Source organism: Phyllobates terribilis, unplaced genomic scaffold (assembly GCF_046119375.1).
Source record: "Phyllobates terribilis strain yellow unplaced genomic scaffold, ASM4611937v1 Scaffold_3__8_contigs__length_932513732, whole genome shotgun sequence".
Lineage (NCBI taxonomy): Eukaryota > Metazoa > Chordata > Amphibia > Anura > Dendrobatidae > Phyllobates > Phyllobates terribilis.
In genome coordinates, this window is record NW_027362763.1 from 692,385,912 (window position 1) to 692,530,090 (window position 144,179).

Consider the following 144,179-nt stretch of genomic DNA (forward strand, 5'->3'; position numbering starts at 1 on the left):
CCTCCTAGCCATGAGAAAGCTAAGAGGTTGAATTTCACCATCTGCAAGCTGTTGCTACAGAAATGCTGCCTTTCCGCCTGGAGGACACAGTGGATTTTTGAGACCTTATGTCCGTCGCAGTGCCCCAGTACCAGATGCCCAGTCGGCACTACTTCTCAAAGAAAGGTGTGCCTGCGCTCCACCAGCATGTCGCACACAACATCACCGCTTCTTTGAGAAACTCTGTGTGTGACAGGGTGCATTTCACCACAGACACTTGGACGAGTAGGCATGGACAGGGGCGTTACATGTCGCTGACAGGGCACTGGGTAACTATGGTGACAGCAGGACAAGGGGCTGCTGTCCAAGTCTTGCCGTCCCCGCGAGTTGTACGTCAATCCTCTTTATCTAGAAGTTCCTCCACTGCTTCTGCCTCCTCAACCTCCTCTCGGTCCTCTACCTGCACCCAAAGCCTGTCTGGTAATGCCACCTGCTTTCTAACTGCGCACCTCCTTACTATGCTGGCAGCAGGGCTCAACGGCATCAGTGTTTACTTTGAAATGTCTGGGAAATGTGAGTCACACAGCTGAGGACTTGTGGTCAGCTCTGGAGACCCAGTTTCATGAATGGTTGTCTCCACTGGACCTGCAACCAGGGAAGGCCGTGTGCGACAATGCTGCAAACCTGGGTGCGGCCCTTCGCCGGGGCAATGTTACACACGTGCCTTGTATGGCTCACGTGTTGAACCTGGTTGTCCATAAATTTTTAGCCCACTATCCCGGACTAGATGGCCTTCTGCAGAGGGCACGGTCGCTGTGTGCTCACTTCCGCCTTTCGCATCCCGCAGCTCAACGACTTACATCTCTACAGAAGTCGTTGGGCCTGCCAGTTCACCGGCTGAAATGCGATGTGCCGACACGGTGGAATTCAACTCTGCACATGTTGCAGCGACTGTGGCAGCACCGACAAGCCCTGGTGCAATAGTTTCTGACGTATAGCCTGGGCCAACGAGATCCAGAGGTGGGGCAAATCACACAGCAGGAGTGGTCTCAGATCAGGGACCTATGAAGTTGACGTGCCCCCTGGGCCGTGGGGTACCCGGAGCCGGGCCGGTAGACGCTGGGGGTTGTAGTCACTGTGGCGGTGACCCGGTCCGTGACCCAGGGCGGTCAATCCAACGGTAATTTGTATATATGGATTTTATAATGTCCGACTACGCCACCTGTGGAGTGCGGCCAAAGGGGCCGCCGCTGCGGAACAGTCCTCTGAAGCTGGTGGTTTTGCTGCAATGGTATTATTACTCACCACAGGAAGAGTGTAGCTTCAGGGCAGTGTGGGTGGATGATGGTGGTTGTAGTGCAGGGAGTCAGTAATGAACACAGAGTCCGTGTGATGCAGTCCCAAGATCTTTACTCACAGTTGTTGCAGTCCAGATTACAGGTACCAGAGCTATCTCACCCGTCGTGCTGTGCGTACTCAGTGAGGGGCTCAGTCCACCCCCAGATAGCTCCGGAGTACTTAGCAGGACCCCCTTCTGTGTGTCCTTTCTCTGGCCTTCTCCCTGCACCTCACACCCAGTGACACTTCTATCCGGTATCCTCGGGCCTTGACGGGCGACTTGTGTTCCGTTCCCTGGGTCCTATGTGGCTACCTTCTTAGTGAGACTGGTGTGGACTTTTGCCTGCAGTACATGAAATGCTGCAGCCTCCGGTTTCTAGTTGAGCCTTGCTGTTTCTCCTCTAGTTGAGGGACCGGTTCCCCTTATCTGGCCTGACCCCTCTACCTCCTGGTAGCAGCGGGAGTACAGGTGGCCTTCTGCACGGCCCGTAGCCCTAGGGTCCCTTCGGTTCCTGGAGCCTTCCTGCTCCCACTCCTCTCTTCTCTCCTTCAGTCCTGGGCCTCCCAGGCTAGGCCCGCCTCCGGAGCAGAGCTCATGCCGAGCCTCTGCTCCTGTCACTTTTCCTCCTCTGACTGGCTTGCTCTTTCTAAGATGGCTTCCTATTTATACTCTCCCTGTCATGTGCTCCCCTAAGCTGCTCCCCTAAGCACCCACTACATAGGATCCTCCCACCAGCTAGGGACCTGGGACTGTGCTCTCCCTTAGGAGCAATCTCGCCCTAACCCCACTGCGGGTATGTGTTGGATGCAGGTGTTAGGGTCCCGAGCCATACGCCTTCCTTACCTGAGGGTGAGATACCACACCTCTGGGTGAGATGCAGTAACTCTGTGGTGACTGCACCCTCAGGGGCGCCACACACCTTTCTGCACAGTTTTGAAATGGCGACGAAGATGTTTAGTGCTGACGACGATGCCATTATCAGCATAACTATTCCGGTGATTTACATGCTGGAGCACACATTAAACAGAATTCAGAGTCAGGTGGTCGGACAAGAGGAGGTGGAGGAAGTAGAGGAGGAGTCGTATGCGGAAGGGATAACATCTCCAAGGTCCAGACGGTTGGCAGCACCAAGGAGGCAGGCATGGGAGGGTGGGGGAGAGGGATTAAACAGGGCGCATGGTAGCAGCCAAACTGTTGAGGAAGGTGCAGGAGCCAAGGAAGAAGTGGAGGATGAACTGGCGATGGGCATGGAAGACTCATCAGATGAGGGAGACCTTGATCACATTTCTGTTGTGCGAGGTTGGGGGGAGAGGGCAGAGGAAAGAAGCATGATTCTTACCTCGCTACCAACACAACAAGGACTTGGTCCTCCTGGATGCGCAAGACACATGAGTGCCTTCTTGCTGCACTACCTGCAACATGACCCTCAGATTGCAGAATTCGAAGTAATCTCGACTACTGGGTTGCCACACTCTTAGATACCCGGTACAAAAGTAAATTTGCCGAAATAATTCCTGCCATAAAAAGGGATTGACGCATGCAGGAGTATCTGCAGACGCTGTTGCAGAATCTTACATGTGCTTTTCCACAAAACACCAGTGGTGCACGAAGTGAATCTCACAGTTCTAACTTGCCAACCGCGGGACTGTCGAGTCTTCATCACTCAAACCGTAACAGTAACACAGTATCTGCTGGTAACAGCAATTTTGTGAAATCGTTTCACCACTTTTTTAGACCATCCTTTGCAAGGCCACAGGAGACAAGAAGTCTGACACATAGTCAATGCCTAGAGAGGATGGTGCAGGAGTATCTCCAAGTGAACATCGAAGCCATGACTGTGTCACTGGACCCTTGCTCATTTTGGGATTCCAATCTGGAAAAATGGCCGGAGCTCGCCACTCACGCCTTGGAGATCTTGTCATGCCCTGCAGCCAGTGTTCTCTCTGAACGTGTGTTCAGCGCTGCTGATGGTGTGCTGACAGATAAGCGCACGCGGCTGTCCACTGAGAATGTAGACAGACTCACGTTCATAAAGATGAACAAATCATGGATTCGCAAGGACTTTTCTAATCCTGTGTTATCCTTGCGAGGCTAAAAGCTTGAGGATTTGGTAATATCACCTCACCAACCGTTTTAAGCAACTGTGGGGCAATTGATGCCACTTAACCCTAGAACGCATGACCATAAAAATCTACACTTTCATATACCTGGGGCCTTTTAGGCCCGTGTGCAAATAACATTGAATAACTCAAACTCAAATGACAAACAACTATATACATGAAGAATACCTAGAGTTTCAAAATTCTAACTAAAGTAATCTTGCAGAAAATAGAAAACAATTAACAGGGCGGGACTGCGAGGCCCCAGGTATGCGTTCTAGGGTTAAGTGGTGTCTGTGCCACAATTTTGGGAAAAAATGGAAACTCTTTTTGGAGTCCCCTTGCTGTGTCTTACGTGACGTTAGCATCATCAATTCCAGGTGGGTTGGGTCACTCCCCCCCCCCTTTTAACTGTAAGAAACTACATACACTATGGCTTGGGGTAACACAGATGATTGAGTCTGAAGAGCTGTTTACTCAGAGGTCTGCTCCAAATCTTCAGTGTCTGCTAGTCAGCGTAGAATTTTTAACTGCATCTAGCCTAGGCAATACTTTGGGCGTAGTAGCCCAGCTGCGAAGCAAGCTGCACCGCCTGTGTATCTAATAAGAATTTTTAAATGCATCTAGCCTAGGCAGACTGTGGGGACCCCCAACCAAACCCAGACGCTCAGCCCCCCTACCGCCCCCCTTTCTTTGACAATACAATAATGTAACTCTTACAACTGGATGGGTGAGGATCGGTCACAGCTTTATTAACTCTTTATACTCATTCCATTAGAAAGGCATTTTATTTCTAAAATAATTCAGCTTGTTGCAGCATGCCCTGGGTCTCCACTCCGGCAAGTTGGCCAACAAGTGTAACTCTCCAACATGTCCTTTCTATTTCCAGGCCACGGAGGATCCTGCGTACTCGTATGCAGGACTCTGACCCCCACCCATCACTCTTAACGCTTGTTCCACTCCGTCCTGGAGTCCTGACAGGAATATGTCCAGTCCAATATCCATTAAGTGAACACCGTCGGGCCGTATGAGGCCTGCTTTATCTCCTTCCAGTTGTCGGTGTCGTACCACTACACCGCCTCTGTCTCTTCTAAATTTTGCCATCCGAATATTTATTACCCGCCTTGTCCGTTCGATGGCCGTGATGTCTCGCGCACCTTGCCATACCGCTATCGGCACAATCTCTGACCATACTATAGCTAGTTTTGTGAAAAATTCTCTGAAGCGCTCAGTGTCTAGTTTCATTATTGCCATTAGTTATGCGCTCTTGTGATGACCTAGGTTGTTTCCCCCGGCCTGTATAACTAAGATGACCAGACATCTTGCCTCTCTCCCTACGTTGATTACCTCCATTAGTACCTGTGGCCATAGCAGGCCTCTAATACCTTTCCAGTTGAAATATGTGTTATGAAACTCTAATTTCCTCCCGCCTGGGCGGACTTTCGCCCTTTAATCTGCCCAATATATATACGAGTGGCCTATCACCCACACTGTTGGCTTAGCGTCACCTGTAAAAGAAACAAACCACGTTAGGATAACAAGTCCGGTCTTATGTATCTTGCCAAACACGTGGATCACCATCTCTCTATCCTCTGAACTTCCGTTTCTGACAGTCCTGCTCTTGCTGCTTCTGTGGCCGCGCCTATGCGGAATGAGTGTGTCCCGTAATCTTTGGGGTGGTTCCCTGCCGATGTTATGCATTTATTAAATATAGTTTGGAACTGGTATCTTGATAATGGCGTCCCATCAATGTGTGATAGGAACAAATTACTTTGTGATCTGATGGTTAGATATGGTTTTACTATTGTTACCCGACTCAGTGTACCGTTTGTGGGTTGTAGAAGTACCCAAGTGCCCCTGCCCGCTGGAACCATTTTCGATTTGTGTATGCGTAGACGTATTGCATTATTGCCTATGACTACGTCCTGGTGTAATAAGCCTCCACTGGTGCTAATTTTGGATTGAGGGACTAATTCGCTTATGCATAGCGCCCCGAAGAAGGCGATCACAAATGCAGTAGACAGTAGTGTTGCTTCAAATTGTGAGTGTCATGTTAATGGTGTTAGGGATATGATGTGAGAAATCAGTTTTAGTGACACGGGACGGGACGTCTACACTCCTGACTTGGCTGACCCCTTTTCCACCCTTTTATGGATTGTCTGATGATGAATCTTTGTCACATCTCCCCAATTCAGTAGTTGGAAGTGAAATGCTACTCCGGTCAGACACCGCTGCGCTGACGCCCCTAATATGCCCCTCATCATTAGCTGGTGGAGAAATTCTATGGTGACTTGTGATCTGGCTTGTTCACATTGGTCAACCCGTCTGCCTGCTACTAGTCGTGTCCACTCTTCCCATGCCTTACCGTATGCTTGCCACGTCGACGGGGCAACTGACGCTCTGATTAATGGCATCAACTATTCGCCACTAGATCCCATAGGGAAGGTGGGCAACTGTTGTCCCGATGGGTGGGCATTGTGGAAGAGCTCTGTGAAAATCTGCCAATTGAATTGTTATAAAGCGTTAGCAGCAGCTTTAGACCCCTCAGCATAGTGGCTAGCGCGGACCCATACATTGTGTTTTAGGCACAGGAATGCTAGCCTGGGTAGTAGGCCTAGCACTGGGAGAGACGATGATGCCATCTTATTAATGCAGTGCGCTAAGCTGGTGTTTTTTGTTATGAAGCGTATATTTTTGTAAGCCAGGAGCGCTCCCCATATTTCTATTGCTACCACTATTGGGAAGAAAAATTATTTTCAGGGCTAGATGCAGCGAAAAATTATTATTAATTGAAAAGCTGGTGGAGCTTGGTATAGATGGCCTAATACAATGAGACCCACACACTGCTAGAAGGCCAAATATTTTTTCAGAGTTAGATGCAGAAAAAAATTATATTCAGTTTGCAACCTGATGGAGGTCAGTATAGATGGACTAATAGAACAAGTCCCACACACTGCTAGAAGGCCAAATATTTTTTCAGAGGTAGATGCAGACAAAAAATTATTTTGAATTTGCAACCTGATGGAGGTCAGTATAGATGGACTAATAGAACAAGTCCCACACACAGCTAGAAGGCCAAATATTTTTTCAGAGGTAGATGCAGAAAAAAATTATATTCAGTTTGCAACCTTATGGAGGTCAGTATAGATGGACTAATAGAACAAGTCCCACACACAGCTAGAAGCCCAAATATTTTTTCAGAGGTAGATGCAGAAAAAAATTATATTCAGTTTGCAAACTGATGGAGGTCAGAATAGATGGACTAATAGAACAAGTCCCACACACAGCTAGAAGCCCAAATATTTTTTCAGAGGTAGATGCAGAAAAAAATTATATTCAGTTTGCAACCTGATGGAGGTCAGTAGAGATGGACTAATAGAACAAGTCCCACACACAGATAGAAGGCCAAATATTTTTTTAGAGCTAGATGCAGACAAAAATATATTCAGTTTGCAACCTGATGGAGGTCTGTATAGATGGATTAATAGAACAAGTCCCACACACAGCTAGAAGCCCAATATTTTTTCAGTGGTAGATGCAGAAAAAAATATATTCAGTTTGCAACCTGATGGAGGTCAGTATAGATGGACTAATACAACAAGTCCCACACACAGCTAGAAGCCCAATATTTTTTCAGAGGTAGATGCAGAAAAAAATATATTCAGTTTGCAACCTGATGGAGGTCTGTATAGATGGATTAATAGAACAAGTCCCACACACAGCTAGAAGCCCAATATTTTTTCAGAGGTAGATGCAGAAAAAAATATATTCAGTTTGCAACCTGATGGAGGTCTGTATAGATGGATTAATAGAACAAGTCCCACACACAGCTAGAAGCCCAATATTTTTTCAGAGGTAGATGCAGAAAAAAATATATTCAGTTTGCAACCTGATGGAGGTCAGTATAGATGGACTAATACAACAAGTCCCACACACAGCTAGAAGCCCAATATTTTTTCAGAGGTAGATGCAGAAAAAAATATATTCAGTTTGCAACCTGATGGAGGTCTGTATAGATGGATTAATAGAACAAGTCCCACACACAGCTAGAAGCCCAATATTTTTTCAGAGGTAGATGCAGAAAAAAATATATTCAGTTTGCAACCTGATGGAGGTCAGTATAGATGGACTAATACAACAAGTCCCACACACAGCTAAAAGCCCAATATTTTTTCAGAGGTAGATGCAGAAAAAAATATATTCAGTTTGCAACCTGATGGAGGTCTGTATAGATGGATTAATAGAACAAGTCCCACACACAGCTAGAAGCCCAATATTTTTTCAGAGGTAGATGCAGAAAAAAATATATTCAGTTTGCAACCTAATGGAGGTCTGTATAGATGGATTAATAGAACAAGTCCCAAACACAGCTAGAAGCCCAATATTTTTTCAGAGGTAGATGCAGAAAAAAATATATTCAGTTTGCAACCTGATGGAGGTCTGTATAGATGGATTAATAGAACAAGTCCCACACACAGCTAGAAGCCCAATATTTTTTCAGAGCTAGATGCAGAAAAAAATTATATTCAATTTGCAACCTGATGGAGGTCAGTATAGATGGACTAATAGAATGATGCTATGCCCAAAAGATTTTACTTCACTAGGTGCAGTAAAAAAATTGGTATTCTATACACAGGTGGTATATCTTGCAACACAGATAGGCTACTCCACTGACTAACACACTCTGCAATAGGCCAAAAAGGATTAGCTTTGCTAGATTCAGCCAAATGCTGTGAAAAAAACTTGCACAGCACTGGCACAGACCTGCCTGGCAAAAACTGATAGGAACTGATGTAACCTAGTCCTGAAAAGGACTCCAATTACAATTAGTCTTTACTCCCACAATCTATCTATTTAAGAGCACAGACCTGCCTGATAAAAGTCGTAGGAAATGCTGTAACCTAGTCCTTAAAAGGACTGCAATCACAACTATTCCCTACTCCCAAGCTATCTGTAGATTTGTGCGAAAATTGGCTTGAAATTAACAAGGTATAGCGCACACAGCAACAGCGGTGCCGTCTAACACGCAGCTGCAGCAGTGAGAAAATGGTGGCGACGGGGAAAATGGCTTGGTCTTATAGGGCAAGGACATGTGACATACACTGCCAATCACACATGCCCTTGCTTGTGTGAAAAAAAGCACTTCGCTCCGTGTGTGCGCTGCTGATAGGCTGACAGACTGCACCTCCCCACTGTAAATGCGGGAAAGAGAAAAAAAAATGGAGATCTTCATTGTTCCTGCAGAGATCCATCCCCTGCCCCTCCCCCCACCCCACTGTACACTCAAACTGCGTATTAACATTAATTTTCATCATTACTGAGAAAAAATCCAGTTATGATTTTGGTGCACGAACAGTTATCGAACATAACCTCGAACAGCCGAATTTTTCTCAAATTGTTCGTGTTGGCCGAACGGCTCGAACACCGCCCAAAACAGCTCGAATTTGAGATTGGCGAACAGTTCGAGTAGAACAACGCTCATCTCTACTCATAAGCCCATGACAGCAGGGTCTTCTCCCCTTTGTACCTGCCTCCATTAATTTGGTTCTTGCACTTATATTTTATATTTGTATGTAAACCCTCTATACATGTGCCGCAACATGGAATTAATGCTGTTTTACTATAAAAAATAACATTAATCACATGAGGAGACATAATAGATGGAAGCACTGCTGTCACTGCAATATATGGAGTCTAGAGAATTATAGCTCCTTAACCTGTTCTTTAAACGTTGCCTTCTACATCGTCTATTGGAGCCATCTCTTAAAACTCTTCTGAGAATAAGCAGGATACTTATAAAATATTCATCGCACTTTGTCTAATCCTTTAAGTCTAAAATCCTAACCTGGCAGATAAATGTTCAGAAGGACGAAGGGAAAGGGGGAGGGAAATTTACACAAAAAGAAGATTTAAAGGGGCTTTATCACAATCACAACCCCTAAATGAGGGGCCAGATACTCAGGAACCCCCTTCTATTGGCCACAGGTATAAAAGCAGCTGCCGATTAATGAGCTCATCCTGGCCTTGCATTACATGGTTGTGCATTCAATGGGGTAACCAAATTTCCCAAAATTCTTTCAGGGCAGATTCGCCTGATTCAGCCTGCAGATTTGATTTAATCCGAATAAAATTGGTCCAGTTCAAAAGTGTCCTAAAATTACATTTATGATGCTCTGATGACACTTCCCAGGGCAAAATAAAATAAACAAAAGTCAGGATTAAAAAAAATGACCATTCTATTCTCACCTATCCACACCACCACAACTTCCGGGTCCATGAGACACTGGAAGATACAAAGACTGGCATGGAGGGATGGGGAGCTGCAGTAGGTGAATGGCAGACCTAGGACAGGTGAGAATGTAATGGCTGTCATTTTTTAACACTTCTCTGACCCTCAAAAGAAGACAGAAAACAATGAAAAAAAATGGTAGCCAAGCTGGTTGCCATTTTTCAAATCAAATCTCAAACAGTTTTGAATTTTCAGACTTTGAAAATTTGGAAAATTTGTATTGAATTAGATTAGTTCTAATCTGATTTACTAATCTATAGTCACTATGTGATACTACATTTCCCCTGTAGAGGACACTGTTGGGAAAATGTATGGCTGGTCACATTTTAAAATCAGCTCTTCAATGGGAGTTGAAAAGATAAAAGCTTGTGGAGAACCTGAGTGCATCTTTCCAGTGAACATGGTGTTTTATCAAGACTATCCCTTTAAAAATTAGATAGAGGTGATTCCATTAAATCAGGGTTGTGACGTTTTACAAGCTGTTTTTTTTTTTGTTATAATATCACAGTTGTTTTATATTTAACTGTAAGCTGCGCTCTATAGTGATGACGTCACAGTACTGTATTTATTTATAGGCTGTGTTTCATTGCCGTAATAGGACAATAGTGTGTGTCTTCATTTATAAGCAACTGAACAAAGGGAAAATAGAGGCCACTTCACAACAATATCTAAATCCTACAGAAACACTGGAGCAGCAAGCCATAATATAAAAATAATTTTTATTTCATCAAATGAACATACACATACATATATTAAAAATGAATAAAAGGTGAGTATGCAAGCAACAGATCCGCTGTGAGAGGTAAATCAAATATCAGCTAAGTAGCTACCTCGTCTCTCCCACAGGAGTCTATAGATATCACTCCAAGATATATACCAGGTCTTCCTCCTTCAAATCAATGTCTAACATAGGTGGATGACAGCCTGCTACCACAGTATACATAAAGAGTCAAAATGAAGCATGCAGAGTAGGTTCAAATGATGTACATAAACAACTAATAAATGCCAAGGGTATTAAGCTAACCCACTATAGGGAAGTGTCAAGTGTCCAATCAAATGTTTTAAATGCCCCAGTAGTATAAGTATAATAGTTGACATATTAGGAGTAGAGTACACAGGCAGGGTCAACAGAGCAGATGGATCACAATAATGGGGAGAACATACCGATCTGGAAGTGCACCTAGGACCACCCCTGACGTGCGTTTTTCATCAGCTTCCTCCGAGGGGTGGTCATGATATATTGTCATGATTCCACTACTCACTGTGTCCAGGATGCAGTGAGTGACAGCTCAGCTGCCCTATAGAATCAGGGTCGTGCTGATCTATCAATATTGTGAGTGACAGCTCAGCCGTCCAATCTGGAGCAAGGGCTCGCTGAGCTGTCAGTATTGTGAGTGACTGTCCAGCCGCAAATCACGGTAGGGGCGTGCTGGTTTTCTTCCAGGTGTCTTCCATTCTGGGTGATTACCTGGCTGTCTGTGTCTGATTATTGCTAGTCATAACTTTAGCTAATGGTGTGTGTGTGTGCCTTGGTTGCCAGTGCTCTTTCTGATCTTTTGCTGCCTGACCTTGGACCTTGCCTTTGACAATCTGTTTGTCTAGCCCCATTGTCTTGATCCGTTACCTTCCTGGAATTCTGACCTCTGACTGTGACCTGACTACGTCTTTGTCTTACCCCTCTGTTTATGACGAGTCCTCTTGGTATCTGACTCCGGACCTCTTAACTACCCTGTCTAACGGCTTGTCCGTGAGTAGTGACTCAGCGTCACATTTGTGACTCAGCGTCACATTAATGTTCTGTATGTTGTGATTATGTCAAAAAGATTATGTCATATTTAACAGAGTTTTTCTAAAATTGTAAATTATCTTCTACTCATAAGAAAGGAGATAACTTACTGATGTTGAATGTCTGACCACGGGGAAACCAAGGGATCCCAATAACAGGGCTCTAGAACCCAGGAACCAGGTCCTGCAGAACCCCGTCTTAAATATAGTAGAGGTGTGCCCAACCCCAAGTCCATTTATTTTCTAAGGAATTTGTAGAGAAAGCACCAGCTATCAGGAAGTTCTCCTCTATGCTGCCCCATTCTCTGGGCTTCCCAAAGGTCGGACCATTAGTGATCAGTAAGATATTCTCTATTCTTCTCCATTCTATGGGCTTCACAGAGGTCAGACCGCTAGTGATCACTAAGTTTTCCCCTTATCCTGCCCCATTCTCTGGGCTTCCCAGAGGTCGGACAGTCAGCAATCAGTAAGTTATCCCCTATCCTGCCCCTTTCTCTGATCTTTCCAGAGGTCGGAACTATCAATCAGTAAACTATGCCCTATCCTACCACATTCTCTAAGTTTCCAGATGTCAGAGCCCCGGCGATCATTAAGTTATTCCCTATCCTATGGAAAGAAAAACCCTTTAAACGTAAACAGCATTCTATGATGTTACTACAATTTCTTCTCATTTATAGGCTGTGTTCTATCAGGATTATGTCTCAATTGTGTCTGTTTTTAATCAGAATCTCTGGACCAAATGGCATTTTACATGGTCTCAAATATATCCTGAACTAGAAGGAAGCACCGATGTAAAAATATTATAAAATCTATGTCTAAAGGCCAAACAAAAAACAATAAATAAAAGCTGACATGTGGCATTCATATGTGTTAAAATGTCTGATCATCGCGGTGACATGCTGTCGAACAAGATTCTAAACTTAAATATGACCTTTAAAATGCATTTTTAGCATGTTCACAATATTTTTGCATCCTAGGGAGGAACGCTAATTCAATCTTCTCAGTGGAATATGCGCAATCCTTCTACCAATGGCATAAGTCTGTTGAATACTGTATAATTATTTTATGTTTAATATTCTTGACCGTAGGATACAGTATTATAGTAGTTATATTCTTGTATGTAGGAGCAGTATTATAGCAGTTATATTCTTGTACATAGGGGCAGTATTATAGTAGTTATATTCTTGTACATAGGGGCAGTATTATAGCCGTTATATTCCTGTACATAGGGGGCAGTATTATAGCAGTTATATTCTTGTACATAGGGGCAGTATTATAGTAGTTATATTCTTGTACATAGGGAGCAGTATTATAGCAGTTATATTCTTGTACATAGGGGGCAGTAGTATTATAGTAGTTATATTCTTGTACATAGGAAGCAGTATTATAGTAGTTATATTCTTGTACATAGGGGGCAGTATTATAGTAGTTATATTCTTGTACATAGGGGCAGTATTATAGTAGTTATATTCTTGTACATGGGGGCAGTATTATAGTAGTTATATTCTTGTACATGGGGGCAGTATTATAGTAGTTATATTCTTGTACATAGGAGCAGTATTATAGTAGTTATATTCTCGTAAATAGGGGGCAGTATTATAGTAGTTATATTCCTGAACATAGGGGCAGTATTATAGTAATTATATTCTTGTACATAGGGGGCAGTATTATAGTAGTTATATTCTTGTACATAGGGAGCAGTATTATGGTAGTTATATTCTTGTATATAGAAGCAGTATTATAGTAGTTATATTCTTGTACATAGGGGGCAGTATTATAGTAGTTAAATTCTTGTACATAGGAGCAGTATTATAGTAGTTATATTCTTGTAAATAAGGGGCGGTATTATAGTAGTTATATTCCTGAACATAGGGGGCAGTATTATAGTAATTATATTCTTATACATAGGGAGCAGTATTAGAGTAGTCATATTCTTGTACATAGGGGGCAGTATTATAGTAATTATATTCTTATACATAGGGAGCGGTATTATAGTAGTTATATTCTTGTACATAGGGGGCAGTATTATAGCAGTTATATTCTTGTACATAGGGGGCAGTAGTATTATAGTAGCCCTATATATTTAGATGCTCTTTAAGGGGTGCACGCGTGCTGGGTTGTGCATGCGTCTTCTTGTGCAAAGTGGCTTCGGAGATAAGTGGCAGTTATTTCAGAGGCAGTTAGTCAGGGCAGGAGTCAGGTAACCAACACTTTGACCACTTACTCTCTTTTAACTATGTTTCTGTTAGCTCTCACTTTTTCCTCTATAGTCCTCCACTTTCTAATAACTCCTCAAATCCCCACACCTAGTAAGAAACTCTTCATCTCTCCCTCCATCCTCCCTATTCATCTGACCTCCTCCTCCAAATTATTCCTCAACATTCAATCCTGGATCTCCAAACACAGACAGCCACCTCATGCTCTCTCTTGCTCCCACCTGCTAACACTTTCTCTGCTCCTCCTCACTGCTGGAGATATCTCTCCAAATCCTGGTCCTCCTCACCATATCCCCACAGTTGCTTCTACCTCCTATCCACGACCTTCCACAAACTGTCACAACCGTTCTAACCTCATACCCATCCAACTAATCCCCACTTCCTTAGTTGCTCTAACAGGAGCTCTATGGAACGCTCGCTCCGTCTGCAACAAACTTTCCTACATCCACGACCTTTTCATTACTAACAAACTTTCCTTCCTCGCCATCACCGAAACATGGCTCACCCCCTCTGACACAGCCTCCCCAGCTGCAGTTTCATATGGCGGATTCCACCTTTTCCACACCCCCCGCCCCAGCGGCAAACATGGCGGAGGAGTAGGTTTTCTCCTGTCAGATACCAACGCTTTCACCCAAATATCACCGCCACCCTCTGTTACACTCCCCTCTTTTGAGGTGCACTGTGCGCGCATCTATTCCCCCTCTGACCTCCAACTGGCCGTCATTTACCGACCCCCAGGGCTAGCCACCACTTTCTTAGACCACTTCACCACCTGGCTGCTTCACTTCCTTTCCACTGACATCCCCACTATCATAATGGGTGACTTCAACATCCCCATTGACACTTCCCACTCGTCTGTCTCTAAGCTCCTATCCCTCACTTCCTCCTTCGGCCTTGCTCAATAGTCTTCGACAGCTACTCATAAAGATGGCCACACACTGGACCTCATCTTCACCCACCTCTGTTCCCTATCTAACCTCTCTAACTCACCCCTTCCTCTCTCTGACCATAACCCCCTCACATTCTCTACCCTCTCCTCTCCAGGTGCACAATCCCCACTCCACAAACTTACACACGCTCGCAGAAACGTCAAACACCTTGACCTACACTCACTCTCTGAATCCCTCCTCCCTCTTACAGACATAAATTCCTTACACAATGCAGATGCTGCTGCCGCTTCATATAACACCACAATAGCTGCAGCTCTCGACTCGATCGCCCCTCTTACACATACCAAATCTCGCACAAACAACAGGCAACCCTGGCAAAACAAACTTACTAAAGAACTGCGACGGGCCTCCAGGGTTGCGGAGTGGAGATGGAAAAGGTCTCACTGCATCAAGCACTTCATCGCATTCAAACAATCCCTCACTATTTTCAAGTCTGCACTCACTACAGCAAAACAAACCTACTTCTCATCTCTCATATCCTCCCTGTCTCACAACCCTAAACAGCTATTTAACACTTTCAATTCTCTCCTTCGTCCCCCAGCACCTCCTCCCTCTTCTCTCATCTCAGCCGAAGACTTTGCCTCATTCTTCAAGCAGAAGATTGACACCATCAGACAAAGCTTTTGCTTAAAGTCCGCACAACCCCTCCTCATATCTACTCAACCTTCCTCCTCCAAACCCCACTTCTCCACCATTACAGAAGGTCAAGTCTCCTCTTTACTCTCCAAATCACACCTCACCACCTGCGAACTTGACCCAATCCCATCCCACCTCATCCCCAACCTTACCACAGTCTTCATCCCAACCCTAACCCACCTCTTCAACCTGTCACTAACAACCGGTGTCTTCCCCTCATGTTTCAAACATGCCGCAATCACACCCATCCTCAAAAAGCCCTCCCTTGACCCATCCTCTCTGACTAGCTACCGCCCCATATCACTTCTCCCCTTTGCCTCAAAACTACTAGAACAACGTGTCCACCTTGAACTGTCCTCCCACCTCTCCTCCTGTTCCCTCTTTGACCGCCTGCAATCTGGCTTCCGACTGCATCACTCGACTGAAACTGCCCTGACCAAAGTCACCAACGACCTACTAAACGCCAAATCCAAGCGACACTACTCCATCCTCCTCCTTCTGGACCTGTCATCTCCCTTCGACACAGTGGACCATTCCCTCTTACTACAGATTCTCTCATCTCTTGGCATCACGGACTTGGCCCTATCTTGGATCTCCTCATACTTAACAGACAGGACATTCAGCGTCTCCCACTCACGCACCACCTCCTCATCTCGCCCCCTATCTGTCGGTGTCCCCAAGGTTCAGTTCTAGGACCTCTGCTCTTCTCCATCTACACCTTTGGCCTGGGACAGCTCATAGAGTCTCACGGCTTTCAGTATCACCTCTATGCTGATGACACACAAATCTACCTCTTTGGACCCGATATCTCCTCCCTACTAAACAAAATCCCACAATGTTTGTCCGCCATCTCATCCTTCTTCTCTGCCAGATTTCTAAAACTCAACATGGATAAAACAGAGTTCATCATCTTTCCACCCTCTCATTCATATCCCCCATCTGACCTATCCATCAACGTCAATGGCTGTTCACTCTCCCCAGTCCCACAAGCTCGCTGCCTTGGGGTAACCCTGGACTCTGATCTCTCCTTCAAACCACATATCCAAGCTCTTTCCACTTCCTGCCGACTCCAACTCAAAAATATCTCCTGGATCCGTGCATTCCTCAGCAAAGACTCTGCAAAAACACTAGTGCATGCCCTCATCATCTCCCGCCTCGACTACTGCAACCTCCTGCTCTATGGCCTCCCTTCCAACACTCTTGCGCCCCTCCAATCTATCCTAAACTCTGCTGCTCGACTAATCCACCTGTCCCCCCGCTATTCCCTGGCCTCCCCCCTCTGTCAATCCCTCCACTGGCTCCCCATTGCCCAGAGAATCCAGTTCAAAACCCTAACCATGGCATACAAAACCATCCACAACCTGTCTCCTCCATACATCGGTGACATAGTCTCCTGGTACTTACCTGCACGCAACCTCCGATCCTCACAAGATCTCCTTCTCTACTCCCCTCTTATCTCCTCTTCCCACAATCGCATACAAGATTTCTCCCGTGCATCCCCCCTACTCTGGAACTCTGTACCCCAACACATCAGACTCTTGCCTTCCATGGAAGCCGTCAAAAGAAACCTGAAGACCTACCTCTTCCGACAAGCCTACAACCAGCAGTAACCACCGCTCCACCACATTACTGCATGACCTCCTCTACCCCCACCTACTGTATCCTCACCCATCCCTTGTACAATGTGAGCCCTCGCGGGCAGGATCCTCGCTCCTCCTGTACCAGTTGCTGACTTGTTTTATTAAGATTATGTAAATGTTTTTGCTATGTATATCCCTATCACATTATAAATTGTAATTATATTCTTATACATAGGGAGCAGTATTAAAGTAGTTATATTCTTGTACATAGGGGCAGTATTATAGTAGTTATATTCTTGTACATAGGGGCAGTATTATAGTAGTTATATTCTTGTACATAGGGGCAGTATTATAGTAGTTTTATTCTTTTACATAGGGGGCAGTATTATAGCCGTTATATTCCTGCACATAGGAGCAGTATCATAGTAGTTATATTCTTGTACATAGGGGGCAGTATTATAGCAGTTATAATCTTGTACATAGGGGGCAGTAGTATTATAGTAGTAGTATTCTTGTACATAGGAGCAGTATTATAGTAATTATATTCTTATACATAGGGGGCAATATTATAGCAGTTATATTCTTGTACATAGGAGCAGTATTATAGTAGTTATATTCTTGTACATGGGGGCAGTATTATAGTAGTTATATTCTTGTACATAGGAGCAGTATTATAGTAGATATATTCTTGGACATAGGCCAGTATTATAGTAGTTATATTCTTGTACATAGGGGCAGTATTATAGTAGTTATAATCTTGTACATAGGGAGCAGTATTATGGTAGGTATATTCTTGTACATAGGGGACAGTTTTATAGTAGTTATATTGTTGTACATAGGGAGCAGTATTATGGTAGTTATATTCTTGTATATAGAAGCAGTATTATAGTAGTTATGTTCTTGTACATAGGAGCAGTATTATAATAGTTATATTCTTGTAAATAGGGGGCAGTATTATAGTAGTTATATTCCTGAACATAGGGGCAGTATTATAGTAATTATATTCTTGTACATAGGAGCAGTATTATAGTAGATATATTCTTGTACATAGGAGCAGTATTATAGTAGTTATATTCTTGTACATAGGGGCAGTATTATAGCAGTTATAATCTTGTACATAGGGAGCAGTATTATGGTAGTTATATTCTTGTACATAGGGGACAGTATTATAGTAGTTATATTCTTGCACATTTGGAGCAGTATTATAGTAGTTATGCTCTTGTACATAGGAGCAGTATTATAGTAGTTATATTCTTGTACATAGGGAGCAGTATTATAGTAGTTATATTCTTGTACATGGGGGCAGTATTATAGTAGTTATATTCTTGTACATAGGGGCAGTATTATAGTAGTTATATTCCTGAACATAGGGGCAGTATTATAGTAATTATATTCTTGTACATAGGGGGCAGTATTATAGTAGTTATATTCTTGTACATAGGGGCAGTATTATAGTAGTTATATTATTGTACATAGGGGGCAGTAGTATTATAGTAGTAATATTCTTGTACATAGAAGCAGTATTATAGTAATTATATTCTTATACATAGGGGGCAGTATTATAGTAGTTATATTCTTGTACATAGGAGCAGTATTATAGTAGTTATATTCTTGAACATAGGGGCAGTATTATAGTAGTTATATTCTTGTACATAGGAGCAGTATTATAGTAGTTATATTCTTGAACATAGGGGCAGCATTATAGTAGTTATATTCCTGAACATAGGGGCAGTATTATAGTAATTATATTCTTGTACATAGGGGACAGTATTATAGTAGTAATATTCTTGTACATACGGGGCAGTATTATTGCAATTATATACTTATACATAGGGGGCAGTATTATAGTAGTTATATTCTTGTACATAGGGGCAGTATTATAGTAGTTATATTCTTGTATATGAGAGCAGTATTATAGTACATATATTCTTGTACATAGGAGCAGTATTATATTAGTTTTATTCTTGTTCATAGGGGGCAGTATTATAGTAGTTATATTCTTGTACATAGGGGGCAGTATTATAGTAGTTATATTCTTGTACATAGGAGCAGTATTATAGTAGTTATATTCTTGTACATAGGAGCAGTATTATAGTTGTTATATTCTTGTACATAGGGGCAGTATTATAGTAGTTATATTCTTGTACATAGGAGCAGTATTATAGTAGTTATATTCTTGTACATAGGGGGCAGTATTATAGTAGTTATATTCTTGTACATAGGAGCAGTATTATAGTAGTTATATTCTTGTACATAGGGGCAGTATTATAGTAGTTATATTATTGTACATAGGAGCAGTATTATAGTAGTTATATTCTTGTACATAGGGGCAGTATTATGTTAGTTATAGTCTTGTACATAGGGGCAGTATTATAGTAATTATATTCTTGTACAAAGGGCACAGTATTAAAGTAGTTATATTCTTGTACATAAGAGGCATCCATGTAATAGGCAAACAAACAATGGAAGTCTAGGACAGAATACTGTGCCTATATGTAAGTTATTTTACAATAAAGAAGCTCTTTTAGCCTTTTAGAAGGGTCACACAGGACTTATTATCTTCATTATTCTCTATCCTTTGGGACATACCTAGAACATACATCAATAGGAGCTTCTTGACAGATAGTGGTCTATACTGCTTCAAACCAGCAGGTGGTGGTAGAAAACATTATTTAATAGCTGTACCCAGCCACGCTTTGCTGTGGCTCAGTGTGGTTAAATGGAAAAGAAAGAAAAGAGAGCGCGCATTTCTAAAATATTTATATATTATATATAAATATATGTGTGTGTATGTATGTATGTATATATATATATATATATATATATATATATATATATATATATACATATATATATCTCTATATAAATAAAAATGTAAATATTATATATGTGTGCGTATCTACTCCCCCTTCTACGTCCAACTGGCTGTCATTTACTGTCCCCCAGGGTCAGCCACCTGACCACTTCATCACCTGGCTACTTTATTTCAATTCCACTGACATCCTAACTATCCTCATGAGCGACTTCAACATCCCCATTGACACTTCCCTCTCAGCTGCCTCTAAACTTCTATCCCTCACTTTTTCCTTTGGCCTTACTCAGTGGTCTTCTGCAACCACCCACAAAAATGGCCACACACAAGACTCACTTGCAGGAGAAGAAGAAGCCACAGCAGCAGCGGTGCTGGAGAGCAGAGGCGGCCAACTCTCAGGCAGTGGTGGTGATGAGCAGCAGCGTCTTTCGGCCTCGAACAGACAGTGCATCGTCATTCCCCTTCCCTCTAACCCCCACGGGAGACACGAAAGGAGCAGAGCACAGGCAGCGTCTGGAGTGAATGAAGGAGAGGGAGAAGGGTTTATGAATGAGATGTCACTAAGGGGGGGAGAATGCCGGGCGGCCGGTGAGAGTCAACCTGGGACTGAGCTCGTAACACCCCCCTCTCGCTGTTGCTTTTATGTCCAACAGCTGGTATATAAAAACATAGTAGGTATATAAAAACATGCATGTATTCGAATGCAGAGTTGTGTCAAAATTTCAAATCGAAGAAGAACTTTTGGAGATTTAAGATTTTGAACAAACGAACATTTACGTTTTTATTTATATATAAATTAAACTCAACATGGAAATCACAACAGCAAGAAGGAGGAGTCGTTGAATGATGTAAATCGCTGGATGGATGGATACTTTACTGATCTGAAATGATGAAAAAAATGGAAACTGAATTTTCAAAACATCTGGATTATGAGCGTCACACGCAGACATCCCGGCGCTTACAGCCCTGACTGCTTTCAGTGAGGTTTTTAATGGTCGTCTGAGGAAGGTTCTTTGGCAAATTATAAAGATCCTCTGCTGGCAGCTCCTGTGTAATCACCAATCAATGAGGTCTACTTTCTTGGTGCTACAATTCCAATGTTGAGGAGTATATTAAAGGGTTATTCTGGGCAAAACTGAAGATGATTAAGCCCCCAAACTCATTACTCATTACTAGTCCCAGTAGTTTTCATCTGATGAGCTTCTTCTTCTCTTGGACACCCTTGTGTCATGCCCACCTCTCTTCTCCGCTCTTACTGTACAGTGCTGACGTTAGCGCCTTGTTTAGATCATCTATTATCAAATACCCTACAAGGGCTTCCCTCAATTAGAACCATCATCATTGCAATACAGCAAACAATTATCTCAAAGACTATAAACAACATGTCCTTACAATCACGGAAACCTTGGAAAACATGTAATGCTTCATTTGACCTGTGGAGGCGCTGTAGGGTAACTTAACACTTGATGGCAGGAGTTTTCTATCGTCTTAAAGGGGTTTTCCCGCGAACAATAGTTCATTTTAAAAATTGTCTGTGTCTGACAGTGTACGGAGCATACCACAGCTCCCGGGCAGGGGATGAAGCAAAAGACAATACAGACATTACAGCAGGGGATCGCACAGGATTCATTTCGTGAGGTAAAACATTTCACTGCCTGTTTTCAAGCAATATTTTACCTCACAAAATTAATCCTCTGTGATCCCCTGCTGTAATGTCTGTATTGTCTTTTGCTTCCTCCCCTGCCCAGGAGCTGTGGTATGCTCCGTACACTGTCAGACACAGACAATTTTTAAAAAGAACTTTTGTTAGTAGGAAAACCCCTTTAATATATGGTGATGTGACGCGCCCCCTGGGCCGCGCGTGTGTGGGGATACCCGGAACCGGACCCGTTGCGGATGCTGGGGGTTGTAGTCCTCGTGTGGCGGGGACCCGGTCCCGTGGCTCAGGGTGGTCAACTCTAATGGCAGTCTATTTGTGATGTTAAAATGTCCGACTACGCCACCCGTGGATTGCGGTCAGGATGAACCGCTGCTGTAGGACAGACCGCTGAGGCTGGTGTTGTGGGTGCAGCAGAGTGTAGTATAACTCCCCACGGGAGGAGTATAGCCTCAGGGCAGTGTATGCGGAGGATGGGGGTGATGGTGTAGGAGCAGCAGTGACAACACAAAGTCAGGGATGCAGTCCAGGGTCTTTACTCACAGTTCTTATTATCCAGACCACTTCTGCAGGTAATGGCTGCCCACGTCGTACTGTGCTCACCAGGTGAGGGGCTCGGCCAACTCCCAGATAACTTTGGAGCGTTTCACAGGACCCCCTTGTGTGTCCTTTCTCTGGCCTGTCATACCCCGCCAGTGACCTCGCCTCTGTCCGGCAACCTCGAGCCTTCTCTTGGTAAACTTGGCGCCAGTTTCCCTGACCCTATCTGGTGCCTTCCTAGCGGGTGTAGCGAGGGGCTGCGCCACGTGAAATGTCACAGCCTCCGGTTTCTACCTGAGGGTAGTTCCCCGCCTCCACTAGTTTCGGGGACCGGTCTCCCCCTTTGGCCTGACCCTTCTACGCAGGTAGATTCGGGCGTGAGGTGGCGACTCGCCGGTCCACACCCCTGGGGTCCCTTCTTTCCTTGTTCCTGGAGCCTCCTCCGCTCCTCTTCATTCCTTCTCCTGAACTCTCTCTCTCTTCTCCCCTTTCAGTGCTGGCTGGGCCTCACAGGCTAGGCCCGCCACTGGAGCAGAGCTCCACAGAGGCTCTGCTCTGTCACCTCTTCTCCCAGACTGAACACTGATCTAAGATGGTGCCCATCTTTTATACCTCCCTCTAGGTGCACCCAGGAACTGCTTCCTCCCTGCTCCTGCACTACAGGGTTCCCCCTTCCTCGGTGTTCCCTCCCCCCACTCCAGCCAGGGACAGGCACTGTCGTGCTCTACTTGGAGCATATCGGTCGCCCTGACCCCCGGAAATGTGGTGTAATGCATGCAGGTGTCGGGGTCCTGATTCACACTCCATCCTTACCTGAGAGTGAGATTTCGCACATCTGGTTGAGATGCAATACCTCTGTAGCAACCGAACCCTCGGGGCGCTACAGATGTTTTAATCAAAGAGGCTTTTTTTTTAGCAGAAACTTGTTTCACCTTAGTAAAAGGTGTTTTCATCTCATGGCTACTGTATGGTTGAATTACGGGTCTTGTGGGGTATTCCCGGTGACTCGCCCCCGGGGCCGTGTGGGGAACCCGGAACCGGGCCCTTTTGTGGGATGCTGGGGGTTGTAGTCACCGTGGCGGCGACGCGGTCACGTGGCTCAGGGTGGTCAAACCAGTGGCAGTCTATTTGTAAGGTTTTAAGTTAATTGTCCGACTACGCCACCCGTGGATTGCGGTCAGTGTGGACCGCTGCTGCAAGGTAGACCGCTGGGGCTGATGGTGTATGCAGCTGAGGTAGTGTGACTCCCCACGGGAAGAGTGCAGCCCCAGGGCAGTAAGAGTGGATGATGGGAGTGATGGTGCACGGGCGTCCCAGCACTAGTAGTGCTGGTGCGGCGATGAAGCACAGAGACGTGGGGTTGCAGTTCAAATTCTTTACTTACAGTTCTTTATATTCCAAGTCACTCCGCCAACAATGACTGCCCGAGCCGTGCTGCGTCTGACTCGCCCCCTGGGCCGCGTGTGCGTACTTGCGTGGGTTACCCGGAACCGGTTCTCTGGGGTGTGTAGTCTCCGTGGCGGTGACCTGGTCCCGCGGCCCAGGGCGGTCAAACCAGTGGCAGTCTATTTATAAGTTTTAGATTAGTTGTCCGACTACGCCACCCGTGGATTGCGGTCAGTGCAAACCGCTGCTGCAAGGCAGACCGCTGGGGCTGATGGTGTGTGCAGCTGAGGTAGTGTGACTCCCCAGGGGAAGAGTGTAGCCCCAGGGCAGTGTAGTAAATGGTGGGAGTGATGGTGCGAGCGTCCCAGCACTAGTAGTGCTGGTGCGGCGATGAAGCACAGAGACGTGGGATTGTAGTTCAAATGCTTTACTCACAGTTCTTTATATTCTTAGTCATTCCGCCGGCAATGACTGCCCAAGCCGTGCTGCATCCACCAGGCAGGGGGCTCAGTCAACCCCCAGGCAATTCCAGAGTGTGGCACAGGACTCCCTTCTATTCCTTCCTCTGGCCGTGCCCCACCAGTGACACTACTCTTTTCCAGCTGCCTCGGGTCTTCTCTTGGGAGGCTGGATGTCCACTTCCCTGACCCTATGTGGTGTGCCTTTCTAGTAGGTGTAGTGAGGGGTCGCACCAAGATGTGATCACGACCGCCGGTCCTTGGCTGAGGATTAGTCGCCTCCACCAACTTGGGATCCGGTACCCTGTTCTGCCAACGCGTCACCCGCAATCTTCTGGGCCTTTGGGGTTCCTTCTGCCTTCGTGTCTCTGGGCCTCTCTTAGTGTTCTGTTCCTTTCTTCCTTTCTTTGCTGTTCCTCTCTGTTTCTGTCCTCTCTGCTGTTTCTGGCCTTCACTCCAGGCCTGCCTCGTGGAGCTGGGCCCAGACTGAGCCACAGCTCCTTGTCAGCCCTCTCTGGCTGAGCTCCTTCTCTCCCTGAACATACCCTGAGCTAAGATGGTGCCCACCTTATATACCTCCCTCTCTGTGAATGAGCCCAGGTGACTTGCAACCAATGGGCTCCTATCTATACCCAGAAACCGTCCCCTCCTGCTCCTACATCACTGGGTTTTCCTCCCCCCTCCCCACTCCAGCCAGGGACAGATTCTGTCGAGCCTGCATTACTGTCTAATGGGAGCACCATTGAGCTGTCCCTCGGAAATGGGGTGTGTGTGATGGATGCAGCTAAACGAGCCCTGGTCCACACTCCATCCTTACCCGGGAGTGGAATATCACACCTCTGGTTTGAGGTGCAATACCCCTGTAGCGGCCAAGCCCTTGGGGTGCTACACGTCCACCAGATGCGGGGCTCGGTCAACCCCCAGGCAACTCCAGAGTGTGTCACAGGACTCCCTTCTATTCCTTTCTCTGGCCGTGCCCCACCAGTGACACTACGTCTGTCCAGCTACGGCGGGCCTTCTCTTGGGAGGGCTTCGTGCTCACCTCCCTTATCCTATGTGGTGTGCCTTTCTAGTAGGTGTAGCGAGGGGTCGCACCAAGATATGATCACGACCGCCGGTCCTTGGCTGAGGATTAGTCACCTCCACCAACTTGGGATCCGGTACCCTGTTCTGCCAACCCGTCACCCGCAATCTCCTGGGTCCTTAGGGTTCCTTCTGCCTTTGTGTCTCTGAGCCTCTCTTGGTGCTCTGTTCCTTTCTGTTTCTGTTCCTTTCTTCTGGCTCTGGCCTTCGCTCTAGGCCTGCCTCGTGGAGCTGGGCCCAGACTGAGCCACAGCTCCCTGTCAGCCCTCCTGGCTGAACTCCTTCTCTCCTCCTCCTCACTGTCTGAACTCACTTCTTCTACTCAACACTGTTCTAAGATGGTGCCCACCTTATATACCTCCCTCTCTGTGTGTGAGCCCAGGTGACTTGCAACCAATGGGCTCCTGCCTATGCCCAGAAACCGTCCCCTCCTGCTCCTACATCACTGGGTTTTCCTCCCCCCTCCCCACTCCAGCCAAGGACAGATGCTGTCGTGCCTGCACTTCTGTGGGAGCACTGTTGAGCTGTCCCCCGAAAATGGGGTGTGTGTGATGCATGCAGCTAAACGAGCCCTGGTCCACACTCCATCCTTACCTGGGAGTGGAATATCACACCTCTGGCAGAGGTGCAATACCCCTGTAGCGGCCGAACCCTCGGGGCGCTACACCAGTATATGACAGGTCTTGTAGGACGTCCTCATTATACGGCAGGTCTTATTGGGTGTTCTTGGTATATAGCTGGTCTTGTGGGGTGTTCCCAGTATCCGGCAGGTCTTGTAGGAGTTCTCAGTATACGGCAGGAGTTATGGGGTGTTCTTGGTATACAGCAGGTCTTGTGGGGTGTTCCCAGTATCCGGCAGATCTTGTGGGGTGTTTCCAGTATCAGGCAGATCTTGTGGGGTGTTCCCAGTATCAGGCAGATCTTGTGGGGTGTTCCCAGTATCAGGCAGATCTTGTGGGGTGTTGCCAGTATCAGGCAGATCTTGTGGGGTGTTGCCAGTATTCGACAAGTCTTGTGGGATGTTTCCAGTATTCAGCTGGTCTTGTAAGTGTCCACGGTATACGGCAGGTCTTGTGGGGTGTTCACAGTATAAATCAGGTCTTGTAAGTGTTCCCGGTATACCACAGGTCTTGTAGGTTGTCCCGAGTATACGGCAGGCATTGTGGGGTGTTCCTTGTATGTGGCAGGTATTGTGGGGTGTCTCTAGTATACAGCAGGACTTGTAGGGTGTCCCTGGTATATGACAGGTCTTGTAGGGTGTCCCTGGTATATGACAGTGGTATATGACAGGTCTTGTAGGGTGTTACCGGTATATGGCAGGTCTTCTGAGGTGTTCCCAGTTTATGGCAGATCTTATGGGCTGTCTTTTTGTGTTCCCTTATACTCTGGTGCTTGGATGTGATTGCAGCCCCTGCCTGCAGAGCATCTTGTCCATTTTTCTACTATATAGAAACATATTTGTACACCCCATTGTATATTTTTATTGATGGCGGTAAGCGGCTGCCGGACACCTCTAGTATAGTGTATCTAAAGGATCTAATGGTTTTAACTTTAATCTGCCAATTACATTATTAGGAGGTATAAGACAAGATAAGTGTAGACGTCCAGACAGCCTCACTGACTGCAGGATTATCTTTCACCCGGGGTCCGAGCAGAACATCCCACATGTAAGTCCATACACAGCAGATGCTCATCGCCGGCTCTGTTGGGGTGATGGACAGCACTCCACTAGATGCAAGTTATGGCTTAAAGAGAACCTATCACTTGCCACAAATGTGTAATTTCTTACCTGGTGCCGATGAAGCTTTTCTGAATCCAAAACTTTTTTTATCTTTTGTTCCTTCACCTCTCCGATCCTGAGATATGGCCCGCTACCCTGTACATAAATTAAGTCTTATCAGTCAACTGAGCGTGGTCCTCAACTCTTCACTGCTGGCGTCTACTTGAAGACTACACCTACTTGGCTAACAAGTCTAGTTTTATATACAGAAAATAATGGGCCATATCTCAAGGACAGAGAGGAGCTGGAACAGAAGAAAAACATCTCAGGATTTAGGAGAACAAAGACATTTACACCGGGCAAAAAAATAAATATTGAAGACAAATGACAGCTCCTATCTACTACTACTTCAGCGGTATGGATGCAGATTTCTTTCATCTGATAAGGTTACTAATGCTATAGTGTTTAAAGAATGAACTTTTATCCTGCAGCATCACATATTTTAATGAAGATCTAGTTCTGCGGGGGCGGCTCTTCGCCCTGACTAGTCCTGCCTCAGATCTTCTAATCATGACTCTCCACGAAGGCTGGATTAGAAGATCTAAGGTAGGATCTGTCACCACACATATTTATAGGATCTGCCACCACTCAGTATATGCCCACTATCCCTCCACAAGAGGGACTGTCATACCAAAGGCCCATTTTCACCTCCAAAACAGGTGGAATTGTGCATTATGATGAACTATGGGACAACAAATGGCCCACGTACGGTTCTTGCACAGGGGCATCTGCTGTCTGTGTCCGCCAGTGCTCCAGACAATTGGTAGCAATTCGCCCTGTATGTGGCTTATACCAAGATTTTCACCTCAGCCTGCATTAGAACACCTTGGGTACGGTATGTAATTTTACATCATTGGCCTGTTCAGTGTTTTTTTTGTGTCATCTTCTGCAATTTCTTATTTTGAACTTTAGTTTTTAATTTCTTTACTCCAGGAGTTTTATAATTTTCCGCCGACATAGCCGTACGAGGGCTTCTTCATTGCAGGACGAGTTCTAGTTTTTATTGCCACCATCCTTTGTAGTGAAAAACTGGAAAAAAAAACTCTAAATTAAGTTAAATGTTGAAAAAAAAAACACAATTCTGCCATTGGTTTTTTGGGTTTCGTCTTTTGCGCATCATTTCTTCACTTCAGTACGATTACGGCAATACCAAACTTGTAAACCTTTTTTTCTATTTTAGTGATAGATGAAATTCTGAGACCCATAACTTTTTTATTTTACTGTCGATGGAACTATCTGAAGGGTTTTTGTTGTCATCCAACAAGAAGTTTTGATTTATACCATTTTGGTGTACATAAGTTGTTTTGATCAGTTTTTGTTGCATTTTTTGGGAGAAGTGCGGCGACGTAAAAGGGTCAATTATTGTATTTTCATTATTGTTTCTCCTTATGTCATTTACCATAGGGGTTCATTAATTTTATATTTTCATAGATGTTTGTTTATTTTTGCTTATTTTTGAATTGGGGAAAAGGGGGTGAATCAAACTTTTATAAGTTTTAAATATTTAAAAAACATTTTTTTTGCTACTTTTATATTTTTTTTAGCCCCCCCCCCCGGGGGACTTAACCCTTCTTTATGCTGCAATATTACGCTATTGCCGAATATAGCAGATGTTATAATGGCTATAGCTGGGCTTCATGGAAACATGGAAATACAAAGATGGCCTTCAGTAAGCCTCCTATGGAAATGGTAGCCCATTGGCTCCTTGTGATCGTGTCATGGTGGCCAATGGGCTCTGGAATGGTCACATCATGACAACGTTCCAATTAAATGCCACTAGATTGACAGCAGCAGTTAGGGGTTAAACAGTAGTGATCAGAGGTAGCTCAAATCGCTGCAGTTAGAGGCAGGTGCTGGCTGCATAACACCGCTGGCACCTGTCCTCTAGAGTGAGCTCAGCTTCTGAACATACTCCATACATCCGCACCCTACTATTTCTTCCCATGGGCTTGTTGAGCTTTCCACTAAGGAGTTAACGAGTCATTGATATGTGTCTCATCCTATGTGCTGTTTGGCCAACCTTGGAGGATCCGAAGTGAGCAGAGGACCAGGCAGGACAGGTGAAGGCTGGACCTAGGATGGGTGAGTATAATGATTTATTTTAACCCTTTCCTGGCCCTACGTTTATTACGTTTTGGGGCCTGGAGCATGATGAACTTATTAGAAGATTATTTCTTCTTTAAGGGGTTATTCCCAATAAAACAAGTTAACCCTTATCCAGAAGGGATAACTTGCTAATCCCTAGGACAGGGGCTCTGGAACCCTGAGAAAGGGACTCTGCAGCCCCATCTGATATGAAGCGAAGGTGCGCATGTCTGACCTCCGCTCCATTCACTGACTGATGGAAATAACTGAGCATGGTAATCAGGAGTCCTATAGACAAAGCATGCTCACCTCTGGTACATACAGGATAGGGCTACAGAGCCCTGATTTGGGGATCTCTATGGGTCCCCCACCGATCATAAAGCTATCCTCTATAAGGGAAAACCTGCTTTTTTGGAAATAACTCTAAAGACTTGTTCACAAGACCATATTTTGGGTCCAAGTGCTGTCCATAAAGCAAAAACTGATTACACTCAGACCAGTGTTATTCAATGGGGGCAGTGTGGATAAGCGTTTTTTTTTTTTTCTTTCACGAACCAAATCTACTTGTGAAAAAAATGGCAGCATGCACTAGTTTCTTCTGTAAATCAGATGAGACTCGCCCATTCAAGTCTATGGGTGCACAAAAAAATCAGGAGCCATAAGGAGCCGCAGTCTAACATCTGATTTTTATATGATCTATTACAATTCTGTAACATAGGAAACTATAAGTGGTCTTTGTTTTGTAAATTATAATAGATGCTGCCATAAAAAAACTGATTGACAAGTGAGAAAAAAATTGTTTTCTGAATGAACCTAATGATTTTTTTTATACGCTTGTGTGAACCCGGCCTTAGGCTCTGTCACTCTTCAGTGAAAAACACAGATAGCTCTTCTCCCTATGATGGTCTATAGGGGAAGTTTCATGCCCAATTTTTTCAATCGGACATAGAGGTCCGCACAAATGGCCGGAGACTTGTTGGATATTGAGCCGAGTATCGGATCAAACTGGCAAACTGGGTCCATGAAAAAATTGGACAGCACTCGGATGCCAGTTGTGTTCTGTCTGTTTTTTATGGACTGTTTGATAGGAGAAACTCCAACAGTTTTTTTTTCATCCCCAAAAATTTTTTTGAAACTCTGACAAAACTCTTAAGTCTCATCCAAACATCTGATTTGCTCACATACGAGAAAAATGGATAGATGAGTGTGATCAGAGCGTGGTCCGAGTGTGGTACAAGCATGATCAGAGCATGGTGCGAGCGTGGTCCATGATCAGAGAGTGGTGCGAGCGTGGTCCATGATCAGAGAGTGGTGCGAGCGTGGTCCATGATCAGAGAGTGGTGCGAGCGTGGTCCATGATCAGAGAGTGGTGCGAGCGTGGTCCATGATCAGAGCGTGGTCAGAGTTTTATCAGTGTGTGATAAGAGGGTAGTCCAAGTGTCATTAGCTTTTCTTATTCATGGAGAAAAGGAAGAAAGTTTCTCCACCTTCTTTTATATGGCAGTCCATAAAAATTGGACGGCACTCAGATGGAATCAGAGGGCGGTCCGATTTTTTTTCATGGACTCATAGATTTGTATTGCCGATTTTGATCCTCGGAACAAAATTAGACATGTCTCTGTGATTTTCTGTGGACCTCTTAGTCTGCGAAAAATCACGGACGTGTGAATAGCCCCATAGACTATCACAGGTACGAAGGCTATCCCTGAAAACCACGGTTAGCACTCGTATGAGTAAATTGGACGTGTTTATGAGACCTTATGGTAAAAACTGAAGCTCTGACCAAATTCCGATGAAACTCGAACTACTTTTGAGTATTAAAAAAATCCCTGACGCATGAAGGAGACCTGTCGAAAACAGCGGAGTCATTTCTCTGGTTCTGGAATTGAATAAAATATAACTTAAGGCATAACATAAAGCAATGTGATGGGAGCAGGTCAGCATCAGCCTCCCACCCAGAAAAGCTGATCACAACTCTGAACAGACTAGAGAACAGAATAACAGAGCAGCCTGACAGCCAGGACCACTGGATAATGACATCAGCCAATGAGAGCCAGCCTCTCGCCGCGCCCCCTGACTCCTCAGCCAATCACCTCGCAGTAGGAGTAAATAGTTCCACCCCCTCTCAGCTCACTCAGTGTCAGTTCCTTCAGGCCACGCCCATTTCGAATGTTTCATTACTCTGAGCTAAGAAAGAAAGTAACATTGTATCACATCAATGGAAGCGAGTGAATGGGAGCAGGGGAGCTAAATCCATAGGAGCAGGAGCCGAGCCAGCGGTGGAGGGCAGGCTCACAGCAGTAAGTGCCTGCATGGAGAAGCCCTGCAAGTCTTTATAAGCCTGGGTGCACAAGTGGTCGCCTGTTATTTCAAGGCTGCAGCTGATCTATGAAACCTTACACCCTGCATGGCTCCAGACTGCTGCTGTCTGCTGTGACACTGCTGCAGTGGCATTGAGGTGAGCACCTTTTGTCTCTCCCCCATTCCATTGCCTTTATAAGATCTGGAAGCTTCTCACCTGATTTATGATATCTGTATATTGGTCTATCATCACCTCTGCATTATTATCATCAGCAGGACCAGTGCTGTTCTTACTGCAGGGATGCGGATGTTTTTAATGCTTACTTTTGACAGGGAATGGCTGGGAAGTTAACTGCTGCATGTCAGGATCATATGTAGTGACACAAGTGTGTCGGGTATAGAGGGTTCATAATCCTAGGGGAGTCTGAGGGATGATGTCTAGGTGAATGTAGACGGTAACTTTAAGAAACGATAGAAATCCCCCCTCCTGTCTGCAGTTCATTCATTCATTCATTCATTCATTCACTCACTCATTCATTCAGATCCGGAGTACTCCATTATTAGGTTTTCCGTGCTGTAGTATTATTATAGTATTACAATGATGGCTGCTGCAGCCTGATAGACGGACACTGCAGCGTTGTAGCAGACACATAGATCCATCCAGCTGCCTCATTTTTTTGGGGGGGGGGTGTTTTTTTTTTTAAAGCAGGTCAGATGTGGATATGTTACCCAGTACAGACATATGAAGGTTCATAAAGGGTCGTTTAATTTCGGCTGCACGTCCACAGGCGATATTTTTAGCAGCTCTGTATACTTACCATAAAAAAAAAAAAAATCCTCAGGTCATTAGTTATCTGCTGTACAGACTTGTCAGAAAGACTCAAGTGAAATTAACCATGCGTAAACAGTGACTTGACTCTGGCTTGAAAGGAAACTTTTCTGGTTATTTGACATTGATTCTTGCGGATGTAGCAGAGGTGAAATGGTTGACCAAGTGTTCTGAGATTTGTTAGAATAATACAGGAGATTGAGAAAAAATAAAAACACTGGTATCGCCATATGTTTTATTTTTTACGTTTTTTTTTTTTTTACTGATGATCGACTCGGCTCTGCTACATTCATTTAAGAATGAATGTATTGCAGTTTCTGCTCTTCTAGCCTGATGTGTCTCTTTTGCTTTGCAGACCACTAGTCGTACTTGAACCCGTCGGTGCTGTGAGATTCCCGATGCCTCCATCTCCTCTGGACGACACTGTTATTGTGGCACTATCCAGACCCGTGAGACCACAAGAGCTTAACCTCTGCCTAGACTCTTCCTACTGTGACACCGCCTCAGTGAGTGGCAGCTGCAGGTCTTTACTCAGCACAAGTGTAGTGTCGCTCACCGCTGCTAATCTGACGTATATGCCCTCTTCCAACGGCTCTGCACGCTCTTTGGGTTGTGGATGTAGCAGTGCCAGCTGTTGCAGCGTGGCAGCATACGAAAAAGACACTCAGAGCCAGACTATCAGCAGTACCACAATCACCAGCAGTGCCGCCGGACCCTCCACCTCTTCTTGCCCTCCCAACCCAATGGTCAACAATAATGAGAACAGTGGCGCGCTAAGTCCATCCGGCGGGGTTGGCAGCCCTGTGTCCACCACCACCACCAAACAGTTTGCCAACATCAAAATCATTTATCCCAATGACCTGGCCAAGAAGATAGCAAAATGCAGCAAAACCCATCTCCCCAACCAAGGGCCTGTCATCATTGACTGCAGACCCTTCATGGAGTATAACAAAAGCCATATCCAAGGGGCCGTTCATATTAATTGCTCTGATAAGATCAGCAGGAGGAGGCTTCAGCAGGGGAAGATAACCGTGTTGGATTTAATTTCATGCAGGGAAGGCAAAGACTCATTCAAGAGGATATTTTCCAAAGAGATTATCGTTTACGACGATAATACCAACGAGCCGAGCCGGGTCATACCATCCCAGCCGCTCCATACGGTTCTAGAGTCGCTGAAGCGGGAGGGGAAGGAACCTCTGGTGCTCAAAGGTAATATTCACACTGTAATAACAGATATTTACATGTATATTATTTATTTACTGTTTTTTTTTAAATATTTCTTCCAAATCGGTAAACATTGTATCATCTCTGAAAGAGAACCTGTCACAAGGGGCCATTTTTTTGCTTTTAATTTATTTTCACAGCTACCGTATATCTTGAGTATTCCATTTTTTTTTAAATTCACCACATAATTTAAGAGATATAAATCTTTTAATTAAGTACTAATTTTTAATAGTCTATACCAAGGGGGCGGTACAAACAGGATTCCTCGGGGACATGTCTTAAGCTGTTTTGCATAATTACCATCTCATCCTCACTCCCTTGTAAAGGAGGCAGATTAGAAAAAAAAATAAAAAACCTAAATACTCAGGGGAATTAAAAAAAAATAAGAGCAAAATCTGGCCACTTTTGACCTGGGGACAAGTCCTCTTTAAAGGGGACCTGACATTAGGTCTTCCATATATAATCTGGCGCACCCCGTTAGTGACAATTTTTCTTACTTTCCTACAAACCTTCAATGGCACGCATGCTGCCTCCATACCTTTCAGAAATAGATAAAATTGTGCCAAGTGGTCTGATTGACATCTCCAGACCATGCTCATTGCCCACTCTGTCCCTGCCATCATCGCCGCTCCGCCTCTGATGTGGATGATGTCCCTTATAAAACCTCGCGTCTGCACATGGGCGGAGGATCACTTTGGACTGCCCTCAATAGGGCAGCGTGAATCACGTGTTCGCCGGTCTTCTAATTAATGGTGACATTTCAGAGGCTGAAGGGAACGCCATCCATATCAATCAGGGACAGATGAGGCGCTGACCATGATCCAGAGATGCCCATTACCATACCGCACAATTTCAAGCTTTCGTGGGCAGCAGTGGTGCTATAGAGGGGTTGAAAAAAATGGATAATGATGTGATGGTGACTGTTTATATAGAAAAACAGATTCCCTTTAATTTTATCTGCTCCTATGAAATCTGGGTAACAACATGGCTGCCATGTATAAGGGATGTAAACCAGTGCATCAGGATTTTTTCAAAGCAAATCATTGGAGGTGCAGCTAGGCTGTCCTTTACCCAGGGCAAAATTTAATTTTGCTGCTCTAACTATGTAGATTGGCTTGTGGACACCTCCCCATCGGCCCCCCAGGCGCACACGTCAATAGCTCCCTCCTAATTAGACACCTGTATGGGTGAAGGTGTTGGATGTGAGATCAGATGTGGAATGCTTTTTTCAGACAGGAATGTCTCAGACAAAGACTTTCTGATAAGGAGGCATTACACTTAATGGTTACTACTCGGTTGAGGCACAAGCATGGTGGTCACACATAGGCGGATCCACTGTCTCTAAAACAAGACCCAACTCCTAGAGTACAGTAAAGGTCTCACCCCTTGGTGGGGTGGGGACATCAGTAGATGTATCTGAAGGTAGACCAAGGGTCATTTTCATGGGGTGCAGTTGCATCAGTTCACACCTAATAAGTTGAGTTCGGATATATACAGTATATATCTGTCACCTGTATGTCAGCCTAGAATAGATGCCTCGTTTGAGACTTTTTTCATGCCCATATGGACGTCTCTCATTTCCTCAGGCTTCGAATTCTGCTCAGCCGCCATTTGCCAGAATTCCCGGTCTTCACCCTGACCTCTCTGTTAGGACTCCCAAAGGTTGTATGCTGGGTACCGTGATGGCCCAACCTGCCTTTTTGGTGCCCTATTTAACAGCGCCCATGCGTCCTGTCCACACATTCCAGTATCTCTCTGGGGTTCCCAAGGACTTACATCTGCTGGCAACAACCGGAGGCTGCCCTACTTAGTTGCCAAGTTGGATCTTTGCCCAAGGCAAACTCCATCACTATACAGTATAATACGAACAGAGTTTAGGAGAGTTGGGTCACACCTTATTTGAGAGGCCATGCTGACTGTCTCCCAACCTTCTCAGAAACTTCTTCTTAGACTTTGGAATGGATGACAAGAAATTGAGAAGGATTTATACTCATTAGTGAGATGTTATTTTAGAATGTGTTCTACAGCTTAGCGAGGGTACAGCCTCTGGGACCCCAAACAGTCCTAAAAATCAAGGGGCAGCAGCACTAACTTAGCGCTGCATTGCCATCTACATCTCCACGGACAGCCTCGCAGATGTCTACCCAGCGAAATGTATGTAGATTGTTAAGCGGGACATCGCTGCCATTCTCTTGCACAGTCAGAGGATCGGGCATCTGAGCATGAGAAGAAACCGTGAAGGGGACACAGCCCTAAATCACTGATTCTGCCTCTTTATTCTCAGCTATGGCATCAGAGGTTGAGCGTCCAATCATAAAGTAATGGAATGCTCTTGCCATATGTCTTAAGGTGGGAATTACCCTTTAAAGATCTAAAGGGATTCTATGCTTTTGGATTTAATATCTTCATAATACATTCTTAGTGTTTTCCTATATGGGTCAGCTGAGTTAATTTTGTTGACTTGTCTACATCTATCTATATCTATCCTAGCTGCAGACAGCAGACTTTTGGGTAATGATGAGTTAACTTCCCTGCGGCTATCCCTCTGGCACAGTCAGTAGAACAGGTTGACTTCTGTAAGAAGAGAGATGGAGCAGAGGAGCTGTCACAATGTGTTGATGGCTCTTGAATGTCACCTGTAGCCAACGCTCAGTGCAAGGAGTTCAGCCAAATGTCTGCACTATGGACTGTATCACTCTGCTCAATATCATATATGGCTTAGGAAAAATATAATATGAATCCCAAAAAAAAACATTTTTGACAAAAGCGGCCATTATAGCAATCTCATGGGAATTGCCAGCTGATCACCTTTACCCTTCCCCGCAGTGGTCTAGTGTTTGCACACTGCTTGTGCTAATTGTCTCTTCAGAGGACTTGAACTCTAGCGCCACCTATTGAAACTAGCAATTATAAAATTCAATACCGACTCTTTAATGAGCCTTGTCACATGGCTTAGGATAAGTCAAACCAGACACTTTATTTGCAGACACGTGTTTCAGGGTGATGGCTCCTCGTCAGTGCAAAGCAAGAGGTCTGATTTGGCTGTATGAAAGGTCTCTGATGGTGTTCCAAGGGGTAACTTCTCTCCTTGTGAAGAGTGCCATGTCGGTGTAAGGAGACTCCTAGACATTGCAATGCTCCTCTGGGAAATTAAAAATGCAAATTGTCTCTTCAGAGAGTATCATTACACATTGCATGGCCTATAAGTCCCCTTACAAAGGCTTGGCACGCTCCAAAAGGAGAGACGTTACCTTTTAGACTTCTGTCAGAGACCACTCATCCAGCCAAATCAGACCTCTTTGTTTGCACTGAGTAGGGGCAAACAACCCAAAACATGTGTCTGCTAATAGTGTCAGGTTTGGTTTTTATCCTAAGTCATATGGCCAGGCTCGTTAAAAGGTTAATATTGACTTTTAGAATTGCCACTTCCAATAGGTGGCGCTAGAGTTCATGTCCCCATCTAATTTCCCAGACGAGTATTGCATGGCCTATAAGTCTCCTTACACCGGCTAGGCACTCTTCACAAAGAGAGTTGTTACCCCTTAGAAACACTGCTTGTGACATGCATGCTGCTGCTCGGGGGGACTGGTCTGATGCCTCTCCTGTGCTTTAGACCAAGACCTGTGTTTCCAAAACCCTGCTGTTAATGTGAAATTATATTGATATATATGTTTTCTATCAGATCTGATCTGGACGGACTTGGGCAAGGCATTATGGGCCATTTAGTGACCTGAGATCTTCCCAGAGGACAGTGATTTTTAGGGGTTAATCTTGCAGCTTGCGTTGACATCAGTGCTATGACGATAAACATTATTCTACCAATAGAAGATTCTCTGTCTCAATGTTTAACCCTCTGTTTACAGAAAATAAGCAGATCCTTTAAGGGAAGTGTCGGGATATGGCAAGGTCAGGTCGTCAGCGAGAAGAATAATGGGACGCCATAGTTTTCATAGATGCTACTTTATTATATGCATTGACTGCGGAAGGGACTATAGCACTGGAGAGATGAGGTGTGCGGGCGCTGACACACCACACCGGGCGTCACAGCCTGAGAAGGGAGAGGGTCTGTCCGATATATTCTGCTGATCTAATGACCTCCCCAGGGATGAGCGGTGCCGGAGGTGTGTGCTCGCTGCTCATTCCTTCTCTCTCTTTAGAAACAACATACACATTTGGTGCATTTTTTCATAGGCCTATGTAATGACTACTGCCATCTTAAAGGGACTGTGCCTGCAAAGAATTACCTAATTAAATCATTTTTACTTTCCATGTCTCTATTAATAAAATCCAAAAATCTTGCTGTTTTTACTCCGGGCACTGAGCATCAAAATAAACTGAAACTTCATGATCACTTTTCACCAGTCATTTCTTTATCATCACAGACATGATTACAATAAAAGCTTATACTTATATATAGAAAACACAGGACCCCCCATTCATAATTTATGATGTCACTGCTCACCTCCTCCTGTATAATGACTGATGACTGATCACACCTCTATATACAGTAGATAACACAGGATCCACCATTCACAATAGATGATATCACAGCTCACCTCCTCCTCCTGTACAATGACTGATAACACCTCTATATACAGTAGATAACACAGGATCCACCATTCACAATAGATGATATCACAGCTCACCTCCTCCTCCTGTACAATGAATGATAACACCTCAATATACAGCAGATAACACAGGATCCAGCAATCACAATAGGTGATGTCACAGCTCACCTCCTCATCCTGAACAATGACTGATAACACCTCCATATACAATAGATAACACAGGATCCAGCAATCACAATAGGTGATGTCACAGCTCACCACCTCCTCCTCCTGTACAATGACTGATAACACCTCCATATACAATAGATAACACAGTATCCACCATTCACAATATGTGATATCACAGTTCACCTCCTCCTCCTCCTGTACAATGACTGATAACACATCTATATACAGTAGATAACACAGAATCCACCATTCACAATAGGTGATGTCACAGCTCACCTCCTCCTCCTCCTGTACAATAACTAATAACACCTCTATATACAGTAGATAACACAGGATCCACCATTCACAATAGGTGATGTCACAGCTCACCACCTCCTCCTCCTGTACAATGACTGATAACACCTCCATATACAATAGATAACACAGTATCCACCATTCACAATAGGTGACGTCACAGCTCACCTCCTCCTCCTGTACAATGACTGATAACACATCTATATACAGTAGATAACACAGGATCCACCATTCACAGCAGGTGACGTCACAGCTCACCTCCTCCTCCTGTACAATGACTGATAACACCTCTATATACAGTAGATAACACAGGATCCACCATTCACAATAGGTGATATCGCAGCTCACCTTCTCTCCCTCCATGCCCAATGACGTATGCACAGGTCACAGAACATGGCCACAGTCAGTGAGTCTTCTCCAGTCCATCCCTTCCTATTGTCCATGTTGCCACAAATACGATTTGTAGATCTAGGATTCTGTGTCTGTATGCTTGTCCCCATCCTGACTGTGTGGTATTTGCTATCTGGAGTTAAGGGGGTATTGGTGGCCCCCATGATGTTGTCCAGATGTAGTTTACACAATACTGTCATATGGTACCTGTGCTGTACATAATAGTGCCATATTGTGATAACTATAAACCTGCCATACAGTGTTTATAGTAACCACTATAATAATGCCACAGCTGATGCCATGAAGTAAAGCTCACGCCAACCCATTGGTGTGGGCATTATTATATGATGTCTATATGATATAGTGTTCTGCATATGTTACTGCCATATAGTGGATGCATAAGTGTCATATAGTATTAAAAATAATTGTGCCGTATAGTCTTTAACTATTACTGATATAGTGTGCAAATGAAATGAGATAATGCTCACACAGAGCCACCGTGAAGGAGGCTTACAGCAAGTGATGCATGGACATGTGATGGTGGAACCCTCCAAATGGTGGAGGATGCGGGCAGAGTTCCCTCTCTGCCACAATCTGACCCTGAGTTTTTAGGTCCATAATAAAAATGATGCGGTTCAGTTGTATTTTCCCTTTCCACACTATAATTAAAGGCTCCTTTAAGTTCAGATCGGAAGGTGATTTGGGTAATTCCCACGCTTGATGTGCAGGGTGTGAGCCGTCGACTCCTTTCTTCTTCATCCATTTGTATGTGTACACCCATGTGTCCCGCGCCGCTGTAATTACACAACACGGGGAATTACCAGAATCAATGGATGTTCAGAAGTGACGTATCGGCATAGGAAACAACTGCTGCTAATCCTCATTAGTCATGAGTTCAGAATAATGACGGGGGGGGGTTAAAGATTGTCACTTACCAATATACAATGATGGGTGTTATCCTCCTTTCAACATACATGACAACATCCTTCATATCATGTCTGAGAGGTTTTCCAACTTAAGTGTTTCCCCCGCTTGTCTCTGCTGCAGCCAATCACTGTCCTCAGTAGTCCCATGTCTTATATGCCACACCAATACTGAGGCCAGTGATTGGCTGCAGTGGTCACGCGAAAGTTGTACAGCATGTGACTACTGTAGGAAGTAAGAAGAGATCAGTCCAAGATCTGTAACCGATCCCTACTTAATGTATTCCATTGATAATATTGGTGTCTCCCTTGGGTAAGAAGACCCAGAATCCCACAATACCAAGGCCTTAGTGGTGTTGAGATCTTTTCACCTTGTTTAGCTGTCACGACATCATCCATCAGTTAATCATGCATTAGATGCATGGAAAATGTCCAGAAGCAGATACTATTGAACACAATGGTGGACCAGAGAGCGGTTAGCTCCCTGCTCCACCATCCACTGCACCATCTGAGGCTCGGAGCAGGAGGCGCAATGACATCACTAGAAGGCGCCTGCTGCATTGAGCCTCGCACAGCATGGTGCTGCGCAGGTCTGCTCAACTCGGAGCTGGGCTGGGTAGGTATTTATCTTTTGCTCATTTTAGGTAGGGTGGAATTTAGTGTTTCCTCTAAGCTGAGTAATCTAAAAATTTAAGTGTTAAAACAGCCTGATAATGGGGTAAGGAGCCCAATTTCAGATGTACCACTCTGCAGAGTTTTAGAGGAAACAGTGGTGGCATCATGATGTATGGGGGGCACTGTGGGGGAATCCTATCATTATGGGGACATTATACTTTGTGGAGAGGGGCACTGTGGGGGCATCTTACCAAATTGGGGACGCCGTGGGGGCTATTTACTCTGTGTAGGAGGGCACTGTGGTTGAGGTTTTCTTTGAGGGCTTCATACTGTGTGTAAGGCATCATACTGTGTAGGGACATGAAAGTTTGGAGATAGGTAGATGATGGATAGATACTGAAGGAGGGAACTGTATTTGCTGTAACTAAAACAAATTAAGAAAGTGTAGAAGAAAAGTTCTTCTTGACTGACACAGGACCTGGGTCCCATCTATACCCTGTTGACCGACATTAATGCACGTCCTTTATGCTCTGTTTGGGATTTTGCTCCTTCCAGAACACTGGCACGATGTCGACTTTTCAAGCAAATGCCACTTAAGCCGCCCTCGGCAATCAAACTGTCCTTCTGCGCAGTGTCACAGCTGCAACTTTGGACGAAGCTTGAAATATTGAAGGCAGAAGCCAAAGGTTGTAATGTGCAATTGTTTAGAGGATCCAGAACTTTATAATCGCCATCACGCGGCCATAAATAGATGAGAAGGGCCAGAGATCAGCTGCTAATGAGATTCTGTCTGCTTTATCTACTAATATGCATTTTTTTCCCTATTTTTTCTCAAAGTTTTTCTGACCTCCCTGTAAACATGGAAGTCACTTTCAAGGGGTTATGAACTTCACTTGAGACTCGGGCTGCACAGGCTAAGTATAGCCGAGCCTTCTTCAGTTTCAGTGACCAGGTGAACTACGTCTACTGATACTTGAGCAAACTTCTGAGCTCTGTCACAGGGCTAACATATCCTGGTGCTGGCAACGAAGAGAAAAGACCATTCACAGTAGATATTGGACATTTATGGGACATTGTAGGCATAATGTGGGTCACTTTGCTCATGTGGCTCCTCAGCCGTCCCAGAACTGCACTGGTTTGAGACCACTGCCGCCGATCTGCAAACCAAAGGATATGGTCCTCAGATGGTTTGCGTTACCATGAGTCAGTCGTTCAGAGTTAGGGAACATAGTCCATCTTATAATATGGATTTAGAGTTCATTTGTTGGTGGCACTGGTCTAGCTATAATCCATGAAACCAGCAGGTAAAGGGGACCAAACCACTGGGACATCAGGGACAATGTGCCGTCAGGAGGTAGACACTCCCTCAGGTTGTGGATGCTCATCTGTTGGGTTACTAGCCTAAGATGCAACATAATCTTAATGGAGCTAAGGGACATGTACTGAAGATGAAACCACCAGGATGCCAGGGACAATGTGCCATCAGAAAGAAGACACTTCCTCAGGTTGTGGATGCTTATCTATCGGGTTACTAGCCTAAGATACAACATAATGTTAATAGAGCTGAAGGACATGTATTAGGGTCTAAGCCACTGGGATACCAGGGACAATATGACATCAGGAGATAGACATTTTCTCAGGTTGTGGATGCTTATCTTTTGGGTTACTAGCTCAAGATGCAACATAATATTAATGGAGCTAAAGGACATATATGGTAGATGAAGCCACTGGGATACCAGGGACAATGTGGCATCAGAAGGTAGACACTTCATTAGGTTGTGGATGATTATATATTACGTTAACTACCCAAGATGCAACATAATCTTAATGGCGCTAAGGGACATGTAGTGAGGATGAAGCATCTGGCATACCAGGGACAATGTGCCATCAGGAGGTAGATACTTCATCAGGTTGTGGATGGTTATCCATTGAGTTACTAGCCCAAAATGCAACATAATATTAATGGAGCTAGGGGACATGTACTGAAAATTAAGCCACTGAGATACCAGGGACAATATGCCATCAGAAGACAGACACTTCATCAGGTTGTGGATGATTATATATTAGGTTACTAGCCAAAGATGCAACATAATCTTAATAGAGCTAAAGGACATGTAGTGAGGATGAAGCCTCTGGGATAGCAGGGACAATGTGCCATCAGGAGGTAGATACTTCATCAGGTTGTGGATGATTATCTTTTGGGTTAATAGCCTAAGATATAACCTAATCTTAATAGAGCTAAGAGCTATGTACTGAGAATGAAACCACATGTACCTGATAATCCCTTAGACCCAGCCACTGGAACACCAGGGACACTGGATCACAAGACACCAAGGAGTAGATCAGTGAGGATTCTTAACTTACTGCATTAGGAGCCCAAAGAGTCATAATTGTTATGGCGATAAGGACCACGGATATGGTGATAATCACCTAAACTAGCAAGTACTTAAGATTAAGCCACTAGGACTTCAAGGACACTGCATCAAAATCATCTACCCCAAAAAGTTAGGGTCGAGCAGACGTTCTTAAGTTATACCACGCAACCTGAAGATTGTTCTGCTCGTAGAGTCCAAACCATAATCAATCCTTTCCTACTTTATACTAATTTACAACGTAGTGGAATCCAAAGGTCGGCCATTATCCACTAGATCAGCTGGTACTGGAGGCCGAGCCCCTGAAACGCCTCGGACACTTTGCCCCCAGGGCATAGACCCCTCTCTCAGATGTTGATGCTTATTAACTGTGTCATCATTAGCCATTATATTCTTTATCCCAGTGGAGGATATGAATGTGTTATTGTAACAGGCCATTCCTTACGCCTTTTGGTTGCAAAAAGTTGGAAAACAAACCCTTATAAGTTGACGATAGAACTGATCATACAGCCCGAACCATCATCCAACTCCGTTCCGCTGCTGTAGAATGTATTTAACCCCTTTACCACCTTGGGTTCTTCCATTTTTGCGTTTTTGTTTTTTTGCTCCTCTTCCTCCCAGAGCCATAACTTTTTTTATTTTTCAGTTATTATGACCATGTGAGAGCTTGTTTTTTGCGGGACGAGTTGTACTTTTGAACGACACCATTGCTTTTACCATATCGTGTACTGCAAAACGGAAAAAAAATTCCAAGTGCGATGAAACTGCAAAAAAAGTGCAATTCCACAATAGTTGTTTTTTTTTTTTTTTTGCCAATGCTAAAATAGACCTGCCATTCTTATTCTCCAGGTCATTACGAGTTTGTAGATATCAAACATGTATAGGTTCCTTTTTATTTAAGTGTTGAAAAAAAAATCCAAAGTTTGTACAAAAAAGATAAAAAATGGCCCCATTTTCCAAGACCCGTAACGTCTCTATTTTTCTGGATCTGGGGCTGGGTGAGGGCTTATTTTTTGCACGCTGAGCTGACGTTTTTATGGATACCATTTTGGTGTATATATGATGTTTTGATCGCCCGTTATAGCATTTTATTGCAATTTTGCGGAGGCCAAAAAAACGTAATTCTGACGTTTTGACTTTATTTTCTCGTTATGTCGTTTATTGATCGTATTGATTCTTTTTATATATTGATAGATCAGGCGATTCTGAACGCAGCGATATCAAATATGTGTATTTTAGTTGTTTTTTTTTATTGTTCTATTTTGAATGCGGCGAAAGGGGGGTGATTTAAACTTTTATATATTTTTTTATATTTTTAAAAACTTTTTTTTTTCACATGATTCAATAGTCTCCATGGGAGACCAGAAGCTGCGATCATCTGATTGTCTGTGCTACACATAGCAGGGCTTCAGCCCTGCTCTTTGTTGCAGAAATGCTCATCTGCTATGAATACTGGCCACAGGGTGGCGCTCATAGCAGATCGGCTATGACAACCAATGGGGTCTTCTGCAGACTCTGGGTTGTCATGCCAACCCATTGGCGACCCACAATCATTCATGTGACGGGCGTGCAAATGGGCGGGTCTTATGACTCGCTTCTGGCGCAGCCATGTTTAAATGCCGCTGTCGGAGTTTAACAGCGGCATTTAACATGTTAACAGCCGCGCGTGGATCGCGATTCCACCCGCGACTGTTAGGGACACATGACAGCTGATCAGATCAGGTGTCATGTGCCAGAAAAGATGTGAGCTCAGCACCGGAGCCAGCACCAAACAGGGGGAGGCGACCTTGAACGTACCTATGTCTATTGTCGTAAAGGGGTAAAGGGAATCTGTCTGGAGGTTTTTCCTACCTCATCTGAGAGCAGCATGATGTAGGCAAAGAGAAGCTGAATCCTACATTGTATCACTTAGATTACTGGGTGCAGCCGTTCTGACACAATCAGAGCTTTTAGATTCAGAATGAAGCAGAGCTGAGGAAGCTAACCCTGCCCACACCACAGCTAACCCCGCCCACACCAGGCTCTCTGTGTACAAAGTCCATAGACATTGAGGTGCTTATCACAGGAGGGCGCATTGCCGGACTACTCCTGCAATGTTAGATGCTTGTGGTGGTGGAAGCTCATCAGAGCTACTAGTTTTGCCTTATGGTTGAACAGAGAGGAGTGATTGGCCACTGGGTGTCTGTGATGTGGACATTATGCCACAGGACCACCAGGGAGTTGATGTAAAGATATTGATATATCTCATATTTCACTAGAGCAAAACTCGTATCCTAGAGCAATGGTGGAGCAAATCAAGAAACAGGATCTCTGAGTCATGCTAGGAGCGTACCTAAGAGCAGCATGATACAGATGATGTCATTTATTGTTCTCTGTTATCAGCCATATTTATAAGCCTCAGCTATCACCATTTTTATTACAATCTGGTGGAAATCTTTCTCCTCCATTGAGGGATCAGTTCCCTTCCTCAGCGAGCTTTAATATGAGTTCTTCCTAGAACATGGCTGCTGCCACTGTGGGCTGGGGACATCGTGGAGATGGAAAGAAACATTTAATCAGTCAATTAAGTAATTAGTCTTCTGCTAAGGACGACCATCTGTATCGGCCTCATGTGTCGCCTCCTACATCAGGAGGTGCGGAGCGTCAACATCTGCGTCTATGAGCATTATGTTAAAGCGGTATCTCGGCTATAGCGAAGAAAGGAAACACTTATATACTTGTAGAATTCCCCAGATTACTTTCTGTATAAATTCCTGATGTTTAGATCTCTGCTTTCTTGAGTTGTGCTGGATCATAGAAAGCAGAGAGGAGGTGATGGTAATGTCGCATAGAGTGAAGGAGAAGACTTTATCATCAGGGGGATTTTTTCAAGTCTGTTTTGCTTGTATAAGTTTATCACAATATTTGATACATTTGGAGCACCTTTCGATATGATGCTACTTCTGTCTAGAACTTATTTTCCACTTTTTATCACTGCTCCCCCTAGGGTATGTGCCCACGATCCGTAATAGCAGCGGTTTGGACGCTGCTCACCTGCGCTGCGTCCAAAACGCTGCGTTGTACAGTAGAAGCACAGTGGATGGATTTCTAGGAATCTCCTGCCCACTGTGCTCCTATCTGACGCTGCGTAAACTCACCGGCGGCGCGGCCTTACGAGCTGCAGGATGTCAATTCCTCTACAACAGACATTTCCCCAATAGAATGTATAGGGAACGGTAACTCCACATGGTGCACTGAACACCTGCGAATTTACCTGCGGGATCGGACGCAGAGAAAATACACTGCGTCCAAAGCGCTGCTATATCCTGATCGGGGAGCGCAGCCTTACTGGAATGAGGTTGTTGACTTTTTATGCAGCTATTTAAAAAGTCGCAAGACGCAGCTCATAAATGTGGTTTGTATTGAGCCGAGTCCGCGCCTTCTAGTTGGATGAGCCCACTGGCCGTCCGCGCCACTAGACGGGGCATAGCCTCGCTCCATACAAGTGTATGGAGGGAGGCAGCGCCGACTGGCCGGGGGTATTTATAACTTATACTTACCCTCCATTACCGGGTCTGAAACCGGCGAATCCCCACAGCGCACAGTGCATCCTATATTATATACTGATCATAGAGTTCTGTACTATATATAGATCTTGGGATATATACTATATACTGATCACAGAATTCTGTACTGCATATAGATCATGGGGTATATACTATATACTGGTCATAGGGTTCTGTACTATATATAGATCATGGGGTATATACTATATACAGGTCATAGGATTCTGTACTGTATATAGATCATGGGGTATATACTATATACTGGTCATAGGGTTCTGTACTATATATAGATCATGGGGTATATACTATATACAGGTCATAGGATTCTGTACTGTATATAGATCATGGGGTATATACTATATACTGGTCATAGGGTTCTGTACTATATATAGATCATGGGGTATATACTATATACAGGTCATAGGATTCTGTACTGTATATAGATCATGGGGTATATACTATATACTGGTCATAGGGTTCTGTACTGTATATAGATCATGGGGTATATACTATATACTGGTCATAGGGTTCTGTACTATATCTAGATCATGGGGTATATACTATATACAGGTCATAGGATTCTGTACTGTATATAGATCATGGGGTATATACTATATACTGGTCATAGGGTTCTGTACTGTATATAGATCATGGGGTATATACTATATACTGGTCATAGGGTTCTGTACTATATCTAGATCATGGTGTATATATTGGTTATAGGGTTCTGTACTGTATATAGATCATGGGGTATATACTATACACTGATCATAGGGTTCTGTACTATATATAGATCATGGGGTATATACTGATAATAGGGTTATGTACTGTATATAGATAATGGGGTATACACTATATACTGGTCATAAGGTTCTGTACTGTAGATACAGGGTGGGCTATTTATATGGATGCACCTAAATTAAATGGCAATGGTTGGTGATATCAACTTCCTGTTTGTGGCACATTAGTATATGGGAGGGGGAAAACTTTTCCAGATGGATGGCGACCATGGTGGCCATTTTGAAGTTGGCCATTTTGGATCCAACTTTTCTCATTGGGAAGAGGGTTATGTGACACATCAAACTTATTGAGAATTTCATAAGAAAAACAATGGTGTGCTTGGTTTTAACGTAACTTTAGTCTTTCATGAGTTTTTTACAAGTTTATGACCACTTATAAAATGTGTTCAAAGTGCTGCCCATTGTGTTGGATTGTCAATGCAACCCTCTTCTTCCACTCTTGACACACTGATAGCAACACCGCAGAAGAAATGCCAGCACAGGCTTCCAGTATCCATTGTTTCAGATGCTGCAAATATCGTATCTTCACAGCATAGACAATTGCCTTCAGATGACCCCAAAGATAAAAGTCTAAGGGGGTCAGATCATTATTACATCACTGAGATTTAATAACGACTGGAGAAACCGTCCTGGACACGAGTGTGAAGAGTAAAGATGTATCAGATTTATCATCATCGTGCCGGACGTTGATGCAAACGAAGGCAACACAGCCTCCAGAAACGCTGACTGTCGGCTCGTCCCTGAGACTACGTATAATCTGTGGAATCATTTCTTCTTGATCCTTCAGGGTTTTTTGCCAGTGAGATTGGAGGATGGAGCAGAGTTTGTCTTCTGACACAACTCATGATAAAAGATCCCGTCCTGTGGTTTTATAGGACGGTATGTAAAACCTGCACCTCCACAGACGCTGGATGACAAATCCGGCTCTGCTACATCTGTGCAGTACAAGATTCAGAGATGATCTCCCTGGAAGCGGCGGCAAGTTTCCATCCTGCCCTGAGGATGACCCGGAGCTTTACCTGCCCCCCCCCCCCCACACGTATACGGGGTAGTGCGGCCTGCGTGTCTTGCTGCCGTCGTCCTCAGCCGCCTGCTTTATTTTTGGGAGATGTATTCTTGCACTCTGCTATTCAGTCATAATTTATCACCGGGACAACTGATCCCCATGTTTTGGTGTTTATAAACACTGGTTGCTATCCGTCAGGCCTAGATTATCCCGCCTTCCCCCACCGCCTTCCACGAAGGCCATGTTTGGTCCTACACCGCAAGCAGGCGGCCTGGCCGAGGATCAGCACTGCGACATCACCGGATAGAGGGATCCGGGGTGTAATGACTGCTCTGAGCTCTGCGGCACTGCGTGAACAGCGGTGACCGTACAGGACCTGCACAAATCATATATATACACTGCTCAATAAAATAAAGGGAACATTTAAACAACAGAATATAACTCCAAGCAAATCAAACTTCTGTGAAATCAAACTGTCCACTTAGGAAGCAACACTGATTGACAATCAATTTCACATGCTGTTGTGCAAATGGAATAGACAATAGATGGAAATTATTGGCAATTATCAAGACACACTCAATAAAGGAGTGGTTATGCTGGTGGGGATCACAGACCACATCTCAGTACCAATGCTTTCTGGCTGATGTTTTGGTCACTTTTGAATGTTGGTTGTGCTTTCACATTCGTGGTTGCATGATACGGACTCTACAACCCACAGAAGTTGCTCAGGTAGTGCAGCTCATCCAGGATGGCACATCAATGCGAGCTGTGGCAAGAAGGTCTGCTGTGTCTGTCAGCGTAGTGTCCAGAGGCTGGAGGCGCTACCAGGAGACAGGCCAGTACACCAGGAGACGTGGAGGGGGCCGTAGGAGGGCAACAACCCAGGAGCAGGACCGCTACCTCCGCCTTTGTGCAAGGAGGAACAGGAGGATCACCTCCAGTGCCCTGCAAAATGACCTCCAGCAGGCCAAAAATGTGCATGTGTCTGCACAAACAGTTAGAAACCGACTCCATGAGGGTGGTATGAGGGCCCGACGTCCACAGATGGGGGTTGTGCTCACAGCCCAGCACCGTGCAGGACGCTTGCCATTTGCCACAGAACGCCAGGATTGGCAAAGTCGCCACTGGCGCCCTGTGCTCTTCACAGATGAAAGCAGGTTCACACTGAGCACATGTGACAGACGTGACAGAGTCTGGAGACGCTGTGGAGAGCGATCTGCTGCCTGCAACATCCTTCAGCATGACTGGTTTGGCAGTGGGTCAGTAATGGTGTGGGGTGGCATTTCTTTGGAGGGCCGCACAGCCCTCCATGTGCTCGCCAGAGGTAGCCTGACTGCCATTAGGTACCAAGATGAGATCCTCAGACCCCTTGTGAGACCATATGCTGGTGCGGTTGGCCTTGGGTTCCTCCTAATGCAGGACAATGCCAGACCTCATGTGGCTGGAGTGTGTCAGTAGTTCCTGCAAGATGAAGGCATTGAAGCTATGGACTGGCCCGCCCGTTCCCCAGACCTCAATCCGATTGAGCACATCTGGGACATCATGTCTCGCTCCATCCACCAACGTCACGTTGCACCACAGACTGTCCAGGAGTTGGCGGATACTTTAGTCCAGGTCTGGGAGGAGATCCTACAGGAGACCATCTGCAACCTCATCAGGAGCATGCCCAGGCATTGTAGGGAGGTCATACAGGCACGTGGAGGCCACACACAATACTGAGCCTCATTTTGACTTGTTTTAAGGACATTAGATCAAAGTTGGATCAGCCTGTAGTGTGTTTTTCCACTTTAATTTTGGGGGTGACTCCAAATCCAGGCCTCCATTGGTTAATAAATGTGATTTCCATTGATGATTTTTGTGTGATTTTGTTGTCAGCACATTCAACTTTGTACAGAACAAAGTATTCAATGAGAATATTTCATTCATTCAGATCTAGGATGTGTTATTTGAATGTTCCCTTTATTTTTTTTGAGCAGTGTATATACACGTGTGGCTTTTATACACTGCACACGTCTCCTCTATCATCTCTGTACTGTCCGTCTACAAAGAATAGAAGGAAAACGGCGCTGAAACAAAGATGGAGGCGCAACTACCCAAATGTCCGAAAGTTTATAGTCCAAGTGTTCCACAACCTGAGGAAGGTTCCGTATTTGAGTTTATAGACGAAACGTTGAGTATTAGAAACTAGAGGGGGGATAAAAAGTCTGTGTTTTCTACTTGAATGGCATTAAAGTACTCCCTCTTATTACTTGGATTATGGTTTTATTTATCGATCATCTATCTATCTATCTATTATCTATCTATCATCTATCTATCTATGCGCTGTGTCTGCAGATGGGCCTTTTCGGCAGTAGTTTACGCACCTTTTAAACTTGCCAACTGGAATTCTATTTAGACTGAACAATCGTCAGTTCATTCTGTGCACATAAACCACTCGAGTCAAACTCTGGTACACAGGGTGAGCATATTTGGCCCGAAATGCCAGGCGGGGCCATTATACTGTATGGAAGACTGTGGGGCCATTATACTGTATGGAGGACTATGTGGGGCCCATTATTCTGTATGGAGGATTATGTGGGGCCCATTATTCTGTATGGAGGACTATGTGGGGCCCATTATACTGTATGGAGGACTATGTGGGGACCATTGTTATGTAAGGGGCACTATGTGTGGCCATTATTCTGTATGGAGGACTATGTGGGGCCCATTATTCTGTATGGAGGACTATGTGGGGCCCATTATTCTGTATGGAGGACTATGTGGGGCCCATTATTCTGTATGGAGGACTATGTGGGCCCATTATTCTGTATGGAGGACTATGTGGGGCCCATTATTCTGTATGGAGGACTATGTGGGCCCATTATTCTGTATGGAGGACTATGTGGGGCCCATTATTCTGTATGGAGGACTATGTGGGGCCCATTATTCTGTATGGAGGACTATGTGGTGCCCATTATACTGTATGGAGGACTATGTGGGGACCATTGTTATGTAAGGGGCACTATGTGAGGCCCATTATTCTGTATGGAGGACTATGTGAGGCCCATCATTCTGTATGGAGGACTATGTGGGGCCCATTATACTGTATGGAGCACTATGTGGGGCCATTATACTGTATGGAAGACTGTGGGGCCATTATACTGTATGGAGGACTATGTGGGGCCCATTATTCTGTATGGAGGACTATGTGGGGCCCATTTTTCTGTATGGAGAACTATGTGGGGCCCATTATTCTGTATGGAGGACTATGTGGGGCCCATTATTCTGTATGGAGGACTATGTGGGGCCCATTATTCTGTATGGAGGACTATGTGGGGCCCATTATTCTGTATGGAGGACTATGTGGGGCCCATTATTCTGTATGGAGGACTATGTGGGGCCCATTATTCTGTAGGGAGGACTATGTGGGGCCCATTATTCTGTATGGAGGACTATGTGGGGCCCATTATTCTGTATGGAGGACTATGTGGGGCCCATTATTCTGTATGGAGGACTATGTGGGGCCCATTATTCTGTATGGAGGACTATGTGGGGCCCATTATTCTGTATGGAGGACTATGTGGGGCCCATTATTCTGCATGGAGGACTATGTGGGGCCCATTGTTCTGTATGGAGGACTTTGTAGGGCCATTGTTCTGTATGGAGGATTATGTGGGGCCCATTATACTGTGTGGAGGATTATGTGGGGCACATTATTCTGTATGGAGGACTATGTGGGGCCCATTATACTGTGTGGAGGACTGTGTGGGGCCCATTATTCTGTATGGAGGACTATGTGGGGCCCATTGTTCTGTATGGAGGACTATGTGGGGCCATTATTCCGTATGGAGGACTTTGTTAGGCCCATTATTCTGTATGGAGCACTATGTGGGGCCCATTATTCTGTATGGAGGACTATGTGGGACCCATTATACTGTGTGGAGGATTATGTGGGGCACATTATTCTGTATGGAGGACTATGTGGGGCCCATTATACTGTGTGGAGGGCTGTGTGGGGCCCATTATTCTGTATGGAGGACTATGTGGGGCCCATTGTTCTGTATGGAGGACTATGTGGGGCCCATTGTTCTGTATGGAGGACTATGTGGGGCCATTATTCCGTATGGAGGACTTTGTTGGGCCCATTATTCTGTATGGAGCACTATGTGGGGCCCATTATTCTGTATGGAGCACTATGTGGGGCCCAATATTCTGTATGGAGGACTATGTGGGGCCCATTATTCTGTATGGAGGACTATGTGGGGCCCATTATTCTGTATGGAGGACTATGTAGGGCCCATTATTCTGTATGGAGGACTATGTGGGGCCCATTATTCTGTATGGAGGACTATGTGGGGCCCATTATTCTGTATGGAGGACTATGTGGGGCCCATTATTCTGTATGGAGGACTATGTGGGGCCTATTATTCTGTATGGAGGACTATGTGAGGCCCATTATTCTATTTGGAGGACTATGTGGGGCCATTGTTCTGTATGGAGGATTATGTGGGGCCCATTATACTGTGTGGAGGATTATGTGGGGCCATTATTCCGTATGGAGGACTTTGTGAGGCCCATTATTCCGTATGGAGGACTATGTGGGGCCCATTATTCTGTATGGAGGACTATGTGGGGCCCATTATTCTGTATGGAGGACTATGTGGGGACCATTATTCCGTATGGAGGACTATGTGGGGCCCATTATTCTGTATGGAGGACTATGTGGGGCCCATTATTCTGTATGGAGGACTATGTGGGGCCCTTTATTCTGTATGGAGGACTATGTGGGGCCCTTTATTCTGTATGGAGGACTATGTGGGGCCCATTATTCTGTATGGAGGACTATGTGGGGCCCATTATTCTGTATGGAGGACTATGTGGGGCCCATTATTCTGTATGGAGGACTATGTGGGGCCCATTATTCTGTATGGAGGACTATGTGGGGCCCATTATTCTGTATGGAGGACTATGTGGGGCCCATTATTCTGTATGGAGGACTATGTGGGGCCCAGTATTCTGTATGGAGGACTATGTGGGGCCCAGTATTCTGTATGGAGGACTATGTGGGGCCATTATACTGTATGGAGGACTTTGTGGGGCCCATTATACTGTGTGGAGGGCTGTGTGGGAATTACAGTTGGGGAATCATACAGTGTTGGAATCACCATACTTTGGGTGGATTGAGAGGGGGTACAGTAGGGTCATCATACAGTGCGTGTGTAGTGTACTGTGGATGAAATCACTGTGGGGGTGTCTTACTGTGTTTGGGGGCACTTTTATTGGCATCATCCTTTATTATCTACATTATTCAATGTTTTTCATTATATTTGATAAGGAAAAATTTCCTCAATTGTAGACCTTTCTTAATAAATATCAAGGTTGGCCCGAGACTTTGTCCAAGTTTTTAATTTTGGCCCTCTGTGTATTTGATTTTGACCTCCCTGACATAGACTATTCTCGGCAGCACATACTGGTTAAACAAGATTTTGTGCTGCCGAGAAATAAGGATTTTAAGCCAACTTGTAAGTACTTTCACCCAATGAACGAGCGTTTTGTTGGTTCTTTGAGTGATTGCTGGTCTCTTTAGACTGTACCATAGTGATGATAGTTCCCGTGTATTCTCATCCATTTGTTCTCCCTGTATTTGGTGGGTTTTCTTCTGTAAAATTGTCCTGTATGTTGGATACATAGATTGGATTGTGAGCCTCATGAGGAACAAGGACCAACAAAGTGACGTTAAAGTGTGTACCGCGCTGTGGAATATGTTACCGCTAGATAAGCAACAGGAAATAAAAAAAAAATGTTAAAGCAGTTGTTCATTACTGGTCTCCTCCAGCTTAATCAATTCAGGACCCCGATTAAAATAAAAACAGTGGACACTCCCCTCCCACAGCAGCACTGTTCCTGCAATGTTGGCGCCGCTGCTCCCGGAAGATGAGACATTGTTGTGTCACGGATCTGCTGCAGCAAATCAGAGGCTGCTGACGCGCCCAGGGGATGGGGACGACTCGGCGCCCCCCCTCTAGGATCCGGGGGACCAATGCACAGCAGGGGGCCACACCGCTGATCCTGCAACTCATCAATATTCCCCCAGGGCGGACAAAATAGTAACGACAATGGTGCCGCTGTGGGAAGGGAGTGGCCACTGTTTTTATGTTAATTGGGGTCCTGAATTAATTAAGCGGTGGGAGTCCAGGACTGAATAACCCCTTTACATATCTAATTGTCTAAAATCTATCTGTGACACCAATGGTTTTCCAAGTGTTTTCTAGATGGCTTCTTGCCCGGATCTGGGATTGCACAGTGTCCTGTTTTATGTTATAATGCCCCGGTATGTTATTCTTTTCTATTACCTAAGTCTGGAACTAAAACAATGCAGGACAATTGCATGCGGTGATCGTCACGTCCAGATCTTCTGTGACACTGACACATTTTGCTATAGAACAATGTTCCAGGGAGTCACAATTAACATCAAGGCTCTATAGATATACCTATGTACTGTATAGGGGCTGCATTGCTTCCCTCCAGAAGTAAGACCCGTCATTGCTCAGGATGTGGCACTGGCATTTCTGAATATGTAAAATAGCAGAGATCCGTACTGAGATCATAAGAAAAGGGAAAATGAAATAATATCAGAGACCTCTGAGATAATACGTCAGGGCTTTGATCTCTCGACCAACTGAGACAATAACTCCGATCTCATAGTCAGACTTCTGATATATAAAGCATGTCTTCCAGATGATGACTAAGCCATGTGAGACAGTAATTCTGATCTCTAAAACAGTAATTCTGAAGTTGAAATAATAAAACCTATCCCTGAGATGATAACTCAGATATCCTAGACAGTAAGTCTGATCTCTAATACTGCAGCTCCCAGACTTGACATAATACAATATGTCTCTGAAATAACACAGCCCTCTGAGACAATAAGCCAGATCTCTAACACAGTCAGACTTCTGACAAAGTAAAACATGTCTCTGAGATAACTCAGCTCTCTGAGATGTAAAGTCAGGTCTCTAACACACCTCTGATATATAAAGCATATCTCTGAGACGATAACTCAGACATCGGAGACCGTAAATCTGATCACTAATACGACTTATATCTCTGAAATAACACAGCCCTCTAAGACAATAAGCTGATCTCTAACAGTCAGACTTCTGACAAAGTAAAACTTGTCTCTGAGATGATAACTCAGCTCTCTGAGACATAAAGTCAGAACTCTTAACACACCTCTGATACATAAAGCATATCTCTTAGATGATAACTTTGTTTTCTTTAACACACTAAATCAGATCCCTGACATAATAAAATATCTTTGAGACGATAAGTCAGCTGAGACAGTAAGTCAGATCTCTAATACAACTATGAAAGAGAAAGAATATCTCTGGGATGATAACTCTGCTTCTTTAACACATGAAGTTAGACCTCTGACGATAATTCAACTCTCTGAGACATAAAGTAAGATCTCTAACTTCTGATACAGTATATAAAGCATAATTCTGAGATGATAACTCCGCTTTATCTAATGCATTAAGTCAGATCTGTGTCATAGTAAAGCATGTCTTAGAGATGATAATTCTGCTCTCTGAGACATAAAGTCAGGTCTCTAACACACCTCTGATCTATAAAGCATATTTCTGAGATGATAACTCTGCTTTCTCTAACACAGTAAGTCAGACACCACTGGTATAATAAAACCTCTATTAGATAACTCAGCTACCTGAGATAGTAAGTCAGATCTTTAACACATTATGTCAGACCCTTTATAGGATTAGACATGTTTCTGACCTCATACGTGAGCCAATATGTCAAATATTATCTCACATATACTTCATAATAGTAATCCACACCTCTGAGATGATAAGTCAGATCACCGAGATAAGTCAAAACTTTCAAATATTCCACAGCTGTCTGAAATAATATTTCAGGCCCCCAGCACTTCTTCTCACATAAAATGCATATACAGTGCCTACAAGTAGTATTCAACCCCCTGCAGATTTAGCTGGTTGACACATGCAGAATTAACTTGGCATTGTGACATTTGTACTGTAGATCAGCCTGGAAGTGGGAAATGCACTGCAGCAAATTTTTTTTTTTTTTTTTTTAAAAAAACGTAAAAAGTTAATTCAGAGTGTCATTTATTATTCAACCCCTCAAACCACAAGAATTCTGTTTGGTCCCCCTAAAGTATTAAGAAGTAGTTCAGGCACCAAGAATAATGAGCTTCACATGTGTGGATTAAAGATCTCTTTTGCCAGCCTTTTCTGACTATTTAAGACCCTCCCCAAACTTGTGAACAGCACTCAGACATGGTCAACATGGGAAAGACAAAGGAGCATTCCAAGGCCATCAGAGACAAGATCGTGGAGGGTCACAAGGCTGGCAAGGGGTACAAAACCCTTTCCAAGGAGTTGGGCCTACCTGTCTCCACTGTTGGGAGCATCATCCGTAAGTGGAAGGCTTATGGAACTACTGTTAGCCTTCCACGGCCAGGACAGCCTTTGAAAATGTCCTCCCGTGCCGAGGCCAGGCTTGTCCGAAGAGTCAAGGCTAACCCAAGAACAACAAGGAAGGAGCTCCGGGAAGATCTCATGGCAGTGGGGACATTGGTTTCAGTCAATACCATAAGTAACGTACTCCACCGCAATGGTCTCCGTTCCAGACGAGCCCGTAAGGTACCTTTACTTTCAAAGTGTCATGTCAAGGCTCGTCTGCAGTTTGCTCATGATCACTTGGAGGACTCTGAGACAGACTGGTTCAAGGTTCTATGGTCTGATGAGACCAAGATCGAGATCTTTGGTGCCAACCACACACGTGACGTTTGGAGACTGGATGGCACTGCATACGACCCCAAGAATACCATCCCTACAGTCAAGCATGGTGGTGGCAGCATCATGCTGTGGGGCTGTTTCTCTGCCAAGGGGCCTGGCCATCTGGACCGCATCCATGGGAAGATGGATAGCACGGCCTACCTGGAGATTTTGGCCAAGAACCTCCGCTCCTCCATCAAGGATCTTAAGATGGGTCGTAATTTCATCTTCCAACAAGAAAACGACCCAAAGCACACAGCCAAGAAAACCAAGGCCTGGTTCAATAGGGAAAAAGTCAAGGTGTTGGGGTGGCCTAGTCAGTCTCCTGACCTTAACCCAATTGAAAACTTGTGGAAGGAGCTCAAGAATAAAGTCCACATGAGACACCCAAAGAACCTAGATAACTTGGAGAAGATCTGCATGGAGGAGTGGGCCAAGATAACTCCACAGACCTGTGCCGACCTGATCAGGTCTTATAAAAGACGATTATTAGCTGTAATTGCAAACAAGGGTTATTCCACAAAATATTAAGCATAGGGGTTGAATAATAATTGACCCACACTTTTATGTTTAAAATTTAATAAAATTCAACTGAGCAACATAACTTTTTGGTTTGTAAGATTTATGCTTCTGTTCATAAAACCTACTCTCGTTTGCAGTTTGAAGGCTCTAACTTATTTGCATCTTATCAAACCAGCTAAATCTGCAGGGGGTTGAATACTACTTGTAGGCACTGTATGTGAGATTGTAGTCCAGTCAATGAAAATAATATTTCAGACCTTTGAGCTAATAAGTCCGACATTTATCACAATAAGTCTGACTTTTGAGGCTCTGATATGATAACGCATATCTCTGATATAAAATACCATTGCTGTGTGATAATATTCCGGATATCCTTAGATAATACCTCAGTCCTCCGTGATAAGTAAGACCATTCTGATAATTCAGACTTTAGTTAAGTACAGTAAATAGATGATATTACAGACATTTATCTTTGAGGTAATAAGGCAGAGCAGTTTGCATTTTAATATATTAACTCAGCACTGTGGGATAATAAGTCAGACCTGATAAGGATAATAGGCTTTACTTATGTTATAACATTTCTGATCTCTAATGCAAGAAGTCATACTTCTGAGTGTAGTGCCGGCGTCCCTGCCCTCTGTTAGGCAGGGACGCTGCTCCCCTCACCGCTCTGCCCCGTGCCCGGCGTCCCTCTCCCGCTCTGCTGTCAGCGCGCGCTCCTTCCCGGCGTCCTCCTCCCGCTCTGCTCTCAGCGCGCGCTCCTTCCCGGCCCCGGTGCTTAGGGCGCACGCGCGCGCGCTCCCCTCCTCTTAAAGGGGCTGCGTGCGCCGTCCTAAGGAGTCCCCGGCCAATGGCCGGAGGACTTCATCATATATAAGGCACCTCCTCCAAAATGGAGGTGCCCGAGCAATGTTGTTTGCACCTGTGTCTCACCTGTGCTTCAGCCCTCAGGTCCCGTTGCCAGTTACCTGCCAGTTACCTGTCAGATTCCTGCCTGATTACTTGCTACCTGTCTGCTAGCCTGAGGTCCGACGGTCTGCCTTACTACTCCTGTCAGTCTGTCTAAGGACCAGCCTGCCCGCTCACCTGGGAGCGCTTCTCCGTTACCTGCCTGCTTGCCAGCCCGGAGGCTCCGCTGTCACGTGCTGTGACCACCAGCTACTCCAGACTCTTGCCCGCTCACCTGGGAGCGCTTCTCCGCTACCTGCCTGCTTGCCTGCCCGGAGGCTCCGCTGTCTCGTGCTGTGACCACCAGCTACTCCAGACTCTTGCCCGCTCACCTGGGAGCGCTTCTCCGCTACCTGCCTGCTTGCCTGCCCGAAGGCTCCGCTGTCACGTGCTGTGACCACCAGCTATTCCTGAGACTCTTGCCCGCTCACCTGGGAGCGCTTCTCCGTTACCTGCCTGCTTGCCTACCTGGAGGCTCCGCCGTCACGTGCTGTGACCACCTGCTATTCCAGAGACTCTCGCTTGCTCACCTGGGAGCACACATTCTTCATCTGCCTTGCTAGCCTACCTGGAGGTTCAGCCATCACAGGTCGTACCTACCCTTTATCCAGAGACTGCCCCGATCACTTGCCGTGTCCTCCTGCCCGTACACCCAGAGACTGTCCTGGTCACCTCCTGTGACTACCTGCCTGGTCGCCACCCGCTCCTTTACAAGGACTGCCCCCTTGTATTGTAGCCCAGAGGTTCCGCCTCCCAGACCCGTTACAGTTTGCTCGGGCCATGGAACCCGGTGGCACCCAAGCTCCCTCGCTCTCGGACCTCTGTCTTGAACTGTCCCGTCAGAGGTCCCAACAGGAGTCCATCCTGGGTCACCTGCGGAATGTCAATACTCGCCTGAACACTCTGTCTGATCCACCAACAACCTCCGCCAGTGCCATATCTTGCAATCCGGCAGCTCCGCTGCCCACTAATACCATGGTATCCTACCCCGGACCCCGGCTTTCTGCACCTCCTCGCTTCGGAGGCGACTCCGTCCAGGCTCGGGGCTTCTTAAATCAGTGCACCCTGCACTTTGAACTTTTGTCCCACCAGTTTAACTCCGACCGGGCCAAAATTGCCTTCATCATGTCCCATCTCACCGGGGAGGCCCTGGCCTGGCTAAATCCTCTATGGGAGAGAGGAGACCCCCTGGTGTCCAACTTGCCTGCTTTTCTCACGGCTTTCCGGAAAGTCTTCGACGAACCCGGACGGAAGACCTCATCTGCATCATCGTTGCTACGCCTCCGTCAGGAGAGTCTCACCGTGGGCCAATATGCCATACGGTTCCGTACCCTTGCCTCGGAGCTGGCCTGGGATAACGACGCTCTGGTTTCCGTCTTCTGGGAGGGTCTGTCCGGCCGTATTAAAGATGAACTTGCCGGTCGGGACATTCCTACCACTCTCGATGACTTAATAACTCTTGCCACCCGGATTGACCTACAGTTCCAGGAGCGTGCCAGAGAGGTCACCCGTGAGAGGAGGTTACTACGTCTAGCTCCTACTTTTCAGAAACCCGTCACTCCTTCTGTCTCTAACCAGGTACACCCTCCTGAGCCTATGCAGGTCGACCAGACCAAGATGGTCAAGACCCGTCAGGACTTACGCCGTGCCGAGGGGACCTGCTTCTACTGTGGCAGTAAGGAGCACCGGATCCGTGCCTGCCCGGAGAGGTCGGGAAACGCCTGTGTCTAGGTTCGCTCAGAGAGGTCCACCTAGACAAGAATAAATCCTCTCCATCCCTGCTGTTGTCAGTTTCAATCGTCTACGGGGAGAACCGTTATTTCGAACTAGCCCAACTGGACTCTGGAGCAGCCGGGAATCTTATTTCACAGTCCCTGGTAGAGAAATACCGCATCCCCACCAAACCTCTGGCTGTACCCTTGTCTGTGGCTGCCGTGGATGGGGGGCTCTTACCACGCCCCATCCAACTCATCACCGAATCCATTACTCTGCAGGTGGGAATGCTGCATTCTGAAAGTATCTCCTTTCATGTTCTGCCTGGACTCTCTCACGCCCTCTTGCTAGGTCTGCCTTGGCTCCAGAAACATGCACCCGTGCTTGACTGGCAAACCGGAGAAGTCCTTCGCTGGGGACAAGACTGTCATAAGACCTGCCTGGTTCCCGTCCATCCCGTCCGTCCCTCTCCTACCCCAGCTAATCTACCTGGACTTCCAATTCCTTATTGGTCTTATGCTGATGTCTTTAATAAAAAGGAGGCAGAGACATTACCCCCTCATAGACCATACGACTGTCCCATCGACCTGTTACCCGGTACTACTCCTCCCCGTGGGCGTATTTATCCTTTATCCGCTGCTGAGACCCGGTCGATGTCCGAATATATTGAGGAGAATCTGGCCAGGGGATTCATCCGGAAATCTACCTCCCCGGCGGGAGCAGGCTTCTTTTTCGTCAAAAAGAAGGACGGCTCTCTCCGTCCCTGTATAGACTATAGAGGCCTAAACCAGATTACGGTGAAGAATAAGTACCCCCTTCCGCTCATTCCAGAATTATTTGATCGTCTGAGGGGGGCTAGAATCTTCACCAAACTAGACCTCCGTGGGGCGTACAACCTGGTTCGTATCCGTCAAGGGGTTGAATGGAAGACGGCATTCAACACCCGGGACGGCCACTATGAATACCTGGTAATGCCCTTTGGTCTCTGTAACGCTCCTGCCGTCTTTCAAGAGTTGGTCAATGACATCTTCCGGGACCTTCTCTACTCCTGCGTAGTGGTGTACCTGGACGACATCTTGGTCTTCTCTCCGGATCTCCAGACTCACCGGAGGGACGTTCGTCAGGTCCTGCTCAGGCTCAGGCAGAATCACCTCTTCGCTAAATACGAGAAGTGCCTCTTTCAGCAGACCTCGCTTCCGTTTTTGGGCTACATTATTTCTCAGACCGGCCTACGAATGGATCCAGAGAAACTGTCTGCCATCGAGAAATGGCCCCGACCGGAGGGGTTGAAGGCCATTCAGCGGTTCCTGGGCTTCGCCAAGTACTACCGCCTCTTCATACCACACTTCTCTTCCCGGACTGCCCCAATTTCCGCGCTCACCCGTAAGGGTACTAATCCCAAAGAGTGGCCGCCCGAAGCAGAAGAAGCCTTTCTTTCCTTAAAACAGGCCTTCTCTTCCGCCCCGGTGCTGCATCGCCCGGACGGCAACAAGCAGTTCTTCCTGGAAGTGGACGCCTCCTCCTCTGGAGCTGGAGCGGTACTTACTCAAAAATCTTCTTCCGGGAGGATGGTAACTTGCGGCTTCTTCTCTAAACTCTTCTCCTCCTCAGAGCGCAATTATTCTATAGGAGATCGAGAGTTATTGGCCATCAAACTGGCATTGGAGGAGTGGCGTTACCTGCTTGAGGGGGCTCTTCACCCGGTAATAATTTACACTGACCACAAGAACTTGGCTTACCTCCAGCATGCCCAGAGACTTAACCCGCGCCAAGCCCGGTGGTCCTTGTTTTTTGCTCGTTTTGATTTTGTCCTTCATTTTCGCCCGGCTGACAAAAACGTCAAGGCGGACGCCTTGTCTCGATCCTTTCTGGTATCTGATCTCGAGGAAGATCCGAAACACATCATCGATCCCGCCAGAGTAATGCAGGTGGCTCCCGTGAGTCTAAATCGTCTCCCTCCCGGAAAGACGTTCGTATCAGTACCTGATCGGGAGAAGATCCTTCACTGGGGTCACTCGTCTAAACTGGCTGGCCACGCTGGTCAGAAGAAGACCCTCCAGCTTATTTCCCGGCACTACTGGTGGCCTACCCTGCACAAGGATGTAATAGACTTTGTTTCTGCCTGTGTGTCCTGCGCCCACAACAAGGTTCCGAGACATCTGCCAGCCGGTCGCCTCCTTCCGCTCCCAGTACCTGCTGCCCCCTGGCAGCATATTGCAATGGACTTCATAACTGACCTCCCACTCTCTGCCGGTTGTACGGTCATTTGGGTGGTCGCTGACCGCTTCTCCAAGATGGCTCATTTCGTTCCCCTGCCAGGCCTTCCGTCTGCACCCGAGCTAGCTAGAGACTTTATTCGTCACATCTTCCGTCTTCATGGCCTGCCCCTCCACATCGTGTCGGATCGTGGGGTACAGTTCACCTCACGCTTCTGGAGAGCCACTTGTAAACTACTAGACGTCACCCTGGACTTCTCTTCCGCTTACCACCCACAGTCCAATGGTCAAGTGGAGCAGATCAATCAGAACCTGACCAGTTACCTCCGGCACTTCGTTAATGCCCACCATTCTGACTGGGTGGATCTCCTACCATGGGCCGAGTTCTCTTACAATAATCACGAGAGCGAATCCTCCTCCAAATCCCCGTTTTTTGGTCAGCATCCTCGGATTCCTTTTCCTGTCTCCACCTCGGTGGACAACCCGGCTGCGGAATCTCTCGTTAGCAAATTTTCCTCCATTTGGGAGAGTACCCGATCCGCACTCCTTCAGTCGTCCGAGCGGATGAAAAGACACGCTGACAAAAAACGCCTGGATCCTCCTCAATTTCATCCAGGAGATAAGGTCTGGCTCTCATCTAAATATGTTCGACTCAAGATACCCTCTTACAAGTTAGGGCCTCGGTTCATCGGACCTCTGGAGGTCACCAGTCAGATCAACCCGGTGGCCTATAAATTGAAACTCCCGGCCAACTTACGGATCCCTAACTCCTTCCATGTATCTCTCCTCAAACCTGTGGTACTTAACTCTTTTTCCAAGTCTACAGGTACGCCTCCTGCTCCGGTTTCTGCTGAGGACGAGTTTGAGGTAGAGAACATTCTTGCCACCAAAAGGGTAAGAGGAAAGACCTTTTTTCTGGTAGCTTGGAAGGGGTTTGGTCCTGAGGAGAGAACGTGGGAGCCCCGGGAGAACATCCATGCCCCTCTCATCCTAGCTAAATTTTTGTCTGGCCTAAAAAATGGGGGGGCCTAAAGGGGGGGGTACTGTAGTGCCGGCGTCCCTGCCCTCTGTTAGGCAGGGACGCTGCTCCCCTCACCGCTCTGCCCCGTGCCTGGCGTCCCTCTCCCGCTCTGCTGTCAGCGCGCGCTCCTTCCCGGCGTCCTCCTCCCGCTCTGCTCTCAGCGCGCGCTCCTTCCCGGCCCCGGTGCTTGGGGCGCGCGCGCGCTCCCCTCCTCTTAAAAGGGCTGCGCGCGCCGTCCTAAGGAGTCCCCGGCCAATGGCCGGAGGACTTCATCATATATAAGGCACCTCCTCCAAAATGGAGGTGCCCGAGCAATGTTGTTTGCACCTGTGTCTCACCTGTGCTTCAGCCCTCAGGTCCCGTTGCCAGTTACCTGCCAGTTACCTGTCAGATTCCTGCCTGATTACTTGCTACCTGTCTGCTAGCCTGAGGTCCGACGGTCTGCCTTACTACTCCTGTCAGTCTGTCTAAGGACCAGCCTGCCCGCTCACCTGGGAGCGCACCTCAGCTACCTGCCTGCTTGCCTGTGGTCCGACGGTCTGCCTTACAACTCCGGTCAGTCTGTCTATGGACCAGCTTGCCCGCTCACCTGGGAGCGCTTCTCCGTTACCTGCCTGCTTGCCAGCCCGGAGGCTCCGCTGTCACGTGCTGTGACCACCAGCTACTCCAGACTCTTGCCCGCTCACCTGGGAGCGCTTCTCCGCTACCTGCCTGCTTGCCTGCCCGGAGGCTCCGCTGTCTCGTGCTGTGACCACCAGCTACTCCAGACTCTTGCCCGCTCACCTGGGAGCGCTTCTCCGCTACCTGCCTGCTTGCCTGCCCGAAGGCTCCGCTGTCACGTGCTGTGACCACCAGCTATTCCTGAGACTCTTGCCCGCTCACCTGGGAGCGCTTCTCCGTTACCTGCCTGCTTGCCTACCTGGAGGCTCCGCCGTCACGTGCTGTGACCACCTGCTATTCCAGAGACTCTCGCTTGCTCACCTGGGAGCACACATTCTTCATCTGCCTTGCTAGCCTACCTGGAGGTTCAGCCATCACAGGTCGTACCTACCCTTTATCCAGAGACTGCCCCGATCACTTGCCGTGTCCTCCTGCCCGTACACCCAGAGACTGTCCTGGTCACCTCCTGTGACTACCTGCCTGGTCGCCACCCGCTCCTTTACAAGGACTGCCCCCTTGTATTGTAGCCCAGAGGTTCCGCCTCCCAGACCCGTTACACTGAGATAGTAAGTCAGACTTCTAAGACAATATATTAACCATCTAAGGTGCCCTAGACCTAAATTACAATGTCAGATGTCTGAGATGATAGCAATCCAGACCCCTGAGATAATAAGTCAGTCAACTGAGATAAGTCAGAACTTTGAGATTTTTGGGATAATAAGTCAGAGCTTCAAATAATAAATAGGTTATTTAAGTAACAACTCAGGACTTAAAGATAATAAGCCAGTCTTTGAGGGAGCAAGCCCGTTCTTAAGATGATAGGCAAGTTGTTTTTTAGATAATAAGCCAGATTTTTGAGTTAACAGTGCAGTTTTTGAGATAAGCCAAGTTTTGAGATAAGTCAGTTCTTGAGATAATAAGGCAGCTCTTGAGATAGTAATGCAGTTATTGAGATAGAAAAGCAGTTCTAGAGATAGTAATGCAGTTCTAGAGATAATATGGTAGTTCTTGATAATAAGGCAGCCCTTGAGATAATAAGGCAGTTCTTGAGATAATAAGGCAGCTCTTGATATAGTAAAGAAGTTCTTGAGATAATTAGGCAGTTCTTGATGTAATGAGGCAGATCCTGTGATAAGGCAGTTTTTGATATAATAAGTTAGATGGATAATAAGGCAGTTGTTGACATAATAAACCAGTTCATGAGATTATAAACAAGTTCTTGGATAAGCCAGCTTTTGACATATTGAGCCATTTATTGAGATAAAAAGCCAGTTCTTGAGAACATAAGCCCATTTTTGAGATAATAAAGAAGATCGTGAGATAAGGCAGTTCTTGCTATATAAGCGAATTCTTGAGATAATAAGGCAGTTCTTAGATAATCCAACTTATGAAATATTCGCCAGTTCTTGAGATAATAAAGTAATTCTTAAGATAAGGCAGTTCTTGAGATAAGAAGGTAGTTCCTGAGATAGTACGGCAGTTTTTTAGATATAAAGGTAGTTCTTGAGATAATAAGGCAGTTCTTCAGCTATCAAGGTAGTTCCTTAGCTAATAAGGCAAATTGTGAGACAGGTGTTCAAATAATAATCAAGTTCTTGGGAAAATATCTCTGTTTTGCAATCTTGTAATGCATTTTAGCATTATGGGTTGTCACTTCTAACTCCTATCATAGACTGGACATTGTATAGCGGTGTCTCTCTGAGCCCTGTATACGGTATATCGTATAGAATGCATGTTTTTCCATTGTACACTTTCAGCCAGCACAGTGACAGTGATGAGACACAGTGAGGCGGTGGAATTTTTTTTGCTTTCCTTTGCTAAAAGTGTGAATGAATTATTGATTACTCCCTGTCAGTAGGATCATGAGGAGCACCATATACAGTATGTCTATCTGCTGATAAATACACAATACATCACAGGAGCAGCCAATATTCGGTGTAACCGCGACTGTCAGTTCACGTCTCCGCACCCCGGGGGAAACTTACAATGAAACTTGCATCCTACACTGAACATTTCCTTCCTTTATCTTTTTATTTCGGTTTACACCAGAACATTTTGCTGTTTGTTAATGGTTTCTTAGAGACACTCCACAGTAGATCCTTGAAGGACCTTTCAAACAGCACCATTGATCTCAGCATCCTGGACCCATGCCTTTGGCTTAGGTAAAAATTGTCCTCAAATCTAAATTTTCCAGTTTCCATTTGTGTTAGGTGTTATTGTATACAGACCTTCCAATCTGATAGGCTCTCAATGCCTGTAAGCTGCAGGAAAGCCCTGAATTTGGTCACATTTTAGAGACCGGGAAGAAGATGAAGGGTCTAAACTTTTTGGACACCTGGCTGTGTTTTCAGCAGATGCGGAAACTCCATTAACGCTATTAACTATAAGGCTACATACAGTTTAATCATTGTCTCTCAATTCCCGGCGCTCAGGTCCTTCTTCACGATACAGCCGAGCGGGATAACCCTTAATTAGCTGCTGATTAATTCCCGCTCACCTTAATGGATATTTATGTGTTGTTCGAGCTTGGTTTAACCCTCTCCCTCCTTTCTTGTGATATTACTCTGGCTTTGAGGAGGTGTATATCTACCCTAGAGGAAAACATAAAGCCCCTCGCTCTCTTTCTCAATGGGTGGTCTTAGCTTGTTAAATTTTTTGAAACATTCCAGTAGGTGATGGGCCAATGGCGGACTCAGGGCTTCAACCAAAGGAGCTGATCTCTATCTGTAGACTTGCTGATCAGTTGACCATGTCGCCTGAAGTGACATCATTCACACGTGATGACATCACTCATCCAGTTAGTTTGTATCTGTCTGGGTATTTGTATGTACATTTAGCTATGCTTGTGTCTGTGTGTATCTTATGGATCTACAAAAGTCCACCTCTTTGGAAGACCACCCCATTCTACTGACCACACGTCCTGTGAGACATTTTCAGCTCCACCATATATTATGAATATTAGCCATCTTCTTTGACAAGATCATCCCCTAGATGGCCAACTTTGATATAATTTGGGTGGTTTCCATGTGTGTAGCACCATCATATTCTGAGGTGTTGTACAGAGATTGTCATCACTCGCATCAGTACTTGATGTCATTGGGACTCACACAGTTGGAGGGCAATTTCACAGGAGGCAAATTAGCCAAAAAGCACCACAGAAAACCTGGGGGGAACAGGAAGAACATACAAAATCCATGGAGATCTTATCCTTGATGGGATTTGAATCCAGGACCCTAATGCTAACCACTGAATATATTAGTGATCTGTCTTCAGTCATAGACTCATAGAATCATAGGATGTGAGAGTTGGAAGGGACCTCCGGGGTCATCGTGTCCAACACCCTGCTCAATGCAGGATTCACTAAACCATCTCAGACAGATGTCTGTCCAGCCTCTGTTTGAAGACGTCCATTGAAGGAGAACTCACCACCTCTCGTGGCCGCCAGTTCCACTCATTCATCACCCTCATTGTCAAAAAGTTTTTTCTAATATCTAATCTGTATCTTCTCCCTTTCAGTTTCCTTCCATTGCTTCTCGTGTTTCCATGTACAAATGAGAATAAGGATGATCCCTCTACAGTGTGACAGCCCTTCAGATATTTGTAGACAGCTATTAAGTCTCCTCACAGTCTTCTCGTTTGCAAGCTAAACATTCCCAGATCCTTTAACCGCTCCTCATAGAACATAGTTTGCAGTCCGCTCACCATCTTGGTCGCTCTCTGTAGTTGCTCCAGTTTTTCAATGACTTTTTTAAAATGTGGAGCCCAGAACTGGACACAGTATTTCATCCTTGGCTCCCTCCACCTTCGGTCTCTTCTGGTCTATCTTGAAATTGTACCCAAAGAGGAGCCAGACTTGTGCAAGTCCACAATTCTCTTCCTGATATCTTGGCTGATTTCTTTAGACTTTCCCATGATGCTACACAAAGAAGCAGTGTGTTTCAAGTGTGCATTAAAATATCTGTGGCCACAGGTGTGTCTCTAATTAACTCAGATGTTGCCAAATAACCTATCGGAAACTTCCAAACACATGACATCATCATATGGACAGTCCAAAATTGTTTAAAGGCATAGTAATCTTAGTGTATGTAAACTTTTGACTTTGCAGTAAGTAATAAAAATGCCTTAAAACATTCTCTCTCTCTCTCATTATTCTGGCATTTGTCAAATATTAAAAATGATGGTAATCCTAATTGACCTAAAACGGGAAAGGTTTATTCTGATTTCATGTCAGATATTGGGGAAAACATGAATATGTGTCTTTTTATATAGTGTATGTAAGCTTTTGCTTTCAACTGTATATCTATCTGTTATCTATTTGTGTATTTTATGTTACGCACATTCATGTCTTTGTATATGTTTTTTTTGAGTATTGTGTCTTTGTGTATCTATGTCCGGGTGAATCTGCATGAGTGCCGTCTCTACTTGCAAAACAAGAGATGTTCAAGTCTGATCTATAAAAAAATCAATTTTTTGGGTGGATTGTTTTGTATTATGCACTCGGCCCCGGCGATGAATTGAATGTTGGATTTCAGAACTGAGGAAAGTGATTATTTCGGATGAGTCAGTGTTGTGATTTGTGACCGGGAGCGGCAGCGGTGACGGCGGGAGGTTTCCTTTAATCATCTTTTTAGGAATAGATCTATTTTAGGATGGAATTAGAAGCTGTTTGGTGTCAGTGGAATCGATGGCTCGGCACCATGTGAAGGATGAACTGATTGTCATGTGGCCCCGGAGACTCTCAGAGAAGCAGCAGAACTTGTGGAATTATGTAACAGCCATAAAAATCCCGAGGAGCTGGAAAGGAACAGGAAAAGTGGAAGGGAAGTTAGAAAATGTCTCAGTGTGTTTAGGAAGGGGCAGGAGGTGAGCTGTGACATCACCTATTGTGGATGGTGGATCCTGTATTATCTACTATATATAGAGAGGTGTTATCAGTCATTGTACAGGAGGAGGAGGTGAGCTGTGACATCACCTATTGTGAATGGTGGATCCTGTGTTATCTACTGTATATAGAGGTGTTATCAGTCATTGTACAGTAGGAGGTGAGCTGTGACATTACCTATTGTGAATGGTGGGTCCTGTGATATCTACTGTATATAGAGGTGTTATCAGTCATTGAACAGGAGGGGAGGAGGTGAGCTGTGACATCACCTATTGTGAATGGCGGATCCTATTATCTCTGCCTACATATTTATAACATAACGCTGAAGTGAATATGGCCACACTGTGCTGAAATAACACCAACATACCATGCTGTACAATGTTGGAATCCTATTGTGATACAATTGATGTTACAGTGTGCATTGGTGCGTAGTAGTGATGAGCGAACGTGCTCACCACTACTCTGTACTCGCCCGAGCATCATGGTTCTCGGCGCTCGCCGAGTATTTCCGGGTTGCTCGGGCGGGAACTCGGGTCCCCTCCCTGCATATTTAGCGCTCTTTAGAGCGCCAATGAACATGCAGGGATTGCCTGACATGCACTGTAATGCCGTAGCCATGTTGGTTTTGGCATTACAGTGATTGGCTGGCCGCACAGCGTCATCAGGTCTATATCAGACCTGGCACCGCCATGCTCGTCACAGTCACTCCGGATCAGACAGTGTAGGGAGAGCTGCTGCTGTGTCAGGGAGAGATTTAATCGTGTATTAGGTAGTGTAGGGAGAAAAACCGTACATTACACATATCCATCTTAACAAACAGTCCTTCTGAGGATTAACTAATCCATCTGCAGAGATATCAGGCAGGCAGTGTATATAGGCAGGCAGGCAGGGTATATAACAGACTGCAGTGCACATAGCACTCCAGTCCAGTTCTGTCGGCTGCTGCTGTTAGATATTTCTGGAAATAGGCCCAGGTCTCAGGGTCCAGGAATAATTTTTTTTGCATCTTAATCCTCGTTATTTGCTTAAAAAGCAATCCAGAGAACACTGTTTTTCTGCGCCATTTGCTTGTTGGCACTGCAGATTACAGCCAGGTCCTTTCCATATTACAGCGCTAGAAATCCAGCTATTTAAACTGTGTTTTCTCCGTCACACGGATCACATATACGTTGTCAGAAAATACTGCCATTTCTGGCCTCCATTAAAAGAAACTTTCAGTGTCAGTGAAGCAATTCACACCAGTTTGCTGTTCAAACTACTTACCTACAGACCAGGTATTTAAAACAGTGTTTTCTCCGTCACAAGGATCACATATAAATTCGCTCCAAACTCAGTCATTTCTAGTGAGCGTGGAAGATATTGTCCTCCATTTAAAATGAGCAAGGCACGTGGCAAGAGACGGGGAACTGGACGTGATGGTAATGGTGCATGCAGAGGCCGAGGACAAGGCCGTGGGCAAGCCGAAATTGTGCCACAACAAACACCCACATCTTCTCGCCTGACCTTCCTGTCCCAATTTCTAGGGGACCGCAGCACACCACTATTGAACCCAGAGCGTCAAAAGTTTGTTGGTTGGATAGCGGATAATGCTTCCAGTCACTTAGCCACCACCCTGTCTTCCACACGGTCAAGTCTCAGTAGCCATGAGTCTGGACCGCATATTCTTCACCCTGATCCTCCTTCCTCCCACCATGCCGAGTGCCCGGAGACAACTGATCCCACACTTGGACACTCTGAAGAGCTGTTCACTTTTCCATTTATAGATTCGGGCCTCTTGCCCGGTCCACTTGAAGCGGGGCAAGAGGAGATCGCGTGTAGCGATGCCCAAATATTTGAGCAGCCACGGTCACACGAAGACGACGGTGGGAAAGTGTCACAAGAGGTGGACGATGATGACACACAATTGCCAGAAAGTCAGGAGGAGGACCAGGGTGCGGAAGTGGAAGACAAGGTGGTGGACAATATAGTAACTGACCCAACCTGGCAGGAGGACATGCAGAGCGAGGACATCAGCACACAGGGGGAGGGAGGCAGAGCACCCCAGCATGCAGGAAGAAGCAGTGTGGTGGCCGCAGACAGAAGGCAGGCAACCGTTCCCCGTGACACCAACATGAAGGAAGTTGCCAGTACAACTGTTAGGTCTTCCCGAGTCTGGTTGTTTTTTAAAGACTCTGCCGATAACCCCAAAAAGGCCATTTGCAACAACTGCCAGGCCAGCATCAGCAGGGGTGGCAAAACGACCAGCCTAACCACCACCAGCATAATCAGTCACATGGCAGCAAAGCACCCGACTTTGTGGGCCGAACCCCAGGGTCCAGGAACAGTGTCTGCGGGTGGCACCATTGCTTCTTCCGCTGTTGTGCATGCAAGCCAATCCCCTGTCCATGGTGCATGCGAAGATGCCTCCTGCCCTTCACCTGTCGTTGCACACTCTCAAGTAGCAGCATCAGGAAGCACGTCCATGTCCTTGTTCCAGCGCAGCGTTCAGTTGTCCATACCTCAGTCGTTGGAACGCAAGCACAAATATGCAGCCAACGCCCCACAGGCCACACTACTAAATTCTCACATTTCACGACTGCTTGCGCTCGAAATGTTGCCTTCTAGACTCGTGGAGATGGAAGCATTCCACAACATGATGGTGGTGGCAGTCCCTCGGTACTTGGTCCCCAGCCGCCACTATTTCTCCCGGTGTGCAGTCTCCGCATTACACAAGCACCTGTCCCAAAACATTATCCGTGCTCTCAACAACGCAGTTACCGGTAAAGTCCACCAAACCACGGACACGTGGACAAGTGCTTGTGGGCAGGGACGGTACATCTCACTGACGGCACACTGGGTTAACATAGTGGAAGCCAGGACCCAGTCGGACCTTGGGACGGAACACGTCCTCCCGACTCCAAGGATTGCGCTGCCCTAGGTCAATCAGGGTTGCCGCCACGGTCTACACCTCCTGTACCTCATCCTCCTCAGCCTCCATCTCCGAAATGACCACATCAGTCACAAGCTGGAAGCTCTGCAGCACTGCCTCGGCCAAGCGGCAACAGGCTGTGCTGAAGCTAATATGCTTAGGTGAAAAACCACACAATGCTGAAGAGTTGTGGACAGCTCTGAAAGAGCAGGCAGATCTGTGGCTCACACCGCTAAACCTACAGCCAGGCATGGTCATGTGTGACAATGGCCGGAAACTGGTGGCAGCTCTGAGGCGAGGCGAGCTCACACACGTACCATGCCTGGCTCATGTGCTTAACCTCGTAGTTCAGCGGTTTCTCAAATCCTACCTGGAGCTGCCGGATCTGCTTGTTAAAGTACGCCGCCTGTGTGCCCATTTTAGAAAGTCAGCTACAGCTTCCGCCGCCCTTGCAGTGTTTCAGCAGCGTTTGCAGCTTCCGGCTCACAAACTGGTGTGTGATGTCCCCACATGTTGGAACTCTACACTGCAGATGTTGGGAAGGATTTGTGAGCAGAAGAGGGCAGTTGTTGAGTACCAGCATCAACAAGGCCGTCAGTATTCAGTTTAGACTCCACACATAAGAGCTCAGGAGTGGACATGGATGTCAGACATATGTAAAATCCTCCAAAACTTTGAGGACTCCACCAAGACGGTGAGCGGCGATGACGCCATAATTAGCGTCACCATCCCTCTTCTGTCTTCTTAAGCGCTCTCTGCTGACAATCAAAGAGGATGCATTGCAGGCGGAGCACGATGAGATGGAGCAAGGAACCATACAGGGTGATTACACACAGCCAAGCCTCATCTCATCCCAACGTGGATTGGGTGACAATGAGGAAGAGGAGGAGGAGGAGGAACGACAGGAGCTAGTTTCATGCACTATAGACGGTACTACCTGCACAGCTGTCATAACGTCTGTTCAGCGTGGATGGCCAGAGGACAGAGGAGGAGGAGAGCATGGTCAGTCATCCTCTTGGTGAGGACACGGAAGTCTTGCCTGTTAGTAGTCTGGCACGCATGGCCGAGTTTATGTTACGGTGCCTTTCCCATGACCCTCGCGTTCTCAAAATTTTGGGTGACAGTCATTACTGGTTGGTGACACTTCTAGACCTAGGGCACACTTCGTTGGACAACCAAGGAGTACAGGCGAGAGAGACACAACTTCAATCCAGCGGAGGCAGGGGAACACTGTCAAAGTTCTTGAAGAGTTTTCTCAGACCCTCCCATCGGACAGGCGCTGAGGCGCGGGGTACTCTCACAAGGAGTGCAAAGTTTGGGAAGATGCTGAGGGAGTACCTTGCCGACCATACCAACATCCTCCGTGATGCCACTGTGCCTTATAATTATTGGGTATCCAAGCGGGGTACATGGAATGAGCTGGCTCTCTATGCCTTGGAGGTCCTGGCCTGCCCTGCCGCCAGCGTTTTATCAGAGCGGGTTTTTGGTGCCGCTGGTGGAATTATAACTGATAAGCGCATCCGCCTGTCAACTGAAAATGCTGACTCTTATAAAAATGAAGAAGGGCTGGATTGGGCCAGACTTCTCAACACCACCGAATGATAGCAGCGTAACATAAACTCAAATCCAGTGTCTTTTCTTGGGAGGTTTATTCCCATGCTCTTTTTCACACCCACACATGGGTATACGCTTCCTGATTTTGTCTATTTGCTCTTGTCCTAGGATATGACAATAGGATCTTTCTTTAGTATAAAAAACAGCGTCACCAATTTAACAACAATGTAATCACATTGTTCAGCTCCTGCACCTCCTCCTTCATCTCCGAAATGACCACATCAGTCACAAGCTGACAGCCCTGCCTTGGCCAAGCGGCAACAGGCTGTGCTGAAGATAACATGTTTAATGCTTAATTGACAAACCGCCCAGCGCTGCAGAGTTGTTGAAAGCTGTAACACAGTAGCTTGATCTGTGGCTCTCACCGCTGAACATACAGCCAGGCATGGTCGTGTGTGACAATGGGCGGAACCTGGTGACGGAGAAATGACAGCCGGGGTAGAAACGGTTTCCCTCTATGCCAGTCCTTTCACCGAGCTAAAGAATATGGCTGTGGTGAAATACAACTCCCACTGAGAAGCTGTTTCAGATTGAAAAACATTGTGCCCACCAGAGGATGTTATTCTGAGGGCTAACCTCTCTCCCCCGCTCAAGAGCCCCATAGCAGCTGCATAGTTAGCGCTATCATGAACTCTCCTGAGGTAGAAGCCAAGTCACACCAGAGGATTCTCTGTTGGGACCGTCCAACCCTGCCAAGATGCAGTCCTGGCTAAGAAAAGTGTGTGGAAAGGTTCCCGGACACTCTATAGCTGCTTTTTTACTGAGGAGGAAACGCACGCAAACACGGGGAGAGCATACAAAGTCCTTGCAGATGTTGTCCTTGCTGGGATTTGAACCCAGGATTCCAGCGCTGCTAGGCTTCAGTGCTAACCACTGCTCCAATGTGCTGCCGTTCACCCTCTAATATCTAACAGGCTGGAGAAACTTGCACCTACTGCCACTCTATCTTCAGCTCCTTTGTGAGAAAATGTATTTGGGCAGCCACTCAGTCTACCAAATAAAATTCCTGAGAAGGAAATTGGGGATGGCTTCGCTACTGGTACTGGGGGCAGTGCTAATACCATGGCGTCGTACCATAGTTTGCTTGAAATATTCCAGGCTGGTAGGAGGCAAGCAGATTCCCACAGAAAAGTCCCATCAGTAATGTTCAGGGACCCACGCTTGTAGAAGGCGGAGACCACACCGGGAGAAATAGTGACGGCTGGGGACCGAGTATGGACACGAGGCATGAGGCATGTGGTCGTGAAAAGCTTCCGCCTCCACGAGCCTAAAAGGCCACATTTCAAGTGAAAGCAGCTTTACAGGACTTCCTGTGAGTAATGACACGCAGGGTAGATAGGGTTTCCCTCTATGCCAGTCCTTTTCACCGAGCTAAATACAACTGCCAGCAAAAAAAGTTGTGGACTGGCTCCGTACCGTCCCTGGCCACATTCACCTGTCCACGTGTTTGTGGTTAGGCGGTCCTTCCCAGTAAGTGCACTGGGGAGGGCACGGGTAATGTTGTGGGACCCGTGCTTGTGGAAGGCGGTGGCGATACCGGGAAATAGAGGTATCGCTGGGGACCGAGTATGGACACCCGGCTGCAGTGCGGCATGAGGTTATGAAAAGCTTCCGCCTCCACGAGCCTAAAAGGCTACATTTCAAGTGCAAGCAGCTGTCAAAAATTTGTCAGTATAGTATTGCAGCCTGTGGGTGGGTGGGTGGCTGGCTGCATACTTGCGCTTGCATTCCAAGGAATGGGGCAGGGACAACTGAACGCTGCAGTGGAACAAGGACTTGGACGGTGATTGTCTGCAACGAAAGGTTCATTGCGGGAGGCATCTTCGCATGTGCCAAGGATCACTTATGATGGGCACACTTTTAGGCAGTGACCTGGGAGTCAGAGATGATTCCAGAGGTCTTCCCCATGCTGTTCCCATGTCTTTTCAGCACTGTATGCATGTGTCTGATGATGTGTCACACACCACATGGCCAGATAAGGTTGTAAAAGGTTAAAATTACATTTCCCAGTGAATGCATTTGTCTTGGTTGAAAGCAATGCAAAAGTGCAAAAACGCATCAAAAGCGCTACGTGTGAACATAGCCCAAGGTGTGGAGGAGTATTTTTATTTTTGGTTATTTATTTTGCCCTATATACAAGTCATTACCCTGGAAAGAATGTTCCTTAACATATTTCCCAGGAAAATCCATTTTGGTTTCGTTTTTTGTATGTTTTATTGTGAGTCCGTAAAAGTGGCGTAATACCTCTGACAACGTTGACAGAAGTGACCTGGGAGTCAGAGATGCTTCCAGTTGTCTTCCCCATGCTGTTCCCATGTCGTTTGAGCACTGTTCCCATCGATTTGGGCAATTTGTAGGCCCTCTGCAGACCACCGGGGGGAGCCGCCTGAAAAATGCTCAAGTTTCCCATAGACTTACATTGGGCTCGTTGTTCTGGTCGTGCACCCGAGTATTCCAATTTGCTCGACCCGAGCAACGAGTACCCAAGCATTTTAGTGCTCGCTCATCACTAGTGCATATTCGTCTGCGGCGCCGCCTATTATTGTGCCCTGGGCGGCTTCTCATGTCTCGGGGCCCCACTACTCATCCTCTCACTGCCCAGTGTTATATAATCATGCTGAATCCCTGATGTTCCGCAGCTTCTGTGGATAAACGCCTGAGCTCATCGCTTGCACATGTGACACTTTCTAGGTCATGTTGCTGCAAAAAATGCCAATTTCCCTATTTTCCTTGCAATTGTTATAGTGTTTGGGGATAATTTCCTATCTCGCGCTCCTGGACAGTTAATTTTCTACTGATGTTTCCGGGCAATTCTTGATGGTTGGAGGCTTTTTACAGGGCACCAATAACCTGAAGGCAAACATGCTAGCAGTGCATGAAAATTGGAGTTGAATGCTCTGCGGCACACGACCATCGCCGCTGCCACCTGTCACATGGTGTTTGTCAGCGGCGGAGCCCGGGCTCGTCCATTACCTGCTTTATTTCTCATTATTTTGGCATGGTTGAGCAACTTTGCAGAACATATCAGGGAATTGCTTACATAGCAACTTCATAGTTTAAAGGGATCTTTCATTTCACCCGACATGTCTGTACAGTACATACTTACATTTTGGGAGGCCATAGAATCTTTTCTTATTACTCTGTTTTGTGCTGTTCCTCTGTTAATCCTCCAGGAAATGTATGAATAAATGGATAAGTTTGTGTTACAATTTCCTTGTCAATATAGAACAATCCAAATTCCCAAAAAGTTGGGCTGCTGAGTAAAATGTAAAGAAAACAAAAAAGCCAGGAGTTGGAAATATCTTAGACGCATTTTATTTATAACATAGAAGAGTTCAGAGAGTGAAAGTTACTTACTTTTTGTTTTAAATGACATGTAAAAATTTCTTATTTAGAAATTGATGGCAGCAACACGTCAGAATAGCAGAATAGTGAGTGCAGCTCTGGGGTATAATACAGGATATAACTCAGGATCAGTACAGGATCAGTAATGTAATGTATGTACTCAGTGACTGCACCAGCAGAATAATGAGTGCAGCTCCGGAGTATAATACAGGAGGTAACTCAGGATCATTAATGTAATGTATGTACACAGTGACTGCACCAGCAGAATAATGAGTGCAGCTCTGGAGTATAATACAGGATGTAACTCCGGATCAGTAATGTATGTACACAGTGACGGCACCAGCAGAATAGTGAGTGCAGCTCTGGAGTATAATACAGGATGTAACTGAGGATCAGTAATGTAATGTATGTACACAGTGACTGCACCAGCAGAATAGTGAGTGCAGCTCTGGAGTATAATACAGGAGGTAACTCAGGATCAGTACAGGATCAGTAATGTAATGTATGTACTCAGTGACTGCACCAGCAGCATACTGGGTGCAGCTCTGATCAGCTGCTAGTCAGTGTGGTGATTGCGGGTGTGGTGGCTGCAGATCCTGCTGTGAGCTCCTGATCTCTGAGAAACCAACACCTCTCCACCTGGAGACCTGCTCTCTCTTACCCAGGGAGGGAGCGGGTTTCTGGGATGAGTGAGGGAGCCAAGCCCCAGGCTTCTGCTTCCCGAACCAGGCCGGCGGGGGGCAGAAGAAACCAGCAACCGGCCTGCACATCAGAGGACTCGGGGGTGAGACGCTTCACCAGGAGTCGCAGCAATGTGGCTCCTACTCCCCCCGGGACTGTGGAGACCCCTAGAAGCCGCAAGGCTTCCAGCATGGAGGTGAAGCCTGACAGCGGTGTGCATGATGGCGCTCCTTCCGGAGGAAAGCTGAGTGCTTACGGAGGTGAGGCCGACCTCCCTGAGGGGGGTTGGGCGCTGCAGGGACACCGGGAGTCTGTGTCCACCTATGCCTCCCGGGTCATGATCCACCTCCGTGAGTATGAAGATGCCAGTAAGCTCATCAGGAGGCTCCGGGACGAGCTGCGCTGAACAAGCGCAAAAGCTGCAGGGGCCTCCAAACCAAGGAAGGCCAAGCTCCAAGCAGAGATAAAAAGACTGACCAGTGAAATTCATCTCCTGGAACTTAGGAAAGCCACCATCAGAGAGCAGAGTGGTCCTTTCAAAGAAAAACTTATAAATGAAGACCGCTTTAGAGAAATGGCTGATACCAGAGAGCAAAGGCAGATGGGGCTGCAGCCTGAGAGCCAGGTGGATGATGAGAGTGATGATGACCAGCAGGAAGCCCCACCTGGCAGCCTGCAAAGTCACCCGCAGGCCACGTGCAGCGAGCTCCCTGCAGGACAGGCGACAGTGACATCCAGTCGCAGTTATGCCGGCTCTGGGGAGGACAGTTACAGCAGCGGCCAGGGAGGGGCGCTAATGGCGGAGATTAAGCTCCTGGAGTCCCCAGTGTGCCTCCAAAACTTCCATCTTGGTGACAATCTACCAGAAGAGGCACCTGGGGGCCACAAAAAGGCAAAGAAGACCAAGCCAAAGCTGCAGAAAGCGGTAAGCTATGTCTATGCCCCCCTCCCTGTACCCCCTGAGTCGCGGGCAGGCTCAGCTCGCTGTAGAAGCCCCGTTGCCCAGCCCAGCCCGGGTTCTGCTGTGGATCCGGTGCAAAGGCGCGGGGAGATTACAGAGCGTGGTAGTGAGGCGCAGAGCTCCGTCTCTGCTTGTAGTAGCGGGGACGCAGCAGGAGGTGCATCAGCCGAGAGGCTGGACAGTGAGGGCCGCCCGGCGGCGGGCGTTCCGTCAGGCCACGATGCTGTGGTGTGCTCCTCAGTGGGAGGGGGGAGCAGCCCGGTGTCGGGGGCAGCTCCGGTAGCCTCGGCACCTCTGAATGCTGTTGCCGCTGATCACTTAGTTGAGAAGCGGCGGCAGTGTGAGGGGGCTGTCGGGGCTGAGCGTTCCTGTCCTCCCACGAAAGTGCTATTTTGTGTTGGCGTCGCTGGTCCGGAAGATCCTGATGCTAAAGATCAGCGGCACCTAACAGCAGCTAAAGATTAGCGGCACATTATACCAAATGCCAAACAGCGGAAATTACCGACCGATGATGTGGAGGGCACACATAAGACCGGGGGTGAGGTCGCCTCCAGTTCCATGGAGGTGACTGAGCCCCTTGTGCCTGATGCGGAGGTCAAAATGTCATCCGCCATTGTTACTGGTCCAGCAGGAATGAATGTGGTGGTGGGGGTGAATGAGGCTAATTCATTGTCTAGTGGTGTGGTTGCTGGTTTGATGGAGGGTGAGATGGAGGTGGGTAATGGTGATACTGTTGGGGCTGATGTGGTCACTGGTCCGGTTGCCCCCCCGGGGGTGGCAACACCTGTCAAGAGTTATGCCAGTGTCACCTCCGGGGCAAATAGGGCATCCTCCTCGTTTCCGGGCTTTGGGGACGGCATATTGCAACGGCGCCTTCTGGAGGCTCTAAAGAAGGGGGAGAGATCACTAATGGTAGAGTGTCGAGAGGTTGATCTATCCTTCTGGATAGAGAGGCATGGCCTCGGGGCCTTCCGAGAGCAAAAAGGGGGGGATACAGTGTGGTCCCTCCCAACAGCCGGGCCAGGCAGTGTGCGTAGGAATGTGGTCCGTCTTCGGTGGAGGGGCAGTGATGCATGTCCTCCAAGGTCTAAAGTTGTGGAGCTCCTGCTGAGGATGGGCTTCAAGGCGATTGACATCTACACCTTGATACATCCCTATTCCACGCCTGAGTTTGATGTCAGCTTTGTTCGGCCGGAGGGGCTTGAGCTCTTCTGGGCGAATTATGAGTTGGCAAAAAATGAGCCCGGCTGGCGAGACTTTGCCGTTCAGGCATTGTCTCGCCAAAACCAGATCAAGAAAGTGACCGTGATGACTCGTAACGAGTCGCTTTCTTGCTATGACATCATGACTTGGCTTGGTCGGTATGGAGAGGTGGTGGAGATGCCAAAGAAAAACCGCGACGAGTTTGGTATCTGGTCAGGAGCCTGGACGTTTATGGTAAAACTTAAGCGTTCAGGTGGTACGGTTGCCCACATTCCATCGTCTGCCTTCCTGGGTAGGGATCGTATCCTGGTCTTCTACCAGGGGCAACCGAAGCTCTGTCACAGGTGCGGCGACCCCACACACTTCAGTGCAAACTGCACCATGCAGAAATGCGCGTTGTGTGGGGGTGTCGGCCATCTTGCCGCCTCTTGTGTGGAGATTAGGTTCCACCTGTGTGGTGAGTTAGGTCACCCATTCAGCCGTTGTCCTCGCTCCTTTGCTAATGCAGTCGAGACCCCGGTGGGAGTAAGCCGTGAGGCCGATTCTGCTGGGGAGGGGACTAGCAGGGGTGGGGGAGCTGAGGGGCCAGGGAAGAAAAGCAATAAAAAGACGCCTGCCCAGCTGAGGCGTCTAGACAAGCGCAGACAGGAGAGGGAGCGGGGCGAGCCCCAGACTACCGGGGCAGCCCCTGTCCTGGATGCCAGTCTTGCTGCTGAGGCCCCGAGGGATGATGAGTTGGATGAGGAGGTCAGGAGGATCCACAGGGAGGAAACTGCCTCTGCCTCAGAATCCTCCCATTATGAAAGTATGGATGAGGATAATAAGCGGTGGCTAGAGAACAAGCGACAGCTCGGCACCAAAAAGAAGAAAAAGAAGGGAGATAAAACATCTTCTCCCGCTCTGACCAAGGAAGGTAAAACCGACTCCCCTCTGGTTGGTCTTTCTAACTGGTTCCAAGCCCTTGATAACATCTCTTCCTCTGAGGAGGAGGCTGAGGGTGAGGTTCCGGCTTCAGCGGAGCTTACAGGGGGCGCCAAGTCTCCTTCTTCTGGGGATGCAAGGTCCTTGGGGGGAGGGACTGGCCCAGAGTCCGGAGACGAGGACGAGAAAAGAAGGAAAAATGCTGGAATGGACACCTCTGTGTCATTAAAGAGGGGGAAGGATTCCTCCTCTGAGGCAGAGGATAAGGGGAGTGGGAAGAGGAAAGCCATCTAACTCAATCACCAATGATGGCGTTACCCACTTCGTTGACGCTGGCGTCCATTAATGTCGCCAGCATTAAGTCAAATATGGCTAGATTTTCCGCCTTTGATTTTCTCAGCCGGGTTGAAGCTGACATTTTCTTTGTGCAAGAGACCAGGCTGCCAAATATGGCAGAGGTGTTTATAGCTAAGAGGGAGTGGAGACTCGGGCCCTCCTATTGGTCTCTTGCGGCCGAGCCGTATAGCAGAGTGGCAGTCCTTTTTACCGCACCGGTAGAATGCCGACAGGTTATTGAGTTAGAAATGGGGAGGTGCCTGATATTAGATGTCCTCATGAAGGGACAAGAGCTCCGGCTCATTAACATCTATGGTCCCCAATCTAAGTGGGACCGGAAGTGTCTCTTTATGAGGATCAAGCCCTACCTTTTTACGAGTCGGCAGGTCATCTTTGGAGGGGACTTCAACACTGTCACGAGGCCCCGGGATAGAGGAGGTTCCAGAGACAAGCTGACTTATGATAGCGTCGCCCTTAATAGTATAGCTAGTGAGGCTCGCCTGGTGGATGTCCACATCCGGCACACCCCAGGCCACGAGGGGTTCACCTATCATAGAGGTAACTGTAGGTCCAGGATAGACAGGTTTTATTTAAAGGAGGAAGCCGTCTCTTCAGCAGTATCTGTTGTTGAGGTGGAGTTCTCCGATCACTGTTTGATTTTGTTTTCCCTGAATGTTACAGAGACCCCCCGGATGGGAAGAGGCTTTTGGATGCTCAATTCGTCTCTCTTGGAAGAAGCGGAGATAAGACAGTCCTTTGAGGATTTTCTTCAGAGCCAGGTACCCTTACTGGATCTTTGTAGTAGTAAGTCAGAGTGGTGGGAGATGTTTAAGAAAAGGGTGGCAAGATTCTTCCGCCAGCTCTCGAGCCTCAGGAGCCTGGACAGGTATCGCCTGTATCAGGGCCTGAGGAGGAAATTCGAGCATCTTGTCTCAACTGGAGGTAGCCACGATGAGATCTACAGAGTGAAATCTTTGCTAATGAGGTGTCAGTATGATAGACACGCATCTTTGGTTTTTGAGAGGGATTACGGGAAGTACCGCTCGCCCGACCCTTACAGAAACTGCAAGATGTCAGTGAATAGTAAAGTTGTTACAGGACTGGTTGACACTGCGGGGTCCCTGAAAAGATCCAGATCAGGGATCCTGGAGGTCATCAGATCCTTCTACTCGCACCTCTTGGGGAAGAGGGATCTGGATTGGGATGAGATGTCGGCTTTTCTGGCTGAAGCCGTCCCCGAACCAGGCGTAGACCCCTCTCTTGGCATTTTGACAGAGATGATCAGGGAAGAGGAAGTTAAGCTGGCGATTGAAGGGCTTGCCCTAAAGAAATCTCCCGGTCCAGATGGCTTAACATCTGAATTCTATAAGACCTTTAAGGACGCCTTGGTTCCCCTCTTGACTGAGGAATTCAATGAGTGTCTTTCCTCGGGCACTCTGCCAAAGTTAATGAGGAGGTCTGCCCTGATCATCTTGTCAAAGGGTAAGGACCCATCTTGCATTGAGAATTGGCATCCCATAGCGCTTCTCAATGCAGACAGGAAGGTTTTGGCAAAGGTGCTGTTTAATCGGCTGGTGAAATTTGCACCCCAGCTCCTTTCGGGGGCCCAGCATTGCTCTGTTCCGGGCCGCAGTACAATTAGTGCTGTACTCTGTGTCCGAGAGGCGGTGGAGCAGGGTAGGGCTGGTCACAGGAAGGGGTACATGCTGTCATTGGACCAGGCAAAAGCGTTTGATCGGGTTAATCATGAGTACCTCTGGTCTGTCCTTCTGAGGTATGGCCTGCTGGGGGGGTTCGTTGATTGGCTTAAGACCTTGTACGCTAGGGCAGAGAGTTTCCCGCTTGTGAACGGTTGGATTGGCAGCTCTTTTGAGGTTGGGTGTGGTGTTCGCCAGGGTTGTCCCTTGAGCCCGCTACTGTATGTGTTTGCGATTGACCCACTTCTTAGGAGGGTGGAGCGTGGACCGTTGGCTGGGATCGGGATGGACCCGGCAGCACCAGAAGCCACTCTGAGAGTGGTGGCGTATGCCGATGACGTCACCGTTTTTGTTTCCTCTGATGGGGAGGCAGAATGGCTGATGTCAGAGGTAAATCGCAACTCGGAGGCATCCGGGTCTAAGATCAACCGGGATAAGTGTGAGAGTCTCTGGCTGGGAGGAGGAGATCCTGGTTTTGATCTCTCGGACACCCTTCCAGAACCCAAAGTCTCTGCAAAAGTTCTTGGCATCGAATTTGGCCAGGGGGATTACCCCAAACAAAATTGGGACAGCAGGCTAGAGATCGCCACTCAGAAGGTGAACCAATGGAAGGGTTGGTCTTTGACCCTAAGGGAAAGGGTAAACCTGATCAAAACTTACCTGCTCCCTTTGCTGATCTATCTGGGCAGTGTGTGCATCTTGCCAGAGCCTCTCTGGACTCGGGTCTACAGTTTGTTCTTCCAACTGTTATGGGGGAATAGACTGAACCTGGTCAAGAGGGAGGTTACTTACCGTACGAGGAGACTAGGAGGGTTGGGTACGGTCAACCCTGTGGTATTCCTTGTGAATACCTTCATTAAGATCAATATTGCAAACCTCTGGAAAGAGAGGGCTCCTCCGTGGGTATTCTCCTGTAAGGGATGGTTTCAGCCTTTCTTCCAGGAATGGGAGGCAGGAGGGCAAGTGAAGGAACTCCGCACACCGCATGGACATCTCCCGGCTTACGCTACCGTGGTTCTGAAGGTAATTCGCCGGTGGGGTCTGGGAATGTGGGAGGTCAGGACTCTACCAAGGAAGCTCCTTGACAAAAGGGTTCTGTTGACCCATTTTCAGAGGCCTCTGGCGCTCAGGGATTGCCCAAGTCGGGATCTTGGGGTGGGTCTGCATCTTTTGAATTCTATCAGGATCCCCTCGAAGGTTTGGGACTTGGCTTGGCGCTCCTTCTATGGGAAACTGTGTGTGAGGGACAATCTGAAGTGTAGGAGCTCTGAGGACAGGAACTGTCCTCGGGAGCATTGTGGCACCATGCTTGAAAGCATGGACCACTTCCTGCTTCGTTGTCCCTTTAACACAGAGGTGTACAACAGGGTGGGCGCCTCCATTGGCTGGCCCCGGCTGGCCAGTCTCTCTTATGCGGAATGGGCCTATGGAGCATTCGGAGACCTGGGTGGTCGGGACCGCTGCACCTTATTTCTAGTTAGCGCAGTGGTTAGGTATCACACGTGGAACGCACGGTGCTTAGTATCGACGCAACGGAAAATCCTCCCAGTGGACGATGTGTTTAGGACCATACTCGGTGACCTGGTGATGGTGCGTTCTCTGGAGTATGAGAGACTGGGTACACGGAGGGCCGCTCTCCTCTGGAGGGGCTTTTCTTTTAGTGTGCCCTAGTCTGGTCATCTACTCTCCTGGTGGTGGGCTGCTGCTGACACCATAGATTTTTGTTTTGTTTTGATCAGTAGACAGTGATGTAGGGCTGCAGGCGCCGAACTTGGGCTTTGTCAGTTGTGGTTATTGTATTGTGTCTTATTCTATTGTTTGTTTCTGTATATATTGTATATATGGGTTTGGGTGTAGGTGTTAAGTTGGGTGGTGGGAAAAGGGGGGAGGTGGGTTCATCTTGTGGGACACTGGTTATTTGGGTGAAAAACTGGCACTGCCTGATCTGTCCTATGGACGTTGGACATGGACTGAGGCATGAGGCGCAGGACCAGCTCTCAGGTCAGTGCCGGGGAGGGACTGGTGGGCTCGAGTGTGGGGTGTTTTGTTTTGTCTTGTATATATTAGTTTGTATATAATTTGTCAGTTATTGTTTATTATATTGTTATTATTTGTTGGTAACCGGAACAGATGTCATGGTGTAGGTAGTTATTATTCTGTATATATGTATAATATGTGTGTGAGGAGAGAGGGAGCGGCTGGACCAGTTTCATTACATTGTTTATTTTCTGGTTATTAATTTTGTTATGTTTCTGTTATTATTATTGTTATGTTTTTCATTTTTATAATAAAAGATCTACAGGATGTAACTCAGGATCAGTACAGGATAAGTAATGTAATGTATGTACACAGTGACTGCACAAGCAGAATAGTGAGTGCAGCTCTGGAGTATAATACAGGATGTAACTCAGGATCAGTAATGTATGTACACAGTGACTGCACCAGCAGAATAGTGAGTGCAGCTCTGGAGCATAATACAGTATGTAACTCAGGATCAGTAATATAAAATCAGTTAGTAATTTCACCCCATGTACCGCTGTCTGGTACATTAGAGCATTATTCATCAGAGGCCATGCTTACAGGATGGTATATACCACCATATGGCCATATCTGCCTGTAGCTCAGTAATATGTAAATGTGAGAACACTGGCTCCCTGCACATGACTTTACCATGTAGATAAAGCCTCGATCTATATGCAAAAAACGTGCAAAGGTCAACAATAGATTCTCCGATGACATTTCATTATCATGGAACAATGTGTCTCCAGCTGCTAATAATGAGTTTAGAATGAGCCATTGATAACGTATGGGTAAAATATCCTATCAGGGCTGTAGTGATGCTGTGCCCAAAAATCACAAAACGTGAGACCATTCTCTCCTGTCTTGTCAGTGAGTGTAGACCACACCCCGATAGTGTTCTGGTCCGGAGTGAGATCACTGACGATAATCATGAATGTACAATGCAGCTTATATGGATGAATGCAGAAGGTGCGCTGCTCGGGGTGCGGCATTATTATGCCCAGTTACATAAGTTCATCTATACAGTGTGCGTTGCCCGTGCAGTTGTTGTCTGGGTACTTTTGCCTGTGGCTGAACTCATGCCAACATGTGAAGGAATCAGGATGTGCACAGAGCAGACGTCGCCGGGGTTCTGCACACTCTTTGTCTTACGTAATGCACTGTAACACCTGAATTTCAGGTTCTTTCTCACAATGAAACAGACTGGCAGATAAACATGAATGGAAGCGCCGCGCATGACGTAACTTTATTTTATTTAAAGAAAAACTTCACATTTGATTTCATTGACAGAATCCTATTAAAACTCCCAATTGGGGTTTTCCAGGTTTTTTATATCGACGATGTATTTTTTTTTGTAATCTTGTCTGATGTCACCTCTGAATAATACACCACAAAATATTCTTAACCCTCTCGATCCTTCATTTTTTTTTGTCCGATTTCCCATGGATGATGTATCGATATTCCTCATCAATCATTTCTGCTCCTCACTGCTGTAGGCTAAATTTAGATTTCCTCTGCCTCCGCTTGTGACATGTTGCTGCATAGCAGGCACAGTCTGTCACCTCTCTTGTGCCTTACACCTTTACACCTGCGTCAATGTATCTAAAGCATTGTAGGGTGATATAGATCCTATAGTAGCAGTAATAATGGGTGTCAAACTGGGCGATTGCCCTGGGTCCTCATGTTTGAAGAGGGTCTTCTGCTCCTCACTGCTGTAGGCTTTAGATTTCCTCTGCCTCTGCTTGTAACATGTTGCTGCATAGCAGGCACAGTCTGTCGCCTCTCTTGTGCCTTTCACCTGGATCAATGTATCTAAAGCATCGTAGGGTGGTATAGATCCTATAGTAGCAGTAATAAGGGGTGTCAAACTGGGCAATTGCCCTGGGTCCTCATGTCTAAAGAGGCTCTAAAGGATGAGAAGCATTATTCAGCACTGTATGGCGGTATTAGAAGTAAATTGTAGACTGCTTTAGAAAGTGATATTTGCTTACATTGTCTTATTTACATATCATTTGATGGTATTATGTGGGCACGATATGGCAGGATTATCTCGGTACTGTATGGCAGTATTATGTAGTGTGAAATTACTTCTTTTGTGTTATTGTTAAGGCAAAAATATTTTTTCTGGACAGCCATTTTCTCCAAGCCAGATGGAAAGAACCAGTTTGTGACCTTGGAAATATCTGGACATGCGCAACAAAGGGGCGCGTCAACTCCTATGGCAAGGACATAATTATGGCAATTGCAAGCAGAAATTAACTGCTGTGAATAATGTGCTGAGGTTATCAGTCAGCGTTCTCTGGACACCCTCAGCTCATTTATAAGCATGGCTGCTAATTAGATGAGCGTCTCTTCCTATGATGAGCTCCGTCTATTGTCTTATTTGGGGTTTATAATTCAGTCCCAGCATTCATGTCAAGCTGTTAGTTATAGATTTAATGATTTATTTCATGATTTGTTTCTTTTGTGTTATTTTCCCCTCAGGATTTGTGATTGTGTCCCTCGTAGTAGTAAAATATTACTACAAGACCAATATTACTAGAATTTTACTACCTGACAAGATCCATGATCTTCTGTATGAGAACAGTATTATAGCAGTTATATTCTTGTACATAGGGGGCAGTATTATAGTAGTTATATTCTTGTACATAGGAGCAGTATTATAGTAGTTATATTCTTGTATATAGGAGCAGTATTATAGTAGTTATATTCTTGTACATAGGAGGCAGTATTATAGTAGTTATATTCTTGTACATAAGAGCGGTATTATAGTAGTTATATTCTTGTACATAGGAGCAGTATTATAGTAGTTCGTTCTATTCTTGTACGTAGGGGCAGTATTATAGTAGTTATATTCTTGTACATAGGAGTATTATAGTAGTTATATTCTTGTACATAGGAGCAGTATTATAGTAGTTCGTTCTATCCTTGTACATAGGGGCAGTATTATAGTAGTTATATTCTTGTACATAGGAGCAGTATTATAGTAGTTTGTTCTATTCTTGTACATAGGAGCAGTATTATAGTAGTTTGTTCTATTCTTGTACATAGGGGCAGTATTATAGTAGTTATATTCTTGTACATAGGAGCAGTATTATAGTAGTTATATTCTTGTACATAGGGGCAGTATTATAGTCGTTATATTCTTGTACATAGGGGCAGTATTATAGTAGTTATATTCTTGTATATAGGAGCAGTATTATAGTAGTTATATTCTTGTTCATAGGAGCAGTATTATAGTAGTTATATTCTTGTATATAGGAGCAATATTATAGCAGTTATATTCTTGTACATAGGAGGCAGTATTATAGTAGTTATATTATTGTACATAAGAGCAGTATTATAGTAGTTATATTCTTGTACATAGGAGCATTATTATAGTAGTTATATTCTTGTACATAGGAGGCAGTATTATAGTAGTTATATTCTTGTACATAGGGGCAGTATTATAGTAGTTATATTCTTGTACATAAGAGCAGTATTATAGTAGCTATATTCTTGTACATAGGAGCAGTATTATAGTAGTTTGTTCTATTCTTGTACATAGCATGCGGTATTATAGTAGTTATATTCTTGTACATAGGGGCAGTATTATAGTAGTTATATTCTTGTACATAGGGGCAGTATTATAGTAGTTATATTCTTGTACATAGGGACAGTGTTATAGTAGTTATACTCTTGTACATAGGAGCAGTATTATAGTAGTTATATTCTTGTACATAGGAGCAGTATTATAGTAGTTATATTCTTGTACATAGGTGCAGTATTATAGTAGTTATATTCTTGTACATAGGGGCAGTATTATAGTAGTTATATTCTTGTACATAGGGGCAGTATTATAGCAGTTATATTCTTGTACATAGGAGGCAGTATTATAGTAGTTATATTCTTTTACATAGGGGCAGTATTATAGTAGTTATATTCTTTTACATAGGGAGCAGTATTATAGTAGTTATATTCTTGTACATAGGGGGCAGTATTATAGTAGTTATATTCTTGTACATAGGGGGCAGTATTATAGTAGTAGTTATATTCTTGTACATAGGGGTAGTATTATAGTAGTTATATTCTTGTACATAGGGTCAGTATTATAATAGTTATATTCTTGTACATAGGGTCAGTATTATAGTAGTTATATTCTTGTACATAGGGGGCAGTATTATAGTAGTTATATTCTTGTACATAGGGTCAGTATTATAGTAGTTATATTCTTGTACATAGGGTCAGTATTATAGTAGTTATATTCTTGTACGTAGGGGCAGTATTATAGTAATTATATTCTTGTACACAGGAGCAGTATTATAGTAGTTATATTCTTTTACATAGGGGCAGTATTATAGTAGTTATATTCTTTTACATAGGGGCAGTATTATAGTAGGTATATTCTTGTACATAGGAGCAGTATTATAGTAATTATATTCTTGTACATAGGAGCAGTATTATAGTAGTTATATTCTTGTACATAGAAGCAGTATTATAGTATTTCTATTCTTGCACATAGGCGGCAGTATTATAGTAGTTATATTCTTGTATATAGGGGGCAGTATTATAATAGTTATATTCTTGTACATAGGGGGCAGTATTATAGTAGTTATATTCTTGTACATAGGGGCAGTATTATAGTAGTTATATTCTTGTACATAGGGAGCAGTATTATAGTAGTTATATTCTTGTACATAGGGGGCAGTATTATAGTAGTTATATTCTTATACATAGGAGCAGTATTATAGTAGTTATATTCTTGTACATAGGGAGCAGTATTATAGTTGTTATATTCTTTTACATAGGGGCAGTATTATAGTAGTTATATTCTTGTACATAGGGGCAGTATTATAGCAGTTATATTCTTTTACATCGGGGCAGTATTATAGTAGTTATATTTTTGTTTATTTTTCAAATAGGGCAATATGTTATTTAACATGGTTTCCGGCCTGCAGGTCTCTAAAAGGAATAATTTAGAACGCTTTGTAAACTTTCTTTTAAGTCATGGATAAATGTCTGTCTGTAAATACATGTACATAACTGTTCAGCAGAATTTCCCGTGCTGCACTGTGGTGCGTACGTATTACACAGGTCAGGTAACTCACATTCATCTCCTCTATTCACTTCATTTCTCCCATGAAGTTGAATATAAGACAACCTGATACTTTGTGTATTTGTCTTTTACTTATGTTTTTCAAAAATTGGTAATATTTCAGAAAAAAACTATTTACATTGATCTCCGGGTCAGTAAATAAGTACAGTATGTGAAATAATAAAGAATAGTGTTTACCAAGGCCAGAAGCAAAACAAGCGAAATCCGAGGCAAGAGGAATAGTATGTTTATAGGAGATGGATAGATGATAGATAGGTTTGCAGTAGATTGATAGACAGACAACATGACATCTGAGTCTGATAAACCAGCTCTTCCCTGTAGGGAGCCCTCTGCTAACCTGATTTTGGGGCTCAAACCCTGATTATAGGATTGTAATGTGCCATGCACGATGTGACCGTGGTATCTAGGTAGCCCCGTGTTTAGGGCTTTTCTTTCTTGCCTATATTGACTTTGTATTGTTTGCTTTCTCCTCGCTGAGTATACACGGATGCGGACAGTGTGCACAGTGCCCAACGGCCGGCAGCAATACCCCTGGGGACAGTACACACAGGTGTGTCACCGCACCGTGGGTGATAATATGTGTCATGAAATGTCTCACCTGGTGTGCCATAGACTGAAGGTTTATAGGATTTCCCATCAAGGAGCTCTCCAATAATGGGGCTTCTAACAGTGACCACTCCGGCCATTGTACTCGTCCGGGCATTAAGTGGAATCAACACTATACTATTTACATATCTGTATACGACATATCCTCGGTAGACCAATAATTTACCCCAGCCAAAGTGGTAAAAGGGTTCAACAGAGTTGTGTGAAATGAATGACCACAGCGCCTCTCTTGACCATGGGCTGTTTTGTGGTATTACAGTTCAGCACCATTTGAGTAAATCAACTGAACTGCAAAAACAAAGCAGCCATGTTTTTCAAAACTCAGCTTCTTGGTATCATGAGTAGTGTCCCCCTTCCTGGTATACATGTCCCCCATCCTGGTATACATGTCCCCCATCTTGGTCACCTTCCTGGTATACATGTCCCCCATCTTGGTCACAATCCTGGACATATGTCCCTCATCCTGGTATATGTCCCCCCATCCTGGGCCCCTTCCTGGTATATATGTCCATCATCCTGGTATACATGTCCCCTATCCTGGGCACCTTCCTGGTATACATGTCCCCCAACCCAGGCACCTCGTTGGTTTATATGTCCCCCATCCTGGTATATCTGTCCCACTTTCGGGTACATATGTCCCTCATCCTGGTATATGTCCCCTATCCTAGACCCCTTCCTGGTATACATCTCCCCCATCCCAGGCACCTCCTTGGTTTATGTGTCCCCCATCCTGGTATATCTGTCCCTCTTTCTGGTATATATGTCTCCCATCTTGGTCCCCTTCCAGGTATACATGTCCCCTATCCTGGGCAGCTCCCTGGTATATATGTCTCACATCCGGGTATATCTGTCCCTCTTCCTGGTATTTATATCCCCCAATGTCCTATCTTCTTTTTTGGTTTTGGATCCTGGGATTTTCTCCGTCAACTTTGCAGCTGTTCAGCCTTGTCCTTTTGAACTTTTTTCATATTGATATATAATCTACAACTTTGACCTCTACTTCTGCATTTCTTCTTCTCCCCTCCCCCCATTGCAGATTGTCGCCCGCTCATATCAGGGGGGATAGCTGTGAACCAAACAATGTCTCTTTGGACAACTATCTAAAGTATATGACCTGCTTTATAATGAACACTTTAAAAGGATTATCCTCCTTAATGGAAGTTGAAAGGCGCTATTGACATGAACTTGGCCACTTGTAGGTTCCTCTGCGCGGCGGGCAGATGTCGACTCCTGTCCTGGTAATTGGACTGAGATGTCTGTACGATATCTGCCAATACCTGGCAAGCAGCTGACAGACACCATGTCAGTAGTATCTGTTATCTCCCGATGCAAAAGTGCGAGGCATTACATAATGATATAGGACTAGATAGAGGAATGCTATAGGACCAGACCAGATAGAGGAATGCTATAGGACCAGATAGAGGAATGCTATAGGACCAGATAGAGGAATGCTATAGGACCAGATAGAGGAATGCTATAGGACCAGATAGAGGAATGCTATAGGACCAGATAGAGGAATGCTATAGGACCGGACCAGATAGAGGAATGCTATAGGACCGGACCAGATAGAGGAATGCTATAGGACCGGACCAGATAGAGGAATGCTATAGGACCAGATAGAGGAATGCTATAGGACCAGATAGAGGAATGGTATAGGACCGGACCAGATAGAGGAATGCTATAGGACCAGATAGAGGAATGCTATAGGACCGGACCAGATAGAGGAATGCTATAGGACCAGATAGAGGAATGCTATAGGACCAGATAGAGGAATGCTATAGGACCAGATAGAGGAATGGTATAGGACCGGACCAGATAGAGGAATGGTATAGGACCGGACCAGATAGAGGAATGGTATAGGACCGGACCAGATAGAGGAATGCTAAAGGACCAGATAGAGGAATGCTATAGGACCAGATAGAGGAATGCTATAGGACCAGATAGAGGAATGCTATAGGACCGGACCAGATAGAGGAATGCTATAGAACCGGACCAGATAGAAGAATGCTATAGGACCGGACCAGATAGAGGAATGCTATAGGACCGGACCAGATAGAAGAATGCTATAGGACCGGACCAGATAGAGGAATGCTATAGGACCGGACCAGATAGAGGAATGCTATAGGACCGGACCAGATAGAGGAATGCTATAGGACCGGACCAGATAGAGGAATGCTATAGGACCGGACCAGATAGATTAATGCTATAGGACCGGACCAGATAGAGGAATGCTATAGGACCGGACCAGATAGAGGAATGCTATAGGACCGGACCAGATAGAGGAATGCTATAGGACCGGACCAGATAGAGGAATGCTATAGGACCGGACCAGATAGATTAATGCTATAGGACCGGACCAGATAGAGGAATGCTATAGGACCGTGGCCAGGCTTTTTTGCCAAGGTGACGACCACTATAGTTATGGTCAGATTTCTGATGGCTGAAACTGACGTTTTTCACAATTTCTGATACATTTTTTCAGATTCAGGTATAAGATATCCTCGATGAGATATTTTACAGCTGCCTCGCTTCCTTCCATGTTACCCTGACTATTCCGCCACCTGTCAGGAGTGCGGTGTAATGTGGTCGCGTTACTCCTGCTTTCAGGGGTGTTCTGTTTCTATATAAATAAATGATCTAACCGTATCAGAAGGAATTAATGCTGTGTACACAAAACCACTGAGGAGACTTTGTTTTCCTTCCCGCGTCACAGCAGAGCTTGATCCGTTCTGTTCAGCTGTAAAAGGCTTGTATAATGGATGGGGTTGGCTTTTATCACCCTCCACGCAACTTTAATAAAACAAATTTGACATTATTTTTTTATTCCATAAATCCATAATGGATGTGAATATTTGAAACCGTAATATATGGTAAGGAAGACATCACTTACTTCTTTTTATCTTCCAGTTTCTTGTTGTTCCCCTTTTTCAGAAAGTCCCTAAAATAAAATCATACTTGACATGTAGGAGGGGGTGGGAGGGGGATGCAGCTGCAGTTTCTTTCTCTGTGAGGCTTTATACTGTGAGAGGGGAGGAGGAGGTGCAGAAAGTGATATCTGATTGGCTGTAACAACTATGTATGGTGATGTGAACCTATCATGAAAAGCCTGCCTATTTATCAAGAATGATTAGCGGAGAGAAGAAAAGAAAACCCAAATCTGCAGGTTAACAGGGTCCATTTTTCATAAAGATGGTAGCACTGCAACTCTGCTAACAAAGAACTAAATGTAATGTTAACATTATTTATGAATACTTAGAGGACTTGTCACCAGGTCAGAAGTGGTCAGCTTTGGCTCTTATTTTATTCCCGCTGCTTCCCTGAGTATTCTGGGGGTTTTTTTTGTTTTGTTTTTTTTTTCATTAAATCCGCCATACAGTTCCAGAGATATGGGCCTTTTTATTTGGTGCTAATTTTTATGGTCTTTTTCGAGGGCTCGGTGCGCACATGATTATCTGGGGGATAATTGCATAAGTATCCTGTGATTCACGCCCCCTTGAACATAAAAATTACCACCCAATACAAATGGCCATATCTCTAGAACCATATGGCGGATTAAAAAAAACAAACAAACAAAAAAAACCCTGAATATTCAGGGGTCAATAGAAATACAAAAAAAAGAGTAAAAACTGGATGCTATTGACTTGGTGACAGGTCCTCCTTAGAGGGGATACCCAGGATAGGTGATAATTTATAGATTTATGGAGGTCCAACCGGCACACCCCGACCACCTCTCCATTCATTCCCTATGGGCTGTGGAGTGCTGCCTCAGCTTTTTCTGCCAACCCCATGAAGCATGGTGGCAGTTCTACTTCCAGCGGTTGGACCCCCATCAATCTATAAGTTATCAACTATCATGTGGTTAGGTGATAGCTTATATTCCCTATAATGTGAAAGTTTTTTAAGGTACACATTTTTTTTTTTAACCCCGTAGAACCAAGAAGGTGACGACTGAATGGCTGACACTGAGTGATGATTGCAGTCTATATAATGTATTTAACATATGTTCCCATATAGGCGAAATGACAGAGCTAATTCCTGTATTTATGTAAGTCAGGCGGGGCCCGGCAGCTCCATATGGAGCCATAAAACAATACAGTTGAGGTTTACCATCGGACAGACGCGCTATCAGTCTCAGTTCCCTTTTTTTTTTCCTCACTCGGGCAAATAAAATCCTCTGCACCTGTTCACATTACATCATCCGTTCCCCGGGAAGTGAACGAGGAGCATGACACAGAGCCGCTGTTCTGTATTGTCCGAGAGGCTGATGTCATTGTGTGCTCGGTTGCCACAGAGTTCGGGCAGGTGGGGGTTCCCGACAATGATGTCATTATGAAGAAGACCTAAAACGAAGGCGAATCGCGTCGTAAATCAACGAGAGCGACAAGTGGACGCCGAGCGCGCTGCCGAAATTCATTTCAGTTTTCAATAAAATGGTTATAAAAAAAAAAAAATTGACAAAGATGTAGCAGAGCTGAGTTTGTCATTTTGGCAAAACATGTGGTGAGATTCCGATAATATAAACTCGTCAGAACTCGACCGTAGACGAGCGCCAAACTTAATCACGTCCGTAAATTACGTATTTTGGTGCCTTGTTGATGCTGCAGTTTTTTAGGTATTTTTATCTAATCCTACATTGTTTTGGGAGTTTGCTGTTTTTTTTACATAACTTTCTTGGTAAAGTCAGGCATTTTTTTTTCGCATTTCTGCTACGGAAATGCAATAAAAACATGTACTTTTTTTTTTATTTTTTTTTTAATATATATATACAGATATTCTACATTTCATTCAAGTTTTATGGGAAAAATCCGCAAATAAAACGTATATTTAGACATGTTGTTAATTGAAAAAAAAATCGCATGTAAATTTCCACAGCGTAACCCACAATGGGCATGAGATTTACATAAATCCCGTACACATTGCTGGAACTGTAATATTCTGCATTTTTTGTGCTCGAAAATACGTAGCGTTAACAAAAAAAAAAATAAAAAAATATTTATTGAGATCTGTGTGGAATATTGTCTAAATGGCAGCCTTCTTTAGGCGTTGTAGCCATGACATAGGACTCCAGGATAGATGAAATAATGTTACATTCTCTTTTTTCCCCACTCCCATTTACATTGTCGTTCTCTGATAGAGTCAAGTGCCGGATTATCAGAATTTCTGGAACATCAGCTCTGTTTTGTATGGAGCCCTTACATGGCTGCTATCGAGGAACATGTGTCCTCTAGATTACCTCATATATGGTTTTGCGGTCTTTTTCTGACAGGCAAAATAATTGTGTCATGCTCTGATGAAGTGGCTATGTGGCGCCCCTGAGGGTTCAGTCGCCACAGAGGTACTGCACCTCACCCAGAGGTGTGGTGTCTCCTTCTCTCAGGTAAGGAGGGAGTGCTGCCCGGAACCCCAACACCTGCATCCAACACTACACTGCTCCAGGCCAGCTGGAAGGGCAAGATGCAATGTGTTTCCTGCTGAGCCCTGTCCCTGGCTGGAGTGGGGGGGAACCCAGAGGTAGGGGGAACCAGTAGTGGGTGTGGGTTGAGGAAGCAGTTTAGGGGAGCACCATAGAAGGAGATATATAAAGGGAAGCCATCTTAGGGTGGCAGTTCAGTCAGTGAGAAGAGAAAGGACAGTCAGTCTGGGAGCAGAGTCTCTTTAGAAGCTCTGCTCCACAAGTAGGGCCCAGTCCTAGAGGCCCCGGAGGGGAGCAGAGGAGTAGGCTCCGTTCTGTTAAAGGGATCCCAGGGGGTACGGCGAGTGCAGGACGGCACCCGTACGCCCCGAATCGGTCAGAAGACAGAGGGATCGTAGGCCGCAAGAAGGGGACCGGCCCCTGGACCAGTCGTGTAACTTCAAGTCTCGGCTGGAAAAACCGGAGGTTTCTGGCTTACATAGTCCAGTTGCCAAAGCCTCATTCTAGTCTCCGTGAGGGTCAAGCAGGTCCGGGAACTCCAGTTAGACAGGAGGGACTTCAGAGCACCCGAGCGGGACAGAGAGTGGGGAAGCGCAGGGCAGGAGGGAGAAGACCCAGCTTGAAGACGGTCTAGAGAGGAACACAAGAAAGCGGGGTTCTGTCAGGTGCTTCTAACCTACCTGAGGAAGAGCTGAACCCCCAGTCTGGTGAACGCAGCGCAACGTGGGAGGCTGTAAGCTGGACAGTGCAACCTGAGGAACTTAATAACTGTGAGTAAAGACTCGGATGACTGCACCGCACTGCCTCCGTCCATTATTTCAGCTGCGCCATATTCCCCCTGCACTACAACGCCCAGCGCAACCCACAATAACTACACTGCCCTGGAGCTAGCTCCTCCTGTGGAGAGCCACACCATCCCTGCTGCAGTAACATCAGCTCCAGAGGACTGCTCCGCAGTGGTGGCTCCCTTTGGCCGCACTCCACAGGTGGCATCACGAACTATTCCAACATCCCATATATATACCCAAAACCCCCCCCTTTTCTTTTGGTTGACCGCCCTGGGCCACGGACCGGGCCAGCCACCGTGATACTCTCCACCGGCATCCATAGGCCCGGCTGCCGAGTACCCCATTGCCCCGGGGGTGCGTCAGCTACAGCGGGGTATGCCGTACCACATGCATATCTGCCAAAAATCACATGACAAAATTTAGGACGGTCAGGCCCAAAATGCCAAAGAACCGTCCTAAACATCTACAAATACCCCACAAAATGGCAACTTTTGAGCCTAATTTTACTAGGCCCTATAGCACAGTTCATGGGACTGCTGACCGTGCCGGTGGGATGGACTTTGTATCATGACAGACTCAGTCAGTCCCAATTAGGCGGACATTCCCGTGGAGATCGTCCTTCAGATCAGTAGTACCATGGGAGGTCCCACACTTATATTACAGTCCCACTGAACCCAGCCGAAATCATATCATTTACTATTGGCCTAGTGAATGGAAACTGGGACCTTGTTGTCCATAGCAACCAGTCCGAAAATTAGCTAAAATGGCTGCCACGGAGGTAAACAGTTTTGGCAATGGCAAAATACAGGATCATTGTATGTGCTGAAATCCATTCTGAAATCAGCCGAGCAAGACTTAAAGAAAGGGGATACAGAGTCTTGGCATATTTTAATTGATAACGGGCGGCCATTTGTACCCATTGCACTACATCATATCCAATGAAGCGCAGCTCCACTTTGCTGGGTGTGATAATTCACATAATATTCTGTATAAACTATTTTTTTTCATGGTGCATCCTGTTTATGATACGTGACAACTGTCCCGATTCGGCTGGGACAAATCTATAGGCTGAACAACAAAGGGAGCGGGGTTAGTTTTGACTTTTTTAAAGTCAATCATTGGCTAGATTAGGGGGTGGGACTTAAAGGGGACTTTCACTGGATTTTTTTTTTATTTCATCTGAGTACCTCCTTCAATCGGTGCTGTTCTACTGATTCTGGAACAGTTTTTATTTTTCTTCTATGCCCCTCTGTTCTAAAGTTATGCCCCCATCCCCCTTCCCTGGAAATAAAAGTGCAATTTTTCCCTTCAACCAACTGGTTGTGTACCACAGAATTCCTCCGTGGGCGTGGCCATATCTTAATTGGCCAACGTCAGAGGATAAAATGCAACCTCACATATAGATGTTCTATGGATATACGCCCAGTTTCTTGAAGGGAAAATTTGCACCTTTATTACCAGGAGGCATAACTTTGGAACGGAAGGGCACAGAAGAAAAAGAAAACCTGTTCCAGAATCAGTGGAGAAGCACTAGTTGGAGTAGGTACTCAATTGAAATAAAAAAAATTCAATGAAAAATCACCCTTTAAGTCCCACCCCCTGAATTAGCAGCAGGAATTGAAGGATGTACTGCGTTCAAATAAAAAAAAAATCTAGTGATGGATCATATATAAATTCCGCAATTTTAGTAATCTGACATATTTCCTAACATCATATATGAGTTTTGTGTTTATTGGATGAGAACAAGACAAGAAAACTCTCTGCACATTTTTTAATCTTTAGGTTTTTATATTCATTTTAATTTAAAAAAAAGACTGAAAAATAAAATAAATAAGAAATAGTAAAGTAATAATTAAATTATTATTTTTTGTAATTTTTTTGTAGCAATTTTGACTTTTCAGGGAATATTCAGCTGTGATTCTTTACAGTAACACTTCCTCATATTTTTAGGACTACGCCCTCATTTCATAGTCTATGTAGAGGTTGCTCTCTCATGTCTGGGCGTTTGCGTGCCTGACAATAAACTGTAAATCCCCTTGGTTTGTCTGTTTATTATTATTACTCCTGTGATTTGCTTCTGTTTTACCTTGGGGCGATCCCCTTTCTATTCCATATTGATCTTGCAGCTATAAGGTTCACAGGACACTTTCACAGATGTCAAACTAAAAAAAAATGAAGAATCACATCTTGTATATGACGCTATATCGCTGCCATGGAAGCGTATAACAAATGATCTTTTATGTGCAAAATAGCCAGTATTCAGTGATCTTTGTGAGTGTGATGATTTTGCAGGAGGCAGTGACCTGTCTGCTCAAATAATTGAGAATGACCATACTACATAGCGGTACTGTCATTAAGAGAATGCCATGTAGCCAATGAGTTCATGGTAATGCTAACAGCACCAGCAGAAGAGTATTGTGTTGATCTTGATGGAGACAGTGACCTGTCCTCTTATCACTGCTAGGGAAACTGCAGCGAGATAAGAAGTTTTTTTTTGTAAGCAAAATACTCCAAATATGGGTCAAAGGAATGGAAAAGTGCCATGTAGCCAGTAAGATTATGGTTATGATGAGAGCTGCTTAAGAGGAATATGTTGATCTCGATGGAGACAGTGACCTGTCTGCTCAAGTGATTATGTTGTTGAGGACGACTATACTACTTAGAGGTAATGTCAGGCCACGTGCACACATTCAGTATTTGGTCAGTATTTTACCTCCATACTTGTAAGCCAAAACCAGGAGTGGAACAATCAGAGAAAAGGTATAATAGAAACACGTCACCACTTCTGCACTTTTCACCCCTTCCTAGTTTTGACTCACAAATACTGATGTAAAATACTGAACATGTGAACGTCGCATAAATAAGAGAATGTAGATGTAACGGGTCTGGGAGGTGGAACCTCTGAGCAACGATACAAAGGGGCAGTCCTTGTAAGGAAGCGGGTGGCTCCCAGGGTAGGCGGGCAGGTAGTCACGGCAAGTGACGGGGACAGTCTCTGGGTAGAAGGGCAGGAGGTTACGGCAAGTGACGGGGACAGTCTCTGGGTAGTAGGGCAGGAGGTCACGGCAAGTGACGGGAACAGTCTTTTGACAGGCGGGTGGTCACGGCAAGTGACGGCTAAGCCTCCAGATAGGCTAGCAGGCGGGTAGCAGGTGGACGCTCCCAGGTGAGCGGGCAAGAGTCTCTGGACAGGCAGGTGGTCACAGCAAGTGATGGCTAAGCCTCCAGGTAGACTAGCAGGCAGGTAGCAGGTGGACGCTCCCAGGTGAGCGGGCAAGAGTCTCTGGACAGGCAGGTGGTCACAGCAGGTGACGGCAGAGCCTCCAGGTAGGCTAGCAGGCAGGTAGCAGATGAGCGCTCCCAGGTGAGCGGGTAAGAGTCTCTGGACAGACAGGTGGTCACAGCACGTGACGGCAGAGCCTCCAGGTAGGCTAGCAGGCAGGTAGCAGATGAGCGCTCCCAGGTGAGCGGGCAATCAGATCCATAGACAGACTGGCAGGGCTGGTAGGCAGACTGTCGGACCGCAGGAATGCAAGTAGATAGACAAGTAACAGGCAGGTATCAAGCAGGATTCTGGCAGGTAACTGGCAGGTATCTGGTAACGGGACCTGAGGGCTGAAGCAGAGTGATAGGCTATGCAACAACATTGCTCGGGCACCTCCATTTTGGAGGAGGTGCCTTATATATGGTGAGGTCCTCCGGCCATTGGCCGGGGACTCCTTAGGACGGCGCGCGCGGCCCCTTTAAGAGAGGGGGAGCGCGCGCACGCCCTAAGCACAGTGGCCGGGAAGCAGCGCGCACTGCCAGCAGAGCGGGAGGAAGACGCCGGGCACGGAGCGGAGAGGTGAGGGGAACAGCGTCCCTGCCTAGCAGGAGGCAGGGACGCCGACGCTACAGTAGATGAGTTCATGGTTATGCTAGGGCAGCAACAGAACAGCAATATGTTGATTTTGATGGAGACAGTGACCTGTCCACTTATTGCTGCTAAGAGAACTGCAGTGTGATAACAAATTTTTCTTTTGTATACAAAATACCCAGTATAATGCGAAAATGGATGATGAGAATGGAAAAATGCCATGTAGCTGGTACGATCATGGTAATGATACAGCTGCAGAAGAGGAATATGTTGATCTTGATGGAGACAGTGACCTGACCACTAATCAATGGTCTGAGAGCTACAGAGCGATACCAAATTATCTTTTGTATGCAAAAAAATTTGGGTCACAAAAATCACTGTCTGCTGAAGTGATTGCCATGGAGGGCAGGACCGTATTTCACAGAGATAGTGTCATGAAGATAATGGCAGAATGTCATGTAGACACAACACGATCATGGCAATGTTATTAGCAGCAGGAGAGAAATGTGTTGATCTCGATGGAGACAGTGACCTGTTCAGTTCTCACTGCTATACGAACTTCTGCAAGATAGCAAGTTATTTTTTTTCCCTAAATATCGGTCATGGATCATGGAAATGTATGACTTGTCTGCTCAAATGGTTACATTATTGAGGACATGTTCTTCATAAAGGTACTATGATGAAGAAAATGGAGGGCAAAACACTGGGTTGCCAATAAGGATCATAAAAATGATAACAGCAGCAGCAGATAAATGTGTTGATCTTGATGGACACAGTGACCTGTCCAGTTATCATTGCTATTACAACTGCCGAGCGATTCCACATTATCTTTTGTATGCAAAACACTTGGTATAAAACTATCATTGGTCATAGAAGTGCCCAGATTTTGTAGGAGGCAAAGACCTGTCTACTCAGGTGATTATATTATTGAGAACAGGACTGTTCCTCATCATGATGAGAATGCAAGAATGCCATGTAGCCAGTAATGATGATAGTATTAGAAGAGAAAGGTACTGAGCTTGATGGAGACACTGACCTGTCCAGTTATCACTGTTTAGGGGAACTCCATCATAATTTATCACTATCTTTGGCAGTGTGTTGATTTTGTAGGGGGCAGTGACCTGTCTGCTTAAGTGAATATGTTATTGGTGACATGTCCATACTTCATAGGGGTACTGTTATGCTGAAAATTCAAGGGCAGAGCCATGTTGCCAAGCAATCATGGTAATTATGATAATAGCAGGAGAGGAATGTGTTGATTTTTATGGAAGCAGTGACCAATAGCATTTTTCTTCAAGGGGCAGTGTCATTATATGGACAGATAACCATGTAAGTAGACATGTCTGGAAAACAGAACTTTAAGCTGTATTTAAACATTTCTATGTAGTCTTTAACCAATGGAGACACGAAGGTCTACATAGACAAGGAAAGGGAAAACTTTTTTTTTTTTTTTAATTAAGATTAGTTGTAAAGTTGTATTTTTTATGGTAGTATGAAGTGAAGCAATAAAATAAACCTTGGTGTGAATACCCTTTAAAACAAAGCTGAGATACGCTTAGATACGTCAGAATTTCTCATTGGTTTACAGTTTCCCTCTGTGCTTCATAATATTTAGATGATTGTACTTTATCTAATGGTGGAAACTTCTATTCACAATCTGCTCCTAATATTAACTCCACTAATGTGGGTGAAATTTTCCAGACTGGACCTCACTCACCGCTCATTTATATGCTGCATGGTTATAATGAGGACAGACGCAAGGTCGTTCTATGCTCACAGCTTTGAGATGCAGACAACGGGCATAAGGTGACTATGTATAATGTATCCAGGTCATGACTAGAATTCATTCAACTTGAACATTTTTTTTCAAGAGATATTCAAGATTTACTAATATACTTATGTAAGACCAAACTTGTTTTTAATGGAGAATTCCAAAAAGGACCACCGAGAGACGTGGTCTGTACAGATTTACATAAAGGAGGGGCCCCAGTAACATGGAGGGGCTTAAAATGTCCTGCGATGTTTGGCATCTCTGTGTACAGACCCTTGAACAAACCTTTATAAGGACTTCAAGCATTTCTGGGTCTATATACAGGTTTGATCTCATTTTAGGTCAGTAAATAGGGGTCTGGTCTTGGGTCTCTTAACTGGGGGACTCGAGTCTACCTTTTTTAGGGAGTCTGTTATTTGGATCATATAAATTTAGAAGGTCTGTATTTACATTGGTTGGTCCAGGATCTCCATTAATTTTGGGGTTTGCAATAAATCTGTATTTATTTATGGGTCTGTATATTTTATAGGGTCTGGTATGGAGGGGTCTAGTGTGTGATTTGTATTAATTTGGGATGTGCTTAAGGGTATCATATATACTGTTCTGTAATTTAAAAATGGGGGGGAGGGGGTGTCTTATATAAAAGGGCAGGGCTTAAATATCCCGCAAACCCTAGACCTTTATAATGGTTTGGTTTTTTTATTCTGTATACAGGAATGGTCTGGGGTCTCAAAGCAAGGGGGGACTGGTCAGGGGTCTGTATTTTTTTAGGGGATCTGTATTGGGTTCATATATATTTTAAAGGGTCAGTATTTAGGTTGGCTGGTCCAGGATCTCCATTAATGTGGGGGTTAGGAACTAATCTGTTTTTATTTATAGGTCTGTAACTGTTAAGTGTTTGGTCTGGGGTGTATATATATATTTTAGGGGGTTTAGAGTGGGGTTTGCATTAATTTTATTATTTATATGTAGACACCGTGTCTTATATAAATGGGTGGTGCAAAAAGTCCAAAAATGTTGTACCCATCTTAAGTAGCTCTTTCCCATCTTCAGTAGCTCTTTCCCATCTTCAGTAGCTCTTTTTCTTTTGGTTGATGCTTGTGGTGTTTGTTACTTTGGGGTTTTGGTTTTGATTTATCAAAATTGAGTCATTTTTTTTTAGGTTGTTTGACGTCTTGAAACTTAGTAAATGTAATTGTTTTTCGCTTTTCTTTTCCAGGTGGCCTCAGCAGTTTTAAACAGAACCATGAAAACCTGTGTGACAATTCCCTCCAACTCCAAGACTGTCCCGATGGAGGCGGCGCATCAGCGGTGACAATTACACTACCTCAGTCCGTCCCCAGCACTCCGGACATTGAGAATGCAGAACTCACCCCCATTCTACCCTTCCTCTTTCTCGGAAATGAACATGATGCCCAAGACTTGGAGAAGATGCAGAGGATGAACATCGGCTACATCGTCAATGTCACCACACATCTGCCCCTGTATCATTACGAGAAAGGGATCTTCAACTACAAACGTCTACCAGCAACGGATAGCAACAAGCAGAATCTCAGGCAGTACTTCGAGGAGGCGTTTGAATTCATTGGTAAATGTCTAAAAAAAATTTTTTGGGGGAGAAGTGAAACCCCATTAAAGGGGTTATCTGAGATTAGAAACAAATGGATTCATTTTTTTCCCAATAAACAGCGCCACTCCTGTCTATGTGCTTGTGTCTGGTATTGCGGTTAAGTCCAATTTAAAGGGAACCTGTCAGGTCTCCCAAGCCTCACAAATTGCCCCTATTACCATTACCACTAATCCTGTCCCTAGCAATAAAAGTTGTTTTAGTGCATACAGGAACCACTGTCTGAGCTATTTTCTTGGGATGTGGCTCTTATCGGTAATAACGCTGGTTTGGGGGACCTAAGTAACCTATTCCCACTAAATAAATTCTACCTGCAGTACCATGCCTATCCTCTTGGTGTGCTGTTTAGAAGAATCATGTCTATTAGCTGCACTGATTACATTTCTGTATTCCAGCCTACTTAGTGCAGTACTTCAAAGGTGCACCCTTGTTTTAATGCATACAGGAACCACTGTCTGAGCTATTTGCTTGGGATGTGGCTCTTATCCGTAATAATGCTGGTTTGGGGGACCTGACTGGTCCATTTTTTATTCGTCTTTTGCAGTTCTCCTTCTCTTCTTCTGAGAACCTTATTTTTCCATCAATACAGCCTTATGTATGAAGTCTTATTTTTTACGGGACAAGCTGTAGTTTTTGACACCATTCACTTTTATCATACATACACTGCTCAAAAAAATAAAGGGAACACTCAAATAACACATCCTAGATCTGAATGAATGAAATATTCTCATTGAATACTTTGTTCTGTAGAAAGTTGAATGTGCTGACAACAAAATCACACAAAAATTATCAATGGAAATCAAATTTATTAACCAATGGAGGCCTGGATTTGGAGTCACCCCCAAAATTAAAGTGGAAAAACACATTATAGGCTGATCCAACTTTGATGTAATGTCCTTAAAACAAGTCAAAATGAGGCTCAGTATTGTGTGTGGCCTCCACATGCCTGTATGACCTCCCTACAATGCCTGGGCATGCTCCTGATGAGGTTGCGGATGGTCTCCTGTGGGATCTCCTCCCAGACCTGGACTAAAGCATCCGCCAACTCCTGGACAGTCTGTGGTGCAACGTGACGTTGGTGGATGGAGCGAGACATGATGTCCCAGATGTGCTCAATCGGATTCAGGTCTGGGGAACCGGCGGGCCAGTCCATAGCTTCAATGCCTTCATCTTGCAGGAACTGCTGACACACTCCAGCCACATGAGGTCTGGCATTGTCCTGCATTAGGAGGAATACAGGGCCAACTGCACCAGCATATGGTCTCACAAGGGGTCTGAGGATCTCATCTCGGCACCTAATGGCAGTCAGGCTACCTCTGGCGAGCACATGGAGGGCTGTGCGGCCCTCCAAAGAAATGCCACCCCACACCATTACTGACCCACTGCCAAACCGGTCATGCTGAATGATGTTGCAGGCAGCAGATCGCTCTCCACGGTGTCTCCAGACTCTGTCACGTCTGTCACATGTGCTCAGTGTGAACCTGCTTTCATCTGTGAAGAGCACAGGGCGCCAGTGGCGACTTTGTCAATCCTGGTGTACTGTGGCAAATGCCAAGCGTCCTGCATGGTGTTGTGCTGTGAGCACAACCCCCATCTGTGGACGTCGGGCACTCATACCACCCTCATGGAGTCGGTATCTGTTTGTGCAGACACATGCACATTTGTGGCCTGCTGGAGTTCATTTTGCAGGGCACTGGAGGTGCTCCTCCTGTTCCTCCTTGCACAAAGGCGGAGGTAGCGGTCCTGCTGCTGGATTGTTGCCCTCCTACGGCCCCCTCCACGTCTCCTGGTGTACTGGCCTGTCTCCTGGTAGCGCCTCCAGCCTCTGGACACTACGTTGACAGACACAGCAAACCTTCTTGGCACAGCTCGCATTGATGTGCCATCCTGGATGAGCTGCACTACCTGAGCAACTTCTGTGGGTTGTAGAGTCCGTCTCATGCTACCACGAGTGTGAAAGCACAACCAACATTCAAAAGTGACCAAAACATCAGCCAAAAAGCATTGGTACTTAGATGTGGTCTGTGGTCCCCACCTGCAGAACCACTCCTTTATTGAGGGTGTCTTGATAATTGCCAATAATTTCCATCTATTGTCTATTCCATTTGCACAACAGCATGTGAAATTGATTGTCAATCAGTGTTGCTTCCTAAGTGGTCAGTTTGATTTCACAGAAGTTTGATTTACTTGGAGTTATTTTCTGTTGTTTAAGTGTTCCCTTTATTTTTTTGAGCAGTGTAGATATTGTTTTTTTGGGTTTTGTTTTTATGGATTTCATTGTGAGTTAAAAATGACCTGGCAAAATCCGTACAACTGCGGTGATGCCAAACGTATACGGTTTTGGTTTTTTTGTAAAGGAAAAAAAAAAAATTGGTTTGTCTCACCAATTTCTGAGACTGAACTTTTTTTTGCGCTGAGCCATAGGTTTAATTGCTACAACTAGTGCTGTGTGCGATGTTTTATTCTATTGCGGTGAGGGAAAAATGTAAATTAATTTTTTTTTTTTCCTGCTGGATTAATTAATTTTATATTTTTATAGTGCTGGCTTTTATAAATGCTGTGACAACAAATACAATTTTTTTTTCTTTTTTTTTTCATTTTTGAATTGGTTTAAAAGTTGCTGATTTTAAACTTCTTTTTTTACTTTTACAAAAAGTTTTGAATAAAGAAAAATATTTAAAGTAACTTTCATTTTTGGTTTCCCCCCTAGGTTTAATCACTTGTTGATTAGCTGCATTGATCACCAAATTTCTGTATTCCAGCCTACTTAGTGTAGTACATCGACATAGTGTGGCCAAATGAACACTGGTGACCCCATGTTTAGGGTTGCTCGAGGTTCTAAACTATTCTCCACTTTATTTTCTAGAAGAAGCTCACCAATGCGGGAAAGGCCTTCTCATCCATTGCCAAGCAGGTGTCTCTCGCTCTGCCACCATTGTGATTGCCTACCTAATGAAGCACACGCGGATGACTATGACCGATGCCTACAAGTTCGTCAAAGGAAAGCGACCAATCATATCTCCCAATCTGAACTTTATGGGACAATTACTGGAGTTTGAAGAAGACTTAAATAACGGGATAACACCAAGGATTCTTACACCAAAGCTTATTGGGGTGGAGACTGTGGTGTAGCAAAAAATTTTTCTGAATATGTAATAAGTATTTTTCAAAAACATCAGCCAGATTAAAAAAAAAAAAAAAGAAAAGAAGGATGTTAACAATTTTTTTTTGGGTAAATTTTTGAGAAAAGAAAAATCAGTCATCCGTAGTCTGTGCAGGTTCATAGACTGAGGAAAGCAATGTTGTCAGGCATTCACCTACTGTGTAAAAAAAATAAATAAAAAAAAAAGTAACACTTTACTCGAGACTATAGCTCCAAAGATAGTGATGACGGAATAAAAAGTTGAAAACGAAATCGGCCATGGTACAAAAAAAAAAAAATGTGTGTATGTATATATATATATATATATATATATATATATATATATATATATATATATATATATATATATATATATATATATACTTTTTTTTTTTTATATATATATATATAATATATTCTTATGGCCAGAACAGAAAGGGTTAATTTTGAGTGTATAATGTTATATTTTTCTATTCAGGTTGGTATGGTATCAACAACCGAGACCTTGACCATTACTTGGCCTCAGTGGCTTAATGTGCAATAATTTTTGTTTTCAGAGTGAGAATTGTTAAGAGTTTATCGAAAATGTTTCAAGAGTGAATCTATACATAATTCTGATGGCCATTGTCCATTAAGAAGACTACGAGGCACACTTTGTTCAGAATTGTCCACGGATGCCAACCCTAAACTCCTAAAGTTCCCTTATTTTTGTGGAACTGCCCCTTTTTAAAAAGGACCCCAAAAAATGGAGCTTATATAATTCTGCCCCAAAACAATTCCAAGACATTTTTGAGCTCCTCGGGGGAGGGGCTTAATATATTCCTCAAATAGGAATTTAAATGTTTGTGAGGTTTGATGTAACTTGTCCGACCTGTAAAATGGTGCTGCTCACTATGTGTATGAGACAGGTCCACTTAAAGTGGTGAAAAGCGCCAGCACTAAGACAGAGGTATAGAAAAAAAGAATTATTATTCTATATATTTTTGTTTTCATTTGAATCTGGTTAGGGTGCCATAAACCTTGTTAAATATGTATATCAGAATGTAAAAATAAGAGGTTTTATTTTAACTATTTTTTTGCACAAAAATATAGGCGTGTTCCTGTTGTCTGTGTAAAATGTCATTTTGACTATAAAACCGGCAAAAACTAATTTTGATCACGTGTCTGTTTCATTGATTTCATTAATCTATGAATACATGGGGCTGAATTCTAAAACATAACTGAAAACAGACCCCCTATAGTGCTGCTATGATCTGCCATCCACTATGTATATGTTTGGTATTTGTTGCCCCCTACACAAGCCCTGAGCTAATTCCCCACACCCTTGTCTATAAATATCAGTTCCTCAGGGGTGGGATTACCTCTACAGATTCTCACCAGCCTGTAACTAAGAACATGGGACTAGCCTGGGAAATCTTCTATCCTAACCTCCTTTGGGTTTCCCTTTGGTCACCGTTGGTTTTCACAGTGAGATTTGGATCCTGATACTCTAGAAATACACTACTGCCATGGTCTCCAACTTGTTCCTCTCCCAGCATGTCTAAACTGTTTGAGAAAATCATAGGTTATTTCAAGTGCCCCTGATTTGATTGTAAAAAATCATAAAAATCATAAAAATTGTAAGATGGACTGCTGCCTTGTCCCTCCCCTGTACTTTATACTGCAGCTCTGATTCCTCAGATTGGCTGCATAATGTTACAAAATCTGTTCTGTAAGTATTAGCACCCAGTGTGCCACTGCGGGAAGCATTGTCTATAAGGCGGTATTGAAGCAGGAATTGTATAGCATAATAACGCCACAGGAGGGAATACATGAACGACAATAGTCAGTACAACTGCGCCCCCTACTGTCCTCTTCATTATAATTCCTCCACCTGTTGTACCCAATAGAGACTCAAGAGGACTAGTCTTGGTGCCTTCAAGATCTCAGCTTGCTGTCAGAGATTTGGAACGATTTTAGAACCAGAGATCTGAAAACCTGTACAGACCTAATACTTATCACAGCAGAGGATTTGTTACAGTTGTATTTAGTCTAGACAATCTTCTGTGAGCTGAGACTCAGGGTGATACATGTTGCCCACATTAACACTTTGTAACAAACAATAAGAACAGGGGAGAGATCTGGTACCATGGATACATTTATCTCACCGGTGATGGACAGGACTGGATACGATTGTATCAACCGGGGGCGTAACGATCACAGTTGCCGAGGGTGCAACCGGGTCCGAAGTCGCAGTGGACCCCCAAACTGCTGCATGACCACCTGACGGAAGCAGCATGTACAGCGAGCAATGGAGTCCAGGGCGGTACCATGTACACGAGCAAAGAAGCTGGGAGAGGTACGGGTCGTAGGGAATCACTGTGCATAATCCACCCGCACTTCTCACGTTTGGAAGTTATTCCATATGCGATGGATTGGAGGATAGCTTCCCGATCGCTGGACATCCAACCCGAAATGTTACAGAGAATTGTGAACACCAAAGACATTGTATGAATGGAGCAGGGGTCGATCATGTGTCCCTCCACTCTATTCAAAATTATGGGAGCGCCAAAGACCGGTCAAGCGCAGCTCAGTTATCTCCGGAGGTCTAAAATAAAAATGAATGGAGCAGAGGTCCGCATGAATGACCACCTCTCCACTCTTTGGTGGCCACCCTTTTAGAGCCCCCTAGTTCTTTGAAGCTTTTCGGGTTGGATGCCCAGCGTTTGGAAAATGATCCCCTTTCCCATGGTTAGAGGATAACTTACAAACCTGTGAAAGCACCCTAACCATCTTTGTTATTTTTATTGCAGAAATCAATAGCGCACATGAAAATAAGCAACTTTGTAATATATCTTATCAGAGAAATCTACTTCTTTCTCCTCCTGGACTGATCTTTCATTCTTAATAGGTAGAATGTGTCTTCAGTGAATACAGACTTTCCTGTTACAGAGAAAGTGACAGTTGGGGCTTTTAAAATTGTATGGAGGGAGGAGCTAGAGGCCAACACTGACATTCTGCTGCAAGCTCTTAAGAAATGACAGTTATGGTTCTCCATATAACTTTATGAGCATCAACTGCCAGGGGTTTAACTAGAGTCCAATGGGCCCCGGTAAAAAATTTGGACCTGGGCCCCCCCTTGCATGTTGGTCCCTTTTATAGTGTTTAAATCCTTTTAAGGACATACGAGTTGCCACCCCACCCCCATTATGTAGCAATGTCCCCCAACCTGGGCCCATCCTTGTACATATGTCTTCCATCCTTATATATATGTCCCCCGTCCTGGTATATATGTTCCCCATCCTGGCATATACATTCCCCATTCTGGAATATATGTTCCTCATCCTGGGCCCAACCTGGTATATATGCGCCTCCATCCTGGTATATATGTTCCCCATCCTGGTATATATATGCTTCCCATCCTGGGTCCATCTTGGTAAATATTTTCGCCATTCTCATATATATATGAGTTAAGCACAAAATCGTTATACTAGTTGTCACTTCCATACATTGGGAACATTGCACATTGTTTTCCAATTCAACACATGAAGAGAAATGTATATAATTTTTAACTACTTTGCAGAAAACAAAAAATGTGCATTGGGCTGTTCTAAAAAATAAGAGTGTCTGCATTTGTCTTTACAAACTAACAATATTTTCACTTTTTTTTGAGGGTTTAGTATTCCTGTGAATCACTAACCTAATATTTAGTTGTAAACCCACAGTTTTTTTAGAACTGCTTCACATCTATGTTGCATAGAGTCAACCAACTTCTGTCACCTGTCAACTGTTATTCCAGCCCAGGATGCGTTGACTACATCCCACAATTTTTTGGCATTTGTTAGCTTTGCCTCAGAAACAGCATTTTTGATGTCACCCCACAAGTGTTCTTTAGAAGTAAGGTCCGAGGATTGGGCTGGCTGCTCCATAACCTCAATTTTGTTGGACTGGAACAAAGATTTTGCTTGTTTACTGGTGTGTTTAGGGTCGTTGTCTTGTGGAAACACCCATTTCAAGGGCATATCCTCTTCAGCGTAAGGCAGCATGACCTCTTCAAGTATTTTAATATATGCAAACTGGTCCATGATCCCTGGTCTGCGGTAAATAGGTCCGGCACCATATTAAGTGAAACATGTCCATATCATGATGCTTGCACCACCATGCTTCACTGTCTTCAGAGTGTACTGTGGCTTGAATGCAGAGTTTGGGGGTCATCTGACGAACTGTCTGCGGCCCTTGGACCAAAAAAGAACAATTTTACTTTAGTAAGTACACAAAATGATTCTCCCTTTCTCTTTAGGCCAGTTGATGTGTTCTTTGGCAAATTGTATCCGCTTCAGTACATGTCTTTTTTAAACAGTGGGACTTTGCGAGGACTTCTTGCTAAGAGATTAGCTTCACACAGGTGTCTTCTGTCACAGTACTCACAGGTAATTTGAGACTGTCTTTGATCATCCTGGAGCTGATCATTGCTTGAGCCTTTGCCATTCTGGCTCTTTTTCGATTCATTTGAATGGTAGTCTTCCGTTTTCTTCCACATCTCTCTGGTTTTGCTTTCAATTTTAAAGCATTTGAAATCATTTTAGCTGAACAGCCTATCATTGTCTGCACTCCTTTATAAGTTTTACCCTCTCCAATCAACTTTTTAATCAAAGTTTATCTGAACAATGTCTCGAACGACCCATATTTCTCAGGCTTTCAAGGAGAAATGCATGTACAACATGTGCTGGCTTCACTCTTAAATAAGGGCCACCTGATTCACACCTGTTTCTTCACAGAATGATTGACCTCAATAATTGAACTCCACACTAGTGATGGGCGAGCACTAAAATGCTTGGGTGCTCGATGCTCGGGTCGAGCACATTGGAATACTCGAGTACTCGACCCGAGCAACAAGCCCAATGTAAGTCTATCGTAAACTCGAGCATTTTTCAGGCGGCTCCCCCTGGCGGTCTGCAGAGGGCCTAAAAATTGCCCAAATCGATGGGAACCGTGCTCAAATGACATGGGAACAGCATGGGGAAGACCCCTGGAAGTATTTCTGACTCCCAGGTCACTTCTGTCAACAACGTTGTCAGAGGTATTACGCCACTTTTACGGACTCACAATAAAACATACAAAAACAAAACCAAAATGGATTTTCCTGGGAAATATGTTAAGGAACATCCTTTCCAGGGTAATGACTTGTATATAAAGCAAAATAAATAACCAAAAACAAAAATACTCCTCCACACTTTGGGCTATGTTCACACATAGCGTTTTTGATGCGTTTTTGCACTTTTGCATTGCTTTCAGCTGTGACAAATGCATTCACCAGGAAATATAATTTTAACATTTTACAACCATATCTGGCCATGCGGTGTGTGAGATATCATCAGACACATCGTGTTTCATTTACGAAGAAGGGACTCTGAAAGTCACAAAACCTATTTTTACAGGGCCATCAGGTGGCCTTTACTATTCTTAAAGGGCCAGCAGTCGGCCCTCACTATTCTTAGAGAGCCATCAGCCGGCTATGTTTTATTGTTCCCATTACTAAAGAGTTGGTCTCCTATACTGTTATTGCGTATGCAGTGAGTGGCAGGGCTGCCCAAAATTTGGATGCACACCAATACCACTTAGAAAGTTTGGATGCACCCCAATACCCCTTTGAAGAGACTTTGTTTTCAGGAGGCCCTCCTCTATCTTCCCATTATTAGGAAGTAGGTCTCCCATTGTGTTTGTGAATGCAAGGGTTGCCAAAAATTTGGAGGCACTCCAATGCCCCTTGGAAGAGACGTGGAGGTCAGAGGGCATCCTGAAAACAATGTTCCCATTATTAGGAATTGGGTGTCCCATTGTGTTTGCCTATACAGTGAATGCAAGGGCTGCCAAAAATTGGGAGGCACTCCAATGCCCCTTGGAAGAGACGTGGAGGAGGGCCTCATAAAAAATGTTCCCATTAGAAAGGAGCGGGCCTCCTATACTTGTAATGCCCATGCACTAAGTGTATGGGCTGAGAAACATTTACCCCTGGGGGGTATAAATGAGCATACTTTATAAAAAAAAACAACTACTCTCTTCTGCTCACAAATCCTTCCCAACATCTGCAGTGTGGAGTTCCAACGCGTGGGGACATCACACACCAGTCTGTGAGCCGGAAGCTGCAAACGTTGCTGAAACACGGCAAGGGCGGTGGAAGCTGTAGGTGACTTTCTAAAATGGGCACACAGGTGGGGTACTTTAACAAGCAGATCCGGCAGCTCCGGGTAGGATTTGAGAAACCGCTGAACCACGAGGTTAAGCACATGGGCCAGGCATGGTACGTGTGTGAGCTCTCCTCGCCTCAGAGCCGCCAACAGGTTCCGGTCATTGTCACACACGACCATGCCTAGCTGTAGGTTCACCGGTGTGAACCACAGATCTGCCTGCTCTTTCAGAGCTGTCCACAACTCTTCAGCATTGTGCGGTTTGTCACCTAAGCATATTAGCTTCAGCACAGCCTGTTGCCACTTGGCCGAGGCAGTGCTTTCAGCTTGTGTGACTGACGTGGTCATTTAGGAGAGGAGGCTGAAGAGGAGGAGGATGAGATGCAGGAGCTGTAGACTGTGGGGGCAACCGATTGACCTAGGGCCCACAGTCCTTGGCGTTGGGAGGACGTGTTCCATCCCAAGGTCTGACTGGGTCCCGGCTTCCATTATCTTAACCCAGTGTGCCGTCAGCGAGATGTACCGTCCCTGCCCATAAGCACTTGTCCACGTGTCCGTGGTTAGGTGGACGTTCCCAGTAACTGCGTTGGTGAGGGCACGGCTAATGTTTTGGGACACGTGCTTGTGTAATGCAGGGACAGCACACCGGGAGAAATAGTGGCAGCTGGGGACCGAGTACCGAGGGGCGGCCGCCGCCATCAGGTTGTGGAATGCTTCCATCTCCACGAGCCTAAAAGGCAACATTTTGAACGCAAGCAGTCGTGAAATGTGGGAATTTAGTAGTGTGGCCTGGGAGCGTTGGCTGCGTATTTGCGCTTGTGTTCCAAGGACTGGGGTATGGACAACTGAACGCTGCGCTGAGACAAGTACGTGGACGTGTTTCCTGATGCTGCTACTTGAGAGTGTGCAACGACAGGTGCAGGGCAGGAGGCATCTTCGGATGCACCATGGACAGGGGATTGGCTTGCATGCACAACAGCGGAAGAAGCAGTGGTGCCACCCGCAGACACTGTTATTGGACCCCTGGGGTTTGGCCCACAAAGTTGGGTGTTTTCCTGCCATGTGCCTGATCATGCTGGTGGTGGTCAGGCTGGTTGTTTTGCCATTCCTGCTGATGCTGGCCTGGCAGGTGGTACAAATGGCCTTTTTGAGGTTATCGGCAGAGTCTTTAAAAAACAACCAGACTCGGGAAGACCTAACAGTTGTACTGGCAACTTCCTTTGTGTTGGTGTTACGGGGAACGGTTGCCTGCCTTCTGTCTGTGGCCACCACACTGCTTCTTCCTAACTGTTGGAGTGCTCTGCCTCCCTCCCCCTGTGTGCTGCTGTCCTCGCTCTACATGTCCTCCTGTCAGGTTGGGTCAGTAACTATATCATCCACCACCTCATCTTCCACTTCCGCACCGTGGTCCTCCTCCTGACTTTCTGGCAATTGTGTCTCATCATCGTCCACCTCTTGTGACACTTTCCCACCGTCGCCTTCGTGTGACCGTGGCTGCTCAAATATTTGGGCATCGCTACATGCGATCTCCTCTTGCCCCGCTTCAAGTGGACCGGGCGAGAGGCCCGAATATATAAATGGAAAAGTGAACAGCTCTTCGGAGAGTCCAAGTGTGGGATCAGTTGTCTCCGGGCACTCGGCATGGTGGGAGGAAGGAGGATCAGGGTGAGGAATATGCGGTCCAGACTCACGGCTACTGAGCCTTGACCGTGTGGAAGACAGGGTGGTGGTGGTGGTGGCATAGTGACTGGAAGCATTTTGCGCTATCCAACCAACAACCTTTTGACACTGGTCTGGGTTCAATAGTGGTGTGCTGCGGTCCCCTAGGAATTGGGACAGGAAGGTCGGACGAGAAGATGTGGGTGTTTGCTGTGGTACAATTTCAGCTTGCCCACGGCCTCAGCCTCTGTATGCACCATCATCACCATCACCATCACGTCCAGTTCCCCGTCCCTTGCCACGCGCCTTGCCCATTTTAAATGGAGGACAATATCTTCCATGCTCACTACAAATGGCTGAATTTGAAGCGAAGTTATATGTAATCCGTGTGACGGAGAAACCACAGTTTTAAATACTTGGCCTGTAGGTAACTATTTTGAACAGCAAACCGGTGTCAAAAACTTTGCTGACACACTGAAACAAATTTTTAATGGAGGCCAGAAATGGCAGTATTTTCTGAAAACGTATATGTGATCTGTGTGACGGAGAAAACACAGTTTTAAATAGCTGGCCTGTAGGTAACTATTTTGAACAGCAAACTGGTGTCAATTGCTTCCCTGACACACTGAAACAAATTTTTAATGGAGGCCAGAAATGGCAGTATTTTCAGCGCAATTAAATGTGATCCATGTGACAGACAAACCACAGTTTTAAATAGTTGGATTTTTAGCGCTGTAATATGGAAAGGATCTGGCTGTATTCTGCAGTGCCAACAAGCAAATGGCGCAGAACAACAGTGTTCTCTGGATTGCTTTTTAAGCAAATAATGAAGATTAATATCCAAAAAAAAATTATTCCTGGCCCCTGAGACCTGTGCCTATTTCTAGAAATATCTAACAGCAGCAGCAGACAAAACTGGAATAGAGCCTCTTGTGCTACAGTTATATGAAAAAGTATGGGCACCCCTATTAATCTTAAGCTTAATGTTTTATAAAAATTGGTGTTTTTGCAACAGCTATTTCAGTTTGATATATGTAATAACTGTTGGACACAGTAATGTTTCTGCCTTAAAATGAGGTTTACTGTACTAACAGAAAATGTGCAATCTGCATTCAAACAAAATTTGACAGGTGCATAAGTATGGGCACCTCACCTGAAAAGTGACATTAATATTTAGTAGATCCTCCTTTTGCAAAAATAACAGCCTCTAGCTGCTTCCTGTAGCTTTTAATGAGTTCCTGGATCCTGGATGAAGGTATTTTTGACCATTCCTCTTTACAAAACAATTCCAGTTCAGTTAAGTTTGATGGTCGCCGAGCATGGACAGCCCTCCTCAAATGATCCCACAGATGTTCAATGATATTCAGGTCTGGGGACTGGGATGGCCATTCCAGAACATTGTAATTGTTCCTCTGCATGAAAGCCTGAGTAGATTTGGAGCAGTGTTTTGGATCATTGTCTTGCTGAAAGATCCATCCCCTGCGTAACTTCAACTTTATCACTGATTCTTGAACATTATTGTCAAGAATCTGCTGATACTGAGTGGAATCCATGCGTCCCTCAACTTTAACAAGATTCCCGGTGCCGGTATTGGCCACACAGCCTCAAAGCATGATGGAACCTCCACCAAATTGTACTGTGGGTAGCAAGTGTTTTTCTTGGAATGCTGTGTTTTTTTGCCGCCATGCATAACGCCTTTTTGTATGACCAAACAACTCAATCTTGGTTTCATCAGTCCACATTACCTTCTTCCAAAAAGAAATTGGCTTCTCCAAATGTGCTTTTGCATCCCTCAGCCGACTCTGTTTGTGGCGTGCTTGCAGAAATAGCTTCTTTCGCATCACTCTCCCATACAGCTTCTCCTTGTGCAAAGTGCGTTGTATAGTTGACCGATGCACAGTGACACCATCTGCAGCAAGTTGATGCTGCAGCTCTCTGGAGGTGGTCTGAGGATTGTCCTTGACTGATCTCACCATTCTTCTTCTCTGCCTTTCTGATGTTTTTCTTGGCCTGCCACTTCTGGCCTTAACAAAATCTGTCCCTGTGTTCTTCCATTTCCTTATTATGTTCCTCACAGTGGAAACTGACAGGTTAAATCTCTGAGACAGCTTTTTGTATCCTTCCCCTGAACTACTATGTTGAATAATCTTTGTTTTCAGATCATTTGACAGTTGTTTTGAGGAGCCCATGATGCCACTCTTCAGAGGAGATTCAAACAGGAGAACAACTTGCAAGTGGCCACTTTAAGTAGCTTTTCTCATGACTGCATACACCTGGCTATGAAGTTCAAAGCTCAATGAGGTTACAAAACCAAAAAAAGTGCTTTAGTACGTCAGTAAAAAGTAGGTAGGAGTATTTAAAACAAGAAAATGATAAGGGTGCCCATACTTATGCACCTGTCAAATTTTGTTTGAATGCCGATTGCACATTTTCTGTACAATAAACCTCATTTCAAGGCAGAAACATTACTGTGTCCAACAGTTATTACATATATCAAACTGAAATAGCTGTTGCAAAAACACAAATTTTTGTAAAACATTAAGCTTAAGATTAATAGGGGTGCCCAAACTTTTTCATATAACTGTATGTGCACTGCAGTCTGCTATATACCCTGCCTGCCTTTATACACTGCCTGCCTGATATCTCTGCAGATGCATTAGTCCTCAGAAGGACTGTTTGTTGAGATGGATATGTGTCTCTAATATAGTTTGGTACACCTACACTAACTAGAAACAAGCAAATCTCTCCCTAGCTCAGCAGCAGCTCTCCCTACACTGTCTGATTCCGGAGTGACTGTGACGAGCATGGTGGCGCCAGGTCTGATATAGTGCGGCCAGCCAATCACTGTAATGCCACAACCAACATGGCTACGGCATTACAGTGAGTGGCAGGCAATCCCTGCATGTTCATTGGCTCTGTAAAGAGCTCCAAACATGCAGGGAGGAGACCCAAGCTCCCGCCGAGCAACCCCGGAAATTCTCGGCGAGCACCGAGCATCTCGAGCAGTGAGATGCTCGGGTGACCACCGAGCAGTAGCGAACATGTTCGCTCATCACTACTCCACACTGTTATTTTGAACACACCCCATTTCAATTATTCAAATACACAGACTCAAAAACATGCAGATCATGTATGCTGAGTCTGATGGTTTTCTTAGAATCTACTGCACCAGCGGGTAAATTGTTTGACCTGTGGTAATATAATTTATACCAAAAACAGTGATTAATCAGGTTAGTCATATTGGACTGCCATTATTTTGAACACTATATGTTCCCTGTGAAGACTCAGGGTCTTCTGTGGGTATAATACAACTCAGAAGACAACACAGGGTGAGGGTAAAATATTGTGGCAATACTTTATTGAACCACCAAATGGATAATAAACATTTAGAACAGTCCCAGAAAATACCTAAGATGGTGCAAAATTACACAGTCTCACCTTTCCGCTGGCCTGCCGGGGATAGAACAACTTTGGGACTTCCAAGGCCAAACACCTCAACCAGTGGCCCCCCGCTTTTGGTGGTCCCCCACAGAGACGAGGTAGTGGCCGGCTTAGGAAGCTGACAGTCCATCAAAGTACAAGACCAGGAGACCCGAGAGTCACACCATGGCTTCTCCGAACTTCTCCATGGGTTCCAGGCGACCGGAGGGTCTAACCTGGCAACCTGGCAACCCCAAACAATATATCCAAGGGAACAGGTGACCTCCTTGTCCCAACCTGGTTTCCCCAAATGTATCCATGGGTTCTGTGATGGTCAGTGGAGCAGATCTGTATCCTTCCTGCCAAGGCCGTGTAGCCTTAGGCTGCAATCCTGTATAATCCAAATTTGTGTCTCTCTGGATGGAGCCATGCTACCAAACTGCTGTCCTGAAGAGTCTCTCTTATCTTTGATTCTGCTTGCAGAACAATAGAAATCCCTTTTTATATTTTTCTGCGGCTCGGGTCATCATTCACAAGTCAGGGGGGAAGGTGCAGATCTCATGTCTCATTGTTTGAGCATTTAATCAATTTGCATAGTTGGTATCCCCCTGCTCTTGTAAATCAAAAACCAGTTGGCTTAGTACAATATGCAATTAGCATAGTAACAGACATCATTGTTCCCCTGAGTCACTGTCTTTCTTGACCAGCCAAAGAAGCACATACGCTATTATGTTTGTGTTGACTTTTGAATGTATTTCTCTTGGCCTAACAAATCTAGACGTCTGGCTAATGAAGATTAGGAGCTGTGTCGTCACATTCCCCATCCTTGACCCATCTTCGTATATATGTATCCCATCCAGGTATACACACATGGTCAAAATTGTTGGTATCCCTCGTTTAATGAAAGAAAAACCCACAATGGTCATAGAAATAACTTGAATCTGACAAAGTAATAATAAATTAAAAATCTATGAAAATGAACAAATGAAAGTCAGTCATTGCTTTTCAACCCTGCTTCCACAGAATTTAAAAAATAAATGAAACTCATGAAATAGGCCTGGACAGAAATGATGGTACCCCTGAACATAATGTGACAAAAGGGATATGTTAAATCAAGTTGTGTCCACTAATTAGCATCACAGGTGTCTACAATCTTGTAATCAGTCAGTGGGCCTGTATATAGGGCTACAGATACTCACTGTGCTGTTTGGTGACATGGTGGGTACCACACTCAACATGGACCAGAGGAAGCAAAGGAAAGAGTTGTCTCAGGAGATTAGAAAGAAAATTATAGACAAGCATGTTAAAGATAAAGGTTATGAAACCATCTCTAATCAGCTTGATGTTCCTGTGACTACAGTTGCACATATTATTCAGAAATTTAAGATCCATGGGACTGTAGCCAACCTCCCTGGACGTGGCCTCAGGAGGAAAATTGATGACAAATCAAAGAGACGGATAATACGAATGGTAACAAAAGAGAGCAGGATAACTTCTAAAGAGATTAAAGGTTAACTTCAAGCTCAAGGAACATCAGTGTTAGATCGCACCATCCGTCGTTGTTTGATCCAAAGCTGACTTCATGGGAGATGACCAATGAGAACACCATTGTTGAAAAAAAATCATAAAGAGGCCAGACTGGAATTTGCCAAACTACATGTTGACAAGCCACAAAGCTTTTGGGAGAATGTCCTTTGGACAGATGAGACAAAAATGGAAGTTTTTGGCAAGGCACATCAGCTCTATGTACACAGATGGAAAAATGAAGCATACCAAGAAAAGAACACTGTCCCTACTGTGAAACATGGAGGAGGCTCTGTTATGTTCTGGGGCTGCTTTGCTGCATCTGGCACAGGGTGTCTTGAATCTGAGCAGAGTACAATGAATTCTCAAGACTATCAAGGGATTCTAGAGAAAAATGTGCTGCCCAGTGTCAGAAAGCTTGGTCTCAGTCGCAGGTAGTGATGAGCGAGCATGCTCGCTACTACTCGGTGCTCGCCCAAGCATCTCTCTGCTCGAGATGCTCGGCGATCGCCGAGAGTTTCCGGGTTGCTCAGGCGGGAACTCGGGTCCCCTCCCTGCATGTTTGGCGCTCTTTAGAGAGCCAATGAACATGCAGGGATTGCCTGCCATGCACTGTAATGCCGTAGCCATGTTGGTTGTGGGACTTACAGTGATTGTCTGGCTGTACAGCGTCATCAGGTCTATATCAGACCTGGCGCCGCCATGCTCGTCACAGTCACTCTGGAATCAGACAGTGTAGGGAGAGCTGCTGCTGTGTCAGGGAGAGATTTGATCGTGTATTAGGTAGTGTAGGGAGAAAAACCGTACATTACACATATCCATCTTAACAAACAGTCCTTCTGAGGACTAATCCATCTGCAGAGATATCAGACAGGCAGGGTGTATAGGCAGGCGGTGTATATAGCAGACTGCAGTGCATATAGCACAAGAGGCTCCATTACAATTCTGCCTTCTGCTGCTGTTAGATATTTCTATACAAAGGCCCACGTCTCAGGGGCCAGGAATACTTTTCTTTGGATCTTAATCCTCATTATTTGCTTAAAAAGCAATCCAGAGAACACCGTTTTTCTGCGCCACTTGCTTGTTGGCACTGCAGAATACAGCCAGGTCCTTTCCATATTAGAGCGCTAGAAATCTAGCTATTTAAAACTGTGTTTTCTCCGTCAAACGGATCACATATACAGTGGTGGCCAAAAGTATTGGCACCCCTGCAATTCTGTCAGATAATACTCAGTTTCTTCCAGAAAATGATTGCAATCACAAATTCTTTGGTATTATTATCTTCATTTAATTTGTCTTCAATGAAAAAACACAAAAAGAATTGTCCTAAAGCCAAATTGGATATAATTCCACACCAAACCTAAAAAAGGGGGTGGACAAAAGTATTGGCACTGTTTGAAAAATCATGTGATGCTTCTCTAATTCGTGTAATTAACAGCACCTGTAACTTACCTGTGGCACCTAACAGGTGTTGGCAATAACTAAATCACACTTGCAGCCAGTTAACATGGATTAAAGTTGACTCAACCTCTGTCCTGTGTCCTTGTGTGTACCACATTGAGCATGGAGAAAAAATAGAAGACCAAAGAACTGTCTGAGGACTTGAGAAACCAAATTGTGACGAAGCATGAGCAATCTCAAGGCTATCTCTAAAGACCTGAATGTTCCTGTGTCTTCCGTGCGCAGTGTCATCAAGAAGTTTAAAGCCCATGGCACTGTGGCTAACCTCCCTAGATGTGGACGGAAAAGAAAAATTGACGAGAGATTTCAACGCAAGATTGTGCGGATGGTGGATAAAGAACCTCGACTAACATCCAAACAAGTTCAAGCTGCCCTGCAGTCCGAGGGTACAACAGTGTCAACCCGTACTATCCGTCGGCGTCTGAATGAAAAGGGACTGTATGGTAGGATACCCAGGAAGACCCCACTTCTTACCCCGAGACATAGAAAAGCCAGGCTGGAGTTTGACAAAACTTACCTGAGAAAGCCTAAAACGTTTTGGAAGAATGTTCTTTGGTCAGATGAGACAAAAGTAGAACTTTTTGAGAAAAAGCATCAACATAGAGTGTACAGGAAAAAAAAAGAGGCATTCAAAGAAAAGAACACGGTCCCTACAGTCAAACATGGCGGAGGTTCCCTGATGTTTTGGGGTTGCTTTGCTGCCTCTGGCACTGGACTGCTTGACCGTGTGCATGGCATTATGAAGTCTGAAGACTACCAACAAATTTTGCAGCATAATGTAGGGCCCAGTGTGAGAAAGCTGGGTCTCCCTCAGAGGTCATGGGTCTTCCAGCAGGACAATGACCCAAAACACACTTCCAAAAGCACTATAAAATGGTTTGAGAGAAAGCACTTGAGACTTCTAAGGTGGCCAGCAATGAGTTCAGACCTGAATCCCATAGAACACCTGTGGAGAGATCTCAAAATGGCAGTTTGGAGAAGGCCCCCTTCAAATATCAGGGACCTGGAGCAGTTTGCCAAAGAAGAATGGTCTACAATTCCAGCAGAGCATTGTAAGAAACTCATTGATGGTTACTGAAAGCGGTTGTTCGCAGTTATTTTGACTAAAGGTTGTGCAACCAAGTATTAGGCTGAGGGTGCCAATACTTTTGTCTGGCCCATTTTTGGAGTTTTGTGTAAAATGATCAATGATTTGATTTTTGCTTCATTCTCTTTTGTGTTTTTTCCATGCAAGCAAATTAAATGAAGATAATAATACCAAAGAATTTGTGATTGCAATCATTTTCAGGAAGAAACTGAGTATTATCTGATAGAATTGCAGGGGTGCCAATACTTTGACCACCACTGTACGTTGTCAGAAAATACTGCCATTTCTGGCCTCCATTAAAAATTTCCTTTAGTATGACATTGAAGCAATTCACCGCAGTTTGCTGTTCAAACTACTTACCTACAGGCCAGGTATTTAAAACAGTGTTTTATCCGTCACACGGATCACATATAAGTTCGCTCCAAACTCAGTCATTTGTAGTGAGCGGGAAAGATACTGTCCTCCATTTAAAATGGGCAAGGCACGTGGCAAGGGACGGGGAACTGGACGTGATGGTAATGGTAAATGCAGAGGCCGAGGACAAGGCCGTGGGCAAGCCGAAATTGTGCCACAACAAACACCCACATCTTCTCTCCTGACCTTCCTGTCCCAATTTCTAGGGGACCGCAGCACACCACTATTGAACCCAGAGCAGTGTCAAAAGGTTGTTGGTTGGATAGCGGATAATGCGTCCAGTCACTTAGCCACCACCACCACCACCCTGTCTTCCACACGGTCAAGTCTCAGAAGCCGTGAGTCTGGACCGCATATTCCTCACCCTGATCCTCCTTCCTCCCACCATGCCGAGTACCCAGAGACAACTGATCACACACTTGAACACTCCGAAGAGCTGTTCACTTTTCCATTTATAGATTTGTGCCTCTCGCCCGGTCCACTTGAAGCGGGGCAAGAGGAGATCGCATGTAGCGATGTCCAAATATTTGAGCAGCCACGGTTACACGAAAGCGATGGTGGGAAAGTGTCACAAGAGGTGGATGATGATGTGACACAATTGCCAGAAAGTCAGAAGGAGGACCACGGTGCGGAAGTGGAAGACGAGGTGGTGGATGATATAGTAACTGACCCAACCTGGCAGGAAGACATGCAGAGCGAGGACAGCAGCACACATGGGGATGGAGGCCGAGCACCCCAACAGGCAGGAAGAAGCAGTGTGGTGGCCGCAAACAGAAGGCAGGCAACCGTTCCCCATAACACCAACACGAAGGAAGGCACCATTGCTGTGGGTGGCACCATTGCTTCTTCTGCTGTTGTGCATGCAAGCCAATCCCCTGTCAATGGTGCATGAGAAGACGCCTCCTGCCCTGCACCTGTCGTTGCACACTCTCAAGTAGCAGCATCGGGAAGCACATCCACGTCCTTGTCCCAGCGCAGCGTTCAGTTGCCCATACCCCAGTCCTTGGAACGTAAGCGCAAATTTGCAGCCAACGCCCCACAGACCACACTAATAAATTCTCACATTTCATGACTGCTTGCGCTCGAAATGTTGCCTTTTACGCTCGCGGAGACGGAAGCATTCCGCAACCTGATGGCGGCAGCCATCCCTCGGTACTCGGTCCCCAGCCTCCACTATTTCTCCCGGTGTGCCGTCCCCGCATTACACAAGCACGTGTCCCAAAACATTAGCCGTGCTCTCAACAACGCAGTTACCAGTAAAGTCCACCAAACCACGGACACGTGGACAAGTGCTTGTGGGCAGGGACGGTACATCTCGCTGACGGCACACTGTGTTAACATAGTGTAAGCCGGGACCCAGTCGGACCTTGAGACGGAACACGACCTCCCGACGCCAAGGATTGCGAGCTCTAGGTCATTCAGGGTTGCCCCCACGGTCTACAGCTCCTGCACCTCATCCTCCTCAGCGTCCTCCTCCTCTTCAGCCTCCATCTCCAAAATGACCACATCAGTCACAAGCTGGAAGCACTGCAGCACTGCCTCGGCCAAGCGGCAACAGGCTGTGTTGAAGCTAATATGCTTAGGTGACAAATCGCACAATGCTGAAGACTTGTGGACAGCTCTGAAAGAGCAGGCAGATCTGTGGCTCACATCGCTGAACCTACAGCCAGGCATGGTCGTGTGTGACAATGGCCGGTACCTGGTGGCGGTTCTGAGGCGAGGCGAGCTCACACATGTACCATGTCTGGCCCATGTGCTTAACCTCGTGGTTCAGCGGTTTCTCAAATCCTACCCGGAGCTGCCGGATCTGCTTGTTAAAGTACACCGCCTGTGTGCCCATTTTAGAAAGTCACCTACAGCTTCTGCCGCCCTTGCAGTGTTTCAGCAGCGTTTGCAGCTTCCGGCTCACAGACTGGTGTGTGATGTCCCCACGCATTGGAACTCTACACTGCAGATGTTGGGAAGGATTTGTGAGCAGAAGAGGGCAGTTGTTGAGTACCAGCATCAACAAGGCCGTCGGTATTCAGTTCAGACTCCACACATAAGACCTCAGGAGTGGACATGGATGTCAGACATATGCTCCATCCTCCAAAACTTTGAGGATTCCACCAAGATGGTGAGCGGCAATGACGCCATAATTAGCGTCACCATCCCGCTTCTCTGTCTTCTGAAATGCTCTCTGCTCACAATCAAAGAGGATGCATTGCAGGCGGAGCACGATGAGATGAAGCAAGGAACCATACAGGGTGATTACACACAGCCAAGCCTCATCTTATCCCAACATGGATTGGATGACAATGAGGAAGAGGAGGAGGAGGAAGGACAAGAGCTAGTTTCATGCACTATTGACGGTACTACCTGCACAGCTGTCATACCGTCTGTTCAGCGTGGATGGCCAGAGGACAGAGAGGAGGAGGAGAGCATGGTCAGTCATCCTCTTGGTGAGGACACAGAAGTATTGCCTGTTAGTAGTCTGGCACTCATGGCTGAGTTTATGTTACGCTGCCTTTCCCATGACCCTCGCGTTCTTAAAATTTTGGGTGACAGCCATTACTGGTTGGTGACACTTCTAGACCCACGCTACAAGGAGATCTTTATATCTCTTATTCCTGAGGCGGACAGGTCTACAGAAATGGGGCAGGACCAGAAGGCCCTTGTTGCGGAACTATTAAAAAAATTCCCATCTGAAAACGATGGCGTCAGAGGGCACACTTCGTTGGACAACCAAGGAGTACAGGCGAGAGACACAACTTCAATCCAGCAGAGGCGAGAGAACACTGTCAAAATTCTGGGAGAGTTTTCTCAGACCCTCCCATCGCACAGACCCTGAGGCGCGGGGTACTCTCACAAGGAGTGCAAAGTTTGGGAAGATGCTGAGGGAGTACCTTGACGACCGTACCAACGTCCTCAGTGATTCCTCTGTGCTTTACAATTATTGGGTATCCAAGCTGGATACGTGGAATGAACTGGCTCTCTATGCCTTGGAGGTCCTGGCCTGCCCTGCCGCCAGCGTTTTATCAGAGCGGTTTTTAGTGCCGCTGGTGGAATTATAACTGATAAGCGCATCCGCCTGTCAACTGAAAATGCTGACAGGCTGACTCTTATAAAAATGAACAAGGGCTGGATTGGGCCAGACTTCTCAACACCACCGAATGATAGCAGCGTAACATAAACTCAAATCCTGTGTCTTTTCTTGGGCGGTGTATTCCCGTGCACCTTTTCACACCCACACATGGGTATACGCTTTGTGATTTTGTCTATTTGCTCTTGTCCTCCTCCTTCTTCTCATCCTCCACCACCATATCACCAGGGTGACCGTGGTCCGTGATGCAACACCCACATAATTTTTTTAAAGGGTGTTTATGATGCCTGGAAAACATTTTTTTTACAGAATGTTCATGTATACCCGCCAGGGGTAAATGTTTGTCAGCCCATACACTTAGTGCATGGGCATTACAAGTGTAGGAGGCCCGCTCCTTTCTAATGGGAATATTTTTTTATGAGGCCCTCCTCCACGTCTCTTCCAAGGGGCATTGAAGTGCCTCCAAATTTTTGGCAGCCCTTGCATTCACTGCATAGGCCAACACTATGGGAGACTTTGTCCTTTCTAATTGGAATTTGTCGTTACTGTGGCCCTGCTCTATGTGTCCTTAAATTCTTAGTGGGGTTTTTCCTAAAATTGGTCAGCCGTTGGACTCTTGCATACCCTATAACTGTATAGCAGACCCTCCCTTTCTAATGGGAAGATATCGAGATATCGTACCTTGTTACTGTGGCCCTGCTCCATGTGTCTTTAAATTCTTAGTGGGGTTTTTCCTAAAATTGGTCAGCCATTGGACTCACTGCATATCCTATAACTGTATAGCGGACCCTCTCCTTTCTAATGGGAATATGTCGTACTTGTTACTGTGGCCCTGCTCCATGTGTCTTTAAATTCTTAGTGGGGTTTTTCCTAAAATTGGTCAGCCATTGGACTCACTGCATACCCTATAACTGTATAGCAGACCCTCTCCTTTATAATGGGAACATGTCGTACTTGTTACTGTGGCCCTGCTCTGTGTGTCTTTAAATTCTTAGTGGGGTTTTTCCCAAATTTTGGCAGCTCTTGCAGTCACAGCATGGGCATTACCACTATAGGAGACCCGCTCCTTTATAATGGGAACATTTTTTTTACTGAGACCCTCCTCTATGTCTCTTCAAAGGGGTATTGGGTTGCGTCCAAATTTTTGGCAGCCCTTGCAGTTACTGGATACGCAATAACAGTATAGGAGACCCACTTGTTAATAATGGGAACAACAAAGAATAGCCGGCTGATGGCTCTCTAACAGTAGCTAGGGCCGACTGCTGTCCTTTTAAGAATAGTAAGGGCCGTCTGATGTCCCTATAAAAATAGGCTTTATGACTTTCAGAGTCCCTCCATCATAAATAAAAAAGGATGTGTCTGATGATGTGTCCCACACCACATTGCCAGATAAGGTTGTAAAATGTTAAAATGACAGTTCCCGGTGAATGCATTTGTCTTAAAAAATAACGTAAAAAAAAAAAAAACAATAGGATCTTTCTTTAGTATAAAAAACAGCGCTACCAATTTAACAACAATGTAATCACATTGTTCAGCTCATGCACCTCCTCCTCCATCTCCGAAATGACCACATCAGTCACAAGCTGACAGCACTGCAGCACTGCCTTGGCCAAGCGGCAACAGGCTGTGCTGAAGATAACATGTTTAATGCTTAGGTGACAAACCGCCCAGCGCTGCAGAGTTGCTGAAAGCTGTAACACAGCAGCCTGATCTGTGGCTCTCACTGCTGAACATACAGCCAGGCATGGTCGTGTGTGACAATGGGCGGAACCTGGTGATGGAGAAATGACAGCCGGGGCCGATACGGTTTCCCTCTATGCCATTTCTTTCACCGAGCTAAAGAATATGGCTGTGGTGAAATACAACTCCCACTGAGAAGCTGTTTCAGATTGAAAAACATTGAGCCCACCAGAGGATTTGATTCTGAGGGCTCACCTTTCTCCCCCGCTCAAGAGCCCCATAGCAGCTGCAAATTTAGCGCTATCATGAACTCTCCTGAGGTAGAAGCCAAGGCACACCAGAGGATTCTCTGGTGAGACCGTCCAACCCTGCCGAGAAGCAGTCCTGGCTAAGAAAAGTGTGTGGGAAGGTTCCCGGACACTCTATGGCTGCTTTTTTACTGAGGAGGAAACACACGCAAACACGGGGAGAACATACAAAGTCCTTGCAGATGTTGTCCTTGCTGGGATTTGAACCCAGGATCCCAGCGCTGCAAGGCTTAAGTGCTAAACACTGATCCAATGTGCTGCCGTTCACCCTCTAATATCTAACAGGCTGGAGAAACTTGCACCTACTGCTACTCTATCTTCAGCTCCTTTGTGAGAAAATGTATTTGGGCAGCCACTCAGTCTACCAAATAAAATTCCTGAGAAGGAAATTGGGGATGGCTTCGCTATTGGTACTGGGGGCAGTGCTAATACCATGGCGTCGTAGCATAGTTTGCTGGAAATATTCCAGGCTGGTAGGAGGCAAGCAAATTCCCACAGAAAAGTACCAGCAGTAATGTTCAGGCCACATTTCAAGTCCAAGTAGCTTTAGAGGACTTCCTGGGAGAAATGACACGCAGGTTTCCCTCTATGCCAGTCCTTTCACGGAGCTAAATACAACTCTCAGCAAAAAAAGGTGTGGACTGGCTCCGTACGTCCCTGGCCACATTCTCCTGTCCACATGTTTGTGGTTAGGCGGTCCTTCCCAGTAAGTGCACTGGGGAGGGCACGGGTAATGCTGTGGGACCCGTGCTTGTGGAAGGCGGAGGCGATACCGAGAAATATAGTGGCGGCTGGGGACCGAGTATGGACACCCGGCCGCCGCCGACATGAGGTTGTGAAAAGCTTCCGCCTCCACGAGCTTAAAAGGCCATATTTCAATTGCAAAGAGCTCCCCAGAAATCTGTCAGTTTAGTGTTGCGGCCTGTGGGTGGGTAGATGGCTGACTGCATACTTGCACTTGCATTCCAAGTAACAGAAAACTAAGCAGATGGTTGCCTCTATCATCATCATGGCCTCACCTCAGCACTATGAACTCTCCTGAAGAAGAAGCCAGGGCCCACCGGAGGAGTCTCCGGTTCTCTGGTGGGCCCGTCCAACCCTGCCGAAAAGCAGCCCTGGCTAAGAAAAGTGTGGGGGAAGGTTCCCGGACATTCTATGGCTGCTTTTTTAATGTGGATCGGCCATGCTTATGCATGTTATTTCTCAAAACGCATTACAGATCAGGCCATTGTCCAACTCTGTATTCAAGAAATTAAATGCGCAAAGAAAGATGTGTGTGTGTCAAAGCACCACTGACAAGTGCGAGTTGATGTTGGACGGGCTGCCATTGCTTCTGCAACAAGCTGCATTACAGGACTTCCTGTGAGAAATGACACGCAGGGTAGATACGGTTTCCCTGTATGCCAGTCCTTTCACCGAGCTAAATACAACTCTTAGCAAAAAGAGTTGTGGACAGGCTTTGTACCGTCCCTGGCCACATTCACCTGTCCACGTGTTTGTGGTTAGGCGGTCCTTCCCAGTAAGTGCACTGGGGAGGGCATGGGTAATGTTGTGGGACCCGTGCTTGTGGAAGGCGGAGGCGATACCGGGAAATATAGTGGCGGCTGGGGACCGAGTATGGACACCCGGCCGCCGCCGGCATGAGGTTATGAAAAGCTTCCGCCTCCACGAGCCTAAAAGGCCACATTTCAAGTGCAAGCAACTGTCAAAAATTTGGCAGTATAGTATTGCAGCCTGTGGGTGGGTGGGTGGCTGGCTGCATACTTGCGCTTGCATTCCAAGGAATGGGGTAGGGACAACTGAACGCTGCAGTGGGACTAGGACGTGGATGGTGATTGTTGCAAGTCTACAACGACAGGTGCATGGCAAGAGGCATCTCCGCATGCGCCAAGGATCACTTATGATGGGCACACTTTTAGGCAGTGACCTGGGAGTCAGAGATGCTTCCAGAGGTCTTCCCCATGCTGTTCCCATGTCTTTTCAGCACTGTATGCATGTGTCACACACCACATGGCCAGATAAGGTTGTAAAATGTTAAAATGACATTTCCTGGTGAATGCATTTGTCTTGGTTGAAAGCAATTCAAAAGTGCAAAAACGCATCAAAAACGCTACATGTGAACATAGCCCAAGTTGTGGAGGAGTATTTTTGTTTTTGGTTATTTATTTTGCCTTATATACAAGTCATTACCCTGGAAAGGATGTTCCTTAACATATTTCCCAGGAAAATCCATTTTGGTTTCGTTTTTGTATGTTTTATTGTGAGCCCGTAAAAGTGGCGTAATACCTCTGAGCACGTTGTTGACAGCAGTGACCTCGGAGTCAGAAATGCTTCCAGGGGTCTTCCCCATGCTGTTCCCATGTCATTTGAGCACTGTTCCCATCGATTTGGGCAATTTTTAGGCCCTCTGCAGACCGCCGGGGAGAGCCGCCTGAAAAATGCTCGAGTTTCCCATAGACTTACATTGGGCTCGTTGCTCGGGTCGAGCACCCGAGTATTCCAATGTGCTCGACCCGAGCAACGAGTACCCGAGCATTTTAGTGCTCGCTCATCACTAGTCGCAGGTCATGGGTCTTGCAACAGAATAATGACCCAAAACACACAGCTAAAAACACCCAAGAATGGCTAAGAGGAAAACATTGGACTATTCTGAAGTGGCGCCTTCTATGAGCCCTGATCTAAATCCAATTGAGCATCTTTGGAAAGAGCTGAAACATGCCGTCTGGAAAAGGCAATCTTCAAACACGCGACAACTGGAGCAGTTTGCTCATGAGGAGTCGGCCAAATATCTTTCGAGAGGTGCAGAAGTCTCGTTGACAGTTACAGGAATCATTTGATTGCAGTGATTGCCTCAAAAGGTTGTTCAACAAAATATTAAGTTAAGAAGAACCATCATTTCTGTCCAGGCCTATTTCATGAGTTTAATTTTTTTTTTAATTCTGTGGAAGGAGGGTTGAAAAGCAATGTCTGACTTTCATTTGTTCATTTTCATTTTTAATTTATTACTTTTGTCAGATTCAAGTTATTTCTGTGACCATTGTGGGTTTTTCTTTCATTAAACGAGGGGTACCAACAATTTTGACCACGTGTGTATATGTTCCCCATCCTGGTGTTTACACTCATGGCTGAAAGTGTTGGCACCTTTAAAATTGTTCCAGAAAATGAAGTATTTCTCCCAGAAAATTATTGCAATTACACATGTTTTGTTATACACATTTTTATTTCCTTTGTGTGTATTGGAACAGCAAAAAAAAAACAACAGAGAAACCCCAAAAACACAAAACCCCAAAAATGGGCTGGACAAAATTCTTGGCACCTCTCCAAAATTGTAGATAAACAACTGTGTTCCAAGCATGTGATGCTCGTTCAAACTCACCTGTGGCAAGTATCAGGTGTGAGTAATATGAAAATCACACCTGAAGCCAGATAAAAAGGGGAGAAGTTGACTCAATCTTTGCATTGTGTCTCTGTGTTTGTGCTGCACTAAGCATGGAGAACAAAGAGAGGAGAGGAGAACAGTCTGAGGACTTGAGAAGCAAAATTGGTGAAAAATATCAACAATCTGAAGATTACAAGTCCATCTCCAGAGATCTTGATGCTTCTTTATCCACGGTGTGCAAAATAATCAAGAAGTTTACAACCCATGGCACTGTAGCTAGTCTCGACCGTGATCGTTACCCCTATTCCAACTGCCATCTCCTATCTCTGTAATGGGAAAGTCTGTATTCACTGTAGACAGATTTTACCCAAGAATTGAGACTTTTCTAATGAATGATAAGAAATGCGAAAGAAACAGATTTCACTGATAAAAGAAGTAGTATGTTCATTCTTTGGGTGGCTTCAGCTAACCTGCCGCTCTCTAGTTGTAGTTTAAAGGGAACCTGTCAGCAGGATTTTGCTATGAAATCTGAGAGCTGCATAATGTAGGAGCAGAGACCCTGATTCCAGCATTGCATCACTTACTGGACTGCTGGGTGCAGTTTTGATAGAATCGCCGTTTTCTCTGCTGCAGAGCTTGGAATAATGAGCTGCGTATAACCCCGCCCACACTATTGATTGGCAGCTCCCTGTATATACTACATTGTCACAACCTATCAATCAGTGGTGAGGGCGGAGTTATACAGATTTGCCGAACTGTCTGGCACGCAATACCAAATTGCAGAGTGAGTGACACATCGCTGGAATCAGGCTCTCTGCCCCTACATGAAGCTGCTCTCAGATTACATATTAAAAACCTACTGACAGATTCCCTTTAAATAATAGAAAAAAAGACACCGGTGGCGGAGTAGTCACAAAAAGGACGGTAAAACCAATGTTTTTTTTTTCAGTAAGCGTCATCTTAAAAATGTCGGTGTCATCTTAAAGATGTTGTGTGCACATACACTAAGAGAATAGATAGAGCGGACACTATGGAGCCAGCCATGACCGTCCATAGGACTATTTTTGCAGCTGGAGATTTTGCACTTGGATCCACTAATGGTTTAGGTTCCATCTGAAAACTGAGCTGAACCTTATACTCTCCCCTCCAAGATGACACATGATAGACTTACCTAAGCTATATTTAATGCCGCACATACAGATTATACACCGCCCGGCACATGTCAACATTCAAAAATAGCAAAAATTTCAGCTGTCGGATGCCTTACTGGTTGTGTCACACTGATATATTTATCTGCAAAGGTATTTTTCAGACCTGCAAATAGCAGCTCCAGATCCTCGCATGGTCTTCTTACAGCTAAAATTATTTCCAGCTGCACCCAAATATTACTGCCTGTCGCCCCGTGCGGGCTTTAATTAGGTTAGCAAGATGACCCTCAGATTACAACATAGCCAAGCTAGACTGTGGTGCTTGAGAACAGCATTAAGTAGAATATATGAGCCGGTAAGATTGGGTTCTAGAGTGGAACCCCTTTAAAAGAAGACAATCGGAGTCCACATTTTGGTTACTGTCACTTTAAGAGGCACAATGGGTCCGATTCATTATTACATTTGCGCCTGTTTTTTGTGGACTTTTTGTTTTGCACTTTTTCTTTGTTTTCACCAAATTCATCTTTCCATTTGCGCTTTTTTTTTAAAGTTTATGTTATATCTGTGCGCTTGAGCTGTTTTTTTCTTTTTTTTTTTAGTTCACAGCTGCTTTAGGAATTTCCAGATGTTTTTTTGCCTAATTAATCATTTGTCACTTTGAAAAAAATAGGTAAATTTGTCACAAATGTACAGCAGTCTCACCCCTGGAGTGTTTCCGTGTACGCCAGGAGTTTTTTTTGTGCGATTTTATGTGAACTTCTTGTTGCAAAAATGGTTAAAAAGAGTAAAAAAAAACTTTTTGACTTTGGGTCAAAATCATGAACCACTTGCTCCCTTTTGATGAATTTGGTGCATAAAAATGCCAGTGAACAACACGAGACAAAAAAAAAGTCACTGAAAAAAAATCTTTAAATGATGAATCCGGTCCAATATGTTCATTGTTTTCAATACTCCTGCTCACACTGCCCGCACAAGCAGGTGACGCGCCCCCTGGGCCGTGGGGGTACCCGGAGCCGGGCCTTGTACATGCTGGGGGTTGTAGTCACCGTGGCGGTGACCCGGTCCGTGACCCAGGGCGGTCAAACCAGGGTAGTTTATGTGTATCTGGTTCAAATAGTCCGACTACGCCACCAGTGGAATGAGGTTATTGGGAACCGCCGCTGTGGAGCAGTCCGCTGAAGCTGGTGATATGCGCAGCAAGGTAGTGTAACTCCCCACAGGAAGAGTGTAGCTTCAGGGCAGCGTGTATGGATGATGGTGGTGATAGTGCCTGGATCAGTAATAATAACATGGAGTCTTTGCAGTGCAGGCCTAGGGTCTTTACTAGTGACAATTATATAGGCCCCAACCGGACTACTTGCTAGGGATGAGGGCCTGGTCAGTCTGGGAACAATCCTAGAGTCCTCCTGGCCAGGTGAAGTTGTAGGCCTGCCGTACTGACTGAACTCATTGGCTATCTCACTTATAGTCGTGTTGTAGCCCATGTCCCTGAGTGTGACGTGCTGCTCACCCGTATGGCTGGCGACTCGGATCCCGTGTATTCCTCGCTCCTCTGTGGCGGTACTGGTCTTTTCGTGTGGCTGAGCCTCTGGGCTTCTGTTGGCCAGGAGACCTACAATCTCCTGCCGTGCGGTTTCTGCTGCTGGGCTTGAAGGGTCCCACAGCCTCGGACTCCGGTGTCCGGTTCTCAGTGTGTACTCTGGCTAGGACGAGTCTGCCAGCTCCAGTCCTCAGCTCCTTGCTCCTGTGTCCTACTTGACTCCTGACACTAGACTGACTAACCCCGCCTCCAGATCCAGTTATATAGGGCAGGATCCTCCCCTTTTCTGGTCTGGAGCAGGAGGTGTTGCATGTAGTGTGTTCCCTGACCAGGAAATCCCTGTTTTGCTCCCAGACATGGTATTACTACCACTGTGGCAACCAGACCCCTTGGGGTGCCACACAGGGGCTCTGCTCGGTCACTGTACGCCTTCTTGACAAAGCAGCCGTAGAACCTCTGTCCTCAAGGCTCGATTATATTTATATTACACCTGGAAAAGTCACACTTCGTTAATTTGTCTAAAACATTTGGATAAACAAAGTTGTAGACGGAAAAATAAAAAAAAAATAAAAAAGAAAGACAACTTAAAAAATGGTGCAAAACTTATAGAGAATACGGTGTAAACTGCCTCTTCAGAGAGGAAGAGGACTTGAACTCTAGTGTCACCAATTGGAAGTAGCAATCATAAAAGTCAATATCGACCTTTTAACGAGCCTTGCCACATGACTTAGGATAAAAGCCAAACCAGAATGTCAATTTGAGGACACGTGTTTCGGGGTGTTGCTCCTCCTCAGTGCAAAGGAGGAGATCTGTTTTATCTGTATGCAAGGCCTCTGATTAAGGTGCAAATACTGACACCACTAATAAAGATAAAATTACTGCAGAAAACTGGAGAAACATTAATGATAATTTGGAGACTTTGTTTAGCGCCTCATGTGGTCCACAATCTTTTCCAGATGAGAGACGTTTGGAACCTATGTTTGAGCTCACCCTTGCCCGCTCTTGACATTGCTGGGGCAAAGTGTTTTAGCATTACCATGCCTTGTCTTTAGCAAAGACGTAGTTCTTTCTGAGCCTAACCGTCACACGTGTAATGACGCTCAACATCCATGATGGTGGCATGAAAACCCAATCTTCTGCAGTGGGACCTGTGCTCACAGCCCAACACTTGCAGTTTGATTGGCATCCACCAGAGAACCCCACAATTGGCAGGTCCTCCATTGGCATCCTGTTCTCTTCACAGATAAAAGCAGGTTGACTGTAAATACATGTGCCAGGCAAAAAAAGTCTGGAGATGCCTTGTTGTACGTAATGCAGCCCGACGAGATTGCCCTCATCATATGCGATGGGCAGGGAGCGATCCATCCAGCTCCGCTGCTGATAGGAGGAAAATGGCAGCGGAGCTGGAGGAATCCATCCTCACTTGCTTCCTGCCCAGCATTTCCTCCCTGACACAGGCCCACGCTGCTTGATGACATCATCATGCTGCATGGGCCTGTGTCAGAGCAAAAGTTTCCGGCAACGAGGAAGATGCTGCTGCAGGGGAGCGGCATGAGAGGTAAGTTGTGTTTTTTATTTATTTTTTAATACTGAAACACTGGGGAGAGGAACAGGAGAATGAGGGGAGGTAGGAGAGAGCAATGATGGGGCTGGGGAGAGCAATGATGGGGCTGGAGAGAGCATTGAAGGGGCTGGTGAGAGCAATAATGGGGATGGGGAGAGCAATAATGGGGCTGAAGAGAGCAATGATGAGGCTTTGGAGAGCAATGATGGGCTGGAGAGAGCAATGATGGGGCTGGGGAGAGCAATGATGGGGCTGGGGAGAGCAATGATGGGGCTGAGGATAGCAATGATGGGGCTGGAGAGAGCAATGATGGGGCTGGGGAGAGCAATGATGGGGCTGGGGGAGAGCAATGATGGGGCTGGGTGAGAGCAATGATGAGGCTGAGGAGAGCAATGATGGGGCTGGAGAGAGCAATGATGGGGCTGGGGAGAGCAATGATGGGGCTGAGGAGAGCAATGATGGGGCTGGAGAGAGCAATGATGGGGCTGGGGAGAGCAATGGTGGGGCTGGGGAGAGCAATGATGGGGCTGGAGAGAGCAATGATGGGGCTGGGGAGAGCAATGATGAGGATGGTGAGGATGGGGAGAGCAATGATGGGGATGGGGAGAGCAATGATGGGGATGGGGAGAGCAATAATGGGGCTAGAGAGAGCAATGATGGGGATGGGGAGAGCAATGATGGGGCTGGGGAGAGCAATGATGGGGCTGGAGAGAGCAATGATGGAGATGGGGAGAGCAATGATGGGGATGGGGAGAGCAATGATGGGGCTGGAGAAAGCAATGATGGGGTATTGGGAGAGAGCAATAATAGTGGTGGGGGAGAACAATGATAGGGGTGGTGGGAGAACAATGATGGGAGTGCTGGGAGAGAGCAATGACGTGGGTTGCTGGGACAGAGCAATGACGGGGGTTGCTGGGAGAGAGCAATGATGGGGGTGCCGGGATAGAGCAATGATGGGGGTGCTGGGAGAGAGCAATGATGGGGTTTCACTTTGTTTGTACTGTAAAGCCTTGTTTGTTTTCCATGAGCACATAGCCTTACAGTTAACTGGGGAGAGTCACAGAGACTGAATAATTTATATTATTGGCCGGTGGAGATTATAGTTAATGAGGGGCACAGTGCTGCTTATCACTTTATATTTTGATTACTAAGTGACTAAGAGTATATTAATGGTGTGGTACATATCGGTATTCATGGGCGCAGTGCAGGGGAGATACATGTATGTATACAATATATGTGACCTTGTTATTTTCTAGGCTGGAGATCATCGTGACAAGATGAGTCGTGGCTGGGAGATGTCGACATGAAGGTCTGACCAGATGGAGAAGAAGCAGCAGAAACCGACTCTGATCAGATGAGACGTCAGCGGTTAGTGCCTGGATGTAAATATTATTCTGTATCTGCACTGTGTGGCTTGGAGTGATAATGTTGTCTGTAAAATCCCCTTAGGCTGCATTCTCACATTTGTGTGAAATGTCCGTGTGCTGCCAGATTTTTTTATCGGATGGTCCACAGACTTGTAGAGTTTTATAGTTCCATTCACACATCTATGAAAATCACGGATCTGAGAATGAGATCTGTGAGGGTCAGAGAATGTCCTGTTCTGATCCGATTTTGAGGATTAGAATAAGACATGCTCAGTGCTTCTGTAAAAGCGGACAGCACACCGACACTGCACACAGATGCAGGAATGTAGCCGTATTATGTATAGAACAGTCCCTTAGTATATAGTGTACTCACTTATTATGTATAGCGTCATCCTTAGTTATATAGTTTCATCTTTTATTATGTATAACACCCTCCCTTATTACCTACCATCCTCTCGTTATATATGGTGCCGTCTCTAATTATATAGCTTCCTCTGCTGTTATGTACAGTGCTGTCCCTTACATAGGGTATTCTTGTTATTTTTATCAGTCACGCGCCCTCTTTTATTACATAGTCGTCTCTTGTTAGATATAAAATGACTGCTGATGGAGCAGCCGGTAACCAGAAGATCAGTCCATCAGCTCCTCCATTAGAAAATAAGCTTTCCCATGCTCCATCAGCCGTCATTGCATTAAATATCTAACAAGAGATGGCGCTATGTAATAAAGAACAGGGTGCTATAGATAATCCAATATGTAAGGGACGGTGCTGTACATAACAAGAGAGGGCACTACATAATAAGGGATGGCAATATACATAATAAAGGAGGCTATGTAAGAGGTATATATGTGTGTGTGGCTATATATACATCTGTAGCTTTGTCGCCATAAAAGGTGGGGGGCCCAGACACAGGGGCCCCAAGGAGTCAGTGTCCACCCCTGCAGAGTATGTAGGTAGTTCTTGGATGATGAAGGCATTGATGACAATAGCTGTACTTCCGGATCCCAAGACTTAAACCCAACTGGGATCCTCTAGAATATTATACAATTGTAAGGAAGTAGAGGTGCTACCCACACCCCCTTGAAGATATGTGTTGTGATATAATGCATTGCACTGTTAAATGTGATTTTGTCTGTTTAGTCATTTGCAAGCACATAGTTGGGTACAGATAGAGTTAATAGTTGGGACTAGGCCAGAATGGGAGGGGCTATGTGGGAAGACAGAAGAAGACTTCCTAATAGTGAGTTAGTTAGAGCCTAGTGTTCAGTAGAGACAGTCCTAAGGTCTGACAGTTGGCAGACTGACATGTTCTAGTGTGTTGTGTGCAATGAGGGAAGATCACAGGACATCACATATTACGTCCTAAGGACCAAGGAAACGTAACAAGACATTTGCCAGGTTATAACCCAGGCCAGGGAGGCCAACTAAATGGTACGGAACATAACCCAGGAAAAGAAGAAGGCCCACTTAAAGGGGATTGAACGAGAAGGAATTGTATCAGCAGGACTTTAGTGAACAGTTGTCTACAGTGAAATGGAACTCTGTATATCGAAAGGAAGCAATGGTCGCCATATTGGGAGCTAAATTCTCCTACGGAGATCAATGGACTTTTAAGGTTCTAGTGAGGAGTTGTACCGACGTACCCCAAGCAGCTCTTTAGTCAATTGGGAACTGGGAGTAGCTATGAGCGGCCGTAGCATTACACCTCTACCCGTGCGGCCCTCAGAGGGGAAGACAGAGCTAGCCATAAAAGTTTGCTGGATTGTCATGAGATGCAAGAGTGCAAAGTGTCATTAAACGTTACCGAGAAGTGCCCATGTCTGCTTTCTCTGTGAAGAAATGTGCCTATTATCTGATGTATATAGTTCTTATCAAGTTTATGTTGAGAAAAAGTTTATTTTTGGACTTTGGTCTCCCTCAATTCGTTCTCTAACATCTGGTCCTGGCCTGCCCGATATAGCGGCACCATGCAGTCTGCACAGGAGTATCGCCCAGGTAATAAGTTCACACACACAGCCAGGACCCCATTTTCATGTAGTGTGTCAGGGCGTGGAAGACAAGTACCTCATCCACGACTAATGTCCCGAGCCACATAATACTTGGCGTAATCGGCAGGATCAAGTCTCGCAAAGAAACTTCCAAATAGATGCATCATATGAGAATGCCAGTTTCACAATATACTGCAATGCTATTGCATTTCAATATATTGTATCAGTGATCTTAAGAGGATTAAAATAATTAAAAGGATTTAAAAAAAAAAAAGTAAAAAAATTGATAAGTTTAAACCGCCCTTCTTTTCCCTGTTCAAAAATACAGAAATAAAGAAATAAAAACTAAATATATTTGGTGTCAATGTGTCTGTAGAGTCCATTCTATCAAAACACAAAATTATTTAAACTGCATATTAAACACCAAAAATCAGAAAGAATTGAAACGCCTGAATTACCATTTTTCAGTCGCCACACTTTCCCAAAAAATGCAATAAAAAGTGATTAAAATGTCATGTGAACCCCAAAGTGGTATCAAAACTAAAACTATAAAATTACAGCAAGTAAAGAACAATCCCTTGCATAGCTCCATTGGCATAAAAATGTAAAAAAAGTTTTCTGTTACAGACCCTTTTTTTTTTTTAACAAAGTTCAGAATTTTTTTTTAACCACTGAAATTTAAAAAAAAAAAAGTTTGGTATTGACGTAAAAACAAATCCAAAAAAACAATGTAAAAAATTGCGCTTTTTTCACCATTTCACCCTACTTGGAATTTCTAATATGAATGGTATTGTTCAAAACTATAAGTTGTCCTGCAAAATTACAAGCCCTCGTATGGCTGTGTAGACAGACAAATAACAAAATTAAAAAGGTATGGCTTCTGAAAAACGGGAGGAAAAAAACAAACATGCAAAAGCGAAAAATGGCCAAGTTATGAAAAAGTTAAATATGGCTTCCAGCTCTGGAAAATATCGGTGGCCAGTGTCAATTATCACCAGAATCCAGATTATCATTTCATACTTATCGTTAATGTGTCTTAATAAAAGCAAATAAAGCTCGGAGTGAAATGAAGGAAGCCTGTGCCTTGTCCCCACTTCACAGAGCTTGCCGGTGCTGACAGATCAGTGTAGCCCAGGTGGGCGCTCGGTGGCCCTTGATCCTCACTTTCTAGGCCATCTTTAAATCTCGCACTTTAATAGTAACAGACGAGTCATGTTAATAATATAGTATTTCACTGGTCATCTGTGAGCTAATTAGAAATGTAGCGGTGGACGAGAGTTTTAGTCACCTCCGGTGCCTGCGCTATTTTGGGTAGCCCTCACTTTCATCTGTCATCGGAAGATTCCTAGCACATATCTTGTTTATAATGCTCTACTTTGACACATCGTCAACTCCGCATTTCAGCTAAAGCCAAGATGAAGGTCACGTCGTTTGTAATATCTTCAGCAGCAGGGATTGAGGCTGGTAGAAAAGACTCAAAAAGGTAAAAGAAAGGATCTCCTGAACATAAAAAAGAATCCCAAATAATCAGACTTTGTAGTTATGGAGAGTCCGACTCTTTTTGGTGATCTGTATTATTTGACTAAACTCGCCAAAAAAGAGCTAGCTCCCTGAGATCACACAAAGGAGAACACATATTTATAGTAAAATTCTTGCAATCCAATGCGGTCAAAAACCTGCATTTTACAGGCTGGGTGGGCAAGGTCTTGGTCAAATCCACGTGGAATACAGTCATTTTACCCCCAGTGAGAGTCAATCAGAAATTGCAAATGGCTCTCACTCGGTTGCCAGCTGTCATCGTTCACAGAAGAGAAGGATTATGACCTACAGGCTTTCTCTGTGAGCGAGTGGGCAAGAGGAACCCAAAGGATTTTTATATAATCATGAGGGGAAACAGGACTCATAAGCTTTCTCTATGAGTGGGTGGGTGGAGCAGGACTCACAGAATTTTTTTTATGAGTGGGTGGAGCAGGACTCACAGGCTTTCTCTATGAGGGGGTGGAGGAGCAGGACTCACAGGTTTTCTCTGAGTGGGAGGAGGAGCAGGACTCACATAATTCTCTATGAGTGGGTGGAGTGAACAGGACTCACAGGCTTTCTCTGCGAGTGGGCGATGCAAGCTGGTCTCACAGGCTTTCTCTATGAGTGGGAGAGAAGCAGGACTCACAGACTTTCTCTTTGAGTGGGCAGGGAAGGCAGGAATAACAGGCTTTCTCTATGAGTGGAAGTGGGAAGCCAGTCTCAAAGGTTTTCTCTATGAGTGGGAGGGGAAAGCAGGACTCAGGCAGTCTCTATGAGTGAGCGGGGGAAGCAGGACTCACAAGCATTTTCTTTGAGTGGGCAGGGAAAGCAGGAATAACAGGCCTTCTCTATGAGTGGGTGGGTGAAGCAGGTCTCACAGGCTTCCTTGGCCACCGTTTAATAGCTTGTTACATGCATGCCACCTAATTTCAGATAGGGACGAGACAGGTTACATGAATTCTTTGGAATCCTGGGGGAACTGTTACTTAGGGCAACCATAGACCATGTGCTGCAGGTTCTCTCAGGCACACAGGGGTATTGACCCTCAGGCACAGACACATAGATTGTTTCACTTGCTAACCAGACACACTTGACAATAGTCCTCATAAACGGTAGAACAGTAGCATTTAATAAGATGCCGCTCAGCCAGTGCAAGTCAAGTCTTATGAGCAACAGGCTCCAGTGACAAACAGTACAGTTTCCTTAGCAGCACAGAAGTTCACAGTCTTCTCAGTAGTACAGGACAGCACAGTTCTAATGCAAAGGCACATTAATGAACACAGCATTCTTTACAGCATAGTGAGATGGAGAAGGGGGGAGGGTTTGCAGAGGGAGTTGATCCCTGTGACACCATTTCTTCCAGTCCTTATCTTTCTGCCTGACAATACTCTGCACTGTTAATTCCGGAACTCTACCTGACCTGTGCTTAGCTTTACTCCTGACTTTAATCCTTTTTACTTGTAGGGGCGATTCGGTGAGATACAGAACACACACACCACCTTTCTCTTCGGCTCCAGCCAGACAGTAAACAACTTCCCCACAATCCCCCTGGGGCTCTGCTAAAACACTCCCCTTCCCCTGTGACTGTGTTAACCCCTCTAGTTGCTGGATGCTTCTGGAGCACAACACTTCCTGTCTCCTGTGCTTGTGTTACTTCTAATAGTTGCTGAATGTTTTTAAAGCAACAGCACTATTGCATGTCACAAGCTTTTGAGATGGAAATCCTGGTTAAGTTATAGAATGCTATGTATCCCAAAATTCAACTTCTCTCCCTCACTCACTTACTGTCCTCAATGAGCTGCTGCATACCCTAAGACAATCCATGCATTCTCCATAAAGGTAACCTGAATATCCTGCTCTGCCCATTGAGCATGTTAGTGGGGGCATGATGGGTATAACTGGCCACAGAACATTATGAAAGTAAGTAGGTTACAGCATACATTACTATCCACAAAAAAATTACAATTTTACAGCTATGATAAAGTGTTAAATCAAAAGCTCAATCACAACAGTGATTCTTAAACAAGTCCCAAGCAGTGCACAAACATTCTCATACCCATAACACTTCGGTACCATAAGTATCCTGAGTTGCAGATACATTAGGGTCTCTGTTGTAAAATGTTTAAGGGAGAGAGGTAATGCCCCCCATTTCATACTTGCCCACATTTCAGGGCATGTGGTATCATTTTGTGCTATGAACTAGGGCTAGGCTGCAGTTACAGTATGTCTTTTTTTGGAATCCACCAACTCAATGTTACTTCCCAGCCCCTCCTCACCCCATTCTACATCTCGCTGAATGATGAAACCTTCAAGAGTTTCCAAAAGTTTTGTAGACAGGTTCGGCAGGGCGTAGGAAATTTTCTGACTCCTCCAGGAGTTCGGTAGCTCTCCACTTATTCTGGAAACCTCCTGGACATTCAAGGAAAGTTGACAAGTATCCACTGTATGATGAAGGTCCAAGGACATGTACTCTTTTGATGTCCTAAAAATGCCTCCATTTGTGGCCCCACATAGTTCTAGTGCCCCTTTTGTGCCTCACAAACTAATAGTGCCCCAGTACAGTATTGAGTACCCCCTTGTGCCACACAGTAACAGTGCCCTTCTCTATAGTTAAAGTAAGACATTTGTGCCTGCAAAAATTAAACGGTCCTTCACTACCTCCAGGACTATTAACTGCTTTACCCACAGATCCGAAGTGTATTGACCCCCTAAGACACCCAAAACAATAATTATTACTAATAAGTCATTGTATTCCACTACCAATATTTGTTATCAATCCACACGCCACCGTCAAGAAATCAAGACAACCCCCTTCTTGCCACCTCAATCTTTGGCTACGGATTTGGTAGAGCCTCCTACTTGTTTCCAGTAAATGATTTTTGAACTCACAAGGATCGGACATGATGACATTTTTGCTTCTCTATAACTAAATCTATTTTCACTCCGCGGTAATTTTGTTTACAAATTAATTCTTGTTTTTCTCCAGGTTTTTAATTAGGCAACCTACGGTGGGAGTGCACACAGTGGCTGTAAATTGGAGAGCGTTTCAGCCCACACACATAATGATTACTTTCCTTTCATTCTCTGTAGGGTTCTTATTGAAAGTGAGATAGTAGTCGTTTCATATCATTTTGTTTTCGCTACGCATTCATTATTTTGATCCTTAAGCAGATATTGTCATTTCATGAAATGGGTTCTTTAGAATTTTGAAATGTTGCAGCGCAGTTCTGTACTATATATGTACCTTTTACACATCCAGAAGAACTGGACTGATACAAAGTAAAGGTGTCACCATAAGAGCCGTTGGTCAACAGATTGGTCGAAGGGTCTCTGTCAGTCTCTGTTAGGGCACAATCAGACAGATGTATAAATTGGACTGAAATCGAGCCCCAATGCTTGGTCTGACCTTGACTCTCCGGGCCTGAGCGTGACAGCTGCATAGAAATATATGCCAGTCCATGCATTGCTGTCCGATCTCTGCTTAATTAAGGATGCTTTGAAATGCGTTAATGTTTGGAATATGAATTTGTAACCTGATGAATTTTACTACTTCTTAAATAAAATATGAAATTTTAAAGGAAGCTGGAACAAACAACCTTTTTTCATGTTCTTCTAGCTATGACTTCCTTGCATACAAACTTCCCAATGCCCCAACCCAGTAATAATGCCTTCCTTTGTACCCCACATAGTTCTAGTGCCCCTTTTTGTGCCACACAGTAATAAGGCACTATTTTTCACCCCCATACAATTAATATGCCCCCTTTGTATTCCACACAGTAAAAGTAACCAATTTGTACCCCCAAAAAGTAATAGTGTAACTTATGTTCTCCCATAAAAGTAATTGTGCCCCCTTTGTGTCCTTATAAGTAATTGTGACCTCTCAAAGTTATTAGTGCCCCCTTTGTGTCCCTTTTTGACCTAAGAAAGTATTAGTGCCCTCTCAAAGTTATTAGTGACCTCCTTTGTGGCCATTACAAAGTAATAGTGCCCCATTGTGCCACAGCAAAAGTAATAGTGGTCCCTCTGTCCTCTCACAAAGTAATAGAGGCTCTTATGCAATGCCAACATATTAATAGTGCCCACGGTTGCCAAAAAAGATTTTAAAAAATACAGGTTCCTTAAACCTGTTTCTGAGTATGTATCCAGCCAATTGAGCGCTCCCAGGGTCACAAGGAATGATTATCCAAAAAAAGGATTTAATTCTTCAGAAGATTTATTCAGGTTGGTAAATAGATAAAACTTATAAATAAAACAACGCGTCTATTTACCAACCTGAATAAATCTTCTGAAGAATTAAATCCTTTTTTTGGATAATCGTTCCTTGTGACCCTGGGAGCGCTCAATTGGCTGGATACATACTCTGAACCCTATTCTTACGGACTCCAGCTGGGAGATCCGTTTAATCCAGATAGAAGCTGCATAC

At 45.3% G+C, this 144,179-nt stretch overlaps 1 protein-coding gene across 3 annotated transcripts; it reads left to right on the plus strand.

Annotated features, from left to right (window-relative positions):
* The first annotated feature begins 30,841 nt into the window (after positions 1 to 30,841).
* DUSP10 (dual specificity phosphatase 10) lies at positions 30,842 to 107,592 on the plus strand. Of its 3 annotated transcripts, none has more exons than XM_073671902.1 (4): positions 30,842 to 31,132; positions 32,160 to 33,013; positions 102,897 to 103,265; positions 106,171 to 107,592. In XM_073671902.1, exons 2-4 carry the CDS (start codon positions 32,203 to 32,205, stop codon positions 106,434 to 106,436), a joined length of 1,446 nt encoding a protein of 481 aa, XP_073528003.1. In that variant the 5' UTR covers positions 30,842 to 31,132; positions 32,160 to 32,202; the 3' UTR covers positions 106,437 to 107,592. The 3 variants fall into 3 exon arrangements, with proteins under 3 accessions (XP_073528003.1, XP_073528005.1, XP_073528004.1); XM_073671904.1 differs by having other exon boundaries at positions 106,174 to 107,592; XM_073671903.1 differs by having other exon boundaries at positions 30,844 to 30,974.
* The last annotated feature ends 36,587 nt before the right edge of the window (positions 107,593 to 144,179 follow it).

Coding starts and splice junctions, on each gene's coding strand:
- DUSP10 (XM_073671902.1), top strand. CDS start 32,203: ATGCCTCCATCTCCTCTGGACGACACTGTTATTGTGGCACTATCCAGA. Junction 33,014..102,896: donor GGAACCTCTGGTGCTCAAAG/GTAATATTCACA, acceptor TTTCTTTTCCAG/GTGGCCTCAGCAGTTTTAAA. Junction 103,266..106,170: donor GGAGGCGTTTGAATTCATTG/GTAAATGTCTAA, acceptor TTTATTTTCTAG/AAGAAGCTCACCAATGCGGG.